Raw genomic sequence first — 117,046 nt, forward strand, 5'->3', positions numbered from 1 at the left:
ACAAGTACATGATAAACAGCGTAAATGGTGCATGTACACATTTGAATCTTTATAAATACAACATGGTGCAACCCACTGAAAGCACAGGAAAGGGATTCACTCCAGTTTGACAAAAAATCTCAGTTTTTTACATAACATGGCAAGATTTTGAAAATGGCGGGAAATTTAAAATGAACAAAACTCTGTTCAATTTCTTGCCTATTCTGCCACAAGCAAACGTTGTTGAGGCATAGTTAATGACTATATTGTTCAATTTGCAGATTACTATGAATATCTGAGGAAATTGGAGGTACCTTGAGGGTGGAGAAATTTCCCAGAGTTGCAGCTCATGGGCCTTTAATGTCATATACTGAAATAAAGCACGCTTAATATTGACTTTGTTTCTTAGTAGAAATGTTTGACTAGTGACTTTTGTGAGTTTTAGAAAAGGATAGTTATGTCTTGAAATAAGCTACTGAATTGGGAAGCATCCACTCCCACACACACACACATACACACACACACACAAAGCCAGACAAACTACAGCTTCTTTGAATATTCTTGGAAATTTAATGATTACAAACTTTCATTGCATTTTTTGTTATATCTGTTTATAGTAACTGTATGGCAACAAGTCTCTCTGCCTTTATTAGCCTGAGATTTGATAATGTTTACAATGTTCTACAGCCATGTGAAAAGCTAAAAAATACTGTAAAAATTCTTCTTTTTAAGCAATATGGCAGGTTGTGACACAAGTGTCCTAAAAATTACATTTACGTTGTTGTTATACTTTTTTGTAAAAACTGCACTGGCAAAATATCTCAAGACAATTGTGAAGAAATTGCATTCAAGAAAAAATCAGTCCTTCAACAATGCTCCAGGCACCCCTGTATGGAAAAATGGTTTAGCCCAATTGTGAATCTTTAGTAATATGCAAACTGTATTATGACAATTATAAGGCAAAATTTACAATCATGGAAAAAACAGTATCAAGACATAAGTCACGGTTACTGTAATAAATAGTACATAAATATTGCAAAAATCCCAAAAACAAAACAAAACAAGCCAAAACAAATGAAAAAGATGGCACTAAGCATGGATGTGAAAACTGTGAATCAAAAACATAGGAAAGTTTACACAGAAGTTTAAAAAAGCACCTTTTCAAAATCAACAAGAAAAATATGTGAACATGTGAAGGCAATTTTGTAGTGTTGGAAGACGCCACAACATGAAAGCTTACAAATGACAAAATACTTCTTTCCTTGTCTAATCCTGCCATCTACCATGTGAAAAACAAGTAATACTCTCTCATAGCCATTTACTTCTCTTGTCACAACACAGCTTGATGAAAATGGACTCAGCAAAATTAGTCAAGGTCTAAAAATGTTTGCCAAAGATGAGCAAAAGTTGAATGTTGTCCTGTACATTAAGGACAAGTTGTGATTTTATGAATTCATGTTTTCATAATATCCAAGAAAAGTTAAAAACAATGAAGGAACATCATGGCAGTGAGGTTAACGATGATAATGTTAGAAGGAAATAAAACCAACCCATTCTGCTATGTACTTGGTACATTTCTAAATGTGCCAGTATGGCCTGGTCTACAGAACTGTGACTATAGGGCACTTGTTAGCCTTTGAAAGGAGATGTTACTTCAATTACATATCTAAAGTTGAAAAGTGCTGTTTCTGAACAAATCATTTACACAGTTCATCATGCGAACCACAGATTATGACACCATCTAACAAAGCAATGGTTCTACTCTGCAATTAAAAAGATGCACTTTGATCTGCTGGACCAGTATGCCTGAGGGATCATGTGATGGCGGTACAAGCAAACCCATGTGCACACACACATTTGGAAATACATGAATTCTGTGTGTGTTTGTGCAAATTGCTTTGTTTATACAGTGATCTACTAAACCATAGGGTTTTATGTATTCTACATGCTCTTCTAAACCAGAAAGAAGAGTTTGTCAGGTTGCAGCAAACTTGTTGTCCCCCCCCCCCCAGTATTTTTGCTGAAAGCAACAAATAAGCAAACAATTTTGCCCTGTGCTGACTGGGCTTGACTTAAAAATTACTATCTCTAACTAGCAATGTTACTAAAAAGAAAAGACTACCCTTACCATATATTGGGAATTTTGACACACTGTGTCAATAATGATTATTCTATCACTTTATCTGTAATCGTGACCTAAAACTCAAAATGTCACCTATCTCCAGTGATATCAATAAATATAGCCCTTGTGATGTGTATTGCATTTCTGTTGAAAATCAATTTTACTCATCTTCTTCCCAAACTTCTCTGCCATGTTGCCATAGGAACAATAGTAAATATTACACAAACAACATTTCTGAAGTATGAAGACATAGCTGCCATATTAATGATGGAACCATTTGGTGTTTTCAAAACATACCTATTCACATTTCACGTCTGAATTAATGAACCTGTTACTCCTTAGTTTGGTTCTTTCTAATATCATGCAGGCAACCTTGCACAGCAGAGTGTGATACCCGTGACACTAGTTACTTACTGTCTGTAATATTACCTTTGTACAGATGAAAATTCTTCACCGTAGAAAATTGACAATCATAAACACAATCCTCTGAGCTGTATCCGAAGGGGAAAGTAGCAGTTGGTAAGTTTCATTCCATCATGAGGATTATTCTGTGACCCAGGGTTTGGTTAGCTTATCCATTTGCTAACAAAGGAAGCGAATGTCTGGAATGCAGCACACACTGTATCTTGTGCTGACATGATGATAAATTGAGGGTTGATCAGTGCAGGCAATGAGATGTCAAAACACTGATTGTCAACTGACATGACCACAGCAAACAGCATCTACTGATCTTCTATGCTCCAGGTACATGTAGACAGCACTACGCCACACTGCTCTGATGATAGAGTTTGTCAAGCTGAATCAGACAAAGGGAATCTTGGACACGATATGCAGCAAATGTTTGAACTGTCTTGTCCCTTGCTGCAATTCAGCCTTTCATTGTAAGTATCACTGGGTATTACTATAAGTGTTCTCCGACAAGGAAAATGTTCACTTTTCATGGCAAGAGGAGACACTGGATTTCCTTCGTAGGATTTCCTTGGATTTCTTCACGATTGATATAATGTCTGTTTTAAGATGCTGGCATCAACACATTGTTTAAATGTTCAAAGTCATCATTCAAACGACATCAAGTTTGCTGGTGTCTGAAATAAAAAATTTGCAAACAAAACTCTATCATTTGAAACTTGCTATCAGTAATCAAATAATCAGTTAGATGAGAAGACTGGGTTCAGTGGTGATATGCTAAAGGATCAGTGGTGATATGCCATAGGATCAGTGGTGATATGCCTTAGGATCAGTGGTGATATGCTACAGGATCAGTGGTGATATGCTATAGGATCAGTGGTGATATGCCATAGGATCAGTGGTGATATGCTATAGGATCAGTGGTGGGCAATGACAGCCACGGATCAGTGGTGGGTATTGACTGCCATATAATCAGTGGTGGTATTGACTGATAGCAAATACGGAGAAAGAATACACTACTTGTACTGAAAACTGCCATGAAACCATTGTGACACAATTTTGGTCACTGGTGAAAAATTGTGAACAAATTGCAATGGTGGAAAAAGACATTTGCTTTGCTAGCATGTCAATTTCCATAGGATTCATACATCAGATTGCAGAATTGTTTTCGGTTGGTGATTACATAAAGAAAGTGAATCAAAATGCTGTAAAGTGGCTTGCTCATTTGTCATGCAGATATTTTGTTGTTCAAATCACTGACATAAAATCAAAGAATATGATAATGTGTTGCTAAGTAATGACCTGCTTGCTTCGTGGTCTTGCTGACTTAAATGGCGCTTCAGTGTACTGAAGAGGATAGGATCTGCATGGCACACAAGCAGGTATGTAAGAGTGCTTTCAACAGCATACTCCGAGTTCCAAATCCGAGTCGGACTTGCAAGTCCGAGTACTCGGACTTGCATACTCCGAGTAAAACTGCTTACTCGGACTTGCATACTCCGAGTAAAACTGCTTTACTCGGACTTGTATACCCCGAGTACACGGCCTACTCGGAGTTGAATACGCCGAGTTACACATGCTTATAGAAAAAACAATGCTGGAAAAACACAGGAAATATTCGATCTTGTGATAAAAATTTGCAAACAGCGTATACACACTGCAGTACTTCCAGTCGCTCAGAGAAACTCAGAAAGAGTTGTTAACGAGATCAGCCTGACCGGGTCCTACTAATTACTGCCCGTCAGGAAATTAGCCTTCCAATTACTGTAATCAGTCGATATTTCAATACCAAAGACCACTACTCTTTGTAAAAACCAACAAAATAATATTCCAAGATCCGAAAAATGTTGATTTTTGAACGAGTAGCAACGCTAATCGTGTGATCGTACATGCATCACCATTCGCCATACATACTGCCCGTCGACGTCCGACCACTGCCTGTCACTGCCATCTGGAAATTTACCTTTCAACGACTGTAATCAGTTGATATCTCATATCAAAAACATTACTTAATATACAACCAAACAAAATTGTCGTCCCAGACCCCAACAACGTTGATTTGTGAACGAGTGGCAACACTGATCGTAATTGATGTCCGAACACTGCCTATCATCACTGCCCGTCGAGTAGAGAACTTAGCTCTCCAATATTCACGTTAGTTCTGAGACAGGACTCGGGCATTTGGAGTAAAACAGACTCTTATTTTGTAGCTTTCTATTATATTAGTGGTCTTTGGTATTGATATATCGACAGATTACAGTAATTGGAAGGTTAATTTCCTGACGGGCAGTCGACGGGCAGTGACGGGCAGTGACGGGCAGCGACGGGCAGTAATTTATAGTAGGACCGCAGCCTGACCTCTGATCTAGCTGTGTAGTATCTTGTACAACACGCTCAAGTCATTGTCGTTGTCGAGTGTAGCTACCATCACGCAAATTAAGAGTTTGTCTTGTCTTTTCGCTTCATTATCGGATCAGATCTTGATTTGATACATGACTTGAAGTGGGCCCAACAACGTTTCATGATCACTGCGATGCAGTGCAGCGAGTTATTAGAACATGGACGCCATAATTGAATGACCTGTCGACGTGTGACGTCATGGCCTTGGTTTGCTAGCGTGGCAAGGCCATGATAGACTTGCCGAAGCATTTTAGGCATATTTATGTCTTGATAAAATAATTAAACTGATATTTTTTCAAAATAAAATGAGCACAGTGCACTCATGTATTGTATGAACCGAGTGCGAGTGACCATTTGGTCGTAAATAATGACCTGACTTGACCTGTGATGTCATGCATTGATTTCGCTAATTAACGATGGTGCGATATCGGACTGAGTTACAGTGAGTAACTGGCTGGACTTGGTGAAGTTTATTGGTTTTACTGTAAATGTTACGTCTAAGTCATCATTCAAAAAACTTTGCTGCCGGCCGTGGCAGCAGCTTTCTTCTGAGGGTAAAATCACGGTCGCTCCTTGTGGAGGGACCGTGGTTAAATATACATTGCGCAACAGATTACAAGACATCGTGAAAATGAATTTTTTTTTTCAAAAGAGAAGATTTTCGACATATCAATCAGCGCTAGCCGTAATCTCTGTTAGTAATAAAATACTTTTTTTCGACAGATTGTTTCTTGTCTGGCATGGCAAAATATGCATTTCTAGGAACAAATATTACTCGGCGTATATTCAAGTCCGAGTTAGGCCATGTACTCGGAGTATACAAGTCCGAGTAGGCCATGTACTCGGAGTATACAAGTCCGAGTAAGCAGTGTTACTCGGAGTATGCAAGTCCGAGTACTCGGACTTGCAAGTCCGACTCGGTTTTGGAACTCGGAGTGTATGGTTTGAGATACTCTTAAATACCTCACACAAGAGTCTGTTAGAACTGTCCTCAAAATGTTGAAGATTACAACTTATTTGGTTTAGTTTTGCAATGCTTTTCAGTGGATAGTGCCTGTGGTAGTGGTTCTGAGAATTGATAAAAAAGCTTTTGAACAAAACTTACCTTAGGACCTTGATTGGGTTTGCTGGCTTCATTAAGAAACTTAAACCACTGAGATGCTCTACTTGGAGTTCCTGCTTTGAACTTATAGACATTACCTATTGTAAAACACAAAGGGAATACTACATATTAAAGACTAGTTTAAAAATTAACTAAAAAAATCAAAGATTAAATTTTGTCTTGTCTGGAAATGTCCTGTGAAGACAATCTACCTGTAACCGTGGCAGCAGTAAAGAAGTTCTTGCTTTTAAAAAGTGGATACTTACAAGACATTTGGATGACTTCTGTAAGACATTCATCCATTTTTGAGTAAGAAAGACATATTATCAGTGCCAATGGTTCTTGTACCTCTGAGGACACCAGGTCCTACCCTGACTTTGTCTTTGATGCTTTGAAAACATGTCTCATTGTGATCTAGCATCCATCTAGTTTGACTTACAAGATATGATCTTTGTCATACCTTATATTGTGAAACTTTTGGTAGAAGGTAAGTGTAATTTCTGTCATCTGTTAGGCTTATTATTGTATTGAAATTGGAATAGGTTTAATGATGAAACCTGATAAATTTCCGTTAATGTAGGAAGCATTGATAGTTTTGTCCGACCTTTTGAAGGATCTGTCATCTGAACAACGTCATTGTGATGAATTTCTTCTGTAAGTACCGCCATCCAATCAATAATGGAGACTATTTTACAAGCTGATGACTTGAAATCATTTCTCTCTTGGCCTCTCAAATGTTTGGCTGCGTAGAAAACAAGGTTGGTTCCCCACAGTCCCACCCAAAACCTTGTCCACGCTGAAAACTGGAATAGCAAAAAATGAAGAGGTGGACAGTTAGGCTGGCATGACATAAATGAGAGAATGGAAGCTGTGGCAAAAGAATCCATGGAACTCATTGCACCATCATTACTTCATGGTTAAGTAAAACAAATAAACATCTTACGTTTTGGGGTTTCAGATTTTCCAAGGTAGAATTTGGTGATGTCCTTCATACATGAAAACTTCAATCACTGTACAGTCATGCATTACCATGATTAGGTCAGGTCAGGTCATGTGTCCCTTTGACCAGTGAGTACAAGCAGTGCTGCACTGGCCTACATACATTATTTGTTGTATGTTTGTATTCGTGTGTCTCTAAGAGACCATCTAAATGGAAAAACTCACTTCTCACAGCAAAACGTTTGGTAGTCCATTGAAAATGGAATTTACTCATCTCTAATACTGTGTGTACGCAGCACTGAAGTACATTCTGTTTCACTATGCAGTTCAACAATCTGTTTGGTTGTATTGATATGAAATCAATTGTGCCGAAAAAACTCAGAAATGTTTTCAGTAATCATTCACATAAAGTGTTTGGAACTTTTCCAGGCAATCTACATATGTGCCTCTCACACTCAAGAATACACACTGACATAGGTTAAAAGCTGAATATACAATACAGGGTGCAAATATTATATGGTTTTCTATGCACATCTAGTGGAAGACTATGGTTTAACTGGCCCCTAGAAGTCAAGCTACATTTTTTGAAATAACTTACTGAAGGTTTTTTCCCATTTTTCAAAACTGTCTTCCTCTTCAGACAGCCTGCAACAGATACAAGATGATTACTTTACATGTCAAAAAGTAATCCATGTCAATTTGAATGCAAATTCACAACACAGATGATGTACAGCACTAAAACATATTTTGAAATCATGAATTTATTTGTTATAAAAAAGTAATGGATATTAACATTTTGGATAATATTAACATTTTAGACTTGCTTATTTAATGGCCTGGTTTGTAATCTTTCATGTGACCTTTCATCTCATTTTACTGTCAATATTTTGACTTCAACAAACTTTAATAATAGCAACTTTGTTACTGTGATGACCAGCATGGAAATCAACCACATTCCAATCAATGACAACATTAGGCATTGGGAAATCAACCACATTCCAATCAATGACAACATTAGGCATTGGGAAATCAACCACATTCCAATCAATGACAACATTAGGCATTGGGAAATCAACCACATTCCAATCAATGACAACATTAGGCATTGGGAAATCAACCACATTCCAATCAATGACAACATTAGGCATTGGGAAATCAACCACATTCCAATCAATGACAACATTAGGCATTGGGAAATCAACCACATTCCAATCAATGACAACATTAGGCATTGGGAAATCAACCACATTCCAATCAATGACAACATTAGGCATTGGGAAATCAAAACCACATTCCAATCAATGACAACATTAGGCATTGGGAAATCAACCACATTCCAATCAATGACAACATTAGGCATTGGGAAATCAACCACATTCCAATCAATGACAACATTAGGCATTGGGAAATCAACCACATTCCAATCAATGACAACATTAGGCATTGGGAAATCAACCACATTCCAATCAATGACAACATTAGGCATTGGGAAATCAACCACATTCCAATCAATGACAACATTAGGCATTGGGAAATCAACCACATTCCAATCAATGACAACATTAGGCATTGGGAAATCAACCACATTCCAATCAATGACAACATTAGGCATTGGGAAATCAACCACATTCCAATCAATGACAACATTAGGCATTGGGAAATCAACCACATTCCAATCAATGACAACATTAGGCATTGGGAAATCAACCACATTCCAATCAATGACAACATTAGGCATTGGGAAATCAACCACATTCCAATCATGACAACATTAGGCATTGGGAAATCAACCACATTCCAATCAATGACAACATTAGGCATTGAGAAATCAACCACATTCCAATCAATGACAACATTAGGCATTGGGAAATCAAAACCACATTTCAATCAATGACAACATTAGGCATTGGGAAATCAACCACATTCCAATCAATGACAACATTAGGCATTGGGAAATCAACCACATTCCCAATATTAGGCATTGGGAAATCAACCACATTCCAATCAATGACAACATTAGGCATTGGGAAATCAACCACATTCCGATCACTGACAACATTAGGCATTGGGAAATCCTAGATATTCTACCTCAACGTTAAAGACACTATTATTTTCCTGTACCTCTCATGTATACACTGTAAGTTACTTAACAAATATGAACTATTTCACAAATATTGAAAATACCTATCTCACCTTGAATTGTAAAGGAAGAATCTGAAATATCAGTACAAATAACTTCATCACTTGAAATGGAAGAACTGAAAATATCAAAATAGAATAAATTAACATTTCAAATTCCAGTTGTCCTGCAAATTTACCCAAAAACAAGTCATTTTCAATGGCATGATATAAATTTATCAACGTTCTTCAGTAAGAGTGTTAAATGTTATTGTAAATGCAGTTTCTAATTCCAGAGGAGCCAAATAGGCAAAAGAATGTTTCTTTTTTCTATTTGGATAGAAGTGGTGACATATGCTGGACTGTCTTGTGTTCATTTAGACATATGGGATCAGATTTGACATGAAATGTACACAAATGGCTGTAAAGGGCACTATCACGTTTTTAAACCCCCTATTCGAAAAGGCCCGGGATCGAGATTAACTGAGGTGTTAAGAAGATTATGAGGTGTTTCTGTCTTTTGTCTTCTTTCTGAATTGCAATCATTATACAAATATGTTGCTAGATTTATGGATTAAGTCTGCATGGGGGTTAAATTACAACTTGATTGTGTTCAAAGTGTTCTGAATGGGGTGAACTTGAATGTGCCTTCACAATACTATACTTTCCAAACATGATGCATTACCTGTCAATTGGTCTCATTAGCATATCCTGTTCATCACTGATAGTTGACACAGACCCATCACTGCTTCCTCTTGATTGGCCATTGATAGAAAGCTCTAGAGGATTACTTATTTGAAAGTCTTCAAGTAAACTGTCATCTAACAAATGTCTTGAACCATTACTTGTAACTGTTGATGATGTGGGTAAACTAAAAGAATAAAAGCAATGTAGAAAAATGGCATGAATTATGTTTGAATCAGTGGCTTACATTGCATAAGGATTAAATTATTATTGAAAGTTTATGTAGTATAGCCAAAATAAGGGACTATGTGCTTTTATTACATGCCCAATTTTCACTCTAAATTTTTAATTGAAAATAGAAATAAACCTCCAGCCCCTGCCCAGGGTTTTCCCCAATGGCCTTGCTTTGACTTCAAATTCACACTGGCCACAGGAGGGCGCTAGACTTATGAAAAGGGTCAATAATATGCTTTTTTCCATTGTAGACAAAGCCACAAAAATATACAATTCTCATCATTGAATGGCAATGAATTCACTGTTATGCGGTTTACTGATTTTGCATAGTTTTTTACAACACCAGACTTAATATTTTAATCATGGTGTTTGATTATTTTCAAACCTTGAAGAAGTCAGTTTGAAAATAGTTCCAGGTTTAATAGTTTCAGTCAAATGACGAATACATGTCATCAACAAGTTACCATTGAATCCTATAGACCCCATGCTATGTGATATATAGGGATGTAATAATTTCATGGTTGTCATGGTCAGAGCATATCACTGCCTAATGAGCCAGTCTTACTTCAGTCTGAATAACCAAGATCAGTTACTATTACTAATGTGAGGATTTTGTGGCAAATACTGCACACTGATGTGAGGATTTTGTGGCAAATACTGCCACTGATGTGAGGATTTTGTGGCAAGTACTGCACACACTGATGTGAGGATTTTGTGGCAAATACTGCACACACTGATGTGAGGATTTTGTGGCAAATACTGCACACACTGATGTGAGGATTTTGTGGCAAATACTGCACACTGATGTGAGGATTTTGTGGCAAATACTGCACACTGATGTGAGGATTTTGTGGCAAATACTGCACACTGATGTGAGGATTTTGTGGCAAATACTGCACACTGATGTGAGGATTTTGTGGCAAATACTGCACACTGATGTGAGGATTTTGTGGCAAATACTGCACACTGATGTGAGGATTTTGTGGCAAATACTGCACACTGATGTGAGGATTTTGTGGCAAATACTGCACACTGATGTGAGGATTTTGTGGCAAATACTGCACACTGATGTGAGGATTTTGTGGCAAATACTGCACACTGATGTGAGGATTTTGTGGCAAATACTGCACACTGATGTGAGGATTTTGTGGCAAATACTGCACACTGATGTGAGGATTTTGTGGCAAATACTGCACACTGATGTGAGGATTTTGTGGCAAATACTGCACACTGATGTGAGGATTTTGTGGCAAATACTGCACACTGATGTGAGGATTTTGTGGCAAATACTGCACACTGATGTGAGGATTTTGTGGCAAATACTGCACACTGATGTGAGGATTTTGTGGCAAATACTGCACACTGATGTGAGGATTTTGTGGCAAATACTGCACACTGATGTGAGGATTTTGTGGCAAATACTGCACACTGATGTGAGGATTTTGTGGCAAATACTGCACACTGATGTGAGGATTTTGTGGCAAATACTGCACACTGATGTGAGGATTTTGTGGCAAATACTGCACACTGATGTGAGGATTTTGTGGCAAATACTGCACACTGATGTGAGGATTTTGTGGCAAATACTGCACACTGATGTGAGGATTTTGTGGCAATACTGCACACTGATGTGAGGATTTTGTGGCAAATACTGCACACTGATGTGAGGATTTTGTGGCAAATTCTGCACACTGATGTGAAGATTTTGTGGCAAATAACTGCACACTGATGTGAGGATTTTGTGGCAAATACTGCACACTGATGTGAGGATTTTGTGGCAAATACTGCACACTGATGTGAAGATTTTGTGGCAAATACTGCACACTGATGTGAGGATTTTGTGGCAAATACTGCACACTGATGTGAGGATTTTGTGGCAAATACTGCACACTGATGTGAAGATTTTGTGGCAATACTGCACACTGATGTGAGGATTTTGTGGCAAATACTGCACACTGATGTGAGGATTTTGTGGCAAATACTGCACACTGATGTGAAGATTTTGTGGCAAACACTGCACACTGATGTGAGGATTTTGTGGCAAATACTGCACACTGATGTGAGTATTTTGTGGCAAATACTGCACACTGATGTGAGGATTTTGTGGCCAATACTGCACACACTGATGTGAGGATTTTGTGGCAAATACTGCACACTGATGTGAGTATTTTGTGGCAAATACTGCACACTGATGTGAGGATTTTGTGGCAAATAATATAGACTCTCGTTAGTCGCTTGTACTGCATGGTTTCGCGTATTGGAATAGCTTCCGGTATTTGCTGGTACAAGCGACTGTTACGCCTCACCCAATCCCCCTTGCTATTACATATTCATGAGGTATCACATCATAGTTATGGGTGGGGTAATTATACCATATTTGGATAGTGGAAGGTCATCCTTCAGGTCATACATTCATGTGGAGTAAAGTATAAGTTACGGTTTCCAGTTTCTGCCGTGATCGTAAAAGACTAGAACTTATAATTACCAAATAGAATGACTCAATTTTCAAACTTTTAAAACTGATTTTTAGCATATTATTTGTAGTCTAAACAATTGGGCTTCGGCCGTTCCTGGATTCCGTCTAAGTGTCATCGGGCCGCGGGCCGTCGACCGAGCTAAGCCATACGGATAAAGTAAAGTGCTGTGAGCAAAGGGAGACTGCTGTTGTTTGTAACGTCATGTCGCGATCGTCGCGTTGCTCGTGTATTGCCCTTGCCGGTCATATACATGTATCCAGGGATACTGTGAACCTAACCCAACAAGTTTCTATGTCAGTAAAACAACTTTTTGATTCCATGATCCCCACTAGCTTGGCCCTTCCTCCGGGTCCTTCCTTTACCACAGCCGCGCTGTGTTTTCATGTCAACAATTATTGTCTGGGAAGCGCGTACAATCGAGGATATTTCCACGTCACTCGTTGTGACGTCACCGTCGCCTTTTTCATACGGTTCTGTGAGGGCGCATACAAGGTATAACAGTCCTCGTGCCTTCGGCACTCGATCTTGCGCCTTCGGCACTCGGCCTCGCGCCTTCGGCGCCTGATCGCCTACATTGGATTGCTACCGCACTTTAATAAAGTGAATCCGGTCAAAGAAGGCACGAGGGACTGTCGACAATCTATGGCAAATACTGCACACTGATGTGAGGATTTTGTGGCAAACACTGCACACTGATGTGAGGATTTTGTGGCAAATACTGCACACTGATGTGAGGATTTTGTGGCAAATACTGCACACTGATGTGAGGATTTTGTGGCAAATACTGCACACTGATGTGAGGATTTTGTGGCAAATACTGCACACTGATGTGAGGATTTTGTGGCAAATACTGCACACACTGATGTGAGGATTTTGTGGCAAATACTGCACACCGATGTGAGGATTTTGTGGCAAATACTGCACACTGATGTGAGGATTTTGTGGCAAATACTGCACACTGATGTGAAGATTTTGTGGCAAATACTGCACACTGATGTGAGGATTTTGTGGCAAATACTGCACACACTGATGTGTGGATTTTGTGGCAAATACTGCACACCGATGTGAGGATTTTGTGGCAAATACTGCACACTGATGTGAGGATTTTGTGGCAAATACTGCACACTGATGTGAAGATTTTGTGGCAAATACTGCACACTGATGTAAGGATTTTGTGGCAAATACTGCACACTGATCATCATACTCACCTAAATGACTCTGTGGGGATTGAGTGACAGAGAAAACTGGAAATAAAAGACAACAAGTCATCAGAATGAGGAAAACTTATTTTGAAATAGTGAGTGTACACTTGATATGACCATGCAGAGAAATATAACAAATCAGCCAAACTTGGCCTTGAACAGTGTTCATAAGCTAAAACAACATCTCACTACCAAGCTATTAAAACAACAGAAGACTATTCAATTCTCATTACATTTTTGACATGACTGATTCCAACTCCAATAATGAGTTCATATCAAGGAAAAGGTAATCGTTGTCATCTACGAAATTCTTGAGGAAAGGCAAGGTGAAAAAAAGACTTCAAACACTGTAATTCCTTGTGAAACTACACTTCATACTCCTAAAAGATGTTGGTTACGATATACTGCTACAAGACATCAGTTACAACATATTGCTACATGATATCAGTTACAATCATTTATTTCGTCAACAGGATGTACATCAAATATCTACACAGAATACATTTCCTATGAGTTGAACACGTAGCAGCTTGACGTTGTTCCATGTCGCAAGAAGTACAGCACAAATGTAATGTAGTTCCTAAGTGACATGACTTTATTTGCAGAATCTTGGCTACAGAGGAAGGTGTTGTGTGTAATAAAAGAATGGTGAGTTGAAACTTACTTTGTACCTAAACTTCGTGTTTTTCTATGACCCGGTATAAATCTAGGCGCTGATGGTGTTGAGGGCGTGTGTTTCCCGGCAACATGTGGTGATCCTGGCGACTCTGAAGATTAACAGATAACAATAATTATTAAAATTCTTTGGTTATTTCAGATAGTGTATCATGTTGGGCAAGTAACTTCTACTTTGTTTTGATGGATTACATATTCCTAGATGTAGAAGAATTTAGAAAACTTGTCAATATGGGAGACAGTTTCATATTTTCAAGTTTTGGAATGTAACAATGCAGCATATTGATGTATACAAAGTGAAGAGCAGACTGAGGTGAATTCATGAATATGCTGCCTACAATTACATGCACTTGTAGATTTCTGAAAACTTGTCATCAAAAGCATACAACTATAAAATACAAATAGCTTCATTTTATGACAAGCTAATTCAAATTACCTTGTCACTTACACTACAATCTGCAGCAATTAAAAATAACATTGGGGTTTTTTGTCAGATGGCAATTCATTAAAGTTTCAATTGAACAGTAATTATGAATCCCATCTACAACTGTGAGGAGAAATTTTTAGTAAAGGAGAAATTTAAGGTAAATGAAAGGCTCATAGTCACACATACGGGCAGAAATGTATTACAAAAATGTTAGCACCAATTGTACTTTCTGATTTCCAAATGCACACAGATAATATTAAAAAAATCAGAAATGTGGAAAAATGCACAAACAGGCAGTGACCGACAGATACAATGTAGTCATGACAACAAAATATAGAATATACATTAGTTGGATTACCTGAGAGATCGTCTTTTGATCTACACTCATAGCTATCTGGGGCAGTATCCGCTGGTTCGATTTTCAAAGATAAACTGCATAGAATAGCAAATAAAGGAGAAAATCACTTACAAAATCATAACAGGCTTTTGGAGTCAAAGGCTATGTTAATGTAAAAACTAAAATGGGAAACCCATCAGTTGAGGTTGAGTTCAGAGATTCGCCAAACATGCCAACAATGGTAGAGAACATTATGGTGACAGTTCCATGATTATTAAAACAAAGTTACTTTAAAAAATAGTGTCAATGACACTGTCCTCCCATTTTGCAGCGATACTAACTACTAGTTCACACATGACATTGCATTCTTACAGGTTGACGAAGAAAATTCCATTGCAAGTCCAAATTAATCTTATACCCCAGCAATATGAAATGCTCCATCTCATAATGACTTTTACACGTCTGACAGAAAACAACCCTAGGATCAAGACTATCATGTTTTACAGCAATCCAACTACCGGGTAATACTTTGGGAGAAAATGATTTTTTGACAAAAAATGGGAAAAATTGCCCCAAAAACACAAATATGAAAATTTCACCACAATTTGAACAAATCTGACAAAGGTCAACCCTAGGATCATACATACAAGTTTTCAAGGCAATGGGATGAGTGCTTTCAGAAAAGATTTTTTGACAAAAAACGGGAAAATCGCCCAAAAAATACAACTTTCAAAATTTCACCACAATTTGAAGAAATGTACCTTAAGTCACTATAAAGAGCCTGCATACCAAGTTTCAACCAAATCTGGCCAGTGGTTACAAAGTTTTAGCATTTTGCAGGATTTTTCCTTTTTCCCCCTTCCCCTTCGTTTCTTTCAACAAATTCACATCTCCACCCCTCGATGCACCTGTCCATCAAATACTAAGATGGTAGGTGCTGCGATTTAGGAGTTTTTAATGTCGACAGACATACATCCGCACATAATAACTAACATACATACATACATACATACATACATACAGACAGACAGACCATAGACCCTCCAAAAAACGCAGGTCTATGAACAAACAGACAGACAGACAGACAAACAGATAGACATGCATACATGAATACATTTATTTTTACAGCTTTTAACCTCCAACAGCCGACCAACTTGTCAATATTAGCTTGATCAACTTGATACTACTGCTTATAATAATATAAATGAGAGTTAATTACATTCTAATTAAAGTAAACAAGATTTGCTTATCAACATTTACGTCATAAAAAACAGCATATCTGTCAGGTTATAAAGAATCTTCAGCTGGTTATCTTTATCAGTATTTCATCCTATTAACCAAGCACATTTTAACTTTCAAATTAACATTGCAAGTAAGTTCTGTGAATAAGTTGAGCCTGTAGGTACTCAGAGAAAGCACACAGAAGAGACAAATGTTTGCAACTTAAGAAGTTCAAGGTCATCAAAAGCATTATAAGGAATCATGTAACACTTTCATTGCACTGTTTACACAGATTGCATAATTGCTATAAATAGCACATAAGGAATCTTACAGTCCAGCTTTACCATAAAAACCCTATCACTTTGACCACTCTTTTAATTGATCACTCTATTTTTTTCCTCAAAAAGTAATTTTATTTTATCCTTACCAAGTCAACCATAAATGGAAATTGGAACTTTCTCTATCTCTATTTATGTGACCAACCTATCATGACAAACTATTATGAGCAATTTCTTTTAGATAACATACAGAGCACAATATATGACGGTTCAGAATATGTCAAAGCTGGGATTCAGGAAAGTTGCCTTTACATGTTTTAATCCTCCAAGATGGTAACGGCATTTTCACAATTGAGTGTACCAACTTTTGTTCTTGAGTGTTACGGAAAAAATTCTAAAAAACTATTGTACAGTATATATTTACTCTTGTAATAGCTTTTTGAGTAAGATTTTCTGAGCAAATCAAAGCAAAAATTACAAAAATCGGACCATGTTTGGCAAAGATATGACATTTTTTGTGGTGTGAAAATGGTCAAATTTGACTGTTACGAAGGTACACTGCATTTTTCAACTTTAAGAAAATGCTGTTTTCATAATGTAAACTCTAGTAAATGTACATGTTTTTTCTTTCTGTGTGGTCTTAAGGATGTCTAATACAAGTAGTAAGTAGCGCCATGGTATGCTATTCACTAGTTGATTAACACCATTAATAAATCCAAAAATAGCCCATCGTTACGGATTTTTGCGTTTTTCATTATGGACAATTAACCCAGTGTATAACTTGGTTCTAATCTACAGTTATTTTGTAAAATGTTGTTAAAATCCATTGCAGGTATCTGTTAAGTACTGTAATAAACTCTACTGTCATAAGCATCCATTCGTTTATTTTCAAGAATTTGCCAAAGACTTAGCCTAAATTTTCCGGAAATGTATGTAGTGTCCGTACCCCACCATTTAATTCCACACCTATATTAGGCTTTCAGCAAACAAAGATAAAATACATATTGTAGTACTTGGTATAGATGAATGATATATGCATTCATCTTAGACAATCACCATTTAAAAAAATATAGATGAATTATAGGCCAAATGTAGTGTCCGTACCCCCCATGTAGTGTCCGTACTCCTTTTCCAGTGGATTACACTAATTGGATTTTACTGAGAAGTAAAAGGTTTGATATACCCCTAGTATACTGCTGAGTGGTTTAATTATAATGTAACCATGTATAATCAGTGTAAAGTCAAACACTAAAATGTAATTTCAATTGACAGATGGATTCAATAAGGTCATTTTGGGGTCAACACAACATACAGTACGTTTTTGTACAGGAATTTTGCCCTGGATAAAAAATAGTGCCAATGACCTTGTAGCTACAATATACATGGATGGTATGGAACATGTATGTAGTATACTACCAGATATAGTGAGTGCACAGGTCCTATTCTAATGGCAGAAGAAATGTTTAATTTCGGCTCATACTTACCGACACCCCCAACCCATCCCTATATACCGGTACACAGATATTAATCAATAGCCAACATAGAAAACTGCCATCAGAGCCTATACTTTAGTTTCTTTGCTATCTGTCTCTGACATAAGGTGGACTCTTATACAATCAGGCGACTGGATAAAAAGTCTTGAAACGTCAATGTTTATTAGACAAGGGGTTCCTGAGATGATCATTCATTAAATATGCCAAATTTATAGCAATAACTTGATGCTGCTCAATGCCTTTCAGTGCAAGTACATCTCTATATCAACAGTATGTGCCAGTATAGTAAATACGGCTAGTTTTGAATAGGATTCGAACCCACAACATACGGCATCAGTCGCCTAGCTGAGAGGCCACAGACAGAACCGTAAGTGTCATTACATGTGATGCATTACTTTTTGAGGCTTGAGCTTACATTATCTACAACTCTGCGGTAATACACCTTGCATAGCAGTCAGTTAGCTAAAACCCCTTGAAATAGACATTTCAACAACTCACTGGCCTAGCATCTGAAATAACTGTGCTGTGATATTTGAGAGAAATCAGAGGATATGTTTGAATCAGCTTTTGGCAAAACCATAATGAATACAATAGCATTAGTGATAAAAATGATTCTTGCATAAATATAAAAAATAGTGTTGTTCGCATCTAAAAAAACGAAGTACATGTTCCTGTTTCCTGTTTTTCACTTGCGAACAAAAAGTGCTATTTGTATTTGCAAAAGGTTTTAATTTTCAATGTTTAGACAGTAGTCCGTTTTAATGACCAATTTTCAATTTTGAAGATCAACAGTAAAAATTGGTGGCCCAAACTTGAAATGTTTGGATATCAAATTAAAGTAATACACAGACAGAGTCGGAATAATAAGGTGCAATATACACACCAACTAAACTGATAAGAATGAAACTACCAACAGCTTCAATGATATCAAATGTTGGACGTCAGTCAAAAAAAATTCAATTATTTCCCAGTTGTGTGAGTAGTATGTGTGACTCAAAATGTGAATATTTATTGGTTTCAGATAAAATGTATAACTATAATTTGACAATTATTGTAAGCAAATGTGTTGGAAGTCAACATGATTGTCCACAAAAAGCTGAAAGTTGTGATCAATAGCAGAAAAAACACGGTCATTTGTTCAATGATCCATGATAAATTTGCACCTTGGAAGGAACAAATTTATATAGTGTCAGGGAGTTAGGTAGTCAAATTTGTTGTTTAATCTGTTTGCGTTGGGGGAGTGACATGACATCATCCTAAATTGCTCATGTTCTTAATCATGTTTATGAGTTGCACTGCGCTACCCTCCATACTGTGATGATTTACTTAATCAACCAATGGCCTGTCAACTGTCTGTATGTTTATATTTAAAACACAATGATTGGACTAAGACAGATACTACTGTATGTTCACATTCACAAAATTTAGGTCGGACCTGGGCAAGGTTACAATAATCCTCTGTGGGGAAAAACTTTGGTTCACCTTCACATTTTACAGGACCTGCCTAGTTTTGCCAAAAAGAATTAATCAAACTGCTATATGACACTTGAACTGCAGAGACATCTCCAGTATTGGTTTCATGAACTTTGCGAGACAGAATTGGACTTGCAGATTGTACAGAAATGCATGTAACCAGTGCACAGTGTTTCTGATGTCTTTGTTAACTAATGCCTTTCTTTCAAGTAATGTTAATCAGATGATGTGGTCCCACTTGTGGAGCAAAACCTGGTGGGAAGATATTGTGTTGAGAACATGGAATGATACAAACTGGAGAGTAAACTTTTAGGTTCAGTTGGGGATCATCTGGGTCCAGACATGACCCAAATTTTGAGGCAGTACTGGATTCCCCTATTGCCCAGCCAAAACTAGACCGCTTCTGGCCTGACCTAGAGTGTCCATATTGACAATATTGAGTTGACTCAAAACCTGGGCTGGCCCAGTGCTGACATAAACTACTCAATGTAAAAATGACATGTACTGGAGTCTGTATTCACAGTAGAGTGCATCTTGCCACATGGCATTCTTGTGGGTACAAATCTCTTATCAGTGTTTGGGTATCCCGCAACGAAATATTAGCTAAAGCTGATCCACTATATTATATCATAAATAACATCAGATTTGTTTTCTTGGTCCACTTTCACTACAAATTGATACCAAATATGACTACATTGTTTTCACAGTTTACAAAACTGTCTTACAAGATATCTGGGGTTGGTATAGGTTATTTAAGGTCGCAGACTAAAGATTAGCTCCAAAAATACAAAATTCCTGCCATGGTTCCCCCCCAAGTTTGAAGAAATAAGTTGGCTTAGTTTGTGTCTTGGGACTCATATACCGAATTACAAAGCTATGAGACAAGCAGGTTTTTTTTAGATTTTTTATCGAAAATTTGCAAAAATTGCCTCCAAAACACAAATTTATTATTTTTCCTGAAGCCATATGAAATTATCTAAGTATATCCTAAGTCATCTTTATACCAAATATCAAATCTTATGCGATAGATGAGAATATATGAATTGATTATTCAGTGAATCCAGTGAATCAGTTGTGTGCTGGGTTGATTTCCTTCAGTTGACTTATAAGATAAAACAATTTTGTTTCTCTACACATGACATTGACAAGAGACACTTCATCTCATGAAGGGTAAATTTCATTATTTCAAGTACTAAAATGACATATTTCTACATCAAGCAATTTGTTGATAAAATGTTATCTTGACTGCAGGTCCACTGATACAACTGTTATGTTGCAACTTGACCTTTTTCAAAATTATTGATCTGTCTTTAAGAACAGTTGTCTTTTCTTCCAGTATCATGTCATATTGACCAGTATTTGGCTTGTCAACACACATGTACAAGCATTGCTATTTTTTGTTCAATGAATTTTAGTTCAGACTTAACTTTAGTAGAAAACAATTTTAATGCATGTTGTGTAGTGTCCGTACCCCACCCCACAAACTAGTTAAATACAACTATTAATCAGTGAGTGGGGTTAATATTAGAAATTTTATAGCTTGATGATTTTACTGTTTTATCAAAAAACTTAAAAGTTTTCAAAAATTGTTCTTATTGTTGATGCAAAATTTATATTTGAGTATGGTTCTCAGAATAACATTAAACCATGAGCCATAAATACAGATAATAAAATCTTCAATTAGTTACTCTGTGGTGAAAAGTTTACATGATAAGGCAAAATGGAAAGAAAACCATGTTTCTTCATCAATTAATCAGCTATTATTTCTACACTTGATGTAAATGATCAGCTTCAGTACAGGTTTGCTTTGGGCTGGTGTTGTAGTGTCCGTACCCCTTGTACATACTTTATGAAATATTTTGATGTGTCTTTCCAACATGGACTAACATATGAAAGAATGCTATATATCATAGCTATGCATGCTGCCAATTATCATTTTAAGTTTTGGGATTCACTTTGGAAGATTATTAAGCAATAATTGAAATGTGTTCGTTGTTCTTTCAAAAATAAAGTGTTTCGTTTGTTTTGCTTTGAAGAACAAGCATTGTATACACCCGGTGAAATTCAAAGATTCTCTACAAAAGTCATTTTATGATGTAAGGCTAACTGTATTGATTTGCATTTGGTAAAAGTATTGTATATTCTCCCCTAAATTTTGCAATGGTGCAAAATATTTTCTTAATTTTCTAAATTGTGTAGTGTCCGTACCCCATGTAAGGGTACGATAAAGAAGGCCTGTTTATTATGGAACTAAGACAGTTTGTGCGAAACCATTTCTGCACTATATATGTGGCATATGTACCTAAGTCCTGGTAAGGTTTTCACATTAAAACAATGAGGTTGAAATTTGGCCATTTTTGACCCCTACTTTGTACACTCAATTGTGAAAATGCCGTAAGCATTTCACCATGAACTGTCAAAAAAGTTGAACTTTCTAATAATTCTACACTAAAATTATTTTGGCTTTGTTGATATCCTCACTAATTCAATTATTTAAAATCATATTAATTATTTTTTCTGGGTAAATTGATAGGATTTATACAGTACAAGAGTTACTTACAATGTAGTCAAATTCAGTAAACATCAATTACCGTCTAACATTGCATCATTCCTATAAATAGCACCTAAGCCTGGAACAGCACAATCATAATCTGCTCATTCACACAGGCAGTACTTGACTTTGAATGAATGACCTACTACATTTCACCTATGTACCAAATTTGAAAGCATGACAAAAAGTACCACAAAATTTGCAAATTTCAGCTTGAGTTCAGAGAGTCATCTTCAGGTCACTCCTAGGAACCTGCACACCCAATTAGAAAGTAATGGCATACACAGTTTCAAAGAAGATTTTTTAAACAAAAATGGCAAAATTGCCCAAAAATACAAATTTGCAAATTGTGCCATAATTTTGATGAATTCTATTTTGAGTTTTCACAAGGTACCTGCATGCCAAATTTTAAAGCAATCCAACCATTGGTTTAAGAGGAAAAGATTTTTTACTAAAATGGCAAAAAAAGAAAAAAAAAATCATTAAAAATAGAAAGCATCAAATATTGACATCAAATCTATATGTTTAAATGAGTTGGGCCCAAGGTACCTAAAACCCAAATATGACAATGATCAGATGAGTAGTTCCTGAGTTATTGATTTTTGACCATTTTCGCTTTTTTTTCTACCTCATTAGCATATCTATGGGACTAAAAAGTTCATTTTAACAACGGCACATCTACATCATATATGGCATCACTACACCAAAAATCAGCTCAATACGTGCAGCGGTTTTTGAGTTTTTGCGTTGGACGGACAGACATCCATACATACATACATACATACATACATACATACAGACAGACATCTCACATACAGACTTTTTTCAACCATATAACCTCCCAATTGCCATATATGTATGGCAAATGGGAGGTAATAATATAAATATCTAATACATGTAATTCCATGACCATCATACAAAATGAGAACCCTACTTTTGAACATCGCAATATGTCTTGTCTTACACGAACTATGACCTCTATGAAGCCTACGATCTTAATGAATATCAAGGGTTATCTAGCAATGTGTAAAACTTTGACCCGTAACTTCTATGAAACCTTTGACCTCTATGAATGCTAAGGGTTGTCAAACAATGTGTGGAACTGTGACCTGTGACCTCTATGAATGCTGAGGATTGTCAAGTTATGTGTGGAACTTTGACCTATGACCTCTGTGAAACCTTTGACCTCTATGAATGCTAAGGGTTGTCAAGCAATGTGTGGAACTTTGACCTGTGACCTCTATGAATGCCAAGGGTTGTCAGGGTATGTGTGGAACTTGATGAAGAATACACTAATACATGAAACTCACTTGTAGTTGTCTTCTTCGACAAATTTTTGTAGTTCTTCAATGTATCTGACTGATTTAAGATAATTTTGTACATGGCATAGCGTTGGCAAGTGTTCATATGATGACTGTTGAAATTCAGCAATAATTCTGCAAATATTATTCATCTGAAATGAATAATGGCAATTTTATGTTAGGTGATGTTTAAATGAAAGTGGTAGACTCTACATTGCTGACAGACAGACAAATGAACATAAACACTTTTTGCTGATAACCAATATGCACACATACTTTATTCTTCGTGCAAACAAACAAGCATGGCCATAAAATAACCATGAATGCTTTGGATCTTTACCATCGAAGTATATGTACAATGAATGTGAAACATCTACATTTCTAATTGAACATTAGTTTGTCCAATGATGCGATGGACCCATGACCATAATATGAATATGTAAAAGAAGATTTATGAGTTTTTGTGGGAGAAGTTGTGTGTACTTGTACTACCGTACACATGTTACTTCAATACTGTACACCATCTTTGGGTTGTGATACATTATATTCACACAGCTGGAGAGTTGACTCTGAAGAAATTGGAAATGAATAGAACCCAAGAAAACATTTATCAGGTTGTATGATTTTCAACATGGATGAGGTGGTATGATTTTCAACATGGGTGAGGTGGGTATTTATAGCAAAGAAGAGGCAGTTTGCTTCTTACCTGTAATGATCTCTGTTGACTTTCTAAACCCCCTGAATGTGGATGAGCTACATCTATGTAAATCAAGTCTTGTAAATACATGCCTGAAAAGCAATCATGGTCATTTCAATTTTATCACATGTCACCATCCAAAGTGATGTTAAAACACTAAAAATGTCTAATAAAAATCTTACTAGAAAATAGGCAGCCATTAAATATGCATTCGTTATTCCAGGTAAATATATTTAAAAGCTGGACTTCACATTTTGGCATAGATATTGCCCTTTTAAACCCAAATTTGATTGATCATAACATCAATGCATGAATTAAAGTGCAAGAATGTAAAACTGTGTTACCATTCATTACAATATTCAAAATGGAAAATGTGAGCAATTGCTATTCACACTGAAATATTTGTCATTACAAGAAACACTTGTGATGTTTATGTTAAAGCTTGTACATTGACTCCTTGTTCTGTACAATGGCAGCACTTTCTGAATAGGGGGCGCATTGGAGGTATTCTAAGTTTATAAAGTCAGCCATCATGAGCTTTGGTGAAGACCAATGCCTAACTTGCCTAGATAAGGTAGCTGTTATGAACTATGGTGAGGCTAATGCCTAACTTGCCTATATAAGGTAACTGCCATGAGCTTTGTAGTCTGGCAGAGACCCTGCGATTCGCGTTCTTCCCTGTTGGAACACTTGCGCGCCCTTCAGAGACGCGACGCGAATCCCAGGGTCTGGACGTTCTTGCAAGCGACCGGTCGGATTTCTGCCTGATCCGGGTAGTTTATAGAACTACACACACCCGTTAATTAAAACAAAAATGACAAGTAGCATAGCCAAATAAAATGAAAAATGAAAAATAAAAACATACCGCGTATATAGGTCTACAAGCTACTAGTATATATTCTCTCCGCCCAGTTAGATAGGTTTTTCTTTTGACGTCACTACCCTTATGAATATTCATATACTTGCAAGAACCGACAGTCGCTGTGTCTGGCAGCGCGTGCTCACAGCTGCACAGCCTTCGAATGCAGGCCCATCGTGGGCGCGCACAGAACAAGGCACAGCGACTGTGGAGAGTCTATGAGCTTTGGTGAGTCTAATGCCTAACTTGTGGTGAAGACTAATGCCTAACTTGCCTAGATAAGGTAGATGCCATGAGCAGTGGCGAAGAATAACGCCTAACTTGCCTATATAAGGTAGACGCCATGAGCTATGGTGAAGTCTAATGCCTAACTTACCTAGATAAGGTATACATGGAAGCCTCACAGTGTTCATATGTTCACGCAATTTTTCTCGGTTGTTGTCTTCTGACATTACCTCAGCTAATTTTTCAAATGTCTGTCTTTCTTTTCTGTGTAAAAGCTGTTGGAATAAAAAACATGAGATACGCAATGATCAATAACTATAATCCTAACAGTTTCTAACTTAGTGGTGTATAGAATTCTCAGACTCACAAATTGTGACTCAAACAGGACTATAGGCACCGTTTAGTGTAGTATCTTACCCATGGCAATAAAGGAATAAATATTCATATGGTTTAATTCCAGAGGTTTTCAAGGGTTACACAGATCATTAACACAAGGAAATTTAGGGTTGAAAGCTTTAACAATACTGACTGATTCAACATGCTTACTAACAAGTTCCTAACATGCTGTCTGACAGTTTAAAGATTGTAAAGTTGCATCATTATCTTTTTACTGATCAAAAATAGATCCACGTCGTCACCAAAATTACATAAATCTCCTCAGCAATTTTTGCATATTAATTTGAACCCTTCGGTATTGCTTTAACTCTTTGAAGGCTAGTAGAGGACTGCATGGTTATTGCTGAAGTAATATCAAACAACATGACCCATTGGCTACAACATCTGTATAGCCTAAGAAACTTTGTAATGAAAGCAAATATGGTGATTTCATGCTGGAATGGTAATTTCATACAAATAATAGATTAGTTGAAAATTGGTGCCTTAATTGGCTAAATTGGCTTAGTTTTCAACACACTCATGTCAAGCTGCATGACTGAACAGTTTGGCAAGCAGCGAGTACCGGTAGGGCTTTGTCCTCATACATTTTATAAATATTTAAATCTTCAGTTTTCTCAGATAAAGAATCTGTAAAGCCTATGAGATCCTACTGTGGATGATGATGGTATAGTGCAATAATATTAACTTGTACACATTTACACAGAAATGTGAAAGGCCTATTGGTTATTGTCTTTACTGTTTATGATGCAAAAACTTGTCCGGCACACTGACTTCATTTGAAATGAGATATTCACTGCCTTGTGCAGGTTTATTCAGTAGATTCAAAATGAGAGATGAAAGCAAAGAGACAGAGACTGCAAGCCTTGGTTACTACTTTAGACTTTGACTTGGAGATATCATGTCAACTATAAAGACTCAAATTTACAATCAGTGTACTATTCAACCATTTTGGTTTGAATTGAAAAGGATCTCCATTCATGCAAGATGGCCCAAACAAAACACAACCAACCATGTGGTTTGGTTTGTCAGAAAATAGTTTGGAATTGTTAATGGCTGAGATTGTTTACTGAGAGAGAACAAGATTGATTTTGTATTGTCAAATCTAAATGTTTTCAAACTCAAGAATTTACATCATTGTATTTATGAAACCAAATATAGTGATTTACATACTTCTTTACAAGTGTTGAGTGTGTTTGATGGATTGAACAGATTATGTCAAAAAACTCTTTTTCTATCATAGAGTATGGTTAAAGTTTACTGAAGCAATACTTTTAAGTTGAATACACTTTTCGACAATGATATTACCGGTACAATTGTTCGCAACATAGTTTGCTTCTTTCTTTGTTTCAAATATTCAAGTAAGTTTTACAAAACTATCCATGTTTTTGTTCAATACTTGATGACAACACTGAATGCATACTTACTCCCCACGTTTTAATCAGCCTAAAGATTGGTGCACTTTGTAATGCTGACACCACGGCCATCAAAGCATGGTAATTATTCAGCTCAAACAGTTTCTTTGCAATCTTCACAAAGTGACCAAGTACCTCAGCACGGATCTTCAATGTCTGGGCTGTCAGTATCTCTTTGACAACCCAAAAACTTACCTGAAATGAAGGTGGAAAAAATGTCATGACTTAAATTGAACTGAGCAAACTGAATATTATTAATCTTTATGGCCAGCCCTGATATGGTTTTTGCGGACCGAGATTGTATGGTGGAAGGGTCAAAGCGTGTGAGGGCCCGTATGCCCTATGCCCTAGGTTTGCAAAAACCATATACACCTTATGGAACGATAAATATGTAGTTAAAATATTGTGCAAAGACCTGGAGATAGAAATTCATGCAATGTCAAACATTTATTGCCATTTTCGTAAATTTTTCAGAAAAGAGATGGTCGTATCCAGTCACGTAATATATACATAATGACGTAGACCTGAAGAAGTTGTAGAACAATGTACTTATATAAAGACTAAGGCGTAAAATCCAGGTGTAAGGAGAATGGCGTGGTATAACATATCGTAAATTTCATTGCACCAGCAGGGAGATGCGATCATCATCAAATAGCTTGACTGAAAGAAGTATTGTGCCTTTAATTTTATGAGGATTTCTCTAAGAAATGACCGTGTATGTGAAGCTGCACGATGGGTGACCGCTAGGCTTAGCTATCAGTCGCATGATCACACTCGATCTAATTTATATTCACTTCGCTTTTAAATCTTTAAAAAACGCGGACATCATCGACAGTACCGGTATGCTTAGTCAACTATGGATTTAATATAAAACCCTGAGAATATCACCAGATTTCGCTAACTTCACTGTCGCCCATACGATCAAAACAGAGGAGACATTTGAATCTTGTGCTGCCTTTGTTTACAAATGGATCGTTTGCTGATAGCAACTTGGTTAGTTACCAGAATGAAGTTAGTTCTGAAATGCACACGCTTGCCCATATTTGGGCAAAGCGTGCCTGAGCGTGATATGGAAAATTATTACACAAATATGAGGGTGTCTTTTCCCATAGCATTACACAGGAATGTGGCTCCAGGTATATGACAATTATCTGAATTCACTTTAAATATATTGAATGCTCTCACAACCATTTGTTTCAACCATGCTCCAGTGGGCACTTAAGAAAAAAAAGTTTAACTGATATAATGCAAATGATCGGTACTTCCATCAAGACTTCCTCCTCTGTCACAACAGGTTTGATAAAGGGAAATATTGTTAAGAAATGGAAGACAGGAAAAAACAATAACTGATATGACATAGGATAATGGTCTTTCATTTATGTCCTGTTTTATACTACATTGAAAGCAGTTGAAGACAGGATTTACCCCAAGGAAGATTGAAATAGTGTTACTCAGCTTTGTTATTTTACACTGTGTGTTAAAATGTAAACATTCATTTCTTTCCAAACTCAGGGGTAATCTGGGGTAAATATCTGAGTAACGCAATTTGCGTGCATACATATTTGATTGAATACATACACATATGTAACTCAGCACATTGAAAACTGTATCTAGGAAAGTATGATGGCTATGTGTAAATACAAGAAAATGAAGATAAAAGATTTTATACATTGAGAAGACAACATTTCAAAAAAAGTGGAAAACAGTGCCAAACACCTTTTCAATAGAGGTGTATGATCCATAATTAATCCAAAAATTGCTGTAGTTTGATCCATGTGACATTCCGTGCTATGACAGACTGATTTGCTAAAACATGGCTGATCTATGTGACATTCCATGCTATGAAAGACTGATTTGCAAAAACATCGCTGACTTCACTTTACTTTGATACTCCTTGATTTACAGAACTCCGTTTCCAAGATACATCAAGATTCAGCTACTGTGCTGACATGTAGATAACTGACTGATGAGTCTGATGGATAATTGAATGCAGAGTCTATCAGACAGACTCTGCATTAAAGCTTTACTCAGACATGCCACAGCAAACCCACGACAGAGTATTTGCATTGGACTGCTTTCAGCAATATTGCCTGTACACTCAATTCTAAAGCTGCACCTGTTTGAAATATCAAAAGTATGCCTGGATGCACAGAGCATTTTGAACAGAATCATATTCAGAACTTATTCATTTGATGGCAAAATTACAAGGTTTAATAAAAAAAACCCCCAAGATATTAAGAATAACATTTTCTATGATATAAATAATGCTACTACTTATTGTGAGAATGTTTATATATTCAAAACCTACATTGAATAGGTAAAACCAAGGAAATTTGCTCTTGAGGTGTGACATCTACATCATCACAAATTGAAAAGGTTTGAAATACTAGTAGGAGTTGGAAATGGAAATTTGAATTCTCTTAACAAGCTAAATCAGAAAAATGAGATAGTGGTTTCTTTAACCTTTTCACACCTGGGATTTGAACCAATCCCAATATTTCTATGGTCAAGTTGGACCTCTGGATAGGAAAATGGGATGAAAGGGTTAAAATGAAATAGTAAATTCCTTTTGTGTTTTGAAATGACTACACAATACTGCATTTATGCAAAACAATGGTATTGACGTGCATAGGATTTTTTTGAACATTTTATTTTTCATCTCTAGAAATCCCTCTTCAAGAAGAAGTCTAGGATGTCTATTTAGAGTCACAGGTTGAATTTCACCAGCAGCAAACATACATCATTAAGTCATATAACTGAGTCACTTTCATTCTATGCTCTGAGGTGTTTGACTATTTTCAATCTCATTATTTTCACAGAAGACATAGTGGTCACATCACAGGAAAATCTGAAGACGGACTTGCAAGGGCAATATGTTTAGCATTTTTTCAAAAATTATTCTGCACTTGAAAAATCATTTATGCATTAAATAATTTTTTCCTCAGTGGTAACCAAACATAGCAACAATGGGATTGATAAATGCATCACAAGGAAGCTTAAGCCTTGTGTTAGTGCAAACAGAAAAATGTTCATGATAAAACAGCTAGTTATCATAGCTTGAGAGTATATCAAACGTTGGTATACTTTGTAAGTCATTCTTGGCGTTAGACTGCTTTTATATTATTGATAGCTATCTTCATTAGTATCAGAAGCAGATTCGGAGATTCCAACAAAGTTCAATGTCACCCTTTAGCTTTCCTGATAATGTAGCAATGTCAATCTAAGATTTTATACTTGGTAAGTTTCATTATATCACTTTAAAGTTGACAAATGGAGCATTTCTGGTCAGCACAATTTGAACACCGTACCTCTAGGGTTGGAAAGGTAAAAACCTCACGTACATGATAGATAAAACTGAACGTGAATACGTACATGATTAAACCTTCTGGTAAAGGCCACAATGTTTGGTGCAAGTTTGTGTTTTTCTTTGCTGGACCACGCACAGCTTGTAAGTTCCTGAAATGGAAGACACACATTGTCATGGTTACAAAGGATGTAAGGCAGGATTGGTTCATGGATACTTCTAGAAATAGTATATCTTTATCCGTGATGTTTCACAATGATCACAGATACTGTAGCCATGTTTAACAACAGATTTCAATTCAAGCCTATTTAATTTTGCTGGATGTCAAAATAAACTTTTTATAATTATTGATTCGGAGCTCTAAAAAGCCATAGAAGATGCTTGAAAAGATGAGCTGCATTTGTTGGAGAGAGTCACTGAAAGTTTTTGCCTTGTTAAACACTGAAATTGATGATGATGACAGACTGAAGCTAAGGACAAGATATCTATAAGTAAGTAACAATATTCCTGTACATACCCTAATAAACATGTACAACATATCAATACAAGATTTTACAGGTCCAGATCATCCACATCTGCTCTCATTTCATTCTAACATGATTACTGGCTGTGTATATATTTTGCTAGTCCTACCCACAATCGCATGGTCAAGTCCCTTTTAAAATTTTTAGGAAGAATGGTACACATTTTTGACAGTACATGCATCCTCATTGTGAGTACACACTCTATTCACCACTCTCAATTTGATAGCTGGGCATAAGATCTTTGAGGTTTGGTTTTCATGACAAATCATCATCACTTTTAACTGTTCAGTCTCCCGCAAATTATTGAAAAACTTCTAAAAACCCAGATTTGCCAAAACATTGAACAATTAGCAGTGTGTTTGTATTTGACAAGCTCATATTGTGAGTGTGAGTGAGAGAGAATGCCTACCTCTGGATGAATAGCCTTGAACACTGGAATATCTTGAAGTGTTATCTGGCTCTGCAATCGAGATTTTAACCTCATCATTATCATCATTATCATTATCACCATCATAATTATCAATTCATAAATACTGACAAGATTTTATATTGTGACAAATGACATCTTATAAACAATGTCACTGGAAGGTTATTTGAAGAGGTTGCATTGACATTGTTTTTGTCCTTGTTAAAGTAAATAAAGTCAAATATATACGAGTACAAATCTGAGGCCAAGAAAATTCTTGGCAGATTTCTTTAGTTGACACAAGATAAAATACCAATGGTCTCAAATTGAACAAGAAATATCAGATAGTATTAGAAAAAAAAATTCAATTGTTTTCGTCTTCAGTGATTGTTTGTGATTGGTTTAAGGGATTAATTTGTAAATAACAAAATCAATTTGTTTGGAGAGCAAGAAAGACATATCTATGCTGTTCAAGGAAATATAATAACATACTGCTTCCTTCTCTCATTTTGAAGAGTGTCAAGTTAATAAAAAAGTTTGATACACATAGACTTTTCATTAATATCAGACATGTTTTACCACGTTTTAGTTGGTGAAATGACTTACAACACAATACAAATTTGTCTTTTGAAATATACCTCAAATATTCAATGTAAACCTTTGCAGTTCAAAGGTCACACACTGGTTTCTCACCAGCTACATGCAGAAAACACTGTACAAAGGTATGACAGTTAGCATTTTGGTCGATGTATATAAGTTGAGAATGGAACACTGAGGGACTACAGGGAATTATGCGATTACTTACAGCAAATTCATCTGGAGTAACCCTGAGCATATCAAATACAACAGCATCATAGCTCTTCATTCTTGGCAGTGTCCACCGACTGTCCAAAGAATCCTGGCTGCCTCGATCCTACCAAAAAAGGAACAGAGTTTACCATTTCTTTGTTAAATTGAGGAAATTGGAACAGGATTTTAGCAGTGGGTTCTTCCATCAAGTAATTAAGTTTATGGCTGTTGTCATTCTATATTCATTTACACAAGCAATACTTCTGATATTGAAAAATAAGAGACCTGCCATGAAGCTGAATGAAAAGTTTTCTGTGTTTCCAAATTTCAAATGTTTAAACGGCTATTGCCTTTGTCTCTCTTGCATCTGATCTGATATCACAATACAGCTGGTAGTCGTCTGGAATGTTACTACGGTATAGACCTGTTCATTCAGGAAAACTAGCCAATACTATGGTAGATACATATATTCCTCAGTTATTAAAACATTCATACAGCATGGCTGAACAACATGGCTCCATGTTTAATAGATTACACATATAGTTGTAAGAGTTCACACATAAATATCAAATGTAATACTTTATAACTGTCGAATACACACTAATTCAATGAAATTTTCTCAATTTCCTCAAACTATCAAATAAATATTACATACCCACAAGATCAATGATATTTGAATTTGTCTACTGCCGTTAAAAACTGGATTATTTTGCACTTGGGCAAATGAGGAACATAATGGCCTGACCTCCACCTGTCTTATCAGTTTAACTGTGTACAGACTACCCGTATAAGCTGTAGTGAACTTTTCATAAAATTGTGATTCTGTTTATCAGAGTGACATAGAGTACTACCGGTACCTTACATACTGCTATAATTGCTTGAAATATCAGACAGGACATCTTGGATTTATAGGACAACACCAATCTGCAGGTAAAATAACCGCAGCTTGTCTAGATGTAGATCCCTGTATACGTGTACCTATCAGGTCAATAATGTGTTGGCGAGTGGCGTCTTTTGCTAGGAAAGTTTCAAAATACTGACGCAAAGTGTTTACATATCAACTTATCAGTACAGTCACCAATCGCTATCATTTTTGTAAACAATTAGGCAAGTCTGGTCATTCTACTGGGGAAATTCCCTAGATAAATTCCAAAGAATCTTTTCTACGAAATGAAGCATGTCTCGAAGCATCCTCCAGCTGGATTTCAGTTATCTCCTATTGTAGATCACTTCCACAATCTGAATTCTTCTGACAAAAAAATTCAAGATGGCCTTCAGAAGTATAATGTCATTACCCTTTTGAACGATCATTAACCGTTACCTTACCAAGTTCATATTTCACCATCAGGTCAAGCCGGTTAAAACCAGTGAAGTAAAACATGTCCCATGTTTTATATTTTGAACAAGTCATTGTTGATGACATAGTACAAATTTGGCAGTAAGCTTGGCATTGTGTCAAGGTTACAAGCTGTTGGTTGCTTGTTTTGATAAATATGTTTTCTAACATATTAGATACATAGATTGTATCTATAAACAAACCAACATGCATCAATGTATGCCATGGTGCATTATTCTTGTACCAAGTTTAAAAGACAGTCATGTCTGAGATATCTGCATCAAGAAACGCAAAGACAGACACAGTCCAATCTACAAGTTCTTCCAGACTTTGTTTGTGGAGATTTTAATAAACAGACTTGAAAATTTGAAGGTTAATATGTTTACATACTGTAACATGAATTTTACAGTCAAAGTCTCTACAATATTTCATGTTAAATGCCATTGGGTGATAATACTGTAGATCTGGCTCAATACCCGTATTTACCGACTTGGCTCATAGGAATGGGATACTGTCTGGTAGGGAAAGAGTTAAAAAAGCAATTGATGAATTGACGTGGCGAAAAAGTTTGAATGAAGTCAAAGGACAGAAAACTTTATAATTCTTGCCTGGTGTATTGGACCAACAATGAAAATTGACAATAGAATTAACACCATTAATAGAGGTCATTTAAAGTTTAAGTTGACACAAATTGTACATTTGGTATTGATGCATGGTAAACAACAAGGCTGATGTGATATCTGTCCTTATTCCGAAACTCTACATGTATGATTAATGCATGTAGTGCAACAATTTTTTATACGCTGTTTACACACAATAACCCTTGACCTGGCAATTCTTGTCACTGATACATACAAACATTATTTGTATATTGATGAAAAATTCAACACTAATATTGTCACATTCTTGTTTTTAAGTACCACATTGCTGATATAACTAATTTTTTGTCTTCTTCTGTTGATTATATTGTTCGGACTGAAAAATGTTTTGACACATTCTAAAAATACGTAGTTCAATGTGTTGCTTGGAAGGTCATATTTCTCTCCGTTCTGGTCTGTTACTATTTATACTGTTACATCTCAAGGGTGAATTAGAATAAGTCTCCTGAAAGACATCATTCCTACATTAGAAAGTACAATATCTTTTTTCTCCTCAAAATTTAAATTTCACAATTACAAGACATCTGTTGAAAGTGGAGTCAAAAGTAGGCAGTAATTTTTCATAAAAATTGCTGGCCAAAGTATCTCACGTCAGTTCCATTTGCTTTAAAATGTATTGGTCCAATACCTACCATTATTCTTAATATGGACATTAAATTTGAAATTTTAAAATGTTACTTCATATCAGCTGTTGTTTTGTTTGAACTTGAATTTTTCATAAACTGGTGTATTTGGAGTTGTCATGGGCACAGACGTGTGCACTACACAGAATACGATGCATTGAGCCAAGTATGTCATTTGAATTCTATCACCATCACAGCTTGCTAAATTATCAACCTCTGGCGCAGATACATGTAAAATGACGTTTAATAACAAAAATTTCCTTTACCGGGAAGTTGGACTATAAAACTAAGTTGTCAGAATGAAATGTTGGATGAAAAGAATTGACACATGAATCTCCTGACTAGATGACAATGGCCTCTCATCAGACACTACCTAGACTAGCTGACAATGGCCTCCCATCAGACAGTACCCAGATTACAAACACAGTAAAACGAAATATGAAATGGTTATCATCATGAGAATCATGCCTACCTCTGTCACCACCATCTTTGGTGTTGTTGGTCTGACATCATCATCTTCACATTTGTCATATCTAAGGGGTTTATGGGGCTGATTCATTGCACCTAGTCAAACAAATCAAATATGACATTTCAGTTTTTGTGGCAGCAATTTAAGTATTACATGTCTTCATGCTTAGCATGAATGGAATGCCAGTCACTTTTTTCTATTTCCGATTGAAGGTTGAAACTTTAAACCTAAAAATACTTGTTTGATTTCTTTGATACAGTAAATTTTCCAGTAGCATCGAGAAAACAGTGGAAAATATTTGATGTGTACAAGGCTGTGATAATAACAGTGCCATCAATTCAGCATGAAGGCATGATCTTTCATGAAAAGAACATAAAGTTTCAGCCACTATAACTGATATGAATTTCAGTGACATTGTGTCAAGCTTTCCCTTTATGAGATCACATTTCAACTAATATAAAATCCCAAGTTATGTCCACCAAAGCTGATCTTTCTGCCATCCAGTCAGCAGGCGTGCTTGGTTTCATGGCTGGTACGCAAATGATTCACATGCTAAAAATATATTTCCCACTTCAAACTCTCCTGCAAATCTCAAGTCTCACAGAAAAGAGTAATAATTAAAATATATACATGTAGGAAATGAGGATGGTCAAGTCAGTTCTACCATCCAAATGTTGAGGCAATTTCGATTTTAAGATCTAAATCAATACTTTAAAATCATTCACTCTGTGTACAACCTCCCTTGTTATTAAAATAATCAAATAAAGCATTTTAAAAAATGCAGAGGAAAAATTTCCTATTTAATAAGTAGAGACTTCAAAAAGGTCTGGGGAAAAATCTTTGGACAAAATCCATGCGCTACTTTCTGATACATATCAGACGAACAGCCATTTGAAACTATCAGTGTTGCCATGGAAACTGGCAAAACAAGGCAAAATGTTGTTCATTTGATAAACAATAACACATGGTCCTACACAGAAGATATGCAATTTAGAGTAGCTCTGCCATGATTCAAAAAAGTAAATGATATAGCAATTGACTTGTAAAATTCCAAACTCAGATTTGTTTATTTTCTGTATGTTCAAAAAATATGAAATGTGGAATGAAAGAAAACCTCCAAACTTCAAATGAAATATCAAAACCTGTCAACATACTGATAATTATCAACTACTATCTTACACCAAAGTGCCATAACGAATGAATTAGAGATTCACTTTGAGTTTTGCACTAAGTTGACAAACAGCATTAATTTGTATGCAATTTATATAAATTTGTAAATACTAGTACAGTGTGCTAGTACATGTATGTTCTACAATAACATTCCATGTCAATATTAATGCAGAGGTGTTTCATCCATTAAAGTGACTAAATTTTCAAAGACAGGCAGTAAAGGCTGAAAATGAAAACTGTGATATAGTGGTATCCTAAAGGTACATAAACAGAGCCAACATGTATGTTTAATGTCTGTCATGTTAATAATCTTCTCCAGTACTGTTTAACCATCCAGTTATCATGTACGTAAGATTTGCAGTTGCATCTATGCAATTAGGATTATTAATATTTTGCACAAGCAGTTGGCATTAAGGCACATTTGACACATCTGCTTTCACATTCTCAGAAAATGTATAAAATTACTAAAAATATTAAAATATTGACCAAAATCTTCAGCAAAAGCACATAGAAAATAAACATATTGGAAATACAATGCTCACCGCGTCGGCCCATGATGTTGATGTCATGATAATGTTGAGACAAATGAGAATCTCTGAAATGAGTATTTTGTGAAGTTAAACTGTAGACATGTGGATGTAAACAGACTGCAATTCAACTCTTACGTACTTCCTACACGTTAAACCATTAGACATCAGTGAGTCATACAGATTATCACTGCATGCACTGTCACAACCATTCGTTCAGACAGAATCATTCAGTATTATGTGAGCTATTTTCTGTTCACTGATTGGTCAATGTTGATGACATTTTTATTCACTCACACTAGAAAACTGTAACAGCTGGCTGTTATGATATAAATGGGTATTTACATAACAACTGTTTCCAACAAAAATAGCACACCCATCTCTGACGTATATAAATATCCATATTTTCATAAAATGAATCTTTGAAAATAAACAGACCATACATCCGGTAATGCCATATTTGATACAGGTAGAGACGTTTTAATACTTTTTTCCTAAAGTGATACACATTTGACTATACTATTATCACCTTGCCTTATTTGGTAATCATATATATTTCACTTTCATTTGATGGAATTTACATCTTGTGTGTCAAAACAGTAAGTAATTCATGTATGTCTTATTTGCAAATTAGGAAAAAAAGACATATTGGGAGCAATTATAAAATGTGATGGAACACAATGGAAAAGAATGTTTAAAGTGATCTATGATATTGGTATAGAAAGATATGGAATGGAATTGGGGCTAAAAAAATTTCACATAGTATTACATGTCAGTAGATTATACTGAGGTTTGGACAAAAAGGTTTCTGCAAAGACAATCTAATTATCATAGCACATGATAAATAAAAGAATAATCTATAAATAGTGAACAGAAATGTATTGATTATGAAGACAACAGTATGGGTTCTTTGGTACAGTGGAATATACCCAGTATAATAATCTTATTACATTAACATGGATTATTAGACTCAAGGGAAAGTGGGAAAATAAACTCTAAATCACACATGGACAGAATTAAGGCAGGGAAGGATCAGGTAGCTGTTTTTCAAATGCAGCATAAATCTTTAGACAATTCATATTATTTACAGCAATGCAACAAAAACATGAAGTACTTTGGTCAGTTGCCGTTTATTGCACTCTGAATCAATTTTAAAAACATCAAAATTGTTTTTTTATTGGTAGTGCAGCGTCTGCCAGATTAAAGCTTGCTTGTACTGTTTGGCAGACCCTTGAAAAAACAATAAAAACCAGTGAACGTATTCATAAATAATGTCATCTCATAGTACAGATGAACTGGTGACTATTTCTGCAGCATGAACTTCCTCACTGACATTTGTTTGATTACTCAGCATTTTCTAACTCCCTTGATAACACTGTTTGACAACTGACATGCTGTATTATTGTTGTGGTCTGGCATGTTACTTGCTTTGACTCAATCACTTTCCCCAAGGAAGTGAAATTCAAACTTCAGAACCAATCCTACACAATATGCTGGACACACCACTGCCTACCTAGGAAGTAGAATTTCCTGCCCTGGGCAATGCTATGGAGAGCTATAAAATACAGGTATACATGTATGGTCCAAACACCATACTAACCTTTGACTAGGTCCACTAAGTCATTACAACTTCGACTTATCCGACGTCTCTCATTTTCACCCCATGCCTTCGCACGTTGGAAATATCCAATTTCTGGCACAGTCAGCATTTTAAAATCAGATTTGCTGCACAAGCATTGACAGAAGAGAAGCAGGAGTTGGAAATAAAATGTTTCTTGTTTCCTGGGGGAACTGCTTTGACACTGGCCACTTCCTACTTTGTCAACAAAGCTTCAAACAATTTGAATAATTGGCTGACTCATACGTCCAGATCCTAGTTACTTGAGAAAGCTTTCAAACACACCATGCTAGGTGGGCTTGTTCACCTTGCTGACTCTGTTGACAAAATGTCTCCCACTGACCATCAAGGACAATGTAGCTTCATAAGGTCAACAGAAGGCCACATAGGTGACTGAGTATTATCTCAAAACTCCTGTCACAAATGCAGTAGGTAACACTTGACACTTGCCCGCAGCTATGATTTGAAATGCTACCTAAATATACAATGCTAACAGCACAGCTAAGCTGGCTGAATTGACTAAGGAAAAGTATCAATTGCACTCAGCATGGTTAAAAATAACCTTTTTTTTCAGGTTTACAATATGTTTAAAAATAACCTTTTTTCAGGTTCTAAATTTCTTAATTTAATATTTTTTGCTTTCTTCTCCTCCAACTTTTTGACACTTTCTCACTTTCTGAACAGCTAGATAGATTGGTTGATACCATTCACTATTTATTCACTGTTTTCAGAACCAAAGTCAACACTAGTCAATAGCTCTCCATTCTAGACTTTGATACATGTAAATTCTTCACATTGTTAGATACAATCTTCCACTAATGACATTCAGAAAGTCTCACAGACAGGTCCATGAGAGCAACATGTCATGGCCGGGCATAACAGAACTTGCACAAGTACATAGTACATGTATGTGGGAGGTTGGGGATTTTTTATACGATAAGTTATAAAATTACAACAATACCATGCAACAGACATCAAATATGTTGTCTGCCAACTTTGTCTCCAAAAATTGAACACAATAATTTGAACACATAATCTTGTCATAGGTAACAATAATTGTCACTTCGAGCTCTCCAGATGCACAAATACAGCACCTCTTCTCAGTGACGTGACAATTTTTACCTTGAAGAAGACCTGTGTGGTTGAAACATTGGTAAAATAACGTTTTTAACTGTAGACAAAGGGACTTGCTCTTTTCTTCAAACTTTCTAATTACTTCAAGTCCATGTCTCCTTCAAGTTGTTGCATCTACACTGTGGTTGGACTGATTTTAGCCATATCTACGAACTCTATTAACTATTATATCAATTTGATTTGTCAATGAGATGTTTACATTGACTCATATACAGGCCTTGATCAACAAGAATTCAAATTATGTTGGAACGACTGTCAGTCAGTCATGTGCCATTACTGTTCCTGGTGACAAAAAACTTGGAACTTAAAAATTCATAAATCAAAATCAACTCTATTTATATAATTTATTGGTGTAGGAAGATTCAAATAATTTTTCAATGACTGAATGAGAAACATGTCTAAAACATTTACAAGTAATAGTCGCGCCAGCGGCTTACTGACTACAGTACGCATGCGCAGATTCATAATATACTACGCGAGTAACCGGAAGTGTACCCGACTTAATTCATGGGCGCCGCCATGTTTTCTTGAGTGCTTATAAATAAACAAATACGAAACGTGCAAAGTATTGTTTTATAACATGCCATTAATAAAATATATCTCTTTTATTAGGTAGTACATGTAAGTATTACTATCCACCTTGTCGATGATACAAATATCATTACTATCACATCTAAAAAGTAATAACAGAGTGAAAACTATCATGCATATGAACAAGGACATACGCAAAGAGTGCGGATTGAAATATTGAATTTTCGAAAGCATCCTCTTTGTCAATAACTTGATGCAAAAATTGACAGATTTTAGACAGAACGCTCGTTTTCAGCTTGCAAGTGGAAGTTGGGCAGTGCAGTTGCTATTGCAACGATGATGATGGCACAATATGTCACTTGTTAAATACAATAGGTCGTTATCATGGTAAAAATTGCCAATTTATGTCCAACATTTTTACACATTAGACAGAAAATCTATACCAGCAGGGTCTGACATTGTGTACATGTGTGAATTGTTTACATCAGAGGGTAAGCTGGGTATATTGGTCCTACAAACGTATACAGCAAGTAACAATTAATTGCATTTTATCCTTTACTATTAATTATCATGAATCATTGAATACAAATAAAAATTCTAATCTTAACTCTTGGTGCAACACCAAGGGATAATCCCTATATGATATTATTTTATCATAAATTTCATACATAATTAACCTAAATCAGTTGATGTCACTTTGTTGAACAATCGGCAACTATGTGACACAAAGACCCTATCAGGCCCACAACGTGTTTTACATGTGGGTAGTTCAGGTATGTTACCTCAAAGTTAGGTCTGAAAGGGTTAATTGAGAAAGAGCTACCAAATCCATGATATAGAATTGTATGAATTAACAGACATGGATGAAACTACTGTCACAGCTATGTCAACAAACATTAAAACTGTAAAGGAATTTCATGTGGAAGTTCTCAGGACTTTGAATCTAAAATCATCTGTTGTTTGCAAAAAATGAAATAAAACAAAATTTCAGAAATGATACAAAATATATCCCGTTTTAACGAGTTAAATTTATTCTTCTGAATACTATCAGATCACTATAATGTACATGCAATTTGTACTCTGTCCTCTATAAATTTTATTGCCATATATCAGAAAAGTAAACAATATTCCGGTACATAGTTCATCAACAGAATTTGACCTCAGTGAACTCCATAAAATCTGAAGTATTCCCCAATTTTTACCGTGTGGATCATTTGTGTTTCAAATTAAATGAACATCTTAGAGGATTGATAAGATTGCATTAGATAATTTACCACAAGGACATTTCTCATATGAGAATGCCCGCATGTACCGTACTTGTAGTTTCTGTGGATGGGTATGTAACAACAAAGATTACCGAACTAGATGATCTGGCATTTTAAGGTTAAAGGTCACATTTATTGTACACAGTAGCGCCCTCAACAGCAAAGGCAACAACAGTTTGGTAGAGTGAGGTACTAGGTACATGAATTATTACATCTGCAATCAGAATTGTCCAAGCTACTAAGTATCAATTCTACTATCCAATTAGTAGATGATAAAGAAGACTTTTAACAATATTAATGTAGACGACTCAATCTTGTATTAACTGACAACTATTTTTCCCCATGTTGATCCAAAACTATGTTTCTAATCAGCCTTGTATGATTTATGGATTTTCCCATGTTGATACCATTTCCTACCAAATTTTAATGCCCACAGTTTTTCTGCTTTGCCTGATTTGTTCTGCAAATAAATCACATCAACTTTCATGTGAAGACAAAACTAAATAACTTTGTTGATTGCTGTTAAATTTGCACACATGTACCTTGCTGATTACAAAATGTCAGATAGGCCGAGAAATGTGAGCAGTCAAGGCAGGTCACTTAAAATTAAATGAATCAATTTTTTACAGAAGACTGCATGAGATATGAAAATAGACATATTATAATGGTCTTTCACTACATTACTTCATTAGATATTGCAATGGTGAATTTGAGAATATAGTTCTAATCTGTTCACTCTATTCAACTTACTGGTATGTCAGTTGAACAGTCATCAAAAAGCCGCTGTACAAATCAAAATTCATTTGGCTTGTTCAATCACATGATTCAGCAATGACATGGGAAAAATTTGTACATCTCTCCTGAATGAATTCCCATCACCGCTGCACAGCAGCAAATGTACAATACAGAGACAAATTTAGAAAGACTGCATTTACCCCGAGTACTAGTCCCTGTGTATGGTTTCATCTCTACTGTTTTCGGTGTGAGATCAGTTTGATTTCATCTCTACTCTTTTCTGTGTGTGATCAGTTTAGTTTCATCTAGAGCTAATATTTTCAGTGTATGATCAGTTGATTCCAGGGAAATGGTAACATAGACCCAGTAGTAAACAAATGTTTGGTTGTTACTAAAGCCATAATTTTTTATGTGTAGCTCAGCAAAAGCTTATTGAGAAAAAGTTTTTCAAATTAGTGACAAGTAATTTGACATACTGAAAGTTTCATACCAATACAAGTTATTCCAAGTGCAAACACAGTACAAAGATAAAGAGGTCTACATAGACATTTAAGAGTGCTAGACAAAGATCGACCATGGAAATTTCCATTTTAAAAGGTGCATGTAATACAACCCAACATCAAAATTGTGTGACTTTGACACACTTTTCAGTCCCATGATGGTTATATATACTTTTACAACAAAGTTTAACAAGTCAACAACATACCTGAAATGTCAGTAAATCTGACATTCTTAACCTCTTCAGCCACAAATCGATGATATATGTACATTACGGATGTTTTTGATGGGGAGGCTCTCTTTTCACAGACAATTTGTCAGTAAGGGTTCCGTGTGATGTTTAACTGTATCTGCTACACCATGGTATTGTCAACCACTAGACATTAATGTTTCTTGTTGACTGTTGGTAACACTTGGCACTTGCAAACTGCTCAAAATTAATCATCCCTGACAATGCACATGCTTTAGTGACTAACAATAACATGTTACGTTGAACAACAAATCCAATGACGTTACTACTTTCTTTTTGCATTTAAAAGTAAATTATGAGTGTTTTGGTTTCACTTTCATCACAATGCCTGTATGGGATCCTCTGAATGTAAATGTACATTGTAACATTTCCTCTGCAGAATTACAACAAAGTCATAGTTTGTGTACTACTCTATGTACATTGTACATACGGTACAGTGTTCTGCATTTGATCAACAAATTATGCATAAATTGTAAAGCTGTATATATGAACCGATCCAAGTTCTACAGGACTTGCTAACTGTGAGACAGATATGTGTTTGGACAACTATTTCTCTTGCCTGTCGGTAAAACATGGAAGGTTGCCAGTTGATCATTTGTAAGGTGTCAAGTGTTCTTGCTGGTGTTACCAATTTAGAATATTGGGTCATAATTACCAAGAAGCTTCCACAATGTTATCACAGAAAGGAGTCAACCTCTGTGATAGGAGGAAGCCAACAGTGTCTTCTTTTCTAGTCTCTTAAATAAACCTGGTTTGATGTTTGTTTCATGTACTGGATTCACAATGATACTGTATCTTAGTCATAATTCTACTTTGTTTTGATCATGCAATCATGAAAATTCTCATTATTGTTGAGTCTGTTCTACTGCTGTTTTCAATACTGGGCATTCGTGATGAATGACGTTAATACAACAACTTGCAATCCCACTACATGTATGCTAGCTTCACGGGTAAGCATGTACTGGTACACGCACACTGGCCTATGCAATAACTATACATTCACTTCTACTTGCTACTATAGCCCTACAAATCTCATAGTGTTGGTCATTCTTGCAAGACAAGACCGTATTTTTGTTCCATGATGTCAGGTAAAAATCAAGCCTCATGTTGTGACACCTTTCACTGGGGCGGCAAAGAGTCAAGAGGCTTACTATGATGTGTACTTGTATGTTTTACACAGAACATGCAGATGACCAGCTGTGCTCTATAGTACTATTATATCAACTATACTCTTACATAATTATATGACCTGGGCTACCATTTTATTGAGTTACTATGCCAAACATGGTTTTAGATCTATTACCATGCTTACAACACAAACCTAATACTTTGGGTTTTGTGAAATGCCACACAGATAGATTTTAGAAATGGCTATGATGAACAAGACCAAGTATGGTACTTTACTGTCTCTTAACATATGCTTCATGGTTTTCTGGAAACAGTACATGTGAAATTTTGTCATAATGTTGGAATTCCTTGTCACAAATCAGGTAGAAATCTCAACTTAGCTGAATATGAGATCCATGATAGAAAGCAGATGTGATGTGAGGATTACTTTAGGTCGTACTGGTTAATTTGTACATGTACTGGTACAAGATGTACAGTATGTGCAGCACTCACAATGAAGACATTATCATGCAAGTCATTATCTGTCAGTATTTGTTGATTTGCCTTGAAAAGTTATGTTGAACACAATTTCAAGCCGGCATTGTGCTTGTCAGATGCTATAACTAGGTGCAAGAGATGTGAAGAACTATCTATGACAGACCATATAATCATTTACGTTGAACATTCAGAGTGATAATTATGGGGAGTATTGGAAGGAATAAATGAAATTTGCCCTTGAAAGTGTCAATACATTGAAAATATTACTTCTTTCCTTGGGTGCACATGTTTTAGAGTTAATGCAGAAAAGTGAATTGAAAGTAGAGAGATTTGTTTAATAGTACACTTACCAAGGGAATATAAATTAGTAAATACTTCTGGTAGGTGAGTTATAAGCTTCATCAAGTGAAAATTATGCAGCATAATTGTAATTTGAGGAATCAACAGACTAATAAAAAATTGACTGTAAATGACTCTTGAACTCACACACCAGGGAACTCATCTCGAGGAAAGATACATGTAAAAGAGACGTCTTTCCATCTGCTTCCTCAGCCTCTTTCTGACCAAGTTCAAATCTAGTTACTAATCTAGTATTTTCCTTCATGAATTTGTCAACCTTGTCACAACAAGAACTCAGCATCTAAACCTCATCAGAGTAGTTCAAATATTCCCAAACCTTTTCAACTTTTATTTGTCCACCTTGAAACCTTGGAAGAACTTTTCCACACATTTACTTGTTACAGAACAAATATTTGACACAATCTGGCCTCCAATCATAAATTAACTTCACAATACTATTACAGTAAAAGTCCTTTCACATGTTTTATTACCAAAAATGAACTCTGGCCTTGAACTGCAGGAAAATATTGAGCAGGAAGCAGTCAATATTCTGTAAGCAAATTTTCTACTGCAAAGGTTGTTTCCAGGGTGTGAAAAGCAACAAGGTTGAACCACTCGTCAAATCTAATGCTAGCCAAGCCTGAGTAAACTGGACCTTATAGCAAAGATTAATAAAACTTCAAGTCAAGCAGTCCCTTTGCTAATCAGAATAAGCCTGGTCAAATGAAATAAAGAGTCCAAGTCATGTGTTAAATTCACATACAAGCAGAGATATAGCACATACTGATACCGATAATGAATAATTGTGTTTCGTCATATCTTGCTGACTGTACAAGGGATGATTCACTTTCCATTATACACACAAACACATTGACCACATACACGTAAGATGACATACATGTAGGACACTCTTGTATTATAATTCATAATTATTTTGTTTCATGAAAATACCATTCCCTGGATTGTTAAAAAGAAGTCTAAATTATTGTCCCACAATTGCCATGGATAAGAATTGTGAACACTTTGAGGTTTACCTTAGGAATAGATTATCATGATATCATTGCCTCCCTGTTTTCTCTGTTCAACCACCTCTTTGACATTGCATATCTTAGACTTTCATCAAATATTTATACTTTTGTGCATTCAACAATTGAAAGTTTACTCTAAAAAAATTCACTAACAATTTTACTCTGTTGCTTTTTTTTTATTTTAGTGCATGTCTTCAAGGAACTGCACGGTTAATATGCAGACATGAAGAGAATCGATCAAGTATCTGGGCAATCCTTTTATCATAGTATGTATATATATATATTTGTTCATAGTGTATCTTCATTGTTTGTAAATAATATACACTCATCAAATTTTCAAAACATTTCATAATTATTACCATCATATCACACCAAAAACTAAAATACTGCATGTCATGATGAGAGGATGTTAAAATTCAGCTTGTTATAGGAACACATGGACGATATCAACATAACAACTGACTGATACACAGTATCAGTATGTGATCTGTTTGGCTACAATTTCAACACACAAGTACAGCATAAAGCACGGTCTGTTTGTTCTGGAGTGTTGTCTTACCTGAACTGTATTGAACTGCATCACAGCTTCATCATAAACAAAGCAGTATGTTGATCAGACCACACAATGTGGAGATTCTGTGCTGGCAAGAACAGTCAATGACACAGTCTTATCACAGTGCCTGTGAAGAGATGCAAAGACAAGGTAAGCACAAGTCAGGTTCTCATCTACTTCATGATACACTTACACCAAGCGATAACAACAGTGCATTCACATTCACTTTTACTCATTATTAAAGATGAAGTTTGACAGACAGTATGAATTGAAACTACAATGACTTGAGAATGTGCCGCCTGTGCATGACGAACAGTAAATCACCTGAGAATTCCAGGGATACTGTACTGTGATATCACATTGATATTACATGATCTGGAAAATGCTACAGATGTACCAGTATCTCCTATGGTGAGCACTTTGCATCTTAATCAAACTCAAACCATATTGATTGTCACAAAAGAGGTGCTCAAGACACCAACTGGACCTGGGTGAACCGTTTCCAAGACAATAATTGAGCAGCAAGAACATGATGTAACTGACAATTGGACAATTTGTAGGGCAGTACGTGCTTTGGAGGACCCTGGTTGATCACTGTGACTGGAGGGGGGACATTCAGAAAAACAGACAGTGCAGGAGCACTCATTTTTAAACCCGATAATTCAGCAGTAAACAGAAACCCTGGGTAATGAGCCTCGGAAATTGATAAAATTGATTTAATTGAAGCAATAAAATCATACCATCACTGTAGATTATTCTTTGGAACCTTTAGAACAACAATTTGTAAGTGTGTCATTTTTCTAACACAGGAGCCATAAAATGTCAGATAAATAGACTATTTCTTTATTATCCTCACACTGGAAAATAAAATGTAGGTGCAGCATTGCTAGGTGAATTTTGATACGGTAAATTTTCTATCAGGTTTGAACTCAATGTACCGCACCCAGTCACCTAGCAGAGAAGCCACAGACAAAATCTCAGCATAACTACAATTTATGCTCATTCACTTTGACATAATGAGCACTATGTGAACCAATATACCATTCACTGTACATGGTACATGTATGGTACAGCTAGGGTAATACTAAAAGCATTAAAAAATTTTGTTGTGCCGATGAAGACAGTAATTTTTGTTTTTGTATTTGTAGACAAGGAAAAGAAAGTGTGGCCAAAAGTGTTTTGATGTAGACAGATTATTAATGCTGGAAACTCTGTGATGTCAAAGGAGACCAAATAAGTTTGACAAGTTTTGAGAATGATTAAGGATTTCAAGATTGATTTGAAAATCCTTGGATGTTTCAAATTTATTAGTTGATTCACAAGAAGCCCTTCAATGCCCCTAAGAAAGGATGACATGGAGAACACCTAGACCAAAAAGAACGTGGAAAATAAAAAAACATCTTAAAGGTTTGGAAAGATGCCAATGTATGCAATCACAGACACATAACCTTTGATGAAGAGGTTGTTTAATTCCCCGAGTTTGAGTCTCTGATCTCATCATCTGAACAGTGACTCCACATTCTTGCAATGTTTTAGTAGTTATATAAAATCATGTGCAACTTTCCTTTTTTTGGAATATTTCTCTATTATTGCTATTATTGCTGTTCAGGTTCAGATTATGGTGATCTCAGTCCAGTATGGCCAAGATGATTTTAGAGTGCTGGGAGTGATTTGGTAGAGTCTGTTTGCCTTAGTTTACACCCTGTACATACTGAATGATACGACCATGCAACACAAGCAGATCTGGGATAGAAACTGAAACTTCAAAGAGTGTTATCTACATGTACAATCTTATCATTGGGCAGGAAACACATTTTATGTACTGAGATATTTAAAAGTCATTTGTGGCTAATATAAACTTATGGACAAGAAAGATAAACTCTCTGACATCAGGGCAGAGTGGTTTTAACCATAGACCCCATATCTTTTTTAGGGTCTTTTTTTCAACATATACAGTACAACATGTACATCTATGAAATGTACTTTTGAAAAGATTTTTGCTTGTAAGGGTAGACATGTATTGTTACTGTTAAAAGCTGGAAATTTAAGATAAGGACCTGAGATTTTCTATATACATGAATTGATGGAAAAGTTTGTAAATAAGCATTGTCTTGCTGACAGCATTCAACAAATGCTGACTTCAAACGTAACATCAGTTTGTCATTCTTTTATACTGTGACATTTGATCCAAGTTTCATATTTTCATCTGAAAACACATATGAAATCAACCATTTTATTTGAACTAATAACCTGGCTATTCTAAAATTTCTGTAGTCAGAGGGATTATGAGAGTTTCCTCCATGAGCAAACCAGTTTTTGTGTAAATTATGATGAACTTCCAGGGAGATAAACCATTAACTTCTCCAGTTGGTGCTTTCACTATAATCAAAACAAAGTGGCATCAGTATTTACAAATGTTGTCCTGAAAAGGGCAATGATTTGCAGCATCATGCTAAGAGGAATTAGTGTACTACCATGATGTCAACACACGCAGAGTCCTTGAAATATTCGCCACTTGCCATGTGACAGCATGCACAATGATTATTCTTTGAAAACTGAGTAAAATTATATCACACTGTTGACTATAGGCAGACTGTACATGTCTTTTAAATGAGCGTGACTTGTCTTCTAGACCTGAAATGAACATCGATTAATTGATTTGTGAACATAAGAGTTGCTGATGTCATAAGATGCATTTATCAGGTTCACCTTTTCTCTATGTGTTCTCCATGTAGACAACATTGTGTCAGCAAATTAATGTCAAATTAATGTCATTGTAATCAGTTTGGATTGAACTTTTCATCTGTCTCATTTCATTCTCCTTATCACCTACTTCTCTGTTAACTTTCACTTTCAACTACAAATTTTTGTAAATTCGATTTCAAAGTTGTTCAAAAGTCATTTTGATTGACTTAATTTCTTCTTTTCCCTTTCTTTAACCGTCCTTTTCTGTATTAGTTTTCATATATGGAAATTTTGTTGAACTTACAAAAGATTTGATGAATTAAATCTATCTGTGCTGCATTTCCATCACTCTTTGCTCTTTCTGTAATCTAGAGCTCTTCTAACTTTCTAAAACAATGAATTTATTAAATGTGATGCTGACATGTTTTGACTTTTTACAATACTGAAACAATGAAAGGATTTGATTCACTATTATTTGTAGATACCACAACATATGATATTTCTTATTAGGGGGGGGGGGGTAGATCTTTACCATTTTAGATGCTCTATTGCCCACATTTTACACTCCACTACATCATGTACTCTCATCAATATTTTTGGTCATAAAAATTACCAAAATATTACATTTTTTGTCCATCTTGATTTAACATGAATAAAATCAGACCATCACAACTTTCACACCCTAGATTTGCTGTCTACAACTAGTACAAGTACTGGTAGCACTCAAACCCATCCACTGGCCTGAAAAGATAAATTCATAACTGATAATGGTCTGCTATACTCATTGTATCCACTACTGCTGAGAATGGCTGATAAAGGTGTGCATTAACATAAGTGTCTTTGACCTCATTTGACAGTACTACGGCTATTTGATTGATGTGTTTACTCATCTTCCTCAGTGTCCTTGCATTCAATGGTTCTTGCTGCTTTTGTGCAGCAAATTTGAACAGCTCACACACATACTGGTACATGTACTTAACAGGGGTTCATTAAGACTGGACCGACAGAAACACTACCTACAGGTGCTGCCAACAAAGCTGTTCGTGCAAAATGGTATACATGTGCAGATTTTCAGCGGATGGGCAAATTTTAAAACTGATCAGCGGGCAGGGAGAAAAGGTTAATTCTTACAGTGGGCAGGGAAGAAATTTCAGTTTTTTCAGTGGGCGGGGAGAAAATTTCGGATAGTTGATATTGATACCGGAAAATGGGTAGAGGGAGGTGAATGCCGTGGTTTGTTAGAACTTCAGGGAAAATTAAACACCTTACATAAGAAGGGAGCAATGTCCAAAGTTTGAAATGATGAGTAAAACAGTCCGGTACATGTAGCTCTACACTGAATAGGGATGTACAATATTTAGTTACATCCATGCACTCAATGAACCCACACTGGGTGATAAACAGTTGCGTATATGAAATATACATATGGGAATATGTTCATCTAGTTGGCAATGGGGAACTTTCAGTGGTGGAGAGAGGGCAATGGGGAGCTTGAACTGTTGTGGGAAGCAGGGAGCCTAGATACTAGAGGGCAATGGTACCGGTATGTGATATGCCATTGAGACGGTTTATGAACAATTCCATTTTCCTTTCCAAATTCTAATGTCAAGGTAAAAAATATGTAAAGTCAATATATCAGCCTTCAAAACATGTTTTGCAATGATTTTGTAAAATTGACAAAATTAATCAGTTGGCTGCACCAGTACCTGGCTATTCTCCAGCCTTTGAGAAACTTTACACATGAGATCGAAGAAAGTTCATGTTGCCTCCCAGGAAAGGTTGCCAAAAAATGCTCATTGATAATTTTTTTGCAATTACATGTCTTGTGTTGATCCCATAATGTTGTTTATAGTTTTGTAATAATAAGTCATATTAAATCATGTCATATTTTCCATGGTCCAGCTGACCTTCATCGTTTTAGTTTTAGCACAACCTACAGGCTATGTGTACAAATGATACCATCCAACAATATAGGTACATGTATACTGAAGTCAAATTAAAGCTGCATCTGATCATCATGTGTTGTCAAATAAATGCACCAGTAAAAACAGCTGATTATTACTTGGGAGGTTAGGGCTTTAAATTTTAGATCAGCCCAGCTTTACACTTTTGGCAAATTATGTATGAAGTAAGGTATATGGTGGATTGTAGAGGCTGATTTTGTTCACTTCACTCACGTTCATGTATTGATTAATGAATAGCAGTGCATGCGCATCTTGTATATAAATTTTCACTCTTTAGTTTTTGCAATGTAAGACTAGCTTTATTTCACACCAGCTTTTATATAATTCTGTAATAAAAACTTCTCTTTTTTCACTACTCTCTGTCAGTTACAACAGTTAGTTTTTTCTCATATTTTTCTCATGATTTTTAAAATCAAACATTGTATCAATTTCTACATCTAACTTGCTGCCTTGATTGCTTAGATTGTAAATTAACCTACATCAGAGAGGTGATGTCCCTAAAAAGGCTAAACTGGCGGCGAACATAAATTAATATGTAGTGTCGACCCAGTACAGATTTAAGAGAAATTTATCGCAAAATATATGCAAATCATATTCAAATCACATGCAAATTATATGCAAATTACCCTGCAAACCAAACCCTGTAAACTAAACCAAGAGAACACTAACAATTCGCCATTCCCCTACATTGCTTAAGTTTTGCTGCAACTCAAAAATCTTAATGAAACTCTGGCTATAAAACATACATAGATTTGTATAGCAGGCAACTTGTTGCTGCATGCATTGCCCCTGTTATACCATGGTACTTTCAGTTAAAGGCTTTGATATTTTAAAATCCTCTTTCTCCCAAGTTGTATTTTAATGTTTTTTCTATGGTTTGCCTATGAAGCCTGATTCAAATATCTCTATTCAAGTTTGTGCCTGTGTCTTGCAAATATTCAGTTAACCTTTGAATATCTGTTGCAGTCTACATCAGTGCACAACGACTATAAGGCATGGCATACAGAAAACTCTAGAAATGAAGCAAATGACATGAAAAATCCTTAGATTACATAAATCATATGCTCTTAATAGAAGAGGATCAACTCAAATTTTGTTATGATCAAAAGTGTTTGCAATTACAATGTAAAATACATTAAAAAATTAAATTCATGGTTTAAAATCATGTTGAACGACTGATGATTCAAAGATGAACACTTGCTGAAATAGAGGAGAATACGGTCCTCTTCATGCAATATAATATATGAGATTATTATAATAAATTGGCATAATGCTTTGGTGCAAGCAATAGATATATGTACATAATTATAATTTCCCTTATTATATCTACATGCAAATGTGCTCAAGACATGGGAAAACAAAAAGATTACTCTTACCCAATGTAACCCAACAGTAACAGTAAAGTCCATTCATAGAACATGTTTTTGAATTTTAGTTGTATTTGATGTTTACGGTGGTTCAAGATAATTCCTAATTTAAAATTGGCCAAACATTAAAAACACTTTACTAAAAATAAAAAAATTGACTTTCCATGGCTATACACATACATAACACTACCTATGCAGCGTTGCATTGTACCACAAATTGCACTGGCCTCATGATTCAAACCGTTGACATTTGAAATTATACTATCACATGTTACGGTACATACATCTCCCAGCCCAGTATTGTGAGGGCAGTGTCATTACAGTGCTCTACAGTATCAATAGAGGAACCTGTCCAATTTTGAAAGTTTTTAATTTCTTTTTGACAACTGTTGTAGGTCAGCTGCACCAGAGATGCCAAAAAACAATATCAATGGGCAGAAAAACACTACAATTTACTTTCTCCTATTTTAAACTCACCATCTGGCTGTGGAATTTCGTCTTATTAAAACATGCTAATTTTACAGCCTTCCCTACTTCAATAGCGTTGATCGCGATTTCGGGTTTGTTACTAAATATAGCTGCACGCGCGCGACTTTCGGACACTATATGCAGAAATTCGGACAAATTTTGTCGTTGTATGCGCGGCTATTGTTGCAGCTTGTAGTCTCAGTTATCAATTCATACGAATAAGTGTGACGCTAAATAGCCTTTCTAACACTGGCAGGTTTTATTTTCATCGTTTATGCGGAAAATGCGGACAAATGTTTATTTATGCATATTAATGAGAGAGAACAGTGACGTCATTTGCGATCAGCGCTATACAGTTTAACCTTTTTGTTTTCAACTGTAAATTTAACTCAACTGCAAATTTCATTACAACAGTGAAATAAAGTAGATGCTGAACAGCGGATGATTCTGACACTTGTGTGTTTTCATGAATTTGAATGGCTTTATGGTATATTTACATATACAGAATCTCTCCACCAAAAGTTAGTAATTATCATTAATTATTCGAAGCAATAATGAATGTGGAAAAGTTTACCATAACCAGTCATATCTGGTGAGTTGACAGGTAAGGTCATAGTGATTGATGTTGGCAAATGTTTAGTTTCTTTGGCAGGACACGTACACTGTAACTTGAGCTTAGAAGAATGTTGAGAGATGCACAGTTCTCATGTGTCTCAGAAAATATTGATAAAGTCCAACACACTGCTTATAGCTGATGTAAAGGACATGGATCATACATGGTCATGGCTATTGCAAGTCCATGGCAAAAACACCCACATGTGACTGCAGTTCATAGTGAACTCCAATCAAGGTCAGCTTGACCTGAAATGAGGTCGGGTCATAAATATGGGTCAGCTTATTTAAGAGTTGGTGGGCCCTATCTCAGTTTATTTGTAGAAAGCTATCTCAATTCCTCTTTAATTCTTTCAGGGGGTCATCCAAAAGATTTTCTAGTCAAGATGCCATAAACTTGAGTGAAGCTATTGGTTACAGAATTAACTTTGCCCTACTAATCTGTACACATGAATATGGTGCTCATGAAATCATACTTGTGAAGGTACAATGAGTACAACAATTTCTTTTATTGTGACTGCCATCATTTACCATAAGTAGCAGTCACTTGATATTCAGTACTTACACTGTAACTAAGTTATCATTACAATATAACTGCAGTGCAAAACTCTGACATCATAAAATTATCAAATTTAATCTGCAGTAACAAACAGAATATAATGGAATCTAATTCAACTCTAGCACATGTAAGAATTATCTGTCATGTCGGAGTAGTCCCAGGATATCAGGGTAAATAGGCTTGATTCCTAAGACATTAATTTGTAATAAGAAAGTTAACATGACCACTATTTCCAATTACATGTACTTTACAAATGATTCAGATCGTGTGTGTACAGACTGATTTGGTAGGTGAATTTAGAAATTTCAAAATCTTATCTTGTAAACTTTACCACAACAGGATTTTTGTAGCAACATGTAAGTTGCTATACTCCCATTTTGGCATGTTGGAAGCTATTAACCCTTTTCCTGCCAAGTCGGTGAAAATCCGCTTGAAATTCGGTGTAGCTAGAATCTGAGCAGCCACGGCCGTTATCCTGCCAAGGCGGTGGAAATCGGGCTACTTTTTGGTACCCCCTTTCCTGCCTAGTCGACGGAACTACGTGTAGCAAACCCTTGCTCGCGCTAGGGGTCGTTCGAGGACAGGTTTTGGGCGAGGAACGGCGTTTGCTCTCGAAATGGGTTCACAGAGAGTCCAAGGACAGGGAAAGGTGCGGAAGCTACCCAGCCAGTCCCCCACCCCGGTGGGGGACTGGTTTTTTTTGGGGGACGAGTAGCGTACTTGGCAGGTTAGCACGTTGACGTATTCTAGCGGAGTTTGGGGTAACTTGGCTCTGAGGCACTACATAGATTGCGGCCGAAATTGACCGTCTCGGCAACGCTAATCTGTAAGGCAACCGCCTAAGACCGCCTCAGCTGGCGGTGCAATTTTTTGCCAATGGTGCGAGACGAAAATCACGGACTTGGTCCTGATTGACGGGAAGTGCGGACGGATTTGACGGACTCGCTTTCTCGAAGGCAACCGCCTAAGACCGCCTCAGCTGGCGGTGCAATTTTTTGCCAATGGTGCGAGACGAAAATCACGGACTTGGTCCTGATTGACGGGAAGTGCGGACGGATTTGACGGACTCGGCTTGATTAGTCCCTGACATGGAACTGATCCGAACGGACTTGAGCGACATTTGTGAAGGGTAACCACCGCTTTTAACCGACTTGTTACCTTCTCGAAAGACTACCCACTCAGATGTCGGACGTTGTCGGCTGCACTTGGCTCTAGACGTTCAAGCCGTGCAACGAAACACACCGCCTCAGCCTTGCCATTCAGGAACATGGCCTCAAAATTTGATACCATTGTTCACCGACTTGGCGGCTGCGGTTAGGTGCGTGAACCGTTGTTCACCGACTTGTTACGCCTATGTTGTCCCTGTGAAGTTCGGCTAACGGCCGAGTCTAACGGGAGTTGGCAGACCTGTGTTTGGTTTATACCGTAGTATGACCGACTCAGGTAGAGGTACCTGTCGGTATATTCCGAGTTTTACGCACTCGGGCGTCAATGACGGGTCGTCATCACCGCTGATGACGTAGACGTGCTGGCCACGTTATTTGAAGGAGCCATGTTTGCCCAACGGACGAGGCCGAGACAGCCGTTGACAATTTTGGCATCCTTCATCTTTGACCGCCTTAGTTGGGTAAGCCGCTCGGCAGGCGACGGTTATGACCTAAACAAGCCGCTGAAGCACTGTTCGTTGCCGTACAAGAACGAGACGGCCAGTCCATTACTGCTTAATGGGCAATCTGTCGGGTTGGCTTGTCACCGACTTGGATGACAATACGCCCTGCGCAGGCGTACTTAGAAGGGACATGAGGTTAAAGATACGGGTTTCCCACCCGTACTAAACATGGGCTTGGGGCAACGTCCTTGGGTGGCAGGTGCGCATGCCACGTACCCAGCTGGACGGAATGTCAAGTTGAGATGCTAATGACATTGACTATGTTATGCTAAGTGCTCGATTGATTTGCATCGCAAATGAGTATTATTAGCATATCAAATGGTGCGGACAGGCAATTTACATGACGGGTAGGAATGTCAGCGCCGGTTGGTGGACTGATTGCCGTAGGTCCATTATAATAACAGGTGGATGCATATATTAACACCCCTGCGTCCAATCATGTCCAGGGCTTTGTTTCCCTGTGGCTTTAAAAGGGAGGGACCTGCTAGTCTGTCGACACTGTTCCAGACATGAGCTTGACGGACCGCAAAAGTTTTCTGAAGGCGAGCAGACGACTGAAGCTCAAAGATGCAGAGTCTCCGGGCGGTAGTGGTAGCGATCGTTGTGATGTCCCTAGTAAACGTTCTAAGAAGTCGGGCAAGAAACGCTCCCGTAAGGCGAAGCCATCTCCGGCTGAAAAACCCAGTGGTAAGCGTAAACGTAAGACCGATCGTTCTGCCGATGAGGATGATGACGGGTCACCGGTTGCCAGTGGTTCTCACCCGGCTGCTCCGGGAGAGACTACTTCACCTGCAGAGACTACATCTGCTCTTGTGGGAGATACTTCACCTGCACAGACTACGTCTGCTGCTGCTAGTGAGACAGTGAGTAATGAGACGGCTGATGCCATTGGTTCTCCCCCGGCTGCTCCGGAGAGACACCACCTGTTGCTACTATGAGCCCTCATCCTGCGTCAGGAGAGGTTCCTGTGCCCAGTGCGAAAGAGCTTGAGTCCTCGTCATCAGCAGAGGCTGCCGAGCCCGCTCCTGCCATAGTTTCGTGTGCTGCGATGTCCCCGCCGAAAAAGATAGTGCGGAGGGTTCGTTATCAGGATAGCCCACCTGATTTTGAGCCAGATATGACCTTGATGCCGCTACGGGCGAGTTCAGGCCCAGACGCCCAGACGACGGTGATATCACCGCTGAGTCCGACTCGGAGGTTGACGAGGATGCGGCAGAGGACGATGACTTTTATGACAGGCAGTACGTAGGTGAGGCAAGCTCTGACGACGATGATGACGCTGCTGCTGTGTTGGCGGAGGACGACACACCTCCTGTCTGGCGTATGTCGGAGACTACCGATGCTAATATATTTGAGGAGACCGATTTTGACCATGAGAGAGGACCGACTTTCACCTTGCCCAGCCACGCCCGTGAGCTCGATTACTTTTTTAAGTTTATTCCAGCTACACTGATCAGATTGGCCAAGGACGAGACTAATAAATACGCCAAATTCCACCAGCGACATATCGCTAGGAAAATAGATAAATACTGGCGTAACGCTGACTACCGAGAGGTGCAGGCGTTCATTGGCGTCTTAGTCTGTATGGGTATCGACCGTAAATCATCAGTGGAGGATTATTGGTCTAGCGATCCCTTTCTGAGAAACCAGGGTATTTCTACTGTGATTACCCGCAGTCGCTTTCAGCAGCTTATGCGATACTTTCATCTGGCAGACCCAGAGAACGATCCACGTCGTGATCCTGATGAGGCACGCCGCCGACGTCGGTGTCAGGAGGATCCCCTGTATAAAATCAATCCATGGATGGAGCCCATAGTTGACCGGTGCGTAAATAATTATAAGATGGGTAGAGAGATCTCCATCGACGAGGGCATGGTGCGATTTAAGGGCCGTTCTAAATTTAAGCAGAGATTACCGCATAAGCCTGATCGAGACGGTTTCAAGATATGGCAGCTGTGCGACTCCACCACTGCATACATAGCTAACTTTGCACCGTACCTAGGTGTGAAATATCGGGATCGGACTGATGGGAGACGGCAGGAGCGAGGTGTGGTGAAAAGAATTACGATGGAGCTGGTCCAGCCATTCTGTGGATATAATCACAGCCTATTCTGTGATAGCCTGTTTAGCACGGTCGTTACTGCTAGAGAGCTGATGGAGACCGGGATCTACATGGTCGGGAGTTTCAACCGCCGTAATCGTCGCACCATGCCCCCTCAATTAATTCCGCCGGGTAAGAGGAAGCGCCTTCCTCTGTCTGTTGGGGATATGAAAGCCACGACCAGAACGGACTCTCGTCTTAACATCACTGCTTATCAGGATAGTAACGCTCAGGTGCTGATCTTGAATACGGTCTATCCACCCTTGGAGTGCGTGCCAGTGGGGGAGGGAGACGAGCGGCGACAAGTGCCTCTGTCGCTGTATAATTATCGCCGGTACATGGGAGGCGTCGACCGAGCCAACCAGAAGCGCAAGTACTTTCACACTGGGCGCAAGAACCACAGATGGTGGACATATCTGGCATGTTACCTGATTGATGTTGCCCTGGTAAATGCATATATATGCTTCAAGCATGTACACCCTGATAGTAAGCTGACCCATAAGATGTTTCATCTGCGTGTCGGGAAACAACTCATTGGCGGTTATTGTGGGCGATCGCAGCCCAGTGTGAGAGAGGTCGAGGCCACTGTTTCTCTTGCCTCGTACATCAATCCACAAAATCAGCCGATGCACGTTGTCAGCCGTTTGGAGGGGCGGCAGAAATGCTGTAAAGTATGTAGCAGAGAGGGTAAGACCACTGCGAGCGGACGACTGTCTGAGACGTCCAAAGGATGTAGTCTGTGCGGGGTTCATCTTCACGAGGGCGAGTGTTTTGCGGCTTTTCATCATCGCATGATGCTACGAGGTAAGAGGAGCATTGGCGTGCAGACCTCTACTCACACAGCCCCGACGACACCCATCAGCAAGAGAACCCGACGTAAATAACGGACAGGGGACAGCTTCGCCTAACAGTGGCTTGACTGTATTCTGAACACGGACCATGATCACATTTTGAGCACGGTTGTGCCGTTTGTTTGTGCTTTACGATCCCGCTGATTGTAAATTGAAACACGGATTATTTTGTACAATCCCCCGATTGTAATCTTTGTAACACGGACCATGCACTCGGACGTCGAGACAGACTCTGAGATTTATTATTCGGCATAATGTAAATTATTCCCGAATAAAATACTATCTATGGATCGCATATTTTCGTTTTGTTTTGTTTGTTTAGACGGATTATTTTGTACAATTCCCCCTATTATAATTTTTGAAACACGGATCTGCCACCCCGATTGTAATTTTTGAAACACGGACCATGCACTCGGACGTCGAGACAGACTCCGAGATTTATTGTTCGGCATAATGTAAATTATTCCCGAATAAAATACTATCTATGGATCGCATATTTTCGTTTGTTTTGTTTTTACCCCCACTTTCGTTTTTGGCAGATCCGTAAGGACGCTATAGTAATGGATGAACGTGCGTTGTATCACGTGGGAGGGGCACAGCCCAACGGAGGCTGTGCTCGTGCGACGTAGACGTTGTACCAACCATCTGTCGTTGGGGTTAGTGCATAGAGCAGTTGCACTGTCCAGAGCTAAGGTGGTACAAAACTGCACCTTAGTAACAACTGCACAACTAACGTGTTAGGAAACGGTAACACTAACGAGCTAAGTGTTCACTGAACTGGCCAAACTACGTACACGCCTTCCTTCAATGGCGGAACTATGTCGTTGACACTACGTCAAAGCAGACTGCAATGTGCGACTCTTCCAAGTCGTTCAAAGTACGTGGCCAAGTGACACAACCCAGGGGAAACAGGACAGGTTTGAGGGTGCTCCCGCACCCATAGCACTAACCCCTGGGTCTTCTACTAACCCACGAGAGAGGTGACGTTTCCCCGGTGTGGCCGTGCGTGCCGGCGAACGAGCTTTACTTCCGCGAAAGTAAGCTAGAAAAGGGCATAAAAGTGCACGTCCCCCGGGGCAAACAACGCCCGTGACCTCGTCATTTTCTGGACACAACCTCATCAGCGGTTGCCCCTCTATACGGGCATGCAAAAATTTTTGAAGTCTAACACGTATATGGTCGGTAATCGTACCCCGAAAATGCGGTATTTTCCCGCCAAATGCCTGGCAGGAAAGCGTGCAGGAGAGCCTATCTTCTGTAGACACGGAAAAGGGGGCCGGTTTTGACCGACTTGGCAGGATAACGGACAGGGGCGCTCGGCAGGAAAAGGGTTAAAGTTAGATAGTTATTTAGGCCAAAACAAACCATCAACTGTGTAAAAGATACAGGTGAAATAATGACTAACTGACTGGAAAAAAAAAATAGCTCTATGACTACAACTCATGGTAGTCTTTTAGAGCTAGATTACTTTTGATTTTGTGCATTGAAGACGAGAGACTCACACAATACGCACTTTCTTCTCCTCACGATGTATTGTTTGCACAGAAAGTAAAAATCCAGACTTTATGCATCCGTCACTTTCCCTTTCAAGAGATTTCTCAGACTATACCTACATTTACTGACCTTACAGTCTATTGAATTCCAAAGATACTAAATGTGATTTTCTTTACCAGTGTATTTCTCAAGACAAGTTTAGGTGCTCTGTTGTTTAAGCTCCTTTCTCCAAAAGAACTTGATGACATTCAGATCTGCAACTACTGGTAATACGTACATAACAGAGTAAGCAGCTAAATGTTACCAGTGTTCCCAAGTCATTTTACTGGGGTTCCCCTTAATATATCAATGTAATCATATTAGGGACAGCAGAAGTGTTACCAGAATTCCAAAGCTTTTATCATCAATATTCCCAAACCTTGGCAAGAGGACGTGCAAATAGGCATGATGGTACAATTTTCTCACGTACAACAAAGTCTATCTGCGAGAGCTTCCTTCTCTGTTACATGTTGAAGTCTCTCTTCAGTTATCAGTAAGAACAGACTTCACAAGAGATCCTGTGGTTAGCTTCTGTTGGAAACATACTGTACACTTACATGTAAGACCTAGCACTCGTCGAACCCAGAAATACTTTGGTGAAAGTGAAGGTTATTATTTCTTCCATAAATACAATCATACAAATTAAGCATCACTAGTGAAAAGATATTTGGTTTGTTTGTGTCCAAAACTATGGCTAGATAAGTTGCTTGTCTCAGATCGGCCTTTGAAAATCAATGAATTAGGAAATCTATTTGTTTTTCAATTATCTTCTATCTTATATAATCATGGGATAGGGAAACAGTCAGTGAAACAGTAAAGACAAGTGAGTATAATTTTTAAAAAAATGTAATTAAATGTTTCATTTCCATTCAACAGTTTACAGATTTCAGTATTTGTGCATAATATTGTCCAGACTAAAATGTGAGATTACCTCATGAACAGAAAATTATACGGGTATGGGGGAGGTATCTGGGGATTATATCTGAAACCCTGCAAATATGTCAGCAAAATTCCTATTAATTAGCTGTCTTTTTGTTCTAATGCATACTATTATATAATGACAATGTGTGTTATAAACATGGCGCCCCCTTCCAATGTATAAATGTGTGGAATGCCTGGTATGGCATGAAATCAGTGACATCATGCATCAGCCACTGTCCTGCAACTGTTGGAAGAAACATCAAAATATAATGCTATATGGACTGCAAACATTTCATGTGGTATCATTGTCATTGTCATCACTGTCACATGCCCAGCATTCACTTTCAGAACTCTGCCATGATTTCTAGCAAATATCAATTGAGGTAGGCAATGGGTATACCAATTTGCAAGAAGACAGAGTAGTACCTATTGATACCTTCACTGATTAAAATCAACAAAAAGGGAAAGCTTTCCCCATTGGTACACAAGAATTAGCAATGTTTTGGAAATGTTAATAAAGTACTCTGTTTTAAAGTCAGATGAGGCAGTTCTGGTATTATTAATAATGCTTTCAGCATTGCTTGTAAACCTGACCAGCATACCAGTGATTGAATAATAAAAAATGTAAGTCTATAGATTTCTTGAAAGTTGTTATTGATGTAATGCCACAACACACCTGAGTGAAATGGTATATTGGTTAAGTAAATCCGTGGCGGTTCATATTAGTATATTTTACTTATCTCAAAAAAAGAACAATAGCTAAACGTTTCACAAATTTTTCCTTTAAGAAAAGAAAATGAAGAGCAAAAATTTTAATGGAAGTCAGTGATACTGGGGGATGTGGAAAAAACGATACGTTGGCATAAATTACAGCATGGGGATAGATATTACTACATTTACAGTTCAATGGATGAAAATGTACTCGTCATGACGGTGTACACATTGCAGCAATCAAGAATGGATGTTAAGCGGTTAAAAACAACCTTAGAAATAATATGATACCTGGTTAGAATCGAAATTTCAGTTTTGCCCCCGACAGAAGAACAAAAATGGAGAAAAACGAAAAGCATTCGGACCATGGATGTAAAAAATAGATCCCATGTTCGGACTTACCTCACAAAGGCGATCTACAGTGTGTACCTATGGTGAATTCTTCAGACTACGATGATTCATTGGACACACAAAGTAATCACTAATACGATGGAATTTTTCAACAGTATTATCCTACAGTCAATGAACGGCTTGTAGCACACGCCCACATATGTGAAGATTTTCTTTGGTGCACAGACAGGAAGCCATGCGCGCTTGTTGTATTGGTTCACCCACGGCCGGCCAACACAAAATACTGTGCAAAGGCGTACGGATGATATTACCTGCGAAACGGCTCGTATTCCGAGATTCCAAACCTGTACAGAAAATTCGACGGATACCAATAACTTAAGTTACAATCCTGTGATATTCAACACGATAATAAGATTCGCCGACGAAATTTAAATTAACAACTTTACACACAGCTCACGCGGTTTCAAGTCATTGATGATGGATCACGCTCGCACAAAACACCTCTTCTTGTTTTGTTTTCCTTCGGCGATCACAGAGGTAATCCTGTCACCAGATCTTCCGCCCTCGAACGATGTTCACAAATTGGATGACGGGATTAGCAATCAACTACAGATGAAATACAGATGAAACAAAATTCATCATAATAACTTCGCTACGAACAATTCGACATAACGTATGACTCCTGCCACAAGAGCGTCTGCGATCGAAGGCGCTATGTCCGTCGAAAGAACACCGCGAAAACCGATGACATCATAAAGGTACAAAGGTCAACCTGACAATGTTGTCTTTCGCCCCAGTTGATTTCTTGGGTATATTTTATTTTTATATCACCTGAGCAAATTGTAATCTAAAAAATAAATCCTTAATACAGGTGTATTTCCAATACAACTCTTTGGTATGGTTCACATACGGCACTACTACAACAGTTCAGAGGTTAAAGAGTAACACCATTACATCATCATTTTACGTATACTGAACCTCGTTTTGGTGATTGAAAATTGGAATCAATCACCTGCACTGGCATGCACTGAGAAATGATTAGACGTTCCAGGTGATCGTCCTCGAAGAGTTCTCGTTTTTGTTGTAAAGGTAATTATGACTCCGTTACCCAGGGCCATCCTGTTTTTCTTTCAGCAGTTTAATATACAGGGACTACGGGCCAACATTTTTGAGGTATTGGGTGGGTAAACCACGGTATTTTCCTGCATATTTCGTACGGTATCGGCGGACGAATTAACCGACTGAGGTGATGGTGGGGTGTACTGTACATATTGAGTTCTAATGGGATATGTATCAAACTGTTGGAAATATGCAGCTGCCAAGAGATATTCTTAGTTTATTTTATCCAGTATGATTGTTATTGGAACGTGCTCTGACATCTCTTGCTGGTCCCCAGTGCACCGAACTTGACACATCGGTCGCTGTTCGTAACCATGTGTATAGTGTTTACCGTGTTTATCACTGTGTGGTGTTACACAGTGCAATCCTTCCAAACTGCAAATACCTTTCCCACAAAGCCCACCATTGTCTCATGCTTTCATCGTTGTGTACAGGCGCTTGAAACGTTGGAGATGTGATAGGCACACATCGCATCATAGGAGAAAGTTATATATTGAAGTCCGGCGAACAACCCTAAGGATCCTGTAAGACAGGCAGCATTGCCTGTCACAACATCACCATGGCCAGACATGTTGGAAGCCAGATGAGTGAAGCATTCATTGAGAAAACCGCCAAGGAGAAAGCCAGGCTGATACACAAACTTGCCAATCAACTCAAGGCTGACATGGCGAGGTATGTCAAAACTTAATAAAGAAAGTTATTTTCTACAATATCATGAATGTTTATCCCTCTCAGTGCATATTTGCTGCCTTAACTGTGTTGCATGTTGATGATCATGCTATGATTAATTTAAATTGGCCAATTGGACCCCATGCCACCTGGACACAAGTCAATTGTGAACCCCGTGATTTCAGGCTTTACAATCTTTGGTTGACATTCTAATACTCGTTAAATGTAAAAGTCGTGAAAATTCATCATGGACTTTCTCTGTTTCAAACATTCCCATCAAAATTATGTTTTATCGATGCATTTAGTTCTATTATATATTGCTAGGATAGCACTGATGACACAAACACCATCTGTACGAGAGAGTTGCTGTACCTGAGTATTGACAATGTATAAAGTAGATTTCATTGTTAAGTTTCTATTTGTCATTGTAGGTCAGTTAGGTTGGGATGTCCCTAATTGTTATGTTTTATCATGTCCCTTCTGTGGTTTTATGCTTCATATTCAACCTATTACTAGTGCTGGACACATCACAGCTCAAGGATCACAACGCAATAAAATGCATAACATAATGCTGACTTGCTGAAGAAACTTTAGCTGTCATAGATCCTATTCAAATTTACAATAGCCTTATGCATGATAACAAATAATACATTTTCCATGAGTGAAATAGGTTATGGCAGATCACATTGCTTGCAATGACAGGGTCCAATTGACCAGGGTCCAATCGCTTAGGGGTCCAATAGACTAGAAAGCAAATGTGTATACACACAGCTTGAAAGAATTAACCCTTTTCCTGCCAAGTCCATATTTCACCACCAGGTCAAGATGGTTAAAATTAATGAAACACAACGTATTCCATATGATGTATTTTAACATAATACTGTACATTTGAAGGCTGTTGAAAACATAGATACTGTAAAGTTGGGTTTTTTTTGACAAAAGATGCTATAACATACCAAGCCAAGTGGGTGAAAATACGTCATTTTTTGGCTCAATACCGCTTTTTACTGACTTGGCTGTTGGGGAAGTGATACAGTTATTACTGTCTGGCAGGAAAAGGGTTAAAGATAGGATAGATCCAAACTGATATTGTCATTAAAGGTCTACAGATCTGATGGCTACACAGATTGCCAGGGGTGTCATATCAGAGATATCACAACATGGATGATAAACTTTCTTCAGCTTTTGAATACATGTACATATGAATGACTACAGCTACATGTCACCTTCAAACCGAATGGCTGTGAAAATGAAAACAAAGAGAGGAAATCTGTATAATACATGGAGGCTCTGTGAATGAGAGCTACAACTGTTAAACTCATTAATCCTGGTTAAGATTGATCAATGAGGTCACAACATCAGATCAAGCTGGCCCAAACTACCTCTGCCCAAAACCAGTTTTGCCACTGAAATCAACCTGAAAAGCTGAATTAACCCAAAAGCAACGTTGTTTTTAATGCCATAAAACGAAATCATAGAAAATTTAAATGCTTTCACAATATCGCTTTCAAAGAAGGAAATACTGCTTGTCAAGCTTATTTCAAATGATGGTTCAGATGTTTTGTTGCTATTTAGTTATCTTATATAAATTTTGGTTAATTTACATTTGCTATTGTTATGTAAAGCATTGGCACAATTTGGATCAGCAGGCATTCACCATCTATGTGTCAATATCATAATTTTGGCATTTCCTGTAAACTGAACTCATAAAATTGTAAAAGTGCACGTCATAAATGTCATAAGATTGCTTCCAAAATTAACTGGCATTTACATTGTTGTCCTTGCAAATGTCAATGAAATATTTTCAATATTGCTGCCCTTACAGGAAGTGTGTCATTTCACTTTTACTCTAAAAATTCAATTGAATCATCAAGTTTATTTTTGGATTTGGCTTTGCTTTTATTTTTAATATTCAAATTACTCACTTCCACCGGTATTAATTTTATTCATTTTCCATGGTGTACAATTATCTCTATGTCATAGCACATGGACTGAAAGCTTTGAATGGTATCATACGAACTGACAACCTGTGCAAATATACATTACATTCTCCCTGCGTCATATGGCCAACTTTTGATGTATGTAGCCCAACTAGTATCGTCTATTTTGATAAAATACAAGCATATGACACATGGAAAATAACAGAAAGGAGAGTAATTTTTACACAAAGCAGTTGAATTGATGGAGAGTCAAACAAAAATAGCAATCGTATGTTCCACACAAGTTGACATCTTTCATTTGGAATTTAGCAAGGGTTATGTTTACATAAGAAGTGTAGTATACTCAATCTACTCAATCATGAGTTAATCTGTTAAAAGATCTGTCAGCAGGGAAACACCTTCAGATATTTGACTTTTCTCAACCTGTACTTTTTGAGTACTAATTCATATTTTAAAACTAAGTTTCCCTCCAAATAAAGTTTAGCTAAGCGACAGTTCCATCATCACACATCTGCCAATACTAGTGTTTGTGTGTCGCATTTGTCTATTGGGACATGATTTTATGCTGAATCATGGATCTAAAATCTTCATTTTATTACACTGTCGGAATACAAACATTTTAAACAAATTATCATATAACGGTAGGTTTAAAGTGAGAAAATAAATGGTTTTCAAGAAAAATTACTGTATTGAATTTCAGTATTTTCACTGTACAGTTATGTCATTTCTTTTTGACAGCAAATTGTGATCACTTGCCATCAATTTCTTACAAAACCATTTGTTTTTATGTGGTAACATTCAGGAAATGACAAATTTGAAAGATCAACATCAGTTAGGTATATGTATTGTGGGATATATGTTTATTCTTTTGATTAAGTTTGTGTCTATTGTTGTTTGGACATACCAAATTCAACGTTTGTGACTTGAAATGGTGTTGTTCTGAGTAAAACTCAAACTAAATCGATTATGCTGAGAGATACTGGTGTCTGCAAACTTCATTATGGAAAGTTACATCAGCAGAATTACCCTAACTCTGTGTAGTACAGTATTCAAATATTGATGTACATGTTTGATGTACAATGTAGGAAATGTCCCAAGGTACAAGTTAATACATGTTCCCTGTTTAATACGTTGTTATTAATTTTTGTAAAGAACTGTGAAAGGTTCAAGTCAGCCATACATGTATGGCAGTGTCTGTAACCAACGGCAACTGTACCGGTATCACGTATCAAAATGATCATCCAATGAGCTGTTACTCCATGATTATTCATGCTTTATCATTGAAATATCGACATTCTCCTTGAGGAGTCAGTGTAGTACAGGTACTTCTGTCATTGAAATCTGCCTTGACAGAGCAAATACAAAACAAAAATATTTTAACCTGCTATATTGCAGTTCTAGATCTGTACTTAGGTAAGGCAGTAAGTTGACTGTCTCACTTCAGTTCCAATTATTTGTAAATGTATGTAATGAAATGTTAGATTCCTGTTTACAAAGTACATGGTGTGTAAACCTGTTCATTAGTACACAGTGTCTCTCAGTTTGACAGGCTCTGTGGTGATTCAGTATATCTCAGTGTTTACATGTAAACGGCCAATGAATGAAACCAGTCCATATGTATTGATGCATAATATCTGTTAACTTGTGAAGATCAACTTACTTATTTGCTTGTTTGCCTTTCTCATTCAAATTCTAACTCATGATTTACTGTAGTAGATTGTACAGCTGGAGTCTGGTGTAATGAAATGTCACCTACTAGTACATGTATAGATTTACTGTTCTCTTCATTAATCTATACTTAATAAATAGTCAAGCACTTTGATCGAAAGTGTCAAGTTATGTATCGTTCTAAAACAATAGTTTTGTCTTGTCTATACTTCTGCAAAATAATCATTGAATTTTGCGACAGACACCCATTTCAATATCATCATGTCCACTTTAAGTTTCAAATTTCTGATTTTCAAGCCTTTGCTACCATACAGTATCACTTCTCTTTTGACCAAGTTGGTAAAAAGTGGGTATTGAGCCAGAAGTATAAATATTTTCATTCTCTTGGCTTGTTCTATTATAGCAGCTTTTGCTATTAAAAATCATATTTTACAGTATGAATGTTTTTAGGGCCTTCAAATGTTAATTTTTTTGTTAAAATGCACCGTGTAGGACATGTTTTGCCTCACTAGTTTTAATCAACTTGACCTTAACTTGGCAGGATAAGTTTTAATACTGTTTCTCCCAAGGGGTTACAGTTCATAACTACTTGGTCAAGTTTGCTCAAAAATAAGTCCAATATGTGATGAACTTGCTATTCATACCATCTCCTACATTTTCCATTCAATGTTATTGTATATCTGTCATTTATTCAGTTCCCACTCATACAACTACATTAATTAAATTTACTATAATTATGTTAGACAGACAGAAAATACGTACAGTCTATGTCAGGTAACAATGTTTATGCTCTTGATTCAAATTTCCTGTCATTTGTTTGTTTATACAGTTTTTTGTGATCATCAAATTATCGCAATTGTCAAATTACTTTAAAAGCAAACGTTCCATTATTCCATTTGTGTTTCAAGTAGACAGCTGTTCTCTTTGTGAGAATTGTAGATTGTAATTGATATGTGTCAAATGTATGGTATCTGGTAGTGTACTGTAACTAAGATTTTTAACCAAGTTAACAAGCAAAACACAGCCAAGCATGAAATTGCTCATGTGGAAGTTCTCATGCGATGCCACAATACCTTGTCATAAAAATCAAAAGCAGACAACAGCAATACTGTGCATCCAGTAAAGATAATGATTTACAGAAAAAATGCAAAATACAGGACAAAATGTGGCATTTTGAGCATTAATACAGTTTTAGGCATGGTTAATATATTGTGGACATAGCAACTGATGATTGACCCTTGCTTCTTCCTTGTACAGAATTTTATTGACATTTAGACATTCAGATCACGTAAAGCCAGAGAAGGAATTAGTGCCTTCTGAGCAAGGAAAAAGTTTCAGCAAGGCAGGTGCAATTTTACAGTTACCTGCCTAATGGAAGAGGTGGAAATAAATTTTGATTATGGTTTGCTGAGATCAGAAGTGTACTTGCTATGCTCTATGGCAGACATAATTATCAAGGCTAGTAATATTTTGCTCAGGCATGTGACTTTATAAAGTTCCCCATCCAAATTTTGGTTGTTATTATCCACATTGCACACTGATTTTCATGGCCTATGCTTTTGTTTTGAAGATCTCTTGAAATAAATCCATAACATCTCATAATTTTTATGTCTCAAAACATTCATGGTACTGCTTAGATGTCTTTTTCAACATAGAAATGAAGGCATACAGAATTATTATAACAAGATATTATTTTAACACGATGTGATGTCACAGTGTTGGTAAGGTAATCCATGATAATTCTGTTGGTCATGTTGTGAATGTCATTCAAATGCAGTATTTTCTGAAGTTTGACACCTTTTTGTGTATTATCTTAGTCTACAATCTTTTATCTGCTTTGAAATAAAGCTGCTAGCTTGTTTTATATTCTTCTCAAATTATTATAATTTCCACTCTTCATAATCTTTTTATTTGATAGTTTTATTCTATCAGTTGAGTATCTGTGTTGTGACAACTCTCTCAGGAAGACAAATGAACAACTCTATTTTTCACAAATGTTACTTTGTAACAGTTCAGACAAGAATCAAGTATCTGTTAACATGTGTCAACTTTTCAATCGTTTTTGTCAATGTTCAAGATGTTGATTGCAGGTCATTAAACAGTTTGTCTCTTGTGAAAATATTATATATCAAACATTTATCTCTGTATAGATATCATCATATCAAAATATACATACAAAGGTCAAGGTTCGCTGAAGGTGCCACAACTAAATAGTGACACAAGCTTGTCTGACTGAAAGGAATATGGCAATCAGTGCTGTATGTACTTATTTGGATGTAAAGTCTACATTTTCTACACAGCACCAAAGTAATTTTAGCTCAGAATAAAGGCTTCCCTTGCCAGGCCAATAGGTGACAGTATAAACTTCCTAAAGGTATGTTGTGAAATGTAAATGTCAGGCTGTCCACAGATATGTGTATCATTCTTTGTAAAGTAATGTAAAGAAAAATTTCCTCCCTCATATACAACTGTAATCAAGCACTTTCAGATCACACAAAACTCCTTGTATTATTTTTGAAGGGATTCATGTATTGTGATATTTACATGTTAATCTGGAAATTCCCTGTTTGTTAGTTTCTGCTCTATATGTAAAATATATATGTAGTTACCAGAGAATTTTTAATTATTAGTCTAGAGCAATGAAGTCATTTTAGCGGTCAGAATAGTTCATTGTAACAAGTCTCTGTATGTTCTTGTAATCCATTTTTGTCCAGTGTAAAATATTAAATGTTATTGATACTACATGGAGAGTCCTTGTCAGCGGTACTACACAGTGTACTATACTTTGTATCATTTACAACTTGAAACGGATCACAGATCAATAAACCTGGACTGATCAAATTTTCTATCAACAATTTTAAGTCTATGATAGGTAAAGAATTTAGCTACATTTGTGAAGCATTTGTTAAAAGTCACTCCAATCACTTGTGGAGGGACTGTGCTCCAATTATAACAAACAATCAAATCAAGTTGACCCGCTCAATTTGTATCCCATGCTGAACACATTCTAGCATCAAAGTCAAGCAAATGTCCCAAGAAACACATTCTAAAAATATCCCAAGTTTTTGCTTGAACGTTATTGCCATTTCAAGAATTGGTTCAAGGATACCCTAGTCTGTTTAATTTCAAGTTAACACAGTGGGAGAATCATTGAGGTTGTAGACTGTTTGACAAGTACAATACAGGATCAATAGGATAGGAATTATCCTGGCATTTGAAGTCTTTGTATTAACACTGAACAAAGTTAGAAAGTAAGATGAATGCTGCATGCCATTGCTGTGTAGTAAAAAAATGAAATGTGTATCTATGGTTAGATCTCACACTGTCTATGGAGATCACGGTCCCTGTGCTCATAAACCAAGTGAACAGTCATATGGTACATTACATGTGATCTGTCTGAATAATCTGATAGGAGTAGGCATAGCAGAAATTTACAACATGTCACCAATTCTGTTTTTTTCATATGTACAACTCACAATGCCTACAATGACTCATACAGAGGCCAAACATTTCATGTAGAGCGATGGTCCAGTAATGTATGAAATTTTCCTCAAGTCTAATTTACAAATTCAGGAAAAAAAAATTTGACAATATCGGAAATAGTGCATTGACCAGAACACTTTAATAAAGACACCTTGGAGCATTGATCGTATGGTAGTGAGCTTACAATTCAGAATGTTTAAACTGCCTGCACAATCAGTTATAGACACCAGTCTGTTTTTAAATAAAGACCTATTTGTGTATGTTAATTTATATATTTCATAAGCATTTATGAGTGCTTGCTGATTTACCAACATAGTAAATATTTCTTTGAGTTTTATCCATCATTGTTGACTTACACACGTTTTTACTGAAATTGTACTATATTTAGCTTTATTGTATTTGCCCAATACAGAGTGATAGCTTTTCAAAGTGAGACGACGGAAGCATCATTGCGCCATACCAATTTAATTCTTTTCACAGTGAGTTGCACTAAGCTTTATTAGGATTGAAGCCATCATTCAGTCACCATTGAGTAACCATGATTTAGTCCAAATGTCCAAATCACCAATTGATGTTTCTGGGTGATAAATTAACACCCTTTATTTTAGTAGGGTATCAAACAAATGGGGTTCTAATACAAAGCATAATTAACACACAAGGGGATTCCTAGACTTGGTTCAAGTCGGTGAATTAAAAAAAAATAAAATCATTTATAATAGTTTCTCTTGTGTCTCTCCTATTTCGTACAAACCTATCCGGATTTTGGCAGCTCACGCCAGGTTTTCCCAACTATTGAATGCGTCGAGTTTGAGTCTGCGCAGTAGTGAGTTAGTTTCTGCCGGATTCACCGACTTGGACTTCTTGCAAGTACAGGCGGTGAGACGGACTGTGTACACAGTGACGTAGAGCAAATACAAAATGATTGACAGCCCAACCGTTATTCTGGCCAATAAGAAGAACGCATGCTCGCTCTGCATGCATTCAAAAGTTTGTTGTCATCTCAGTGCAAAGCTAGACATCGAGTACGTTTTATATCTGGGCGAATAATGGCATCAAGTTCGTACATCAACTGCGTTTTACAACTGATCGGTCGACCATCGCTAATCATGCGAGATTACCAAAGAAAGCTTGTTGAGAGTTACATTGAGGGAAAAGATGTGTTCGTCTGCGCACCAACCGGCAGCGGAAAATCACTGACATACGAAGTCGCCCCACATTGTTTTGATTTCCATCGCTTTGGGCACGTAAGAGAACAGGCTACAACTGTAAGGACGGTGTCTTTTTCCATCCTTGAATAACCGGCGACGATTTTCGCATTTTGCAACATGGGCCCCACAAACAACACAGATATTTTCACGCGTTTTCGGTGATACAACAGAGGTCGTGCTGACTTTTGTGGGAGTGATCGCACTCGACATTTTGTCAACAACGCCATGTGAGTTTTATGCACGTCTCGTTTGGGTCAATTGGTAACTCCTCCCAATGTGTAAAATTTAGTGATGTCATCTTATGAATAATATATGAGTAAAGAAAACGTCATCTCATGAATAATTTATAGCAACGCAGATCGTGCAAGAAAGCCAAGTCTGTGATTCCGGGTGAAACTCCGCTGCATAGCGTTCACTCCACTCATCGCGTTCACCCTACTCATCGCGTCCACTCACGCGCGCGTTTCACATGAAAGCAGAATACAAATCATTGCGTTCACTCCACTCAAACATTCACAAATCACAGACTTGAACCAAGTCTAGGGGATTCCATACAACTGGCTAATGTGCCAGACAGTCCAATGTGATTACCAGTGTTCTTGACTTATTGAAAAGGTGAAATAAACACAGATCACAGAGAGATACCTGTGAGTGAGGAATGATATCAGACAGGTTGATAAGTTATTCAGAACAGTGAGACAGACAAACTGATCCTAAACATCAGCACAGACGGACAAACCTGTAGCTGGTGCCAAGACACTGCTGCGTATCCAGTGGTCTTTTTTACTTGACCTTGTGAAAAAATGACTGACTGTCTGGAAATGCATTCAATTTGTGGAGTACTGGTGGTTTAAATTCAGCAACAGATATGAATCATGCAAGGACATATAGGAAGATAAAAAAGCATATAGCGTATTGGATAATGGCAATGCCAGACTCTACAAAGACTCTGTGTGATAGATGAGTCATACTAACCAGACACTGGCACAATTTTAAAAAAGGGATAGTGTTGAATATGATGAGAATGACCTGTTCTCCTCATCAATAAACGACCCATTATGTCAGTATTTCCTTACAATGTGTGCTACATAATGATAAAAAAGTTTTGAATTGCTGAAAATACAATGTATTTATGAAATGGTAAAGCCCAAACTTCAGCTATTCATATTTTTGTGTTAAATTTTGCTGTCCAGTTCAGTGTCTTGAAACTGATGTTGTTTATCAATGCTGGTATTCTAACTATAAAGTGATAGCTTTAGATTACACAAGTACTTACTACTTTCAAAAAGCCCAGTAACTATGCTTTGTTATAATTTGACCCTCTGTCCCTCTAATGTGAATTGGAGGTACAAATTTTTTTCTATTTTTAACCTGAACAGAAAAATTCATAACATCAGCATGGCATATGGTATGAATTTTGTTTTGGAAATGTCCTGAGATGGCCATGAACTTTCAGTTTTAAGATTAAACCATGCTAGATGACTCTTCTGCATGATTACTCCTGCAGAAACTGTTGCTTTGTCGGAAATGTCTTTTTTTCACAAACATGGTGGATGCACGTCTCTGCAAATATAGTTGACAGAAAATTGCATGTTGACAGACTGTATAAAGTCCAAGCAGATTGAAATGACTGAACATAGTGCTGTTTCATAGCAATATCAAACAGGCTGCTGCTATGACCTGGCCAGATTTAGCCAGATTTGAGAAGACTTCATTTAATTTTGTGAGCCTACCACTGTAAATTTTACAAGTGTTTATTATTGACTACTTGTTCTGTATTGTAGTCTCAACTGCGTATTCAGTCAGTGTCTATTCTGGGTTCATTGAGCTATCCATCTCACCATCTGTCAATGAATGTCTTTTTTTTTGATGGTCTGCATTACCAATCCATATGCAGTACATGTGAGGTCACAGGGTCATGTACACTGTGAAGGATCCATCCCTAGTGTTATCATATCTGTGACAGTCATAGTACATATGTAGAACTAACTGCATGTATTGTACATTCATCATAAGATGGTAAAACCACGAAGTAGATAGCCTGCTGTTTCTTCAGATAATGTTACAGTGATATCCTACGAAGAAGAGTATCTCAACATCTTTCGGCTTTTGTCTCATTCAAGTATGGGACGAAGGCCATAAGATGTCAAGATGCTACACTAAATTTATACCTGGATAAATTTTAGAACGATAGCTCCAAACAAAATAATTTCATTAGATTTCAGTGTTGCCTATTGTAATAACCATCTGATAGAAGTGTAAATTACTGAGACTTGCACAACAGAATCTATGCAATCACAATAAGTCCATATTGTTATTGTTAGGACATGGCACCAGCTGAGATACAACCAGCCATTTTTTTCATGTTTTGCATGTTCAGTACACCCACTCCATGATGCATCACTGGAGGCAATGAGAGCTTCTGTGTAAATGAATAGACTGTCTGTACAATCTTTGATAAATTGTCAATGTGTCTTTTGTAGTGGCTCAGACAGTCATACCTACTGTCTATGCTATATTCCCTAACACCATGAGACACACACAAAGAGTTCATTCTTTTCACGTACTTTGACTCATAATGGTAAGAGACATGACCTTTCAAGTGGCTTTGCCTATAAAGGATCATTTCTTGGCAAGCAACCAGTACAGTAGTAGCTAGTGTGTTTACGTTTGTTAGGGGAGAACCATTTGATTTTGGGGGGGGGGTATGGAGGAAATGGGTATGGGAGCAAATTTTTTTTTCCTGTCACAGTGACAGCAATTTTTTTTTTCTACTGTGAGAGCTGCATCAATTTTTTTTTTTTTCAAATGGAGTAGCAATGCAAATTTTTTTTTCTTTGTCATCAAGTTTGTGATGCGTTGTATATAATGGAGCCGTCATTATTTACGGCCTGAAACTCAGAAATTTCAAGTGACACCCCCCCCCCCCCCCCCCCCCGTCAACCATGATGAATTTGAGTACTCCCCTCTCTAACTCTGAAATTTTGACTGATCCCCCCACTTAGAAAAGTTAAATACAAATAAATGTATTTGTAAAATTTACAAAATACAGCAATTTAACAGTAAAGACCTTTGAAATCCTGATGTACTCTGCTAGACTATCATCAGTTATCTTATGATGGTTCAAAAAAGGTGAACCCATCAAAATGAAATTGCAAGTCACAATAAAATAAAGATATAAAAGCTCACGCAGTATCTAACCATATAGTATATTGTTTAATTTGGATGGGTATTATGACAAGGTTTTCACTAGGATATCTGACCGGGCAGAATTTGAAAGTACAGGGGGAGAACACGTGAGAGGCTTAGGGGGAAAGTGTCACAGGGGCTTTCCCCTATCTTGCATGGAAAGTTTAAGATATTGATGTGTGCAATGGTGCAGTCTGGTGCGATCTGAGAGGTGTTTTTTAATTTTTTTTTACTAAGTGAAACTGTTAGAACACCCCAAGGGGGAGAGCACGAGAGGGGGTTTCCCCCTCTCGTATTGGAAATTTTGGGAAATTGATGTGTTTAATGGTGCAATCTGAGAGGAGTTTCAGGTTATTTTGCATTTGGTAAAAACTGTTTGAAAATGACATTGAACACTGCAATATTTTTACATTTTATGCATGATCAGTGTTTGTGTCACAATATTCAACAACCAAACAATGACAATACAATTTGTGAAAAACAGTTCTGTTTGCCAGAGACTGAAGATAAATAAATATACAGGAACGGAAAATTTGTGACCTTCTTGTGTCATTTCTCCAGCTGCCAGCTTCTAATGAAAAGCATGAATATGGTATGTTTAACTGTCAAAATGGTCATTGAAGTGAGGTAAATGAAAACATGTCTCTGTGATAATAAAGGATGAATTCACAACAGTTCAGTTTTGTCCTAGATCCTGTGAAAATTTTGAGAAATTGATGTGCGCCACGGTGCAGTGTAGTGCAATCCGATAGGTATTTTAAATTTGTCTTTTACCAGTAACACTGTTAGAAGAGCCAAGGGGGGGAGAGCACGAGAGGGGGTGCCCCCTCTCGCATTGAAAATTTTGAGAAATGGATGTGTGCAATGGTGCAATCTGAGATGTGTTTCAATTTATTTCGCCAAATAAATTGAGTAACCCGTCCCCCTTCTTCCTCTCCACATTTTGAGTAACGCCCCCTGAAGTTTTCAATTTTTTTAGTGACCCTCTCCCTTGTATTTCATTACATTTGTTGTTCCTCAATTTTTCATTGTCAACTTGTACATCTTCCTAATTATTTATATTAAGAGAATACTATATTGATTTTAACACTAGTTTATTGACTCCTGTCTTGTGTTTTAAAATTTTCACAATTTACAGAAGTCAAAAAGTCCCCTTTAGATAGTGCCTATGCCATTGAGATATTGCAACAGAAATCCTGAAATATGATTTCTTGGGTCAGGAAAGGGAAGGAAAACATTGAGTGCACTGAGGTGTAAGTAGACCTATGTAGTGCATGCTTATATCTTAAGTGCTGGGAAAAAAACATAAGAATTGCTTGTGGTAAAAACATTTGCGCCGCCTATGGCGGCGCGCCGGCAAAGAATACATGAGAATAGGGTTTCCAAATTTTGCTAATTTCTGGTGCATTGTGACAATTTTTTTTTTCACTTCTGTCTGTTATGACAATTTTTTTTTTCTCAGGCCATGGCAGGATCAATTTTTTTTTTCTTCTATCTCACCTGGCGACAAATTTTTTTTTCTCAAAATCCTCCATACCCCCCCCAGAAATCAAATGGTTCTCCCCTTATACAAGTGTCAGTATCACTACAAACATTGGTGTAGAATTGAAAATAGAAAACTTCCAAGTTTACCCTACAATATTCATGTATTTTAAATCTGTTTTTAGTTGATGAATGTATATTATTGATCAGTAAAAGGCGTACGTCACTTTGAACGTGTATGCTTTTGGTACTTTGAGTACTTGCAAAGTATTTTAAAATATCATGACATGTGTGTATGAAAGATCACGTAAGAAATATTGATTACATATGTAGCATTACTATAGTGATGTATTTGACTGTGATTGTTGTTTTGTCTGCGAACCAAAGGTTAAACAAATTAAGTGTTAAATTATAGCTTTGTGTCAACTGTAGTTTTGTTCCCATGGTAATCACTTTGGCCTTTTACGGATTAAGAGCCATGCTTGCTTCAATCACTTTGGAAAGTTGTGTCTTCCATTGGTCTCCTTAACCAATTCAACAGAGAACTATGATGTCTGTGACTGTAAGAACACATAGTACTCAATTTTATCACTGTGATTTCAGCATGAAAAGCTCTTGTAGCGTGTGTGACCACATAGTCTCCATTACTGGTATGTGTAGAATTGGTCAATAAGGAAGTAACCCTTTGCATTCAAGTTGATGAAAATTGCTGGCTTGAAGAAAGCTGCTATCATTCGCAGGTTTTTTGGAGTGTGTTTAGTTGGTATAGTTTTGGCAATCTTACATCAATAATTTGCAGTCACTAATATCCATATAACAATGTACATATCATTCCAGTTTGTTTTGATAAAGTGAAGTTCTATCTATTAAGTTTTCTGCATATCTTTCTAAGAAGTATAGGAAAGAGTAATGTTTATAATGCACTTTGAATTAGTTGGTATAATTAGTTTCTGCATCACTGTATATGTTATGTAAAATCTGACACCATACTCATGTCTATCCAATTTAATAGTCATGTCAATATATTCTAGAAATGAGCACCATGCCAAACAGTGAAAAATGGAATATTTTGAATATTCTGAATGAGGAATCCACGGATCAATACAGTTGTCAGGTGTGGTGTATTCTGGGTAATGTAGCAAAGTATTGTACCGGTAAGTCACATACCGGTATGCCCACACGTAAATGAAGATACTGGGTCCAGTGTTTCAAATATACCCCTTTTCCTGCCGAGCTTGTTGCGCGCCTTCCTGCCAAGTCGGTAGAAAACCAGCCCAATAATAGGTGCTTGCAAAAGATTGCATGGGATACATACTATCCTGCCAGGTATTTCGCGAGAAAGCAGCACATTTTTGGGGTATAATTAGCCGTCTTTACACGTGTTAAACTTCCAAAATTTTTACATGCCCGAATACAGGGGCATCTGCTCTTGGGTTACTGAGGTCTAAGGCTTTGTTTGCCCCAGGGGACACGTAATTTTATCGCCATTTCACGCTTACTTGTTTGGAAGTAAAGCTTGTTCAAGATTACATGTGTCCACTGCGCGCAAACATCACCTTCCTCATCAGTTAGTAAGAGACCCAGGGAGTGCTTCATCCCCATCTTGTTCCGCTTAGGGGACCTCACATCATACCAAGCACAACTACCACTGCGACATGGGGACTCTGTGGCAGGTTTCTGCTTAAGTTGTCTGCTCGCCTTCAAGAAGCTCTTCTGGTCCGTTACATCAGTGACTGAGTCAACGGGCAGGAGGGTCTCCCTTTTTAAGCCACAGGGTTTCAAAGACCTGTGGCATGAATGGATGCAAAGGTGTTGAAATATGCAGCCACATGTAAGTCCGTAATTCCCGTCTCACACCATTGGCAGAAAACTGCACTGTCATCTAAATCATTCATACACTGTACGCTGTTGTAGCCTTCTAGATTAGTGTTGCCAACTTGGTCAAGTTCGGCAGCAATCTATAAAATGCCTGAGAGGCTAGTAGTATATGTCCAACTATGCCAGTGGATATCACCATGCATTCCAAGTACAGTTAAATTCAGGCAAAAAAAACGAGTGCCTACGGGTGTGGGGGACTGGCCGGATAGGTTTCTGTCATTCAACTCCCTACAAAGCCAATTTGAGAGCAAAAGTCATGCCTCGTCAGAAAACATGTCCTCAAATCACCCAGAGAGTGCACGTTGAGTAGCTACACATAGTACCAAGGCGTTGGCAGGATACAGGGTACGGAAAAATGGCCCCAAATCCACTGACTTTGCAGGGTAATGGCACAGATTCTTGCTACACCAAATTTCGACCTGATTTTGACGGAGTTTGCAGGAAAAGGGATACAGTTTGACTCTCATAATGTACGTTATTCAAGGATTCACTAAGCCATACTTTATAAATTTAAAGTTACATATTATTACAGTTCACTAAGCCATACTTTATAAATTTAGAGTTACATATTATTACAGTTCACTAAGCCATACTTTATAAATTTAAAGTTACATATTATTACAGTTCACTAAGCCATACTTTATAAATTTAAAGTTACATCTTATTACAATGTTATATATTAAAAGAGACAGTAGTAGTAACTTTCAGCAATATTTTCACTACATTGAGAAGAACAAAAAATTGAAGTTTACATTCATGAAAAAAATACTGAGAAGTGCATCAAAAAGGTATTAATGGATTTATACTTATACTCAATTTACAAATTTTTCATTGCAATGCATGACTGTAGTCATTGCAATGCATGACTGTAGACAGTCCATAGATTGTCCATAGTTTAGTGGTTATTTCATTTGTCATGTGTCATTACCATAATGAGATTTTTACATGACAAATTTCTTACAGTATCGAGCTATAACTCATTGCAATTCAATGCCATGCTTCAGTTCCACCTCATACCATTAATAATAGTAATATTAGTAATGACTCTACTGTTGGTTTTTAACAAAGTAAAAGTTCAGAGGACAGCAACTGAAAAAATAGAGTATTGACTGAAGTGATTGTTGGTGTAATAGTGGTTCAATGCAGAAACTTTGCCGTATTTATGGGTCACATAACAAAACTGTAATAGAGCCTACATACACAACATTTTGAGATGTAAAAAATAAATGCAAACCAAAGATACATGTACCTACAAAACTGTCTAATGTTTCCCTAGAAGTAGGTCATCATTTACAATGCCAGGAAGGAACCAACAATTCCGACAATTGATACCCAGAGAATCACACTCTAAGGTATTGATTACCGGCACTCCTCCTTGTTGACATTGTATTTAACCAATATGAATAAATCAGAAAGAAAAAGCAAGTTTTCAACTGCATAGAATGTCTACACAACTTACAGCACTTGTCTGCTTTGATGTGATATTATTTATTTTATGTTATTGGGAGCAGGAGCAACGGGCTTTTGCCCAGTTACAGCCTCCATGAGAATAACAAAGTCTACAAAGCAAAATACCATTAAAACAAAAGGAAACAACATAAAAAACATTGAATGCTAAAAAACTCAGTAATATGAAGCTAACAGATCAAGTTTTCATCTTTCCCTGTTGGCAATTTACTTGCATTGTTTCTGCTATAACCCTCTGCATACCCATAGTGATTGAAGTTGTACGATGGTCGATTTTCATATGGAATGGTTTATAAACTTGAGTTTAATATCATGTGGAATAGCAGTTGCTTGCTGTAAAAGCTGATGAGCTGAAGCTGACCATGATGCTTGCAATGTATATAACGTCTCTAAGGTTGACAATCTTTGCTAACATGTAAAATGGAATGGTACTGTACAATTTGTATTGTACAAATACAGTAAGGTGTACTGTGTGTTATATGTATTTAGTACAAATACAGACTCAGATACATGTGCTAGTATAAATTTATTATATTATATCATGTTGCGCGGCACTGAGTATCAGTTCTCATACTCTGTGAAATGTCTTCATACATCCTTGCCATCTTCACAAAGTACGGTAATTCATGCCTGATGTGTGTTTTCTTCTGATCTGAATAAAAGTTCTTTGCTTGTCCTCAGATTGATTTGAACTGACAGTGAGACCGAACACAAACAGTCAATAAATGTGTTTACAATAGATGGTATTTGAGAAATCATGAATTAATCTTTTGTGCATTGTAGAGTGGTTTGGGTTCTCATAAAGAGTAGTTGATTTATCTCATCAATTGATGATGCATTGATCTGAATATTTCATGGTGACATCTTTGAAACTTTGTTTTGAAGATCATAGGGAAATGACCTACGGTGAACAATGAAGCAGTGAAATGACAGGTGATATGTGTTCAGTGGTTAAGAGAGTCCTTGACTAAGAAATCAATTTTACATTGCAAAAAAAACCCAAATGACATGTACATACTGGAACTTCGAAGGCAGCATCTACTATATGAAATATAAGCCCACTTATGATTTTTTCTGAGATTTGAAATTATTTAGATGTTTTACCTTGTCCACATATGCATGCCCATACCGTCTCATATTAAGTATAATTACCTTCTCGTGTCTATTTATAGACAGAGAAGGTATTAGAGTTGAAAACCAATATGCTGCTGTCAAGAACTTCCGTCTGTCAAGACTTCCGTCTGTCAAGATCCGTTGACGTCATGCCATTGTGATGGGTCATATCATAAACTGGTGGGGGTGTTCATGGCTCAGGTTGAGGTGTGGGAGAACGATTTTGAGCTATGACAAAAATCAAAAGGGACTTAGCGGCATAGCCACAGTGTTAAGCCTTTCTCCAAGGTTTCTTAGTTGACTACAATCTATTACAGACTACTGAGCTGACGTTAGGGGTACTCACTTTGTGTTTGCTCACTCTGTGAGCGCTAGTGTTTGGTACTGAGTTGCGTAGATATCCCCTCATGGCCTCACGTGATCTGGGCCTGTTGCATAATCTGCAGAGATGATCATATGCCTCCGAGTCTGAAAACTGTCATTGTGTAAGCCTGTCGGCATTTTCCTTGCATTTTTTCTCATTTAATTTGCAAAATATCGGCGAGTACCTCAATATTTCAAGATAACCCTTTCTTCCCAATCGTTTCCTGGAGTTTCAGAGTCATATGAACGAAAATGAGTGAAAGTTTTAGACAGGAAAATCGGACGTCGGCCATGTTCAATGTTTACAGTACAATCAGAAGTTTACGTGGAGGAATTAACCAACAAACACTGTTCATGATGCCCGCCCTCTAGAGGCAGACCCTCCTATATGAAGTACCACATTTGATGCTTGTGGAAAGCTTGACCACACAATGGAGCATTTAAACTTTTAGAAAATGACAAACTGAATAAGAAGGTATTCAGAAAATGTCAAATACTGAGGAAAAATGCGCAAATATTCAAAATAAACAGGTTAACTGACTGGTCAGCTATAAAAAACAATGAAAATGTTTATGATCAAAAGTTTTTGAGATGCGCACATTTTAACAAATACAGAAATTATTAACATTATAAATATAAGACCAAACTATTTTTAGCTACTATAGACTATAGTCTATAGAAGCTATTGGGATGGGTATCCGTCCGGCGTCCGTCATCAGTCTGTATGTATGTATGTATGTATGTATGTATGTATGTATGTATGTATGTCCGTTTGTGAGGCGTCCGTCCACTCAAATATCTTGAGAACCGCAGTACTTACTGATTTGATATTTGTTGTGTAGATGAAAAATATGATTTTGAGAAACTTTTTTTTTAATTTTTTGATATTGTTGAAAATAGGCAAATTAATGCCAAAAAAGGTGTTTTTGGTAAAAAATCTTCTTCTTCATAACCGCTGGTCAGACAGCTTTGTTATTTGGTATACAGGTCCCTAGGGGTAACCCAACTTAGATTTGTTCAAATTGTGATGAAATATGCAAATGTGTATTTTTAAGGAATTTTTTTGTCATTTTTGGTCAAAATTTGACTTACATTGTATGTTATTCTTGTACTGTGTAAACCCTATCAATTCACCCAGAAAAAAATAATTAATATGATTTTAAATAATTGAATTAATTAGGAAATCATCAAAGCCAAAATAATTTTAGTGTAGAATTATCAGAAAGTTCAACTTTTTTTGACAGTTCATAGTGAAATGCTTACCATCTTGGAGGATTAAAACATGTAAAGGCAACTTTCCTAAATCCCAACTTTGACATATTCTGAACCGTCATTTATTGTGCCCTGTATGTTATCTAAAAGAAATTGCTCAAAATAGTCAATAGAGATAGAGATAGAGATAGAGAAAGTTCTAATTTCCATTTATGGTTGACTTGGTAAGGATAAAATAAAATTACTTTTTGAGGAAAAAAATAGAGTGGTCAATTAAAAGAGTGGTCAAAGTGATAGGGTTTTTATGGTAAAGCAGGGCTGTAAGATTCCTCATGTGCTATTTATAGCAATTATGCAATCTGTGTAAACAGTGCAATGAAAGTTACATGATTCCTTATAATGCTTTTGATGACCTTGAACTTCTTAAGTTTCAAACATTTGTCTCTTCAGTGTGCTTTCTCTGAGTATGTACAGTCTCAACTTATTCAACAGAACTCACTTACAATGTTAATCAAAGATATCCACCTTCTTTCAATACATGTGTCACAAAAGGTTATTCTCTACAAAACACAGCAGAGCTCTGTCAACTGTTGAGTTGCTTGTTTTTTCAAAACCGCTGGTCAGACAGCTTTAATATTTGGTTTACATGTCCCTAGGATGACCTTAGTGAGATAATTTCATACAGTCAGGAAATACTTAATTTTGTATCCATGTCTATAGTAGCTTCAGGGACTTTGGCCCTATGTTTCAGGGATGGGACAGGTTGGAAATGAGGGGTGAGAGACAAAGGCACTCCTATTGCTGCATGTGGATGCAGCCACACCATTTCATTTACAGCATACTTATTCACTGTGTTGTGTTCAAGTTCCATATTGTACTGACTGTCATACAAGGATAACATAAGCAAATCAAATCAAATTAGAAAAGGATCAATGCTGTTGTGTGGATTTTGCTGAACATGGCTGATATTTCGCCCTATATATTTGGTATCCAGCAAAGGCATATTTTGATGTAAAGTCAAAATGAACACTACATTGCTGACAATATATTTTACCGTTTCTGCATGAACTTTTCTGTTTTAAATTATAGTATATTAGTACTTCAAACAGATTAACAGTTATCGTGATGTCAACCCATAATTTTACATCACAAAGACTGTAATTCTGCCAATTTTTTTTGTTTTTCAGTCATTTTATAAATTTTGCACTGCACAAGATGATTGAACAAATTGCAATGTTTGAATTTGTAAACTCAAAGAATAAAAATCCTTTGGTCACAGATTAAATTATTTTTTGAAAAGAAATTTACTCTTAAACACTTTTAGCATATATTCTTTACACGGTCATGTATTTCAAGGAAAATATGCCTATTAAAAACAGTAATTTCTTCACTTTCAATTTTTTTCAATACTATGACAATTATCAGCCATGAGGTTATACAAACACAAGACCAGATAGGCGTTTTTCATCATTTCCACAGGACTCTTTGGAAAATCCATTAAAAACAGTTAAAAGTGACTGAAATGATCACTTGGTATACATTTAATTTACAGATGCCAGGTTGTGTATTTCACATGCACTCAGGTCAGTAAGGAAGTGCGTCATACTATTTGGACTGTTATTCTGATTTCTGAATTGTTTAACTTTTTTCCACATTGAACTATCTTTAGGCAGTTTATACTGTAGCTTAGAATTTTTTTGATTGATGTATTTACCGTACTCGTCCGAGTATAAGCCCCCGGTTCGGCAACACTAAACAGCGGTAAAACTAGGGGAGGGGCTTATACTCGAGCAACCCCATGTTATCTGGCATGGACGCTTAATTTATGCTAATTTTATGCACGATTTTTTTCAACACCACTCGATCTTTCTATCGCTTTCAAAATCGACTTACACATCCAAAGAAATTGATTGTACAATCTCTGAATACAGAAGTGACATTTTGGTGAAATTTCAGCGTCGAAAAAAACCCCAAACTTGAAACAAAGACGTCATGTATGCTGCTGATCAACAGTAGTATAAATGTGAACAGGCATGCATTTCCCACATCGAAAGGCAACTCAATATTCCAATATCAAACTGTCTACATCTTGTGAAAACAACAACATAGCAGTGAAAATTGTAATAGTCACCAGGAAAAGTCTTCACAAATGAAAGGATAATTGCTTCAAACAAAAGAAACTGCATGTTTCAAGCTTGAAAACATCGTGGCCGTGAATGAAAATTAACAATGGCGGACGTGAGTGAGACTATTCTATTTAGGCGACGGGGGTGAGTAGGGTCAAAGAATCAAGATAGTACTGGAAAAACGTGTCATTTTCCTTACGATATTGTCAAGGGAACTCCAGTTTCCCATTGTTTTAACATCTTTTAATAGTTTCTTTATTATCTAAAATTAATTTTACCACGTTAAATGACCAAATATACTCTCCTAACCTTTCTGTATTTGATTTACACTAGGGTAGGGGCTTATACACGGATGTAATGCATTTTCTAAAATCCTCTAAAATCAGTAGGGGGGCTTATACACGAGCAGGGGCTTATACTCGGACGAGTACGGTAATCATCTTTTGGGTTCTTTGGGTCCATATCCCACCTCATGCCCCTACATCATCAACTACTGTATTTACCAACAACTCCATGCCAACAACCAATTACCTGACCTGGCCACACATTAGAGAAGGTACAGCGTCATTGACGGTATTTTTAGCTCACATTTGGTTTTACCAATGTGAGTTTATCGTATAGGCTGAAGTCGATGGCGTCTGTATGTATGTGTGTATGTATGTATGTATGTATGTATGTATGTATGTATGTACGTACAGTATGTCCGTCAACATCAAAAACACGCAAACCGCTGCACGTTTCAGCTTGGTATTTGGTGTGTGGATGCATCCTGGGCTATAGATGGGATTTTGTTCAAATGAAGTCTGCATTGCCAAAATTATGCAAATGAGCTTACAAAATGTGAAAATGGTTAAGAATTAATAACTCAAGAACCGCTTTTTGATTGCTTTGAAAATTTGTGTGCAAGTACCTTAGGTGAACCTTATACAGTTTTATGAATATTGTGCAGATATCCTTAATTTTGTATTTTTGCTGAATTTTTTGTGATTTTTCTCATTTTCAGTAAAAATTCTTCTTCTCTGAAACCGCCAGCCCAATCGCTCTCAAATTTGGGTTGTCTCTTTGCAAGGGTGTTACTCTTCTAATTTGTTGAAATTATGACAAAATTGGGAAAATTACTATTTTGGTGCAGTTTTGTCATTTTTGGTCAAAAAATCTTAGACAGTATTTCCTTTTTAAAACCACTGGACAGACAGCTTTTATATCTGGTACACAGACGTACAGAGATGACAATAGTTAGATATGTGGAAATTGTCCTGAAATATAAAAAATTGTATTTTTAAGACAATATTGTCATTTTTGGTCAAGAAAACTTTATCTCAACATTACTTGTTTGATAGCTTTGTAATTTGGTATAAAGTCCCTTGTTTGATAGCTTTGTAATTTGGTATAAAGTCCCGAAAGATGTTATTAGATAAATTTTCTGCTCAAAGTGTTGGGAAACCCCAAAATTTGTATACTTTAGGTACTTTTCTCAGTTTGTGACCTTAAATGACCTACACCAACCCAGGATATGTTGTGAGACAATTTTGAAGGCTGTGAACATAATTTTGTCATATTTGGTACCAATTTGTAGGAAAATTTGATCCAGAAAACAAAACTGAGGTGATTTTTAGCTCACATTTGGTTATACCAATGTGAGTTTATCATATAAGCTGAAGTCGATGGCGTCTGTATGTATGTGTGTATGTATGTATGTATGTGTGTATGTATGTATGTATGTATGTATGTATGTATGTATGTATGTATGTACAGTATGTCCGTCAACATCAAAAACACGCAAACCGCCGCACGTTTCAGCTTGGTATTTGGCGTGTGGATGCATCCTGGGGTATAGATGGGATTTTGTTCAAATGAAGTCTGCATTGCCAAAATTATGCAAATGAGTTTACAAAATGTGAAAATGGTCAAGAATTTATAACTCAAGAACTGCTGTTTTGATTGCTTTGAAAATTTTTGTGCAAGTACCTTAGGTGAACCTTATACAGTTTTATGAATATTGTGGAGATATCCTTAATTTTGTATTTTTGCTGAATTTTTTGGTGATTTTTCTCATTTTCAGTAAAAATTCTTCTTCTCTGAAACCGCCAGTCCAATGGCTCTCAAATTTGAGTTGGATCTTTGCGAGGGTGTTACTCTCCTAATTTGTTGAAATTATGACAAAATTGGGAAAATTACTATTTTGGTGCAATTTTGTCATTTTTGGTCAAAAAATCTTAAACAGTGTTTTCTTTTTAAAACCCCTGGACTGACAGCGTTTATATTTGGTACACAGACGTACAGAGATGACAATAGTTAGATATGTGGAAATTGTCCTGAAATATACAAATTTGTATTTTTAAGACAATTTTGTCATTTTTGGTCAAGAAAACTTGTTCTCAAAATTACTTGTTTGATAGCTTTGTAATTTGGTATTAAGTCCCCAGGGATGTTATTAGACAAATGTTTTGCTCAAAGTGTTGGGAAACCCCCAAATTTGTATATTTCAGGTAATTTTCTAAGTTTGTGACCTGAAATGACCTACACCAACCCGGGATATGTTGTGAGACAGTTTTGAAGGCTGTGAACATATTTTTGTCATATTTAGTATCAATTTGTAGGAAATTTTGATCCAGAAAACAAAGCTGAGGTGAATTTTTTCATTGCGGACCAATTTGTGCAACTTTTCTATGTAAGACATACAAGAACTGATGAGAAATTTGGATCCAGGATAATTCCAGATGTTGTAATCACCACCCACAGTGGAAGGCATTTCACTATCTGTAACTAACTTAAGTGCTGTTTACATTAGAATGATAACACTCATGGCATTAATTAAAAACTCCCCAAGGTTGTAAATATATTTCCTGTCATCTGGCGTTATGTAATACCAAGGGATGGAACATTTGATATTCAGGAGGGGGTAGGGTCTAGAAGATTGATGAGGTACGGTAGCATTACTTTTTTACCAGATCCGTTGTACATTTTTTTACACTCCCACCTTTTCTTTTTATCAAGCCTTCTCTGTCTATTTTTTGTTGTTGACATTTATAATAACCATAATAACTGAACGCTCCCTATCATTGCTATAGAAGTTGATATGCATGTTTCTAAAGATGACCTCCAGTACCTAAGTTGGAGACCTTATTTGCTTTTGACATTCTTGTTTTTCCTGGTTTAGGTTTAAATATTTCTCGAATGGACCAATTCAAACCGAATGTGAGCACACTGTCCTTGACGGTATTTTTTTAATATCTGTCCTTTGTATTTAGTTTGGATATCAAATCTTTGCTTGAAGGATAAAATGTGTTTTGTTCATGGGGGTAATCAATAGAAATAATTATTCCAATGCCGTATTCTATCAATTCTATTTCATAGTATTGATATTGTTTAAATTGTGTTAGTGGACAATAAAATTTGGTTGTCATTGTTGTTCTAATAATCAGATGGCAATGATGGAAGAGAATGTGGAGGTTGCAAATTTCACCGTGAACATTTCATTGTGATGTAGTAAACATTTCATTGCACTGTAATAAATTTTCATTTCTCTGCACACATTGATGCCAACCTATGATATTTGTCATTGTTTGTTCAACCTTTAGCATTTCTTCATTTATATTGAAATGTTTCTGTCATGTTGTAATATGGCATTCTCCAACGCAAGTATCAATACTAGAAGAATGGCTCATATGTTTCTGTAGTAACAGAACATTTAGCAGAACAATTTGCTATACACTAGCTCAATTAAAATTGTCTCTCATCACTTGTTTGACAAAGATTTTACCAAACAGTAATGATAAAATATGAAGCTGGTGTTTAATCATGTGCTTTTTGACTGGCAAGAATATTTGTCATAATAAAACTATTAACTTCAGGGTGTTCTCCTGTGTATTGACAATTAATCATATTACATGTCTGTGCTGTGTTAGCTGACCCATGAAATTAGGTACAAAACAATCATTGCCGTATGAATATTTATATCACAATGAAATTACTTGATATGATAATCTATGATAACTGGCAGGGGATAAGTAAATGTTAGAAAGGTCACGCATTTATGTAGTCTGTCTCTTGTTACAAGCAGGTTTTGCTTCAGGGTTTGTGGTTGAAAAAAGTGATTCAGATTAGACACAGAATGCAAAGTGTAAAATCATTTATGTTGGAACAATCATTCATCCAAATTACATTCTGATAACAAAACTTTGAAAGACAAAGTTTTGCAATCAGAAAACTTCAAGAAACCATCAAATACTTTTACAGCTGAATCTACTCATTGCCTACACATATTCAGACAGATCTTGTAAAACAACGTCTTTTTAAAGTATGCTCCAGGTTTGTTAATTTTGACAATTTTTATACATATGCATGTCAGCTTGTTGCTATTTCGTTTCCCTTGTACTGGTACAGTGTTACATTACTGATTGCCATTCTCAGAATGATTAATGTTTATCTTTCTCATGGTGAGATTTTCTTACATATTTATTCCAAATCTGGTTTATGCCCATTGATCTGAGCAATAAATGAATAAATGAATAAATAATTGCAAAATGAACAAACAGTGCCAATAAACTTTGTCATCAACCTCACAATTTGATGTCACCTGCAAATCCACCAAACATCAAGTATATCATCAAAATACCCCTGCAGAACAGGTTGACCTTTGCCATTATGCAGATGAGCCTCACTAACTAATCATCTAACTTTCTGTCACAGGCTCCTTGAAGACACTGAGAATGCTGATATCATATTGGTTGCCGGGGGAGAACATTTACTTTCACATAAAATCATGTTACAAACGAGAGTACCTGAGTTCTTCAATTATTTCATTGGCAAAAATAGTACAGCTAAGAAGATTATGATACATCATGTCGTGGCAGATGATCTCAAAGCTTTTCTCCGGTGAGTTGAGAATATTGCCTATTTATCTTCCAATTATGACTGCATTTACCTCCTTATAGAAACATTGCTTCTGTCCGTTTGCTCTTGATTATTTCTAGATTGCATCAAAACAGATACAAACACAGACCATCAAGGCCTTGCTCCCTTGTCATGTACCTCAGAATATCCAAATCACATGACACGCACAAATCTCAAATTTCCAAGAGAGTTGTCGGTGTCATTATTTATCCCAGATTTGTATGAAGATTGAGCAGTTTTTGCAACTCAATGCGTGTATTGTTAAGTTTACTTGTGTACGGTTAAACTCTGACATGTAAATGTCATGCTGACACCTGCTAGCATGGTGTTGTTGATATCAGGACAAAATTAGATAATCTACCAGTATACAAAAGTTTCCTACACAACACAAATGTTGTCATTGATGCTAAACTGGCTCTGAGATTGGTCCAGCTACATGACTACAGCATACAGGCCTTTTTTAAGTGGAAGAGTTCAATGGTGAAGGAAAAGTAATCTGTGTGCTCCAAAGAGGTTACATTTCATAATGTAAACAGACTTGCAGTGAAATTCATCTAAGTTTGTAAATCAATGACTAACTCGTGTAGCAAGACTACCCTTACATAGCAAGCTAAAAGAAACTTCATTTAGAAAGTTTTTACCTACGACTTGATCTAGCATTTGAATCACGTTTGACTGAATTAAATTTGCAAAGTGTGAAGTGTATCCTCTTGACATGACTTGTACCATATGTACTGTGAAATTTTATCGAGGCATTGAGCATGTACTGTGATGAAATTTGCAGCCAAGATCTCTGACATCACACTGAATTTGATATTACAGGGACATTTACAGTCTAAATGAAATCAGCCCATGGCGAGAGGTGATAAGGGAATGGATTGAGAGACAGGAAAAACAGAAATCTCTGGAAACTAGTCTGGAAGAAATGGATATCAGTGGAAAGAACCATAAACACATGATGATAACGTCAGATGATGATGTCGCTATGGTTCCTGTGGAAGAAGAGGATGATATTGAAGAGCAAGGTGCTTGTGGTGCTGCCTTGGCAATGGATATGAATGCTGACATTGATCACTTTAAATTTGAAGATTGCAGAGATGAGGTCATGAAATCCATGGAATTAGAGATGCCGGAATCAAAAAGTATACAAATGAATGGAAAGAGCAGGGACTTTGATGAGGAGAATGTTATACAAGATACATTCCTCAAAGCTAACGTGCCAGAACCAACATGTTATCTTGCCAAGGACTTACTTGAAATGTTTATTAATCAAGAGAGCACTGACATTACACTGAGGGTGGAAGATAAGAAGATTAGAGCACACAGGTAAGGATACTTGACACTGGTAATGTGGAAGGTGACTGTAAGTAAAGGACTTCCTTTATACAGTTGTGTATTACACTAAATACTGGCAGACATTGTATCCCCCTATTAAACAAGCACAGTCCCCACACCACCAATCTAGAATCACAGCTGGTTTCTCTGTGATAGGGCTTGATATGGATATATAAATGATTCAAACCATTCAACTGATATAGGAAGATAATCAGATTATCATGTATCTCATTACTGCTTGTAAATGTACCTACATGGATCACTGTATGCTGTCTTCAAGCCTACACCCTTGGATGCCAGTACTTGAACAAGGTCAAGTTGTCTGATAAATAAAATGTGAATAGTAACTTAAACAATAAATATTCTCAGATTTTGAATGTCAGCTGCATTTATAAGTTGTTGATCATTTTTGTTTGAGAGCAGTGTTGTCAGTCTATCTGCATAAAATGGCAAAACATCAGAACCTACAGATAAGGCATGAGTCTGTTTCCACTGAAATGTCTGAGACATCGACTCTGAGATATAGAAATAATGGTGGTGCTGTTCATCAAAACACACATATTTGAACAGCCTTGCTGTGAATAACATCAGCTAACTTGCACAACAATGTCCACACACATTCCAGAGTGCCTTAGAGCAAGAAAGAAAAAAGACTTTTATTTTCTAAACCCAAACGTTGAAAGACAAACAGAAAACACCTTTGTTTGTCTATCAGTGTAAGGGAAGTATGTCATAACAATGGGGTCATTTGAATTGTTTGTGAAAACCATAGGATGTCTTAATACTCCTACATGTACCAGTTGATCTTACAAACTTCATGTTCAACAGAGGTGAAATGGGTCACTGATACATGTGGACTGTCATTCAACCTTGACCACAATGCTTTCCATTGATCAAGATAAAATGTGTTTAAGTGTTGTCAGCCATATTATGTTGTACATGCGACTTATTGGTTTTGTCAGATGATGAAATTAAGCATTGGAATACATACACTCCAATGCACATATATAATCATTTAGTTCTGTGACTTTAAATTAATTATCTTGACAGCCAGCATGATGTGTCAGGAGGCTAGAAATCAGGATAAGTGTTCTCATTAGAGGCATACCAACACTATCTACTCTAAGGAATTGTAAATTTCACAAGTAATTCTAAGAAAAGGCTGTATACCTGTTGTTACCATGGAAATACAATGCTACAGAAGTCTTTGATAGATTGTTTCCAAACTGTATAGCAAGCTTTTAGAACAGTTTAAGTGATTACAACATCAGCAATATTGGAAGAAACTCTGGTCATTTTGAATACATTGGTATCTGTTATAATTTACCTTTTACCCTTGGTAACATGCACATGTCATTTTCATGATCAGTTCATTCATTATGTGCAATTCATTACCTGTCTAATTAGCATAGTCAAAGAATGATAAATTGAAACACATTTGTCCTTTCTATAGAATAAAACATTCATTTTCTTGTTGGTTGCAGATTTTCAGGGGTTTGCAATTAAATATGATTTCTTTTCAATTTCTATATGGAAAACAATGTGCAAACTATGAAAATTGTGTTGCAAGTTCTCAAATGTGTCTCAATAACTGTGTGGTTTAATTTTGCAAATTAAATGCAATTACCAATATTTGCTGATTAGATGTATTTGACATTGAAGGAAGCTGTAATAAGGTCATAGTTTTATCCGTACATGAATCTCCAAGCATGTACTGTATTTATTGTACAATGGCAGATAAATTCAAGTGATATCTCCTCTCCAAATGACAGTATCCCAAACTACTGCTTGTATTATGAGTATCATTTCCAGGCTGAGAGAATGAATGATCCTTTAACCTGTGCACCCCTGATTTGGAGTAAACAAGTCCATACTGACCATTGATAACAATGGATTTGGGTCAAGCCATGGTGTTGATAGGGTTTAAAATGTGTCTCTCATTAAACAAAGGTGATTCATCATTCACTTATTAACACAACAAAGGGTTTTTACACCCTTAATTCTACAATTTAAAATCTTCAACTTCCCAGGATGTAATAACTGAATATTGTTTGAGACAGTATTGCATACATGTACCTTTAGTTTTTAACCAACTGTCAGATTGCATGTCAAATGTTCGTACTATAATTTAACGTCAATTCTTCAGATTTGAAATTGATGCTTTGGGAGAAACCCAACTCTCTGCTTCAATTTAACACTTCCTGTCTTTCTCCTTGGTGACTTCAGTGATTACTGGTTTGGTATCCCAAACATCAAAGACCCTTATACAATAATTGTCAAATGAACCATTTCACATTTTAGTGGTTTCCTTGCAACACCTGTTTCCAAAAACTGTCTTTGTGTTTTTCAGTATTTTTCACCATGTTCAGGATAGTATTTTTCTTGTAATATCAACATTTTATGGTGTTTACTGATAAGGTCAACATCAACAGAATAAAGCTATACTGTCTTTGTCTCATGTTGAAATTAATTATGAAAATTTGAAAATTTCAAGGAAAAAGTAAATTGAACAGTAACAATCAAAGGAGAAATGTTAAAATTCACTGTTTTTGTCATGCGACATGGTTTGAAAAAAAAACATAAATAAACAATGATGCATCATCCTTGCATTTTGAAAGGATATTTCACTTAGAGGAAGGTTGAAAAAGGATGGACAGCATTGAGGCTGTTGACGAAATGCTGGCTAGTGCATTGTGAGTTTACGAAGACCATCATTGTCACGTGGTGAAAACACATAAAGAAAAAGTCATGAGAAAGCTCTGTGTATTCATGGTGATATTTTTCCAGAACTTGTATAAGGACATTCCATTGTTTTGTTTGACATAAAAACCATAATAGTTATTAATTCAAATGTAATACCAAATTGAGAAATTTCCAGCAATCTGCAAAGTGTCAATTGTGCAAATCACATCTAAATGGTAGGCCATATAGCCACAAACAACTCTATTCACTGTTCATCAATATACAGGCATTTGGAAATATGGTTTGCAAATATGGGAAATTCATAGCGGTGTAGCAGGTGGTTTACTTGAGATATAATAAATTTATTCTCTGCTTAAAAATATGATGAATGTAAATTGAAGTACTCCTAATCCAATGTAAATACATCTGTCACAGTGTATAGATTGATGACAAATAACACAAGCTTGTTGCTATTGTCATGCAAACATACACAAGTACATTTGTATACCTGCATGTAAAGCACTAGGTATGTTCAAAATGTATGCTTATTTGCATGAGGGATTTTGTTGTGGAGTAGCTTACTGAAGATAAACAATATTTGATCATTAAATCTCTGTAATCATCAATAAATGAAAATATTTCATTGAGACAAACGTACTCATCCACATTGATATGTTTAATACTTCTGTATAAAACAGTGCTGTCACAGAAATGGTATGTGAACTTACACATCAAGCAACTTTTTGACATCTTACATATTCTATGCCAAGCTATACTGCACAGTAAGTGAGGCTACCCACAATTCTCCATGATCCGTACACACGGAGATCACTCACTGAACTGAAGCAAATTTCTTCTGTAAACAGAGAAGCGCGGTCCATATTTCAAAATTCTGGGACCATAGTTTTGATAATCATAATTCTCTAATTTCTCACTGTGAATAATGAGACGATGATAACCCCTTTTCCGCAGAAGAGATAGCAATTTTGTAATTTTGTCATCATAGATTTTTGACAGCCATATGCAATATTTTCAGGGAAACTAAGGGAGTAAGTTGCATTAGTCTGGTTCCCTGACCCATTTCCCCGGTAGAGGGCGTGGGGAAATATAGGGTCAGGTACCGGGTAGCCATCTTGAACAGAATTTTGTTCAAGATGGCGGATGTTAGTCACCTGACAGAACATGCTACAACAAATATGGCTGCTGCCATGAAAACGCCGGTCAAAATTCGACTGGATCAGAATTATGTTCAAACACTGGTATCCGAACCAAAAACATTGGCACACGAGACGGGAAACATAAACTGAAAGGATTAATCCAGAAGTACGGGGAAATAGAGATGATTGAAGGCTGGCTGTGATATCGCAGCAGTACTTGTTGCGTGTATCGAACGCGCTAGGGTCATTGAGGTCATCGCCGACTGTGGCGTGACCCCAATGACCCGAGCACGTTCGATGCACGCCACAAGTACTGCTGCGATATCACAGCTAATTGAAAGCAAACTTTGTTGGAACTGTGAACGACGATTGATTTCGATGGATAGAATGGTGTCCGAATTTCGTGAAATATGCCAGGCATCATGTTGATGTTCTAAAAGTATTAAGAGGTGTGCTAAATCACAGTTGCTAAATCATGGAGGTAGAAAGTCTTTCTTTCTACCTCCACGGCTTTGTGGTACAAACAAGAAGTTGGTGTCAAGTGAGCCTGAAAGTGCGAAACCCGAGAAAGATGAGAAAAAGGTACAAGTGTTACTTTCATCCAATCACAGCTTGTTTTATTTTAACCCAATAGCGTCCATGTTTACATTAGCCGGTACCTGACCCTATATTTCCCCACGCCCTCTACCGGGGAAATGGGTCAGGGAACCAGACTATAAGTTGCATCTGTGTTGGCAAAAGAAAGGTTATTGATTTTTTGAATGTTTGTAACAAAGGAAATTTGCATGTCTGACAGGTGGTATGATGAGACCATCTTAGTTGCTGATAACTTTACCTTGACAAGTGTACAATTTTTAGCACCTTCAAACATCAAATTCTTATTCAATTTACTCCTGCATTTTAAACAAAATCAATAATTTTGGAACATAGTTTTAACCAATAATCCTTAAATTAAATTCTAAGCTTCAAATTGTTCAGAAACTGATAAAATTGAAGAAGCCTTTAGCAAATAATGTCTGAGCACACAAATCAAGGGGAATTGTGGGTAGTCTCACTTACTGTGTACTGTCAGATTTGGTAAATTCTTGTTATACATGTACTATGAAAATACTGGAAACTATTCAAACGGGTAAATGGTAGAAACATAACTTAGTCATTTCATCCTCCATGCAGTTCTAGAAATATTGATGTTAAGCAGACATCATGTTGTATCAGTATTAACCAGGCAGTCTACCATCTCTTTATGGTCTAGTTTTTGAATTCACTGGTTCAACGTACGTCTTGGGTGTTTGTTCCCTTGTTTCTGAAAATCAGCATCACTTCAATCTGTACACAATGGTGATTTGGCCTCAAGAGGTTCCAGTTTCAATCCCTTTACCACCCTTATTTGATAAAACTGCATTGTTTAGAAAACATGACCACTACAAAGGGCAGTTGGGATAAAGGAATTCAAGAGTGCAGTATTTCAAGGCTTTAGTTGTTGTGAACTACCAATTTTCCCTCCTTGTTCTGTCTGAATGATGAACAAATTACAGATCAATGTGTCTGAATTCGTACGGCAATACAAGTGAAATAATTAAATTAAAATCATGACGCAGACACATTGTTTTGCTACCCTTGTATCAGTAATTGTCTCTACTGATAGCATTTTATCTTTCAAGAGCATAATTTATTTTGTAAAAAATTCTCATGTTGTGCTTCAACTTGTCGTTTGCAGGTTTATGCTATGCTGCAGATCAAATTATTTCACAGCCATGCTTTGTGGTGGCTGGGCAGAAAGTTCAGCTGAAGAAATTTGTCTATTTGAGTAAGTATAATGGAAATGTTTAGTGATACAGCAGTCTTTGTGATTTCATCATTACCTAAGGCACTGCCAGTTTGGTAGGCTCATCATTACCTAAGGTGTTACTGCTTAGGTGGGCTTATTACCTAAGGTGCATGCATTTTTGTTGGCAAGAATCCACCAACTTATTCTACACTGTATTACAGAATGTATTCTGTTTTATAAAATGTTGTATACTTCTTGCATCAAAATGTTGATTTTTCAATGTACAAGTACTATGCTTTCTGAAAGTACAAAGATACATGTATGACAGGTCTGAATGTCAAATATTAAATTTGATGATTATTTAAGGATGGATGTATTGAGATTTTTAGATTCCATTGTCATAATTGTGGGAATTCCAGGATCGAGCAGATTCAAAATCTGTTGTTTCATGTGAGCAAGATAAAATGATAAAACACTGCATCTGTATAGTGATTGTGCATACATTATAAAGGTCAAGATGTTTCATTCAATGTAAGTAATATTGGAACAAACAGGGCTTATGATATTTCGTCAGCTGTTTGTCCATACAGAACAAGTATAGTAACATTGCAAAAGATATCTTCACATTCAGCTTACTGTACTGGAAAGAAGTGTGAATTTACAAACAGTACAACAATCTATTTTTTGATACACGGTGCATCGTCTGATTGTTGTTTGATGTTCCTAACAGTGTGAGTTGTACCACAGCATTGGGAGCCCTCTACTACATCTATGGTGGTGTTATGGAAGAACCACATGAAACAAGTGTCGGGTAAGTGTCAGTGAATAATCAGTTTGTGATTTACAGCAGATATTTGACAAGCTTTTATCAGGAGAATACTGGATGCTACGTTGTATGTAAGATAGTATGATAATTTTCAAAGACTAGTGTTCTGTGTAATCGGTACAACCCAGACTTAACCAATCAGTGTGACTTATTGTGCTTTGATATTCTTTGAACAATCTATTGTACGGTAGGTTGATATCACATGGCAGGTAACAGGATGCGGGTTGATATGAAAAATTCCTCTGTTGTTATTTGTTAACTATTCACAAACAGAATCATCAGTGTTAATACAGTGTGTTACATATCCTGTGTTCTGTGAAAACAATTGAATTTATCTACAGGGTTTGTGACGGTGTCATGTTTGACTATAACTGACAGTATATTTGCATTCAATATAGTGATATGCATTCATTATAAATCTTGACCAAAATTGTCATTGCAAGAACTGCGGTTAAGAGCTGTAGATTATTTATCACAAGGATTGAACTTCAAACAAATTCTGCAATCACAACAATCATCTGAAACTTGCCACAGAGTTGGCAAATGTTGGTGACACATATAAATGTTGTGATATGTTACAAGTTCAAGCAAAGAATGTCAATGTCACTTTGGAAAACTATGAAGTTTGTGAAGTTTTTCTGTTAATTTTGATGTATTATTTTCATGTGTTATTCTGACCGTACTTTGTCTCTTTAATAACATATTGACTTGATGGTGAAATTTTGTGAATGAAACCATGACTCTAGGCTTGCTTTCACTGTAGATCAATGATTTTTCCATGCATGTATATTCAGAAAGATGTTTCTAAAGCTGTGAAATTTGAACTGTTTACCATTATCCTAGTCTGATGACCAAGATGCATTATCTCTCACAGGCTTGTAACTGTTTCTGAAAATCAGTGAGTCATTTGGAAGTTAGTTTCATTTTGCTTAGCAGTAACACTGCTTTCACAATCTTTCATGTAATCTGTGAATTCTAAATTAAAGCTGCCAAGCTTCAGGAAAATTGAGCTCTAAGTATTTGATAAAATTCCATCAACAATTGACAGTTTGCCACCTATATAAATTGAAAATCATGATACATTTGTAATCCCGCTGAAAAATCTCTCAGTCATGAGTTTCTAGAGGGTTACTCAGAAATCAAAGTATGGTCAAAATAACCATGTTGATATGTGTTGTGAAGTGAATTGTAATTACAAAGAAGTTTCCCCAATCCATTCATGCTTTCCAGGATTCCCAATGTTATTGATAGCTGGTCTCTGCCAGTTTTCAGGTTTGTAAATTTTGTAAAGCTAGGTTGGTGAAATGGTATCTACTAAAAAATACACACAACACTTCATCTAGTAATGTAACCTGTTTTCTTGCTTTAATTTCTGTAATTTATTTCTCGGCATTAATTAAGTCAGTGTCTACCCTCTGCATGGTTTTTCCCCTTGTTTTTTCCGTTTGTGTTTTGTGATGTTAGTGTGGCGATTGTCTTTTGAAGTTTGAGTTTACATAGCGACTGCTCAAAATGAAATTACTAAGGTATAAACAAGGCTGCATTTACTCAGAGCAGCAGTGTGTTGCATAAATAAAAAACTATTGATGATAACCATGCCTGGGAAACATGAGTATAATCTCTAGTTGAACAGGGTTTACATCATGAATGAACAGAATGTGTCATTGACCACAGCAAAACACTCATCTCATTCCTTGGTATTTATATTCCACATTGCAGTTTTTACACAACAGTTCTTCTCCATGTGACTGATAAGTTTATAGTGGCATTTCATATAGTCCACAAACTTTTAATATTTGAAGATAAAATAGATGGGTATTTCAAAATATTCTTGTACAGAAAAATGATCAGCCTGCAAGAAACAAGGCAAATGTTGTCAAGAGTGAATTACAGACCAGAACTAAAAATCTTGAAGTTGCCAGGTTGTTTTATATGGAGAGCTAAAAAAGTCAAATTTCAAAAAATTAAATTTGCTTCTACATGCAGAACTTTGTGATTTGAATGGGTCCGAGGTAGCTTAGGTCTTCTTTTATGTTCTTCAGAAATCTATGATAGTATGTGAAATGTTGGTTGATGAGAGTCGGCAAAGAAGAACTGTTCATGTGTCTATGTGACTCTCTGTCTGGTAACTTTGCAGCTCGCTGCTAACTCAAATCCACAGAGGAAAATTTATGAAAATGAACTCACAGTAGCAAGTCTAGATTGATGCTTTAAATTCATGTCCCTTCCTCATTACAGGTTGTGGCAATCTTATGTAATGTACCTATGAATCTACACTTTTATTGCTTTTTAGTAATAAAAAAAAATACAAAAGTTGCAGAGAAAACTAAAGTGTTTGAGGTAATGATGGTAGTCACTAAACAAATAACACGGTAACCTTTGTAACAAGGGAAGAGGAGTTTTGGATCGTAGCAAAGATGTCTGAGATGACAATGTGTATGATGGACAATGTCCTGGTAATTTGTAGGGTCCACTAGGGCTGAGGACTTCAATTTTAGCGTACTGTATTGTTTTTCCAGAGAGTTCTGTTCTGAAATAGTCTCATCATTTCATGTGTAAACCAGCGGTGTGATAAACTCTTTGCTTTCTGTACATTTCTTGTGGCATTTTATCATCACATTCTGTGTTTGAACCAGTAAGTTGTGGTATTGGGTATCTGGAATTGGCGTGCCACACCTGTTAGAAATGATCCAAAATTGACAAATTTGTGAGTGATGTAATGTAACTGATATGAAATTCCATGATTCTGTAGCCAATAGAATTCCTAGTTCCAAAGTATTGAATAATATGTCTTAAAACAGTTGATTGTCAGATTCTCTGAGAGTCACCTTGGTTTATGGTTGTGAGATAGACTTTTTTCGAAAATTTGAAAGCGGTTGGAAGCAGTGTTGATGAACACGGGACACCAGAACAAGTTTGATTTTCTGGCTAATTCTTTACCTTTCTCTTTTTGTAGCAACCATTTTCAACTATAAATCTTTCTGTAGCTCAAAAGACACTGATGGTTTTCCCTTCTATTTTGCACTCAATGTCCTACAGCAAAAGCACAGACTACGGTACCTAAGTTGCATCTTGTTAGAAGTCTTCGACTGAATGACAACATAGTTTCTGATTCAAGTTATTATGTCTGCAACTTTATCATACAATTATCAGTTACAAAGTGTTTCTATGTTCACGTTGTTGATATTTCCATATATTCTTTGGCAGTTTTTGCTATCATGTTTAGAATTTGAATTTACAGGTACATGTCTTCTATAAGAAGTCTTTTGAGGAGTTTGAAAATTCCTGTTTCACACTTAATATGTCACCCTGTACAATCACGGTCTGTCAGTTTCAAAATCAAGACACATTCCATGTATCTAGAAGTACCATACATTGATATCCTTGTTACCTCTACTCACTGACTTTATCAATAACACCATTACATAGCCAGATAACCATCAACAACTGTCAAGTAAGACCTGACAAAGTGTGCTCTATGTGAAGAGAACACTATCAACAGAAATTTGGACACAAGCAAACTTCACGTTAAACAACAGGGCATGATACACAAATCCTAAACTGACAGACAGCTTTTCTGCAGGTTTGAGGATGAAATTTTCCAGTGGAAAAATCAGCTGGTTGGAGCCGATTGGTAGATAACCACTTTATGCTAAATTTATTTCTGTATTCTAATTCTTTGTCGCAGTACCTACTTTATTTCTGCAGATCATAACCAAAGCTTCTGGTGATGGTGGCTTTTTTCATATTAAGTCTTACACTTGTAAACAACTGTATAATTTGTATGTGTCCTTTCACCCTTGTTTCCTTTACAAAAGAGAAAACTTCGCTTTATCACAAGCTTGGAATAGTCCATACTGCAGAGGTAACATGGGTGAAAGGCCTATGCAAAGAGGAATCAAGTCTGATGGATTTTGTAGGGTTAAAATGCTGTCAATTTCCAGTTTGATCTAAAAAATTAATTCAATTTGATCATCAACAACGATGTGAAATACTTAGATCAATACTTGTATACATGATGTCAAGTTATATAACACTCCCAGGTGTATAAAAGTCAATAAGCAGATATCTGCTTATGCTTATTTCTAGGTTTGGTTATTTGAAAAATGTGACGCTAGGATGCTGAGAAGTTCACAGATATATTTGTTCAAGTTTCTATTAAAGGTGGACTTGCACCAACAGGATATTGGAAATAAAGGATTCAACATGTTGACTGTCAAGTATCTGTCTCTGAATATTTGACGATAGATTTTATCAACACAACCAACAGACTTGACCTATCCTCTAATGATGAACTCTGTCAATTTTTAAAATTCTATTTGAGAAATTTGTAAAAATATTATGGTATTTGTTCTGTTGCAGTGAACTGGTTCAAATGTCAGATATGTATGGCCTTGATGGTCTGAAAGATAATGCTGCTTTCATACTCAGACGAGACAAGTGCCATTTCTTTCATAAGGTAAAGTTTTGTTGTGAGTTGCTACTTTCTCATTCAAGAAAACCTTGTCAATCATCGTCAATCTTTGTCAATGAAGATGAATGTGGTGTCTAAAGCATAAACTTTCAGAATCTGAATTTAGTCACCTGTTCTACTACACTAACTCAGTTTGCTTTTCTCATCAGCTGTTTTTTTTTAATGTTTTCAAAAATTCTACCAAGTGTTTTCATTCCTGTGAACTGTTAAAGATAATATTTCATGTTCCATATGCAAACTTCATATTGGGCAAGGTGTTTATATACTTGTATCGGCCAGATTTTTTTCACATTTTACAATAGTAGTTGACTTTTGTCATTCAGTAAACTGCCATATAAACAACAATAAGTTTGCAGATACAATACACCAATTTGAGGTGCTACGCTACGTTTAGATACAATATACCAATATGAGGTGCTACGCTATGTTTAGATACAATATACCAATATGAGGTGCTACGCTGTTTAGATACAATATACCAATATGAGGTGCTTTGCTACATTTAAATACAGTTTCTGTCTAATTACAGTTTTCTTGATCAATCATCTTTTCCTGCTCTGCCATTATGATGAAAACTTTCTTTCCAAATATGTGTAGATTACTATATTGTATTTTTGTTTGATTTCAGCCATGTAATGCATGCATATCCGGAGTGCCTGAATGTTTAGCCTTAGCAACAGTGTATGGATTACATGCTATAGCAGAAAATTGTCTACGGTAAGAATTTCTCTTTTCATTCATATCAAAATTGTTTTAACTTTAAAATCAGAGACAACAGAACTAATTTACACAACATCAATTTCTGTAGATCAACTGGATTAAATGTTGGCTATGCATTGTGCAAATTAAACTTCAGCTGTATCATTGAAAAGGTCTATTCTTTTTGAAATGATTACAAGCTTCAGGTAACAACACTGATCCAAAACTTACTGCTGGTCTGTTGCTAAGCAAAATAGACAGATGTTATCTCACAGTGATGTAGTGGTCATTCAGAAATGAAAACGTGGTATTCATGTAAAATCTATTTATTCAGTTTTTTTCAACTAATAATGAAATGAAGGAAAACCTGAATTCCTGAAAGTCATGCCATAGGTTAGAAATTTTGCATTTTGAAACTGATTCTACAGTCTGTAATTATAACAAAATTCTTCATGCTGAGGCTAAGTTCTGTTAAGTAATAAGCTTACAGATTAATGTTTAACTTTGTTCATGTTTTACAGATGGATAGCTAAGCATCTAGACAAGGTTTGGTGCACCAAAGCCTTCGTCACTCAATCTCAGGAAATTCTGGAACACTCATACGACTTCGCCATTAGCAGTCTAGTAAGTTACGAAAATTGATTAGAGTACTGAAATTTACAATTCATTACTTCATTCAGATCTGCGTCTGACAACTTTGTCTACATATTCCTTAATTTTGACAGTGTCAAGACAACGCAGTTGCCATGGCAATGCAGTGTGACAAGCTTTTAACTAGCCTTCCCAATGTCAAATGGGTAGAGCCAGTCCATCACTTAGCAACCAGTTTGCATATGTCCTGCGTTGGATACATCGTGGATAATTTTTGTACTATAATCAATCATGAAACATTCGGAATTCTTCTGTCGGTAAGTTGATGTGTATAATTTCACTGTTATCGTATAACCAAGTGTTTGTATGTACGTCATTGCATCAACATCACTGTTGTCCTAAGAGGATCTTGTTATACTTTGCTAACTTTTTTGATCATATTTAAATTTCAATTTTCTTCCATCAGAAGAATGAATTTGTATTAAATGATTACTATTGTGATCGCTCTTAGACCACATAAAATTTCACTGGAAAGTTATTTAAGCCAGGTCAAAACCATACAACCCATTATTAATATTATGACAAATACCAGTACCACTTCAAGTATTCTTTAAAAAATATTTGTGAATGGTTATTGAGGTACAAAAACAAACTTCAAAAACAAACTGTGTTCAAATTATTTGTCAATAGGTGTCAAATCTTTTCAGAGTTTTGATTGATACTTCTGATATTAATTTGACTCCCAGCGTGTTGATAGGTCCAACCAAAACAAACAGCAGATTTATTGGCGTAGTAAACTGATTGATATTGGGTATACATAATTTTATTTACTGAACTCATTCGCAGAATGCTGAAAAACTACTGAAAAATTATAATATTTATAATCATACAAGACCAGCAAACACTAAATAGAAAGGAATCTCCTTGTAGAATTGACTAAAATCTTGCATGATCACTTTGCATTATATCCTTATCATCTACTATATTTTTTTTACCATGTATGTGCAATATGTAGTCAAACCCAACTATTCATTTCTCGTTTCTTTGGTGCAGGGAATGGCTTGGAGTGCCACACTTGTAGAAGCCATATTCAACACTGCCATTGACCATCTTACTGTTGACAATGCTTGTAAGATGTTTATAGCTGTTAATTCCTTAAAAGGACGAGCAGAATTTCAAGACTGGAATCAGGTAAAGTTAAACAGATATTTCTATGCATCTATGCTTTTCATCATGTTTTGATGACTATACGTGGAATCGAAAATTCCACCACTCTTCACTAGCAAGAATGTATAGTAGACATCTTTTAAAGCCCCAATAGCTGCTAATTTTGTGCATTATTTTCATGATTTTATTTTCAAACCAAAGTTGGTTCGTGTAAATTTGCTAACTGAAGGACGTGTATTGAAGTATCACTACTCGCTAACTTGGGCCATGCCTACACATTATAACAGACTTAATATTAAAGAGGTGCCGCACCAATAAAATGGTATTTCCTGCACATACACGTCATGATCATACCAGAAACAAGCATGATGCCATTTACTTGAATGCTTAACACACGATGGCCAACATTTTGTTGTTTTAATCTTTATTTTCTCTGTCATATGAGTAGTTTTTAAAAACGGCGGGAAATCTAAAATGACGTTAAAACCTCTGAATTTACATGCCACTTTTGATAGTCATGGTGGCGTTATACACTTTTTTAGTCTCTAATTGGTCTTGTTCAAAGAAAACTCTTGGAAAACTAAGGATATTTTGAGATCGGGTTGTTAAACATTTGCAGCTATTGGGGCTTTAAGTTTTTCTCTGTACAGAGTCTTCAAAACTAATTTAGTTATTTCTCTTTTATTTCAGGATATCGTTGATATGATAAACATGGCATACACAAATACACTGAACTATGTTGTCAACAATGTCAACTTCCTTTTACATTCAAAGGAATGGCATTTAATACCAGATGATCTCAGAGAAAAAATTAAAAGAGGTAAGTGACATGTACAGTGTATAGATATGACTGCAAAGGTAACGTTGGATTAAACAACCAGGGGGTACTTGAAGTTTTAACAAAGCCATATGTAGACTGGATGTCTCATAGAACCAATCATTGTAATTTGTATTCACGCCAAGGATCTCATACGTTTTGATGTACCTATGTCATGTGATAGTTTATCATTTCACAGAAATGTATTTTTTAATTTTTTTCCCCAGATGCAATCTTTGTGGATGATTCAAGGAAGATGCCCGCACCTAAACCACTTCTTACAAGTTCCTATGCAGTAAGTTGTATATCCTCATTCAACAAAGAGTTCAATTTTCCAGCATATCGATATGATACTATAAATGACCAATGCACCAAATTTGCCGTCATGATTCAATGACAGAGAATCGAAAAAACAGTAAAAGGGCGATGGGTATTGTTCTCAAGTGTAAACAGTTTGTAAAAGTGAATGCTTTTTCTTTGCTTCATTCAACTGCCTATATAGTACACTTTTAACTAGTGATTTGCTATATAACTTATAATTCCTTATGTTACATGGCTGAAAGGTACATTCATCTGATTGAAGGACTATCATCATTTGGCTGTGAATGTGATAAGTACAATATATCTGAAACTCTACATTTTTTTCATTTTCAAGGGTAGCCAAGGAGTTTCTGCTATTAAGAGACCGAGTCGATTACCTACATCACTGCGGAAAACAACTTCAGCAAGTACAGAAAAGCAACCTGTCAGACCAAAAACTGCCATACCAGTTGTCAATAAAACACGGCCTAGTAGTATGCCATCACCTAAGCCAGTACGCTCTAAGAATATTGTCCCTGACAAGCCAGTCAAAGAAAGACCACACAGTTTTCGACAACCCAAGCTTGCAACGGCCAGCAGAGCTGAGCAGAGAGCCGAACGTAATTCAACAAATGTAATGGATACAAGAAGCAACACCGTGCCAATCACTCGGCCGTCAACACTTTCAACAAAATCACCTCCTGGTAGCAAACAAAATGTAGATAAGCCAGTAGGAAGGCAGTCTACCAGGAGACCAGCAAGTGCTAGTCCAACGGTGCTCAGGTCAACAAAGACAACTCCACCAGCTACCAAAAGCCCCACCAGTCCTACTGAGAACAGATCTAGCAGGTATCCCAACAGAACTTTTGTCAGGTCCCAGAGTGACGGAACAAAAGACAGATTGCTGAATCGCTCACAAAATACAAATATTGATACCGACAAGAAAGAGAATATTGTAAATGCCACTAGCAAAGACTCTACTCCAAGAATTAGATCCAATTTACGCAGTCCAACAAAGTTCACCAGAAGCAGGATTACAAGTCCTAGGAAGGAACTGCCAGATGAAAGAGACTTTTCATCTGGTCCAGTCAAAGCATCACATACAGCCAACCAATCCATGCAGTCTAATGCAGGTGCAAGACCCAAAGTGCCACCAAGTCCAAAACCTTACAGGAGTACAAAAACCACTGAGAGATATAGCCCAGATAAATTTGGAGAACAGCAATCGATGGAGGTTGAGGCATTTACCAGACACACAAAGGATGTGACCTCAATGAGGTATTCCTTCTCTGGACAGCGTTCAGGCACTAAGATAGGGAGAACACTCTCAGATGTAGGTGATACAGCAGAGTACAGAACATCGTCATGGAGACGAGATGGTTCTGTCAGGAAGAAGGAGAGAGTTGTATCACCTCGGAAACAAGAGATAAGTGATGCAGAGTCTGGTCAGTTTTCACGTGAAAGTTCTATGTACAGTAGTTCCAGTGACTATTCCTATCAGGATCATACAGTAAGACCTACCACATCACCAGACTCACTCTATGAACCCAGTGAACTGCATTCACCTCGGCAGCTACGATCACCGGTGTCACCAGGCAGATCATCGCTATCATCACAGTCACCAGCTGATGGTGAGCCTCAACTCAAATCCAAACACAGAAATAGTTGGAGGAGATACCAGACCACAGAGTATGGAGTTTACAGTGGAGCAGGGAACAAAGAGACATCCCATTTACGATACAACCAATCTCCTGAACAGAAGTCACCAACTGTGTCCATGACAATGCCTGAAAATCAAGACTACAACATCAACAGTTCAAGTTCTCCTGGCTCATCACCAGGATCTCCAGGTAGAAAACTAGGCACAAGAAACAGACCCAGGTCTGGTATCCCCAGACCTATTACAACTCCTAGCCCAACTTACACAATAGGGCTGTGAACACATAACACTCAAGCAAACGTGTATTCCTGAGAGAAACGTTTTTGAAATGAGTTGACACACACACACACAAATACACCCAAAGTACACTTTTAACCCAAGCTTTGCAGTATTTGATGTTTTACTTGATGGTCTAACTGAAGAACAAAAGGAGAATATCATGGACCTCAAAAGCAACATCGGACAAAATTCAAGTCTAGTCTTTTGTAGTTGTGATTGGTGACTATTTGTCTTCTGGGTCCAATTGCTATTCAAAGAGCCAGCCAACTTTCCCTATTGATACAAATTTCTGTTACTCCAGTAAAGAGCTCTAGGAAGTATACTCTCCATTGCAGGTGTGAATGGTAATTTTTAAAACAAAATATCACTTGAATTGTAAAATACCACATTTTGGCTGAATTCTGTAAAATATTATACATGAATTTTGAAAATACAAAATTTACAAAGATCTGTCCAAAACAATCATAGCTTTATGTTGAGACTAGAGTGCACACACCAACTGACAATCGTGATCAAATGTTACATCATAATCCTGTTACTGTGTGTTTTTTCACTTTCCAGAATCCAAACCAGCTCAATGTTGAAAATCCAGTGTTCTATATTTGCAAGGCTGTAATGTCCTTGTTCTGATTCACCAACCAGAAGAGAGCTTTTAGTTTGGTTTGGTGAGTCAATGGTAATGAGATTGTCATCCAATCAGATCACTCATTGCATAAAATTTCAACAATTCATACCAATTAAACTACTCCTCTTTTTTTCCTTATACATCATGTATTTTTTGTCAAATATTTGCTTTCAAAAACTGCCTTAAGCATTTTTCTTTGCTTTCTTAACAGGTTGAGGGATCCACAAACCTTTTGAACACTAAGTGTACATCTTTTGAACACTAAGTGTACATCTTTTGAACACTAAGTGTACATCTTATAATAAGAAACATCACAGCTTTCATAGTGTTGTCTTCTTTGCCTCAGCAGTTGACAATCTTTATTTATTCTGTTTTTCCAGCCTATTTGTTTAACATTTGGCCTTGGTTTGATGGTTTTTGCTGCACATATGGCTCAGAAATGTTTGTAATCTTCAATTGCCTTTTGATGAAGTGTCACCGGCTTTACAAAAGGTACATTTGAATGTTAGAAATATTTTCTGGATAATCAAATATCATGTCTCATGATAAATTTAATTTACACTTTTAGTACCTTGTTTATGGTACATTTTGGCTGGCTTTTAAGATGTACCACTTATATAAAAACATTTCAAAAATGACATGTATGATTCTCATTTGAAATATCAAAAATTGTTTGGTTTGAAGGTTTCATATAAAAAACAAGTGAGTATGGTCTTCCATTTGTTCAACATATGACTGTAGCAAATACCTTAACTCTGTGTACAAAAACTGATCACATGTACATATTTAGCACCAATTTAACCCTCCTGTCCCAATATCTGTGGGTATGGAATCAATCATACCATAGAAACAATCAGGATTTTACCAAAATTTGGTGGCAGAAGGGTTAATGATGCTGACAGCAACTAATATCTTTATCATCAGGGTTGAAGGTTGGTCTTTATGAATATAGCTTTTACAAATGCTTTGTAAACTCTGTCAGCTATAATTACACTTCAATTCACTCATTCCTTCACTCAACAAAATCCAAGCTGCTACAAAGATTTCTCAGATTTTGCTAACTGCTCAGCAATAGTTCTACATGACAACACCATTCCAACATTAGAATTTGGCAAATTCAAGCACACATGCATATATTATTGTTAATTTTTCACATACACCATCTTGTACTGTATACTTTAAATGTGCTGAAATCCTTTTATCCATTGTGCTTTGGTCCCTCCCTGTCATTCTTATTGGTTAGGTTTGAGTTATGTACTCTAGAATAGGGGAATGCAGATCAAGTTTGAGTTCAGAGTTCCACACCAAAGCAAACCCCAGCATGTGAGTTGAATGAAAACATGGACTTTGTGTGTTCAATGGCTGATTTATCCCTCACATACAGTACACAATAAGAGACTTGGCTGTTTGTTATTATAAAAAGACTAACCAGCTGAAAAAAAATGTGTGTATGCAATTTGGAAAGTTGTTGATATCTTATCTGCCAATTTTTTCATGACACTGTTATCTTTCATTTATCATAACAATCCAGAATGTTCTACAACAATGTTATTGTTTGCGTAGATAAAACTGTACTATCCAGTCAATAACAAAGTGAAGTAGCTCATAAATGACAGTTCCTGAATGTTTGATATGCTAGTAGATCATAAACATTTGTCTAAGAGAGCTTGTGATGCCTCTAGATCAGTGTAAGAAGGGAAAGAGAGAGAAAAGTTAGTGAATGATAGTATGGGTGTACTGTTCTGAAAAGAACTCCAACGTATTCCACCATAAAATTTGAATGTGAATTTTAAAGTATGTGTCATTTCAGTTGATGGTCAAATCTTTCAGATCTGACTGTAGACAGTTCGAAGGAGTCTTCTCTCTCTGTGATGCAATCAAGGTATCAACGTAAACATTGTAATAGTAACCTGGTACTCCTCTGGTTTTGATAATTTCACAAACACAATGTTCTGTTGAAATGACAATCTTATAGGCCATAATCCAACCTTTGGTGACAGAAGATTTGTTACAGTGTTGACCAATGGTTTGCTGTGGAACCAGCCTCTTTCCATCTACTTTGTGAATGAGAAATGACTCTCCATTTTGTGATTGAAAAAATGACAGCAAAAATGAAAGGGGCATTCATTCCAGACTCAATCCACAATCCCCAATGAATTAATTAATGCAATAGTTTGACTTTGCTTTTTCCAAATTTTCATTCATGAGATGTTTTGTCATAAAGTAGCATTTGCAGTTAATGTAGTAAAGTATGAGTTGTGTGTGGAGTCTGATTCCCCAGCTGTCATTGGTCCCAACTGCACCTAATGTACTACTGACATTCCACAATAGTGGAATGGTATTGTTTGAGGACATTTTGGAACACTATGTATATTGGAAGAAGTGGATTATTTTAGGAAGACATTTTCAAGGTTTACATCTACAGGTATAAGACTTCAAATGATAATACAGATGCCAGGTTACCATACATACTGTCAAATACATTCACAGTGTGATCATACAAAGAAAAACACTTTTTAGTCTGCATTATTGCATTCTTATTTTCTGTCTGAATTCATCAGCTAATCATAATAACCCAAACTTTTTATTCTGTTTTGAAACTTACGAGGAATTTTTGACTTGCCTGATCTTTTGTCAAATGGTGAACCATATCACTGTAGCCATGGGTACTGGTGATTGTAACCTTATAATGCTTCAAGCAACTACAGCCAATGTCATCTCAATAGTCCGTCAAAAACCATAGCCCTTCTATCTAGATTAAATAGTCTGTCAAAAACCATAGCCCTTCTATCTAGATTAAATAGTCTGTCAAAAACCATAGCCCTTCTATCTAGATTAAATAGTCTGTCAAAAACCATAGCCCTTCTATCTAGATTATATAGAGTCCCTCACATGTTTGTAAAGCGTCTACAGCTTCAAAGAGCTGAAAGATAAAGAATTTTTGATTTTACTGTGTAAACAATTTGAGCAGAGATGGTCTTACAAATGTGTCAATTTTTTAGGAAGAAAATCTGAACACGAGTTTTGCAGGTTGCAGGTCATCATTCTATGATTGTACTGTGACAGTGTATCCAAAAGTGTTGGTTTTCATGGAACTACTCCACTGTTACTCATCTGCTCCTTCTAGTTCAGCAGTAATTAAGATTTATGGCTTATTGATTGAGACTGTCGTGACTGTTGTACTTTATCTTGTGATAGTATTCCCCAAGAGGAGTACAATGACATCCAGAATTATCACCCAGCAATTTTATCTTTCTAAATAACACACCGGCCATCCCAAACTCTGTGTGGTCATTCTCAACCAGAAATTTTCACTTCAACTGTAAAATAATGATGTTATTACACTATTTTTGTTCACAATTTACATTTTGTTGCCAATTGCTTATATTTTTTGACATTTTGTTGTTCTTATTGTCATTTTATACTGTTTAAACAATCGGGCATCAAATTTGACATTTTAAAGTCAATAATTTAATAAGTCTAAAACACAACTGCAGTCAACAATTTGAAACAACTGCCAAGATTAGAAGCCGTGATTTATACATAGTTTCAGTCATTGTGGATTTTATTTTTACTTTGCACTTTATAAGTCTTTGTACTAGTTTACAAACCTTTGTAAATATTTCAGTTGTCTATAGTTTCTACTTGAATCATAACAGGGTGTATGGTTAGTTTTTCCTGTACAGATGAAACCTCACATTTTGACATCTTCATTCACATAGAATAGTTATTCAAACTGACCTAACAGAAATTTAAAGAAAAACATAAATTCCTTATTTTTTTTGAAAAAAGTCTGTGCCCTGCTTGTCCAGTCTATGTTTAGGAGATTGCCGGTTTGTAGAATAGGAGGTGTTTAGATGTGTAATAGCAATGTGTGCCAATTGTTTATAGGTTTGTAGGTCTTTAGGAATCACAGAATGAGAAATTATCAGAAGTGTCAAGAAAAGTACAAGCTTTGAGATGTAGCAGATATTCTTTTATTATTCAAACTGAGAGTCTAGAGGTTGTGAAATCAACATAAACAGTATAACTGTAACTGGAATTATGCAGTCAAATAGATAGTAGATTTACCATAGATTCCAAGACTTTCACTGGTAAATTTTGATTTTCTTTACACTCCTCTGGTAGGAAGTCACAAAGACTTGTTTGTCACATTACCTTGTTGTGAGCTGAACTGACCTTTCGACCAATGCGCAATGTTGATTTACCAAGAGGCTGTGCAGTGTTTTAGGCACCGTCTCATTGCATGCTGGGAAATTAGATTGACTATTAGAATTGTAACTATTTGACATAGAAATTGGCACTCTGCCCATTTTGTGCAATGTTGTCTTGTGGTATACATATTTTGCAATTATTGTGTGTATATTTTGACTTACCATGTTAGGTAACATTTACTGAACTAAAATGCAATGTAAACATTCTGTCTTTCATGACTTTGTTATAACCTTAGTAACAAACAATTGGTGCTTGATTCTAATAATATTGATGATTTTCACAAATTTAAAAATGATCTTAAGCTTCCATCTGTACCATTAAACACGTTCAGTTGATGAGTTCAAATGATGAAAAAATACAGTTTTGCAAAGCCACAGTTAATAGGCCAAAGGCTGGTTCTTTGATATTAATCAGCCAATCTGCATCATGTTTGCTTGACTATGTTGTTCAAATCACAGTCCGTCCACCAATGGTCGGTGGAGGGACCATCTTCAAGGGTGTCTTGTTAACAGACAAACAGATTGATATCACAGCTGAAAGCTTCAAATCATGCGTACATTTGTGAAATTTTTGATTTGTAAATTGTTTTATAACTTTCCTAACATTTAGGACTAGGGCACTGGTGTCTGGTACTTTCTGTATTAAATGTTTGTTGTTCTTAAGAGATGGATGCATTAGGGCTACGAGGCTATTTGCTCATTGTTTGTGGTATTTCATAACAAAATTCACAAACATTATCTGATATGAGACTATAGTGTAAATATAGTGCCTTCTTTTCAAATCAGAAACACAAATGAGTAGCCTGCAAGTGACCAGCAAAGACTCTGATCTAAAGTATACCATTCTTTTGATAAAATTGAAGTAGATGAGGTTTTACATTCTATGCAAGTTGATATGATGTGTTCTTGACAGGCTATTCACTAGAACTCATCCAAGTCTTTATGCAGTGTATCTTCACAAGAACAACATCACTGAACCATAAAACCATTCAAGAAATATCTGAGAAGAATGCTACATCACAATTTGTGGTAGTGAGCGTGAACGTGCAAAGCTGTGTTCATGTTCTGTTCTGAAGACTTTAGACAAACTTTAGCATATTGACAGAGTAGTGAAGAGTCAGAAAGATTATGATGCATCCAAAGTAGCTTTCAAGTTGAAATCTATGGAAATTATTTTAATATTGTACAAACACAAGTAAAATTAATTAAGTACATACCAGTGCCCAGTCTCAAAGTTATGGCTTCAAATTTCAGAGCATTTAGGAAAATCTTTGGTGCTTTGCCATTTCAGACTGTTTTTTCCATGAAAGTTCTAGATGATTGAAGATCCTTTTAAAAATGTCATGCAACTGTTGAAATTCCATGTCCATTCTTTGAGTTTTATAATAATCAATCTCGCCAGTTGATTAGTGGAGTTAGAATCTTCACTTTGCCTTCAGTGAGCAATTCTTTTTAAGGAATATATATTGCTACAGCGGAGAAATACTTACGTGCCATCTTGGTATCTTATAAACGTTATCCCCAGAAGAGATGACAAACTTTAAAGTTCAGAAACTTTCTCATTAATTTTGATATGTTTCAACTTTATTTTACAAAAATTCAAATGCATTTCATTGTAATGACTGAAAACATAATTTGTGTGCATAAATTTCAAGATATTAATGGAACAAAAATAAAGTAAGGATAAAAACAGAGATTGTGTATGCATATTTCAGCTTCTTCCTTACCTGTAAATACATTTCAATATTTCTGAAAAAAGTAATTCAACTTTAAGAAAAAATATTTCCATCTAGAGGTTCTCAGGTAGGCCAATTAATTACTATGCACACATCAGAGTACTAATTTTACATGGTATTTGCATCTGGTTTCTGATTGCTTGTCAGTAGATATTGTCTGTATAAGGTAATTATAATGGTTCATGCTTCTTCATATAATATCTAAGAAATATTTCTGTATCTGTGATAAAGAAATGTTTGTAATCTCTGCCCGGGAATATCTGAGCCAATCTAAATATCTGAATATTTCAAAACATAGTCCAATGCAAAATTATGTGGGTTTCCATTTTCCTCAACTAAAAGCTAGTGTTGCTGTGTTTTTTGCAAAATGAAAGAAGTAAATAATTTAGAATTTGAAAATTTGACATTTTCAAGTTCAGATTAGAAGACCTCCCAATGTCTGTAGATTTTATTTGTGTCTCGGCAGGGTATTACACATACGGTTATTGTGTAAACACAGATCCCTAGCCTTGTCCCGTTAGTTTATTTCCACACCTCTCCAGCTATCAACATAAAAAATATTGAAAATCAATGGTTCTTATTGTCTTTAAGATGTAATTTTATCATTCATGAACAAACTGATAGCAACTTTCCGATCACGCAAAGATTTAATGTATTAATGATGAATCCAAGTTGTGGATTCTCTGATGTTAGTGCTGACAATTATACAAGCAAGACATTTCTACATGTCAGTGGCCGTCTGTCATGAGCATCTAGCCAGTAAATTATTTTGACAGAGAACTCTATTCAATAATGCATGAAAATAAGTTAATAACTGTATGTGTATATGTTTTGTATAAAAGAATGGTGTATAAAGATTTGATGTACTGTAATTTTTTTGTATATGGAGTACTGGTATTGTCTGATAACAAGGGACTTTGTATCTATCTGTTAGCAAGGAATTTACAATAAATGTAATTGCAGCTCTCTGTCACTGAATAAAATTCAAAGGATTGAAATAATACATCTATACTTTAGTCTGTGTGATATGTACTTTGTACTTGAAAATCCCTCAAATCTTGTAAAATCTTTCTCAAACATCGTCAAACCTATCCATGTTGTTACACCTTCATTGTGCCCACTTTTGGAAAGCTCAGTGAAATTTTGTATGTTAAAGATGCAAAGATCAGCCGTTTCTTATAAAGCCTGTCACCATCTATAAATGCTTGAATTTGGTAGCAGTACCAGAGTTACTGTGCTCCACATACCTTAATAAACTGGCAAGAAATAATGATGATGAAAGCAACTGATGTTCTAACTGGCAACCGGGTTTTATGGTTTATTTCTGTATGAATGTTCTTCAAAAGATGAGGTTAACTTGGACAGAGATATTTTCCTGTGTTTACATTCAAGATGCCAGGCAGATTCCTTGTTAGGAAAAGCCAATCTTCCCAGAAGTGAACACCTTGCCTGTGATATTGCATCAGGAAGTACATACAATAAACTGTCAGTCAATGAACTACAATGACTTACAGTCATGTATTCAATGTCAACTCTACTCGTGTTTCCATATCAACAAGATAATTTCAATTTAGCAAATAAAGTGAACTTATTGAATCCAATGTCCCATCAAGGCTATATTGTTAACTAGAACTGAAAACTGCCGTTTTTTGTTGACCATAGACCATGACTGGAAACAGTTGAAGCCATTGAAGAATAGCTTTTAAGACTGATTAAACTTGTATACGTATACTAATGTGTGTTTGGAGGAGGGGTAGATAGTTACTCTCATTGATCACTCAACAAATTAAATTGATGACGTTGGATCACCTCATCCGTACCCCTGTGAGCAGGTCAAACTATAAGTGGGAAAGTACTTTGATGAAAGTTGATCAAATCCTGAGGACTATTCCAAAAACCAATCCTCAAATCTCTTTGTTTCATGATTGTTACACCTGTTGTTCACAAAAGTCCATGTCAAGTTCAGTTTCATTTCCAATTAAATAAACACATTTTTCCAATTAAATGAATAAATTGACAGGATAATAACCTTTCACAACATTTATATGAACTTACATCTGACATCCAAATTTACACTTGTGTAGTTTTTCCACAGTGTGACTCTCAATACTTGCATTTACCAAATCAATTTTAAGAGACAAAAATACCGTCAAGGACAGTGTGCTCACATTCAGTTTGAATTGGTCCATTCAAGAAATATTTAAACCAGGAAAAAGAAGAATGACAAAAGCAAATAAGGTCTGCAACTAAGTACTTGAGGTCATCTTTAGGAGCATGCTTATCAACTTCTATAGCAATAGGACAAGCAGATCCTAACTACATAAGCAAATGTCAACAACAAAAAAATAGACAGAGAAGGTTTGATAAAAAGAAAAGGTGGGAGTGGGTAAAAAAATGTACAAGGGATCTGGTAAAAAAGTAATGCTACATTATCAATCTTCTAAACCCTAGCCCCTCCTGAATATCAAATGTTCCATCCCTTGTATTACATAACGCCAGGTGACAGGAAATGTATTTACAACCTTGGAGAGTTTTTAATTAAAGCCATGAGTGTTATCATTCTAATGTAAACAGCACTTGATTTAGTTCAGATAAAGAAATGCCTTCCACTGTGGGCGGTGATTACAACATCTGGAATTATCCTGGATCCAAATTTCTCATCAGTTCTTGTATGTCTTACATACAAAAGTTGCAAAAATTGGTCCGCAATGAAAAAATTCACCTCAGCTTTGTTTTCT

The 117,046-nt window shown here is 36.5% G+C and overlaps 2 protein-coding genes across 9 annotated transcripts; one reads left to right on the plus strand and one right to left on the minus strand.

Annotated features, from left to right (window-relative positions):
- Positions 1–526: 526 nt before the first annotated feature.
- On the minus strand, positions 527–62,911 carry LOC139114751 (ras-specific guanine nucleotide-releasing factor RalGPS1-like). Of its 6 annotated transcripts, XM_070676641.1 has the most exons (19): positions 62,217–62,911; positions 46,380–46,500; positions 35,124–35,215; positions 32,050–32,157; positions 31,248–31,298; positions 30,383–30,466; positions 27,023–27,205; positions 25,354–25,477; positions 24,128–24,210; positions 23,431–23,573; positions 15,126–15,199; positions 14,330–14,432; positions 13,672–13,707; positions 9,754–9,939; positions 9,144–9,208; positions 7,549–7,595; positions 6,616–6,814; positions 6,015–6,109; positions 527–3,186 (listed from the first exon to the last, which is right to left on the minus strand). In XM_070676641.1, exons 3-19 carry the CDS (start codon positions 35,208–35,210, stop codon positions 3,157–3,159), a joined length of 1,698 nt encoding a protein of 565 aa, XP_070532742.1. In that variant the 5' UTR covers positions 35,211–35,215; positions 46,380–46,500; positions 62,217–62,911; the 3' UTR covers positions 527–3,156. The 6 variants fall into 6 exon arrangements, with proteins under 6 accessions (XP_070532742.1, XP_070532744.1, XP_070532739.1 ...); XM_070676643.1 differs by lacking the exon at positions 35,124–35,215 and having other exon boundaries at positions 62,217–62,908; XM_070676638.1 differs by lacking the exons at positions 46,380–46,500; positions 62,217–62,911 and adding an exon at positions 42,807–43,113.
- A 203-nt stretch (positions 62,912–63,114) lies between these two features.
- LOC139114749 (BTB/POZ domain-containing protein 8-like) lies at positions 63,115–108,482 on the plus strand. Of its 3 annotated transcripts, XM_070676636.1 has the most exons (16): positions 63,115–63,254; positions 63,719–63,956; positions 89,775–89,960; positions 90,801–91,304; positions 96,870–96,959; positions 97,651–97,731; positions 98,977–99,018; positions 102,109–102,205; positions 102,849–102,937; positions 103,441–103,543; positions 103,645–103,827; positions 104,564–104,701; positions 105,368–105,497; positions 105,722–105,789; positions 106,150–107,644; positions 108,295–108,482. In XM_070676636.1, exons 2-16 carry the CDS (start codon positions 63,844–63,846, stop codon positions 108,315–108,317), a joined length of 3,342 nt encoding a protein of 1,113 aa, XP_070532737.1. In that variant the 5' UTR covers positions 63,115–63,254; positions 63,719–63,843; the 3' UTR covers positions 108,318–108,482. The 3 variants fall into 3 exon arrangements, with proteins under 3 accessions (XP_070532737.1, XP_070532735.1, XP_070532736.1); XM_070676634.1 differs by lacking the exon at positions 108,295–108,482 and having other exon boundaries at positions 106,150–108,118; XM_070676635.1 differs by lacking the exons at positions 98,977–99,018; positions 108,295–108,482 and having other exon boundaries at positions 106,150–107,898.
- The last annotated feature ends 8,564 nt before the right edge of the window (positions 108,483–117,046 follow it).

The sequence above is a fragment of the Ptychodera flava genome, chromosome 16, assembly GCF_041260155.1.
Source record: "Ptychodera flava strain L36383 chromosome 16, AS_Pfla_20210202, whole genome shotgun sequence".
NCBI lineage: Eukaryota > Metazoa > Hemichordata > Enteropneusta > Ptychoderidae > Ptychodera > Ptychodera flava.

Bases quoted from the DNA above. Each gene is read 5' to 3' on its own strand.
- LOC139114751 (XM_070676637.1), bottom strand. From the start codon at position 38,526: ATGCTGACTGTGCCAGAAATTGGATATTTCCAACGTGCGAAGGCATGG. The intron at 31,299-32,049 runs GTAAGTAATCGC...TCTCGATTGCAG, and splicing joins TTACTCCAGATGAATTTGCT to AGCCAGATAACACTTCAAGA. The intron at 9,940-13,671 runs GTGAGTATGATG...TTATTCTTTTAG, and splicing joins ATCCCCACAGAGTCATTTAG to TTTACCCACATCATCAACAG.
- LOC139114749 (XM_070676634.1), top strand. From the start codon at position 63,844: ATGGCCAGACATGTTGGAAGCCAGATGAGTGAAGCATTCATTGAGAAA. The intron at 96,960-97,650 runs GTAAGTATAATG...TGTTCCTAACAG, and splicing joins GAAGAAATTTGTCTATTTGA to TGTGAGTTGTACCACAGCAT. The intron at 105,498-105,721 runs GTAAGTGACATG...TTTTTTCCCCAG, and splicing joins CAGAGAAAAAATTAAAAGAG to ATGCAATCTTTGTGGATGAT.